Source organism: Epinephelus lanceolatus, chromosome 9 (assembly GCF_041903045.1).
Source record: "Epinephelus lanceolatus isolate andai-2023 chromosome 9, ASM4190304v1, whole genome shotgun sequence".
NCBI classification, from domain to species: Eukaryota; Metazoa; Chordata; class Actinopteri; order Perciformes; family Serranidae; genus Epinephelus; species Epinephelus lanceolatus.
The window spans coordinates 15,464,748-15,572,941 of NC_135742.1; the positions used below are offsets into that span (position 1 = coordinate 15,464,748).

The window sequence follows — 108,194 nt, forward strand, 5'->3', positions numbered from 1 at the left end:
AAAGCCCCAAAATCTCTTGGGTTTTTAAAATACCTTTAACTTTGGGTCATTCAGATAATCTGATATACCCATGTTGTTTATTTAACTATGCTAATCCCTAAAGAAATTTCATGTTATTGAGTAAATATTCTTCTGTTTGCCTCATATTTTATTCAGAGTATTGAACACATTTATGTTGGGGACCAGATTATTACAGCATTCAGTTCAATTTAAATCAATAGAACTTTAATCATGCCAAATTCTTGTGCCAGCGAATCCTTCAAATTACACTAACACTAAGTACAGTAACCACAATTTTAACGATTCACAACCATAACAACCAGACAACCAGTTGGTTCTCCAGGTCAGGATCACTCACTTGGCCCAATTTTAGAACAACTGAGTATTAAATATTTGGCAAAAATATACAAATATACGAGATAGAAGTGTTTTCAAGGAGCAGAAGCAAAAACCAGTGCCTAATAGAGTAACAATAGGAGTAAGATAAGTAAACTTACTAAAAATGACCTGAAATTGTGGAAAAAACTAAAATGATGAAAAAAAACAGTGTGTGTCTGATAATCAATGTTATATTGAATAGATATAACAATGAGAAGTAGTATTGCACATCACTGAGAAAATTAAATTACACTACACTGACAGCTGATCATGATATTAAAGAATATTGCACATGATGTTGATGTTGAACATACAATAGTATTGTGCCTCATATTAAGTAATAGTGCACCTAATCTTGGTGAATTTTTGTCAGTGTCCTTTGTTTCAGCTCTCCTCCCTATAGGAGTGGGAGGAGTTACACAGTTTGATGGCCACAGGTAGAAAAGATCACCTATGGCGTTCTGTAGTGCTCCTCGTGGTCTCAGTCTGTCTTAAACACTGATTATGTGAACTCTACTCTTAACACCTCTTGAATGTGTATACTTATTAAACAGACAATGCACATAATTGTACATACTTTTTTTGTTTATTCTTATTCTTGTCTTTATTCTGTTGATGTACATATTGTAGTAACCATTATAGCACTAGATTAGACAGGGAAATGTAGCACAGTGCACATATTTATATATTTTTACACACTTATAGACCCAGCACGGTGAAGATGTATATTTTATTCCTGCTATCTGAAGTACTAGTGTTAACATTGTTGCATTATACACATTTTTATTTCTATTTTATTAAATAATTACGTGATATTTACATACTCTTATTTCTCTCTTATTCATTTCTGATTCTGATTCATAGTGTAACAAATGTAAGTGTCAAGATTAGTTTCTGCCAAATTTCTGCCCTACCTATGTTATGTAACATAAAAATAGTAACATCAGACAATTTTTGCCACTTTTTAGGGTGCAATAATCAAAATTAGTCATCTTTAACATTTGTTGTTTTTTGCTTTTAGAACAAAGAGAATAATTAGATATAAAACAGGATGTAGGCTTTACAAGAAGATTTTTTTCCTTGGCAACTATCATGTTTTTCCCAAACAATGTACATATTTTTTGGCGTTCTGTTATCTCAAATGGTTGGAAAAATAGTGCATATAGCTGCTGTAAATGGGGGGGAAAGTGCCCCCAGACCCTCTAAGTCAATGGTTCCCAACTGGTGGGTTGAGTCCAAAAGTGGGTCGTGGGTCCATTTGTGATTTGTGAATGTGTCAAGTTTGTAAAAAAAAAAAAAAAAAAAAACTAAAAAAAAGCCACCTTATTTTGAAGTACAGTGAATTTCCAGCACAGAGCTTTTATTTTGAAGTGCCATTTCCTGCTGTCAAGTGAGTAACTAACGGACAGCGACTTGATAGATGGTTCTTCTCAAAATTAAGGAAGAATAATTGAAGGCATTTGAATTGAATTGAACTTTAATTTCAAGGACACTACGTCATCGAGTCATGCCGAAGGACAGTTCCAATGTCAAGGGTTCATCGAAATCTACTAAGGACAGAGTCTTTCATTCAGAGAGTTCTCAAGGATTCATGTGTGTATCCTCAGCAGGCATAAAGTAAAGTGTGTTCCAATGTGTGCTCACTGAATGCTAGGAAGGAGTCTTACCTGGCCTCTGTAGGGCCTGACTTGGAAGGACCCATCCTACCAAGTACGCATCCTTGACTTTGAGAGGCACTAAGAGACAGCAAACTAGCTCGACGACATGACCAAATGCAGGTACGGCGCTGAATGTATTAAACTGTGTGGACCTTGACCTAATGACTAACACCATGGCTGGACCAGTTGGGAACCACTGCTCTAAGTTTGGGCTGAGCCCTGAATGTTTACAATGTCTGGCTCCACCCCTGACATGATGAGACTCTATGGTCACATTTTTACATATGGAAAACAGTGTCAAATGCATTGTTTAAGAGTCATAATCTTTAAGACCTGTCAGCTGTCAGTTTGCGGTTGGTCTGAAAATGACTTCCTTTAAAAACCAACAAAGGCCTTTAGACTACTGATGATGAGCCAGTGTTACATACAGGATGTGGACAGCGCAGAAATCATCTGAAATCAAAAAGCTACTGTTCCAAAGGATCTGACTCATACAATACAGTTTGAACTTCCTCAAATGATAACTGTGGTTGAGTTTTGTACTAAAGGGCAGAATTAGGTGCTGTAGAGACATTTATGATCACCCCGGAAAGTCACAAGTTTATACTCTCGATACACAGAAAGTTGTAACACGTTATTAAAAAAACTCATTGTATTTACAGTCAGATTAAGTTTATTTATAAGACTAATAAAGCAGAGGATACATTAAGTCCCCTTATTTACCCAGTGATAAACCAGTGGCAATACATCACCATGACATTCTAATTTATTAATCATATTTCTGAATGAAAATCTCTAACTCGGGGCGTTCTTCTGGCTTTAAGATGCTCACCATGTAATTGAAATGTTCAGCCAGGAATTTCTGCTGCATGCCATCTCCCACATCTCCCTCCCTTCATTTCCTGTCTCTGTTTGCACTGCCTAATAAAGGCAACATGCCCCCAAAAACTATGAAATAAAAACTACAACCTAAAATAGAGATGAGACTTCATTGCTACTTTAAAGTGACTCTGCAAGATATAGATGGTGAGCTGCTGTGCTGTATGATGCAGATCATGCAATGTTGCTGGGGTTCAGGATCTTCAGATGATATTAGTTTTGATCCCAGCAGTAATCCTGTAACAGTGCTACAAGATGCACACCCACCTGCCAAATTACACCGGCTCCAGGAAGTTATTTAGTACTCATTTACACCAGCGGCCCATGCAAATAGAGTTACAGTTGAACGAGATTCTGCACTTTGAGCCTCACTGAAATCTACCGCGCGATTAGACGACTTTAAACTGTGTTATTCAAAACACAAGTCAGCCCTAAACATGATGATGCTCGCTCTGTTTGTGTTTTGATTAGTTTCAGGCAGGTTATAGCCACACTTTGACTTCTACTGATTATTTTTCAAGGTGGAAGACTTGCTGGCCCACTTAATGAGCTGTCAGATTTAATTTTCAATTAAACTGTATTTATAAAGCCCAATATCACAAATCACTATTTGCCTCAGAGGGCTTTACAGCATACAACATCCCTCTGTCCTTGGACCTTCAAGGCAGATAAGGAAAAACTATCAGGCTCAGGATTGGTAGATTGGGCACTAGAAGGTGGTTTCACTTTGACAGGAAGCAAGTGTAACCAGCAGCGTCTGGTCAGGGGTCACTGAGAGGCAGTTCACATGGACACACACACACACACACACACACACACACAGCTCCGTGTCTCAATTATAGCCTCAAACTCTCAGCTCACTGATGAAGATCCACCACAAGTCGAGGCTTGACAACAGAGGAGGTTTGAATATACTCAAAGGACTTCAACAAGCATCGACCATTCACAATGTACTAAATCCTCCAAATCAGCGATACTTAACTTACGGCCTCAGGGCCAAATTTGGCCCACGACAGGGTGCCAGATGGCTTGCCAACCATTTTTTAATTCAAAATGAAAATAAATTGATTTACACTTTTTTTTTGTACTTTAAATGTAATAATAATGTAAAATGTAAAAATGGTGGCAGGGGAGGATCTCACAGACAGAGGTCCAGGCTGTTCATTTATATACTAATTTTTCATGTTTGTTTATTAAATCGCCCCTGGCCTCCTGTAATTTTGCAAAAGTGGTTCCCAGGCAAGTTGAGTGTCCCTGATCTAAACCACACACACCACAGGAAGTCAAATAAATGCCGTGGTTCCGGTTAACTGATGGTTACCGATCAACAACAGGAACTAAAGGGAACTGTTGTAAAACAAATACAATTAAATAATGTAAAGCAGGAACATTTTGACTTTATATTGCACAATATCTACAATATTGCACTGACAAGGACGCCTGTAACACACAATGTATATTTAAAATCAAAGTAATCAAACTAAACTAAACTTCGAAAGAAAAATACACCCCAAACCTGTACTTGTGACTAAAATGACTAATTCATAGAAACATTTATCTCAACAGTTCATCACACATGACTTCACAGTGATAATGAAAACAAGCAGAAGGCACAAAGTGATGAAGATTGCTGCACACTGGAAGGCTTTTGTGGTGTGGTTTCATATCTTTTAACAGCAGAAATACACAGTTTGTATGATTAAGAGTCAGCAATACAGTCAACTGATAGCAACATCATCACTTCTTCATCCAAAGGCAGAAACATCCAGGCTAAATGACTGTTACAGTAATACAGTGACACATTTTCCTTTTCAGTAAAGAGCAGTTAACCTTGTGCAGTCGTTGCTGAAATGATGACAGAGCAGGAAAATCACTTTGTCAAACTTTAAGTTTATGCTGTTGTCAGCCGAGTTAAACCGTTGGAGCAACTGTTTGTGACATTTACGTAATCTCTGCTAATATTTCAGTGCATTAAAATTTTGGATGGTCTATATCAATCTATAAACAAAATAAAGAAACAGTGCTTTTAGCTGTATGACTGATTTCATTTCTGAGTTGTAGTTACACTTTTGTGACACACAGTAAACTTTCAAACTGTGCAGTTATCCTCAAATAACCCACATGAGTACAGTGTGAGAGAAGCTCCTAGTCGTGTGGTTTAAGGCCGTGCAGGGTGGGTTAAATACGCTGTGTGCTTGGCCTGGCTCTTGCTGTCTATCAAAAGCAGCTGGTTATTCTTGTGGTGAGAAATCATCTCGTTGAGGGTGCCAAAAATCTGAGAGGGAGAGAAAGATAAAGGGAGAGAGGTGATTAAATGAAAAGTCTGAAATTCTTCCAGAATCCTGTCGTCTCCCTTATGTCTCTCTATCTAATTTGCCCTCACCTCTTCATTCTTCTTGCCCTCTTTTCCAAGGGCGTAACCTTGTGTGTCCCCCAGGAAGCGGATAGGAATGTTGTACACCTTCTGCTGGTAGAGCACAGCGAGGGTGTACGGCTGTCGGGTGCTTTGGGCTGAGCTGTGTCGGATGAGAAAGGCACCGTCCTACAATGAGGAAAAAGAGGAAAATCTGAGACTGACACACAGAATCAGGAAAAAATAACACATTTAGTAGGGTTTGATAGGAGATTGTGGGCTAACAGAGAACAAGTAAGTAAAAATAAAATGGTTAAAAAATTGAGGTCGCTACACAGTATGCAGAGTAAGTGGCGGTAATGGAAAGAAAATCACAGTTATGGAAGCCCTGAAGGTGTCTGACTCAGATGGCTTTTATTCGAGAGTCAGCAAAAACATGCACTCAGCAGATTTTCCTATTGTCTGTGCAACACCCTCGCCGTAAGCCCTTGTATTTGCTTGGTTGACTCTCCCATCATTAAGTGATTATTATACCGCTAAATGAAACATAAAACTGTTTGGCTGACCTTGTTGACCCTCAGTAAGAGATCTTCAGCTGCCTTTCTGTTGCAGTCTCCAGCAAACCATTCTTTGTCCTGTAATGGGTTAGAAACAGAAATGAAAGTGTGTAATACACATCAGAGATTTAAAAAACTATTTAAACAGAAGATGATTAACAAATCTAAAACTGAAGTATGAACACCAAAGTGTACATGGAATGTGTTTGGTATTTTTGGGTAGACATATGCCTATATAATGTATATATACTTAGTTTCTGTCAACTAAACTAAACTAATATGACATACATGTATCAACAACAGTAAACCACTAACGTGTGTTAGATTTTCTGTGTGCAGATTGATACCATACCTCATTCCCAGATTGTTTGGTTGCCCTCACACCACCAGAGGAGGCTTACAACAGACAGAAAACATGTCATGTGTTTTTCCAGGTTTGGGAAATCCGTACTTGGCATCAGCCAGATGGTTAAAAAGACATATGATTCATGCGATGTTTGGATTACTTTAAAAGAAGAATTTAAGCAGACCTCAAGTGATCACAGTCATCCCTCAGGATTAATAAAAAAAAAATAACTTTTTGGGGAACAAAAAGTGAGCTTACCCACAAGCTTAGTGTCTGACATAGGAGGATTCAGAGGGCTGGAGAAAAGACAAGAAGGCTAATGTTATACAGTGAATTTAATTCTGATATAAGTGTGCACTTTCAGATGAGGTTAACTGCAAAAAAAAAGCTGGAAATTAATTGAAATTTTTCTTTATAAATGGATATGTCACCCATAAAATGACCCTTTTATTTGTGAGTTATTCCTGCTGTGTTACCTTAAATCTGTGAAAAAAAATATCTCTGTTTTAAATATCTCTGTTTTTCTGGCATGCCTCTGGTGAACGAAGAATCCCAAATCCACGAGTTGTGTAAGAGTTTGTAAACAGATGTTTTGATATAGTTTGCTGTTGTTCAACGTGGTCCCAGTTTACTTCCATTAATAAATGTTTGCCGTTTTTGGATTCTTCGTTCACCAGGGCATCCTTAAGAAATCGACATGAATAATGTAATGTATAAATGGCGATTTGTAGGTGACATATTCCTTTGGTGCTTTTAATTGATCTAACAAACCTCTCACCCTATTACCTGGGTTTGGCTTCCTTCAGGTTTGCTGGCAGAGGGGGCTTAAAACTGGGGGTTGGTGGAGGGGGTTTGGTAGGAAATGTGGTACGTCTTACTTCAGCTGAAGGAGCTATAGAGACAAGATATGATCATGATCAAAATAATTACTTTTGGATGTGGTTTGTACTGATATTTGATAAGTTTTAACGAGCAGAGAACGTGATCTTTACCCATTTTTAGCTCATTTAAGGAGGGCAAGAATGAATTCTGAAAAAAGGGAAATAAGAGTTACTGCTGTGTCACACTGGTGAGTTTAATTTCCTACGAAGGAAATGGAAACAGAGTAAGAATGAAAACTTCCACTTCTAATTCAGCCTCTATCTTGACAGTCTTACTTTAAATGAGGACCGAGCTTAGCATAAGGAAGTGATAAAACTAAGCACTGAGATGAATAGACAGACTCACAGACTGAGCTCTGGGAACCGGAGGCTTCTTCCTGCAGATTAGAGAGAATGTTAATTTTCATTACATGTTTAGTACCAGGAATTTACTGTGTAGTGCCACTAATATATCTGACACATTTGCATTTTGCTGCAAAAGCACAGCAGCATCATTGTCTGGTGTGACATGGAGTACGAAGCTATGCAGATAGATTATATTACTGGTTAGCGCATATCAGCATGCTATGGTTAGGCAGTAGTTTGAAAGCTGCTTTGATCCGGGTTGACATGCACTTACACGGAAATGGGAGAGGGTACAAGGGCTGTCTTGGGAGATGGAGACATCCTTATTGGCCCACGAGAGGGAGGAGGGCAAGCTGAGGAGCGGGAGGAAAGGAAATTATCATTTTTATTGGACTTTTCATCATGTGGAAAAGAAATGTGCTGTCTGATCATCACTCAGATCAAAATCTGTTCATAAAAACATAAACTCCAGAGCTAGTTCTTGTGAGGTGTGATGCAACCCACCAGCTGTAGGCTCTAAATACAGGTCGTCATTATCTTCCTGAAACACAAAATGACAAAAACATAATACACAGGAATATACATATTTATAAACATGGAGAAATGTGCCAACAGCTGGTCGAGCTTTCCTGTGGATGCCCACTAATGAAGCGTAGCATCACAGTTGCATTAGTTTCATTCATGCTTCATAATGACTGGCTCATTCATACAGTAGCTATGTGGCTGGTAGCATCCAATCATATTAATGTGAACAGCATGGCCATTATAACCCGTTATACCCACTCTCATACAAGGCCCTTTGCTGCCTCCTCTTTATGTGTGAAGTTTTGGGTAATGTGATTTATCTATCATATCATACCTGTTCTTCATTTGGATCCAGATACACATCTGAAAAGCAGAGAGAAAATACTGGCAGTGAGCTGTGTTGTTGTGGTGTAATACAAGCCTCTGGTGATGGTGCATGACCCCCAAAAGCTTTTGTAAGTGACCACAGTATGAGAAAGAGTTAAAAGGACAGTTCGCCCCAAACTCAGATCTTCCCAGAAATTATGACCCAGTTACTAAAGATAATCCACAGACTTTGTTGTGAATAGTTTCATGTAGGAACTATTTTCTTTCTACTAAACTACACCCCTAACTGCATCACTGCACAAAAGGAAATGTGCGTCTGCCCTTGGATGAGGGGCTTGTGCCCCGGACAGCATGAGATGTAAACATTAATGGCGTCCACCTTGTCTAACCTGTAAAGCTGGCTAGCTCAGTGGTGCTAGGTGAGCTAGCAGTAGATGCACATTTCCTTCTGCGCAGTGATATGTTTGCTGGGTGTAGTTTGGTAGAAAGAAAATAAGTCCTACATGAAACTGCTCACAACCAAGGGACAACCTCCAAGGTAAAAATAAATCTAATGCGGAAGTGCCAAAAACTGCAGTTCCTCTAATGGCACCCTGGGGGCTTTTTGGGATTTTTATATAACTCATCAGTTTACACTTTATGAAGGCTTAAAATTCCACATATTCAAGGGCGAGGCTGCTTGAGTGACAGTCTGTATGCAAGGTGTCACTATGGCCTATGAGTCAGACTGACCCCTCGTTCTTCCACAGCGCCAGTCTCTCATCCATTTATGGTCTCCAAAAATCCAAAGGAGATGGCTGACATGTTGAACTGAAGGCTTCAAAACATCAAAACATTCAAAGTCCACAAAGCAATAGGTTATGTCACGGTAGCTACGTCCATTATGTTACACAATCTATGCTCACGACAGGGTCTGTGGATTATCTTGAGTGACCAGGGAAATGAGTTTTTCAAAAGTATTTTTATTTATATATTTATTCATTTATTTGGCACTTTCAGCACCACAAGCTGAGTGCCATCTAGTTCCAAAATATTTGAGAGAAGTCATTCATCTCTACGGCTGATATTTCCAACACTCGGCAACTCACATACAGTGACATACAGTCAAATAGAGGTGACCAGAGAATAATCACAGGTGGAGGCATTTAATGCAATGTAAAAGGGAAAAAAGTAGACTTTAAGAACACATAATTAGACAGAACTGGAGAAGACTAAACATTTTGTGATAACTCAGCAGAAGTGCTAATTTTCTGTGTTATTGTGGAGATGTGATGTATTGATGGGGCAGAAGGCAAAGAAGTAGAAGAAGACTTAGGTGGAGCAGGTAACTGAGAGTTTCTTCAGATCTAATAATAATTTTTATCCTCTTGTTTTCTTCACTGCGGCAATAGGAAATGATTCAGGTATTCATAAATGTGTAATAGAGGGATTTCTACAAGCAGTTGCAACAGTGGGACACTGAGAAAAATTCAAGCAGATGATCCCAGTTTGCTCATGACCATCAAGATGTGGACAATTAGGCAACACTACAGAGGGCGGAAATAATCTTCTAGTGAGGTGACACAATACGACAAGTTCCTTCCCTTTTAAATGTCTTAATATTGGAAACATTTTGCTGCAGTGTGATGCATGCTTGGTGTTCTTGCGAATCACTCTGCAAATGAGTCTGAGACGCTGAGGGTGCAGCTCAGTGGCACTACACCAGGTGGCACTCTCATCCTTGTTTCAGTCACAGCTTCAGTCTCTGCTGAACTGCTCAGTTCTGCTTGTGTTTATTTATTCCAAACAAACTGTTGTTGCTGCTGTAAACATTAAACAAAATTCTTGATTGTGCACCATGAAGATTTTTCCCTGGGAGAGCTCAATGAGACAACAGGTGTGCAGCAACAATGCAAAGTCTTCCGTGGTATGGGCTTATCAAATGACTGTATTTCTGTCAATAGCACATGACTAATAAAAACAAATATTTATTTAAGTATATGTGGGTGCCATGTCACCTTCTTAATACATTTAACTTCCCCTCAGTCAACAGTTATTTACAGGCTGATGAACCACTTCTATGAAAAGCTTATTAGTGTTGATGGAAATGATTACTGCACCTTCCTCAGTGTTGGATGCAGGGACTGGAGCTGGAGCAGAGGGGACCGGTGGAGGAGGCATCAGTTTTCTCCCAGGCTTCTCACTTCTGTCTATCTCAGGTGCTAAACAAATGCAGGTTAAAGAGATTAAGAGAGGTGGGTTAAACAATGAATGAACAAAATCAGCAAATGCATTGTTTGTGTAGCTGCAACGAACACAGATGACTGACTCACGTTTCTTAGTTTTGGGATCATGGAAGAAATCCTCAGAACGTGGTTGAGGTTTCTGGATAAAAGATCATTTAATTAAAACAAATGCAGCATCTTTTAACATAGTGTAAACATCTTCGACTGATTCAGAGACACGTAGACAGACTTCCAGGACACTAAACTGTTGTTACCAAGGGATTGACTGGTCTGGGTGGTGGAGGAGCAGCCTGCCTCTGTGGAGGAGAAGGATTGGATGTCCTCTCTGCAAAAAGTAGCATCAAATTGTCAGAGTTCTCTATGTTGGATGTTTTATACTCTACCCTATCTGCAGTAAAAACTCAGCACAGAGCTGTTACCCAGATAAACGTTTTCCTCCACTTGTCTCTGTGGGACTTTCACAGCCGGACGCTCACAGGGAGGCACTTCATACATGTCACCTTCCTCATCATCCTGCCATTAGAAGATATAAAGTATAACTATTTCAAAGGTGCATTTTCAAGAATAGCCATCACCACACAAATACTGAGACATTCAGTTTCAGTTCAATGAAACCATAGCAAACAAGACCGGAAGCCTCATGTCTGCACTTTACCATACATTGTGTGCAACAGCATGAAACTATGCAGGAAATCTGCCGGAGTCATATATCAGTAACATCGCTTTGGTTGATGAGTAACAGGCCAATGGAAAAATTATATTGTGTTATATTTGGATTAAAAAAAGTAGTCACACAACATGTATTGTCATAGAGAGGAGGATGGACAGTAATGAGATAGAACAGACCAAAAAAAGATGCAACAGAGCTGATGGGAAATGTGGTGACGAAGTCATAAGAACGAGTAAAAGATGTTTGGAGAGGACCTGTTGTGCTTATTTTCAGGTTCATTCTTGGATTTTGTGTTTCTACTAGAACACGTTTACACGCTTCAATAGTCAAAAAACACTTTATTTTCCTTATACTGTCTGTGCTGGAACACCTGTATCCACCCTCTGTCTGAAACGCTCCGTTTTAGCGCCTGTCTCTTTAAGCTACCCTCTTGAAAAAAACAACCCATCTGCTCTGACTGGTCAGAGTTTCCAGGTCTTCAGTGTCTTGGCATCTCTGTACTGTCACTGACAGCCTGGGAATGACTGACATAGAGAATAGCAGACCTTTTTAACACTTCGAAAAGGCCTCTGATCTTAACTGGACATGTTCCAGCAGGATTTCGATGCAAACCCTGGGAGAAATTAACAACCTCAACAACCAGGATTACATGTTTCCATGATGTTAGCATGTAGCTTCATTTAGCAGTGCAGGCTACAGAGCGTAAACACTTGCAGGAGATAGAAATTCAGCACACCATAATGTCATACTGTAGACAGTGTGTGTGTGTGTGTGTGTGTGCGTGTGTGTGTGTGTGGAGTTTTCCGAATGGTAGGTAGGACACCTGAGGTTTTATGCTCACAAGGATCACCTCTTCATTTGTTTACCTAATTATTTGAATGTTTGACCACATGTAATGTGAACATCCTTCACTGTAACGTTATAAGAATACGGAATACGGAAACGCATAGGTTCCCTTTAATAATGCTACATGTAGCACCTTTAATTCAGGAGCTTGTTGTTTTTCTACTTACAAATTCATCCTTTGGCCACGCAAACTCTGCATTGTTATCTGTGGAAAAAGACATTTGTAGGTAATTAAGTCTGTAATAGAGTGTGAAACAAAGAGAAATGAAAACATTTTCCCGTAGGTGAGTTTAAATCTTACCTGTCCTCCTGGGTGGAGCTGGAGGTCCACTGTGTCTGACGGAAATAATGAGAGGTAAGATGCTGCAGTACTGTTTTATTTCATCTATAATACATTAACAGCGGCACTAATGAGACTTAGCTAATGAGCACAACACTTACAGGTTCTTCAGTTTTCCAAAGAAGGTCTGAAAAACACAAAAGCCTCAAGTGAGTATCCAGAGATTTAACAAATACAAAACAAACTAAACTGCATACCAGGCTAGTAATCATTTACTTTTAGTTATTTATCAGCCTCATCATCAGGCCTGAGTCAGTGGCTGCTTTTCTGGGAAGGTCATGCATTGCACAAAGGGGCTTTTTTTAGTAAGCAAGGTGATAAAAAACAAGGTATAAGTACAAGTTAATTCACAATCAATGCTGCTTTGAAGCATTGATTCACGGACATTATCAGCTGAAACAGAAAAGTTCATTAGCAGGGATGTACAGTAGCAGTTGACAGAGGAGGAGGAGATAAACACACACATCAAACAAAATCAGGAAGCGGTATCTGTTTTCCCACAGTGCCAGGCAGCCATAGAGGAAGTGTTGATGTCAAGGTAATTACTGTAGGCGGACAGACTGCAGAGTTTCTATCTCCCACACAAAATGTCAGAAAACTGTTGTTTAGTGTTGATAAATGAGGAGCAGGTGCGAGGTAATAAAAAAAGAATGAAGAGAACTACGTTACTGTGCTGTTGCAGTATTTACAACCTTGAACTCTCACAGTCATTCCAAAAATAGCTGCATGTTAATGTTCTGCTTTGTGTCAACCTGCTGTGAATTCTCTCTGATGAACCACCTGTAAAGTCTCACAGAAAAGTGTTATCAGCAAGCTGAGTGAGGAGGCCAACAGGAGGAAAAAGGAAGAAGTCACGTTACCATGAAGTGAAATCTGATGCAAACAAGGACAAGACTCACAGAGCATCATTCAAATGTTCACTATTCAGACAATAGAAGTAGTGTATCTGGGAGATCACAAACACTTGTATTAGATATTAACAAAATAACCAGCTGCAGTACTATAGTTACGAACTGTTATACTTGAGAAGAGAGGAAGCTATTATATAATAATATGCATGCTGAATATCAGTTATTAAACTCCACAGCAGATGTAAGGAAAGTATTCATAACTAATAGTCTACAGTATTTTTCTGTTTTTGGTTAAGTTGGCCAAACACTGTGTACCTTAAACATGTATTTCCATTGACAGATAAATATTCATAGGGGGAGGATTGTGTTTGCAATGTCCACACTAGTTTTAATGTATTCACACATCTTAGAATGGATCTTACCGATACTGTTTGAATTTGTTTTCAACATGTGAAAGTGCAGGGAACGCCTCTAGCCACGAAACATTTTATCTACATGAACTGTTGACACTAGACAAGGAGAATTTGAACCCGTATCAGACCAGCCAAAAGGCTCACAAGAAACCGTAGGCTGTTTTTTTAAGATTTGTGTCTTCAGAACCCCTCAGAGAATACAACTCTGTAGGCAGACATCACTTATACAAAATGATATCTGTGTTATGTTACAAAAAAAGAGTAAAGAGTAGAGAGTGAAAACTATCCGAGCAAACACGTTCAGACGTATTCTCAAGGGGTTTTTTTGTGACTCAGTGGAATCTCTTTCAGGGCCCCTGACAAATTTGGGAACATTCGCATGAGACTAAATAATCAAACGTCCAGTGTGTGTGGTTTAGGATATATTAGTCAAAATGGAAAATAAAAGCATGTTTTCATGAGTGTATGATCACCTGAAAATAGAAACTGTAGTGTTTTTGTTTCTCATAGAATGAGTCATTTATATCTGCATAGAGATCAGGTCCTTGTCTAGGGAGTCCACCATGTGTCACCGCCATGTTTCTAAAGTAGCCTAGAGTGTACATCCCAAACACTGGCTCTAGATAGGGCCATTCATGTTTTCGCATTTTCCCCTTTTGCATTGGCCACCGTAGTTAGCAGCCCATTCACAACGAGTGTGTCGGAAAAACACTTTTTTTCCCCGTGAAATTGCTGCTTCAGTGTTTATACTGGTTTAAATCACGGGGTTCGTTTGTTTTGGGAAGGAATTTTACTCCTGGTAAAAACCTCCTTAATAATGAACACTGAAGAAATTCCATCCAGGAGAAGTTTCAGCTGGGTGCAATGTGCTCTTTTTGCCACTAGATGCCACTAAATCCCCCTAAATCTTACACAGTGTTCCTGTAAAACTATTAAAAATTACCACCAGCAGCATTAAAAGTTAAAATAAACAAACTCCGCTCAGAATTTTTGATATCAGTAAGTACATCTTTCCCTGCCTGAAACATTTCTAACACCATCTCTGAGTGAACAACAACACCTTTTTTAACTCCTGCATGGTCATGTTTACTGAGAAAGAGTCTGAAATGCACTATGGGCAAGTGACAGCAACACGTACACTACACAAATAACAATGTAGTACAAGCTAACTATGAAGCTTGAGATGCTAAATGCAAGTATTTAGAAGTGAAAGTATTTGGTTGACCTGAAACAAATAATATATGTATGTTTTTGTTGTTAGATTTTGAATTTACTTGAATATGATACATTTTAGGTATATTTAAAATAAAAAAAAACATAATACTTCAGAGAAACTTCAAAAATAGCTCCTGTATCAATTGTGATTCAATTTTGTCATGGAAATTGTAGTAAATTCCACTGAAACATGTTTGATTTAAATCTAATTAATTTAACTTAAAGTCAACTAAGAAACTGATTTTATGGAAGACTGTTAACAAACATGAAAGATAGTTTAGCAAATATCTTTGACCTTTATTCTAGAGTAGAGCACGTTGCTGATATCTGTGGGTGTATCACTTTTAGGTTTTGTGCAAACACAAGTCATCCGAGTTATTTTTAGTGTTTGCTTTCATACTCTCACACGATCACAACTTTTAACAAAGTATCTGCCATCATATGGTTCCCCTATTCAGAACTGCCCGAGAGAAAAAGAAATAAACATGGAAGGTTTACAGAGGGCTAACGTTACTACAACTCTGCCATTGACAACAACTGCTCACTTCCTTCTCACTCCACCCAAAGCTGTCAGAATGTGAACCAAAATATGACAAAAACAAAACAGTACTTTACCATTGTCATGATTTGGGGTCAAGTCTCGCAGCTCAAGTCATGAGGAAATGTCTTTATTTCGGTCCTTGGATGCAAATGGTTTTGAAGATTGAAAGTGAGCGATACAGAGAGAATGTGAAGATCAGCTCTAACTGATCTCATTTGCATTTCCTACCTGTGTCACACAGACAGCCTCACCTGCTGCTGGACTGTCTGCCTTTAAAAGAGCTGCAGGCTGCACAGCTCAAACATGACTCCAAATTTCCCTACTGTAAACTGCCTATGGTCGTATAACAAACTGAATTTTATATCATTTGCAGCTACTGGTAAATAACATCCCCTTTGTGCTCCATCTGCAATCAGAAGGGGAAATTAATGATTAACTTTTGATACACATGCATGCCATTAATGAGGCTCAGTAAACTAAGCTGTCACTGAGAAGGAAACACACAAAAACTGCAAGAAGTGAACATTAATAACATTACAGTGTGTCCAGAGCATGTTCAAAATGCAACTATCTTTTATTTGGCACACCTAACTACAATATAACAAAAATAACAACATCAAGACCTGCAGCCTCAAATATGATCACAGAGTTGAGTCAACACATCTTTAAAAGTTTCAACTGGACATCAAAACCATCATAAAAGAAAGATTTATTGCAGGACTGTTGTTTTTGACTGCATTAGGTTTGGCTGGATGTACCTAATAAACTGGCACCTGATGTTCTCTTTTTGACAGCAAGGCAGCTTCTTATTTATCTCTGGACAATATTAATGCTGAAGTAAAGGTGAAAGTATCTGTATAGTGTATTTTTTTTCAAGGATTAATATCTAACTTGTACAAAGCTATGTGCACATTATCACATGGTATCCATATTTTAACATAATTTGTATAGTTTTTTTTACCTTTACACCAACTCTCAAGATAAGAAACCTGACTCCACTTGTTGTCCAGAATAATTGATAATTAAGAAAACTTGTGTCATGTATACACACTATAGAAGAAAATAGACAGGAAACTTAAAGATCCAGTTTGTAGGATTTAGGGGGATATATTGATAGAAATTGAAATTAATAGAATAAGTATGATTCCTTTAGTGAACAATTACCTGAAATTAAGAATCGCTGTGTTTTGTTACCTTAGACTGAGCCTTAGGGAGTGGGTCCTCGTGTCCAGAGATTACCATATTTCACTGCTTTTCTTCTACAGTAGCCCAGAATGGACAAACAAAACACTGGCTCTAGATAGGGTCATTTGCATTTTTCCGTTTTCCCATAACGAGAGAGTTGGAAAAACTCAATTTTTTAAAACATGAAACTGCTTTATTCAGTGTTTTCACTGGTTTTAATCACCTGGTCTGTTTGTTTTGGAGAGGAAGAGACCTCTACAGATAATTCAGCCCCTGTTAAAAATCTCCTGAGCAAAGAACACTGAGGGAATTCTAATTGGGTGAAGTTTAAGCTGGTTGCAATTTGCAATCCTTATGACTAGGTGCCAATAAATTCCCTTAAATCTTACACACTGGACCTTCAAGTTGCCAGAACACAACAAACGAAAAAAGGCCAAAAATAAAGATTAAAAAAGCCAAGTGTTTCATATGACATCCATCATTGTACCTCTTGTGAAATGATATTAAGGAAGGGGATCCCCTTAATTAAATCAGCCTTTCATTCAAGGCCAAGAATAGTCCCTGAACTTTTTTAAAGACATTCTCTTTCCCTGACATTTAATATGTCAGCCTCTCATTTGATGCCATTTTACACAGTTGTACCATCCATTCATTGAAGCTAATAACACTGACTGATATCCTGTTCTTAAAGTCACTCTGCACTATGTTACTGTGGCCAATAAGCCAAAGTCTCTGGTGTTTATCAGTGTCTTGGGCTCCAGTACTAAAGCAAGTATGCACAGGGCTGGGTTCTAACTTAATTAGTTGTACTTTTAAGATCTTACTTATAAAAATAACAAGCTCATAACTTACTTTTTGTCACTGTTATGCACTAAAGTACCTGTAGCTTCCCCACATGTCCACCAGGTGTCACTGTGGGCTCTATTTTATTCCACATGGGATATAAGTGCAGTACAGAACAACCAGAAATTGTCTAAGGAGGACATAAACTGTAAATTTATCTTAATTTTATTCCCAGTTATGCTTTTGTTTGAATTGTTTTTTTTAATCTATGATTTTATGGCCATTTATTTTCTATATTTTGATAATTAGCATGAGTTTGTTAGAATGGGAACACTGTAACTTCCATGTTTTATAGATTAATTGAACCTTGACCTAAACCTTGAACAAAATTCTTTCAAGTAAGTGAAATATCTAACTGTTTTTTTTTTTGTTTTGTTTTGTTTTGTTTTTTTAATTTTTGGATGAACAATGGGTACAGGCAAAGGTAAACATAACTGAACAGACAGACAACCTCAGACACACTGAACCTTATCTGTAAATGGGTCTGCCTGAGATCTTATGCATCTGTCAGTGATCGGCTGAAATCTGGGGTGGCCCATGTTACTTGACTGTCTGCTTCATTTGAATTAAGCTGTTCGGTTCATCTCAAACATTAAACATAAATATTAAAGGCAAAAACCCCAGTGTACACCAGTCTAAAAATATCTTTTCTGATTTATGGATGTTTAGAAAAGTACAGGAATATGAGAAATTACAAAAATGTTATAATGATTAAAAAAATAAAATAAAATAAAAACATTCAACAGATACTAAGACACGTTATCACTTAAATTCCAATATGCTGACAGAGAGTCATCAGTCATGACCCAGAAATGTGCTTAACATAACTTCATTTAATGAAAAGGCTGTGCTCTAAACACAAAAAGTTGCTAAACACTACCACAAAAGCGTCTCTTTGGCTCGTAATCATGGGACAACGTGCTCTGAAGCTACATAGCACCCATTTATTAAAGGTGCTATTCAGTGCCTTTGTCGAGAAGTGCTCTGTAGAACCATTAGAGGTGCCATATTGGGCCTTGAGGGCTGCCAGATAATACCATAGATAAGTTAATATGCTTCAGAATGACACTTTTATGATTGTTAACCATTTCTTACAAAGTGCTGGACAGGTTATCATGTCCTCTGTGGGGGGAACTGAAATATTTTGCATGCACATGAGGGCAAAAAGGTTGCAAGCCACTGTTTCAATGTGTTGTCCTCTGGAAATTAACTGTTTTTTAGGCCCATGGTCCCCAACTGGTCCAGCCACAGGGTCCAGATCTCTCCTTAGTCATTAGTTCAATGTCCACACAGTTTGAATATATTCAGCATCATACTTGCATTTGGCCATGTCGTTGAGCTAGTTTGCTGTCTCTGTCAAGTAGCTGTCTGTTAATTGTTCACTCTACAGCAAGACATAGCACTTCAAAATAAAAACTCTGTGCCAGAAATTCACTTAACTTCAAAGTGAAGTGTTATTTTATAAATTTGAAACGTTTGGGAGTCACTTGTGGTTCATTCAGAATGGGCCTGTGACCTACTTTTGAACCAGGACCCACCACTTCGGAACCATTGTTTTAGGCTATTTTAATGTAGTGTGTTTATTCCTTCCCCAGTAAACTAAGCTTAAGAATCATTAGGGAGCCCCTAAAGAACCATACAGAGGCTTTAAAGGTTCTCTACTGGTTCCTCAGCTTAGTTAAGTTTAATTTACCGAGGGAAGAACGAGCAGAGAACCTCTAAAGAACCATGCAGGGGCTTGAAGAGGTCTTTGTGTCACAGCAATTCTACATAGCACCTCATCCCACACCAAAAAAGAACGGCTCAGGAACCAACATTATTCTGCGTATGAGACCTTTTCATCTTCACCTCAGTGACCCTTAAGCTGTCATGATGTAACTTATCTATCAGTAATTTACTAAAGTTTATAAAATTCCACAACAAGGTCATAAAATGATTTATTCCAAATATTATTTATTGACAAAGGAGTATGTTGTCAGATGTGGTTATAATGGCAGAGACAATAAATTATCAAACTACAGCACACACAGTACAAAAGTTGTTTCATACAATACAATATAAAATACACATAAATATTAACTTAGTAAAAAAAAAAAAACAATATCTAAACACAAGTCACAGAACAAAGCGAGTTTGTTAAGGAGAAAAGCTTTGCAGTCAATAAGCAGTTTAAAGAAGAACAGGAAAGAAGTCATTTTCAATATAAAATCAATATTCAGACAATATACATGTTATATACATGCTGGGCTCAACCCAGGTGTCTGGTGTAGAAGTGCTCTGGGAATTGCATTTACACGAGGCACCTGTTTATTGTGTGTAGTGAATATCTCAGAGCTTCCACTTGTCCAAATCTAATCCCATCTATAAGGTAGCAGGGAGCTAGAGGAGTTCAAACTGCAAAAACAAGCAGAATCTGAACCGGCAGGTACGTCTTGTGTTTTGGTCTGGAACTGCCTAAAGCCTCGTAGTAAGCAGACACAGAGAACCTTGCATTAAGACTAATTTAGCCAACATAACCTCATATCTACATGACAAGTCTTTGACACGATCTTTGCCTACATTCCTGTGTGACTAACTGTACTGTGCAAAGTAAATGCTTGTGTTGAGTGGAGTGTTCAAATGGACTAAAAGTGCTACTGACCAAAAGTCTACCACTGTGACGTCTTTGTATAAACCAGCATAAAGCCAGCCAGCCAGAGCAGAGGAACACTGTTATTTCCTGTTTTTCCTGTTAGGTTCACTGCCTAACCTCCAGCTTGGTGGACGCAATATTCCAAAAACTTTGATTGCATGAAAAGATAAAAAATATTATTGTGATCAAGATGGCCCAGAGGGAGGAAAAACAGTTTGTCCTGTGTTTCTGTCCGTATATACTGTCACATTCAGCACAGTTACGAACAGAAAACTTGAGAGCACGGAGCCACATTGAGCATGAAAACTCAAAACGATGTCTGTTTTGTGCGCCTCTGTCGGAGTGGCGCTTCTGGTTTCAAACCTCCATCAGCTTGGATTTAGATCAACACATAAACAACAGAATCAGAGTCCTGTGGAACTCTCTGTCCATCTCCTAAATGATAAACAAATCTGCTGTTTCACCCACTGTGTATGGTCATACAACATCTTTGCCGTCTGTCTTTCTTTAGACCAGATTGGCCTTAATTTTGCCGCTGATCCAGTCGATGTAATGGGTGACACGGGTGTAGACCCCAGGCTTATCCTTCTGCCCGCACCCATCGCCCCAGCTGATCACACCCATCAGAGTCATCCTGTTATTGTTTCGACAGACGAGCGGGCCACCAGAGTCACCCTGTGGGTAAAGATCAAATAAATATTAGATCTAGTAAATGAGCACTGAATTAATGAAGAGCTTAAGTGTAAAAATTCTCACCTTGCAGGCATCGTCCAGGCCTCGGGTGTCACCTGCACACAGCATGTTGGAGGTAACTGTGCGTCCAGACAGCACATCTGGAACGCAGCGCTCTCTGGGCCACAGGCGGACGTAGCCTCTCTTAACACGCTCAGAGTACTCTGCAGAAACTGTGGAGAGAGTGTTTAAATTAGTACCTCAGAATCACCGATCCAAAAACAAATCAATTGAAGCAGAGAGTCCTGGTGTTTTTTCTGTCATTGAGTAAACTAACGACACCTGACTAAGACACATATTTTATGGATATTTCCTATTAGATTCAGTGCATAACAATAACAGTACAAAACAACTGGCAAACTGTACAATTAACACAAATATTGAGTAAAATAACTGCAGAAGGCTCTGTGAATATAGCTTGTGTTCAGGTCATCATTGGGCCCTTATCCTGTGAGATTTTTTTACCTTTATATCTTGATAATAATCTAAAATCAATCAATCAAAAAAAAGAGAGATTTTTATTAGTTAAAATCCCAGTGGGGCTCAGGACCCCCAGGTTGGCAACCAGTGAATTAAAGGTTTGTTGAAAAGCTCACACTGCCCTCTGCTGGTCATTTAGGATAGTGATGCATTCGGAACAACAGAAGCCAGTACAACATTAGAGAGTGCCAGGAATTAGGCTGGATGTTTGCTTACACTCTGAGTCTTTTCCATAGCCGGATATCTCACACTCGGTCCAGTCCGGCAGCTCCAGCCCACGTTCAGGCAGACACGCAGGACCAACCTCTGGAGAGTTTACAGCACACATGCCAATGTCCGTCTTTAGCTTCAAGAGAGCTGCAAGTGGAAAGTGACCAGAGGAAAAGTCAGGGTAATGTACTGGGAAAATGTGGGACAGAGACTGAGGGATGATTTAAAGGTTTAACAAGGCGTTGCTGCCCACTGTAAGGTTCCATATCCTCACTGCCAGGGGGAAACATGGTGAGTGACACATATGTGACACAGTTTGTGACACGTGTGACTTTAAGGCATGCCAAAACTCAGTTTCAAAATGCTGTTTGCCTCAGTTTATAAAAATCTGACATTTTGATGATAGGTTTTCAGTGAGAAATTAAATATTTTATACAAAAAATAAAAAACAATGATAAATTGTATGATTGGTGTCTCTTGAAATATTCCCTCACCGATGTCATTGTCAAAACTTTCGTTGTCAAATTTCTCGTGGATCCAGTACTTCTCAACCTTGAAAATCTGCTCACTGCTGGAATTCTGTTTTCGAAACGTTCTTCCCAAAACCACTTCCAATTTTTCTGCCTTAGCACTGAAAAAAAATGAAAGAGAATATGTTTGTTTGTTGCATGGCAAACATATTAAATTATGTATTTTGTCTGTGTGTGTGCATGTGTGTCATTCCTACTTGTCCTCGAAGCAGTGTGCAGCAGACAGGACCCAACAAGAGTCGATAAGGACTCCTCCACATCGGTGAAAATGTTTTCTGAGGCGGGCCTGGTAAACATTAATGGCCGCCTGCCATGGCTGCTCTGTGATGTCGCTCACTCTGCCCCCGAACATGCGGAACACTGGGTGATTCAGGGTGTTGTCTAACCGCTGGCCACATGTTGCTACAGAGAGAAAATGTTGCAGGACAATGGTTAAATTACTGTAAAATTACTACACACTAAAGACCACACAGGAAATGGACTCTAACTGACTTTTATTTGATGTGAAAATGCTTTACCTCCGTTGTTGTTGGTTGTGGGGGCACGAGGGCCAAGAGTGGTGATGATGGATGGACGTCTCACTAAAAAATACAAGTATGGGTGAGTAAGTGTGAAACCATTTTGCTGCACTGAAGGTTTTAGTTACTAAACTAAATGAACATCTAGCATCAGTCTCACTGCCATGTTTCATCGTTGCTGCAAAATGACACATCGGAAATACAGGAACTTACAGCATTTAGGTATGTCACACAGCTCCCAGGTCAGTTGCAAGTTCTTGTAGGTGTGACACCATGGACCTTCATCACCATCTGGATTCCTGTTATATAAAACAAAATAAAAAGCCTGAGTTATTCTGTTTATTCTGCACACACGAGGAACCTCTGACAATGAACAATGGTGCTGGCATGTCTACCTGCAGAAGCTGTGGCTGCCCAGCCCCTGTTCCAGTGCTTCAGATTTCCAAGCATTGTTGAGCTTGTGCTTGATGGCAGGAGAGTCCCATGGGAGGCAGCGAGAGCCGCTCTTGGTGACAGATGTTGTGCCTCTGTATGACTGACCGTCGCCTTGCACACATTCTTGGTACTTATCTGCTCCAAAACACACAGAGAAAACAAGTGTTAATCATGCAAATTCATGTGTAATTATTAGTAATTTAGCTTTTTATATTTTTGTTAAGCTGTACCTTCCGGACATTTGGGCATTGAGCAAAACTCCCAAACGATCTGAGTCCCTTTATAGATGTAACACCAAGGAGTGGTGTCACCGTCAGGGTTCCTGGGGGGGGGATAAAGCACGAGATGATGAATAACATGTTTATTGTCCACATAAATGATGAAAAAACATGTCCACAAAACAAACTGTTTTAAATTTTATCATCCCAGTAAGGTTTTGTAAAAGTAGACTGAACTTCGCATCATCCAATTCTTAATTTTTGCATCTTTTTCCTACCAAATCACTAATTCACTTGCAATTCCAGATCCTATAAACACGTTGTCTCCTGGTATATATACTGTATACAAGCCTATTTTCACCTTCTGCCATATTGTAACCACTCTTTTGACTTCCTGTTTGGGCTGTCTTACCCCTTTTGAGGGGAAGCAGGAAGTGGATCACTGACTTCCAGCTGTGCTGCTGCTCCTCAACCATAAGCTGGTCAGTTCAGTCAGTTTTTTCTTTCTGGAGGGTCCAAGGTGAACCATGGCCGCCCTGATACAATTTCTAGAGGCGTCACTGCTTCCTGAGCATACTGTTTGTTGTCTGGGTTATTTTGTTTGTTCATTACACTTGCCTGTAAATTTGTTTAACATGCAAAACACAGCTGTCTTTCTGATTTACATCCTTTATATTGCTATTGTTTTACACTGCTATCTTTAAGAATCATGTGTTATCCTCTCCTCCTTGTCCTTCCCTTGAGCTGCTATGACATCATTGTGTTTTAGCCTTTTTGTCTGCTTCCTGTCAGTGACTCTGGCCATTTACCTGCTTGTTTATACTCGACATGGTAACCTGTTTCAGTTTCCTACCTGTTGCTTTCCTCTGCCTGCCTTTTTTGACCCATCTTTGAGTCGTGTTTTTGGTAAACTGTGTCATTACAAAGTTGGTATATTAGTTTTTGCCTGTCAAAGTAACCTATAGAAGCACAATCAGAATTTAATCAAATGGAAACAGTGGCAAATGCATCATTCTTGCAGGGTAAATTAAACTGGACGCTTCTGTTGTGGATGATCAGACCCCCACCTTTATTTAATTGTATGGGCAGAATGAAAATCTGTAGTTTATTTCTCCAGATGCAGACTACACTGGTCACACACCTGCAGAAGTTGTGATTGCCCAGTCCAAGACTGGTGGCGTCCACTTTTCTCGCTGTGAACCTCCGTCCTCTCAGAGACGTAGAGTTCCAGTTGATGCACTCTGCTCCTGAATGGGTGATGCTCCACGTGCCGCGGTACCCTTCACCATGCCCCACAACACACCTCTCCTTGGTGTCTGTTGGATAAAGAGACAAAGTTAAACTGGATGTTGTGTCACTCATTTATATTTGAGACTGATATCACCCTCATAACTGACCTAACTTATTTCTTGTGACACAATAAAGAATGTTTATTGGTTTTGGAAAAACGTACGGTGCTTAAAATATTTGGACAAGTTATGAAACATTGTTATTTCTTATGTAAGACATTAAACTCACAAAGTGAGTCCTAATGGCATTTATATAGTATTTTTTCCAATTAGTGGTTTATAGTTTACAACAATGACCAAACATAAACTATGCAATCAGATTTATTGAGTCTGGCCATAGTAAGTCATTACTCTATGGCTGAAATCACTTGGCTGTGACCACTGGGGTTTGCATAATTATCCCACTAAGAGGGTGGGGTGTCCCTAAAGCCTCCAACATTCACCCGCAGAAACAAAAACATTCATATCCCAGAATGTCTTTCCATGGTTTATGATTCTTACTCCAAACCACAGGACCATGACACCTCCTGCATGAGTCACACGGTCAGACTGTGACCTTATCTACAGTCATTAACAAGTACGTAGAATGTTTTAATCAGTGTTGTGTCACCATTCATCCTGTTATGGATATGACTGGGTTTATCATTGCTTTGAAGTGAAAAAAAAAATGCAATTTAAATACTGGACATAGTGAAATAGCTGGGGTGTGCCTGTTGCAGCACAGAAGATTAAAGCTTTTTAAAAATTAAATGTCCCAAAGGAGCAGTTTGCTTTGCACAGTGTGTAGTCCAACACAAATACACAACACAGCTAAAGGTCCATATCTCCCTACACTCTCACCATCAACACTGGAAAAAGAAAAAAGAAGACGCAATGACATGACATTCAGGGTTATAGTTTGTTTAAAAATCCCACTAGCAGATGGAACAAAGGACAAACTGTATCATTTGTGCTACTTTTGGGGAGACTAAACCTCCACTCTGATGGATGCATCTGGAACTCAGCATGGAAAAGATTCTGAGGGACCAAAACAACAGTCTGTGCCTTTGAGATTGCTGTCACTTCATACAGGTGCTGAAGGTTATTAAAGCTGTAGTTGGTAACTGTTATTAAAAACAAGCATTTTCGTATTCCCTGAAACTGTCACTATGTTCACAAAGCATTAAATGAGACAGATAATCTATGAAAAAAAGAAACATACTCCTCTGCCTTCTATTGCCCTGTAGTGTCTCTGATAGCCTCACCACATGCGAACGAGAACAACCAATCAGAGCCACGAAGTCTCCATCTCAGCTGATATTCAGTCAATCGCCGCTCATGAACTGCGGTCAAACCATCAAACTAGGCATCGTTGATCAAATATGAATCAAAATTTTGTGACTGCATTGCCTATTTCTCACCTCAGATGTTTTCAGAAACAAATTTTAGTGTACTGTTTAGCTGTAAAATGAAAAAGTTGCTCCTGCCAATGGGCAGTGCTTGGTACTTTGGTTGCCACTTTCAGCAAATATGACACAAAGTCATTTTCATAAAAGTTACCAACTGTAGATTTAAGGGTAGCACAAGTAATCTTGCCGTACAGCTTGACAATTTTTTTCTATATAAAAGATGGATACATCATTTTCAAAATTATACATTAAAGTACTTTTCCATTGTGATGATATGCTGCCTTTCTCTGTTTTACATATTTGTGGTATTGGACTGGATGAAATAAGTTGGACACTGTGATATTTCACTATTTTCTAACAGAAAAAAAGGCTTCATCAAAAAAATAAAAATAAAAAAGCAGGTAAATGGATAATGAAAATAATTGTGCTTTAGACTGGCGCGTTTTTTGAGTACTTACTGATCTCGCACTGAGCCCCACTGAAGCCTGGGGGACACTGGCAAATGTAGTCTGAAGTGTACACAGCCTCCTTACAGGTTCCTCCGTTGTAGCACTGAGACACGTAGCAGTCTAGAAAGGACAGACAGAGAGCCGTTAAGTCACATATACGTCATCCAGTTCTTCAGAACCCGGACAATTTGAATAATCACAATCTGATTGATTGGCCATGACCACTTGTGTACAGAGAATTAAATTTGTGGGTTTGGCATTGTGTGTCACATCTGACGTAGAAGTATTGAGAAATCTGCAAAGGTCTGTGTGCATGGTTCATCCTGACTGTTAACCATCATCATAGCTTCACTTTTAAAATATCGTCTCATGCCAAGGGTTTCTTTCTGGAGCAGAACTGGTTGTATGCCTTCACCCATTTGGTTTTTCATTTATTATTACAACATTTCCTAAAGGCTGGCATTCAGAATAACAGCACCCCACTCGCTTCCCAGTGGTATGAGCTCACAGACGCTGCAGTTTGGCGGGCTGAAAATGTGGCTGCAATTTGTCTGAGGGAGGGGCAAGCATGCTTCACAGGGTTCGTCAATGGGGGTGAAAGTGCGCACGAGGGCTCGTCTGGCAAGGGTATTTCAAACAATCTCAGACTAAACTACACCCACTCAAAAACACAGAAACCCAATAGCTCTTCATCTGGATCCACTGAAATAACAGGGATTTGGAGACGAGAGCGAGGCAAACCAACAAAAAATAATCATCTGAGGTCGTAACAGCAAGTTAGAGGTAAAGTGAAGCTATAATGAAAGACAGAGGTCAGTAAGGGCAGGCAAGAACACTGACAGACAAATGCACAAACAGAAGATTATACTCTGTTCATTGCAAACAAAAAAAATCTGATTAGAAGGAGACAAGACAGTCAAGCCATCCACATGAGTTTGTGTGTGTTTGCTTCCATGTCACACTCACTGATGACGGGTACAATATGACAACGCTCTCGTCCTCTCAATGCACAACGGCAATACTCCACACGCTGTCCCCTCCATCGCAGCCAAGTGTCCCCATAACTACGCACTGCTGACGACTCACTATCCACACAATGTACTGAGAAAACACACACAAACACAAACAATAAGTATACAGCCAATCAACAGGAAGACACACAGGAAACTATAGTCACATGTAAAAGCAATTACAAACATAAAGGTATAAGAACAGAGAGGAACATGACTGACAACAGTGGATTAAAAGAATGAGATGATGGTGATGGTGGTGGAGATGGTGTTAATAGGAAAGAAGTGTGATGAGGCTCACAGGAGGTGTCAAAGGAAGGTGAAGACTTCTCGACATGAATAACCAAAAGCGTCCGTCTGGCTGGCTGCCTGTCAGGCTCACCTCTGTAAAAACGAGTTCCTCTCTTAGTGCGGAGCAGCCCCACCTGCAACAGGAAAAAAGGGACGACGTTAAACACAGGGTAGTAGTTCATGGGAACTGGATGCATTGCACTGGTTTCCAACCCAGGAAGCCAGTGTTTTCATATAATTTTTTCAGGGTATCTGTGAAAATGAACTTGCTTGACATATGGTACACTACATGATACTGCCAACAACAAGGTCTGTGGATTATCTTGAGTAATTCTTGAGTGATTTCTGGAAAGAGACATTGCTGTTGAGTTTTTTTTAATGATTATTTTGGTGCCATCTAGTTCCATCATACCGGAGGGAAGGCAGACCTCTCTACGGCCAATAAAGAGCACTACAGGTAAGAGGTAAAATATGTATTTTGGATTTTGGGGTGATCATCTGTCCCTTAAAATCTCAAAAGTTTGAGGGCACTAGCACTTGAGGACACCGCCAATAAGGCGTCTTGAAACCAAGCCATGCCACAAAAGCACAAATGCAAAAGTATTAAACAGACTAAACGTATGCTCAGATGGATTATAAACCACAAGAATTCAAATGAACCAAGATAATCCCTTGTTAAATACACAGGATTTGTAGTTAACGTTCTGAAACATGCAAACCACTTGTATTTTCCTCTAATGACAAGGGTGTAGTACTTACATTGTCCGCTAGGCAGCAGCAGAGAGCAGACAGGAGCATTAATAGTTCAGGTGTTCTGGTCATGGCTTTTCAAGTGGTCCTCAATTTGCTGGAAGTAAAATATAAATACATATTAGACACAGCTGACAGAAGGTTTTACAAGCTAATAAAGCTTAGATGGACACATGACACCTGGGGAAGCTGTGTGTGGATATAGTTGTTTATGTTCAACCATGTAAATCTTTTGTCATGAATCTGTCACTCATACTGAGCCAACAATTGGAGGAAAATGATCGACACTGGTCACCGTCTCCCGACTATACTGTTTCTCTGTCCAGCTTCCTTCCTCCGTCCCTACGCCTGCTACTGAGGGAGATCACTGGAGAGGAAAGGGTGGGACAGGTGCAGTGTCTGTGGGAAACTGGAGGTCAATCCTAGTTTATTGAAGATGTGTTGACTTGTTGACTCAGACAGGAAGTTCAAACAGCCTGTGCAGGACCGTCTGATAGGACAATGAACTCAACAATTCGTGCTGCATATGATTGTTGTCCTGCTTATATTAATTTCCCTTTTATCATAATTCATCTGTGACTTCCTTGCTGGGAGAAAAACAGGAAGCAGATTATCTTCGCTTTATGCTAAAGATGAGACGCTGACCATCACATCAAACAACACAGTGTGGACAACCCTGGAGCGATAAGAGGCAGCACGCAGAGCAGAGTTTCTGCACCATACTAACAGCATTCCTTGTCTAAAAGAGCAAAGCAGCAGCTGTGGGAGGATGAGATGACTCAGGACTTAAAAGAAAAAGGAGGAAACAGAAGGGAGAGCCCAGAGTGAGAAAAAGTAACTAAACTCGTATTTCCCTTTTATACTTCTACAATAAGATAACAGGCTTGTTCTCTGTTTTAAAGATATCATATTATGCAGGAAAGAGTAGGGAGAAGAGTGTCCATCGCTCCAAAGTCAAGTGTGAGTAAACATGAGTCACAAAAGAAGGAGGGGGTGAGTGGAAGGAGTAGAGAGGAAAGTTGGAAAAAGAAGAAGAAAAAGGTTGCACATAGTGAGGGCTAAAAAGTAGAGATGACCTCAATTCAAACTTCCAAGTTACTTTAAAAATAATTGTAAGAAACATCTTCTGCAGACATTGGCATGCAAAGTCCCAGACACACAGCCGTAACCATGTGCATACATGCCTGCTCGTTTTTATACTCTCCTCTTCATCGACTGGTTCTCCACTGACTCACTTTTTGAGGTTGACTTAACAGCACTGTGGCTGTGTTTTTATATATCATTGGGGTTAAACACCTACGCTGGCAACCACACACACATACATACTCTCTCACACATGCACAAAGTGCTCAGGAACGTGGAGCTAATCTAACAGCCCTACACACAAAGATTTATTGCTCATTGTTCACTGGAACAAAGACTCCCTCTCAGGATTTGACTTTTAAAACACAGACACAAGCATTCACACACTCACCATTAAGAGCACAGGTCCCTTGAAAGCTATCCTTGCCTCGAACAAAATAAAACCCCTGCTGTCCTACACTGTTACCCCCCCTAACTGAGCCTCACTGCCTGGGCAACAACAACACACTAGTTTCCTTTTTGTTTCCTTTGTGCAGCTGTTCAGCTCCGTTCAGTCGCCCCTCTCTCCAGCCCTGTCAGCTGTAAACATGTGTTTCCTGCTGTAATACTGCCAGTGAGGCCCCATGGATTTCGGAAACGTGCGTACATATCAACACATGCACGCTAGAAAAAGAGACACACGCCAGCATGCTCACATCAGATATGAACATATGTGTACTCCACCCTTTATTAAGTCTGTGGTGTCTGACATGCAGAGGCCCTGTTCAACACGGCTCCTTAACAATCCCACAATGCCACTGGCCTGTGTTTTAGCTGTTTTTGTGGTTTGTCTTACAACATTTAATGTATATGAAGAGTCACAAACACACAATAAACATGTATTGTTTCATTTACAGGATACAAAGTAAAACTGTAGCTGCTTTTTTACTGTAACTAACTTCCTAGAGGTGATTGACTCTTTGAATCTCTGTGTTTTTTGTGATAGTTGTTGACATATGACTCTCAAAATTTTTAGGATAACCAGAGCTATTCAAACATGAAGCAATATTTTATGTTAAGTTCTCCTGGAGAATTTCTGTTACAAAATTCTGCAGGTGTCAAATGTGAAGGCTCATTAGAGACCAGTAATCCAATTACTCAGTGGCATCTGTGAGTTTTTTTGGGTTCAACTGGAAGCAATTACGGGCTCTCAACAACCTCATCACCGGTAAATGAAACAGACACAAACTGTAAACAACAAACAAAAAATAGCTTTAATCACCTTGAGTCAAACTATGTCACAAAGCTCCCTGACTGCAAGTGGATCAAAAAACATTACAGTCTATTCTGCTTTTAAGGAGAATAGGACACAGCCAGACTTGAATGTGCATAGACGGGGTTACAACCAGTAAGTTGACTGGTAGCGATAGGCAGCAATCGCCTCATGAGAAAGCCTCTCTTAAAAAGTAACCGTAACCCACTGGCACTGACAGGGTTAAGGCATTTGTCTGTTACACCCAATCAGTTAATAGTTGAAACATGTACAACCAAGTATGCAGCCTGAGGAGAGTGTGGTTCCCCCTAGTAGGTCAAATATGAATGGAATAAATGAAAACATCTTTGGAGTAGCAGCAGCCAGACTGTGAGTCAGCAGCAGCCGTTAAAAGATGCACCACTTCAGTGGAGCAGATGCATGCAACAAGATGATAAGACAGACACACGCAGACTTTATGTCCAAAGCTGCAAGTAAACAGCCAGCGATATTCATTTCCTACTAGCATGCAGTTTTGGTATATCTAAAGCAACTGGTCTTGACCACAGCCTCTGACATGTAAGCGGTGAGTTCACCGGGCCATTAGCGAGGGAGTGTAATGATGATGGTGCGCTGAGGTGGTAAAGGTCAGAGGTGAGACATTCTTGTCTTCCAGTAACAAGGCCAAAAAAGTCCAAAATGGTGAGAAAGGTAAGACGGCATGCAGGAAATGTTCTCGCATCTGCCTGTCAAGTGTAAGTTATGGTTCACTGTGCACTTTAAGGCATCTCTGATTTTTTTTCCCTGTCTGTCTTCTATGCAAATGTCAGATTTGGCACTTAATAAATCAGTTAGAGTAGGTGGACTGCCCACACTGGCACCCGCAGGAGGAAGTGGCAGAGGAAACACCTGTTAGGTGAGCATTGTAGCATTTTTACAGTCTTATTTTCTTTGGCACTGAAGTTATTTTTTCAGAATATTTCTTAGAGAGCAACATTTGTGGGATTGGATTGTAAAAACTATCCCCATTCTCTTGTCACAGCAAGTTGGCAGCGGCAGCAAATCTGAACCTCACAATAGCTTTTTGAACTGGTTTGACCTGCTGGGATCCCCAAACCTGCATTTAACCTTTACAATAGCTTCAGTGTAGGCGTTGTTCCTTTGCATGTGTCAGTGTGCGTAGCATGATGATGTATTTTGGCATGCAGTGTCATGTCTTTAAGCTACTTAGGAGGAATTATACATTCTTTACTCAGGGGGTTTCAGTCAAGCTTCAATAAACAAGCTGTGATCCGTCTCTGAAACTTCCCAAGAACAGAGGGCTGTATTGTTGTCTCATAGCATCCCTCTGTGCTCAGTATGGAGCCTTGAGCCATATCAGAAAGAAAGTACAGACTCATAAAGCCAGAAGACTCAGGTAGAAAGAGCAGGTGTTGACATTAGAAATGAGTATAAACTGAGGATTGTGGAGCATGAGACAGCTACGTGGAAGGAGATGAAAGGATGAAGAGAGGGAAGAGAAAGGAGAGAAGGGGAAAAAGAGGGAGAAATTAAACCCCAGAGGTCAGCAGAAAGACAGTGAGTAGTCCTGAGTCATCCCAGCTCCCAGGACTGCACAGGGACACAGATGGAGGCAGTGATGTGATTTATAACCACCATCAAGGCCATTAGATAAAGATACAATTCAACAAAATTACTCAGATAGGAAGAGCAGACATGTGAAAGAGGGCTTTTGTCCAGAATCAAGTGAAACTCTAGTTGCAGCTTAGTGTCGGTTTCAGCATCATTCTCTGGACCACTGTAACCACAGTCTAATCCAGTCCCGATCCTATCTTCTGTCTGACCCACTCTTAACTTAGAGCTTTAAGAACCAACAGGCCGATCCTGTGAGTCACAAACATCAGCGTGAGGCACAAACACAGCTGACCACACTGCCGGGAATCCAGATAATGGATACAAACTCTGCATTCTCTCAACATGCAACAGTGATGGAGAGTATCAATGCTGACAGGTGGTGGGGGAGCAGAATTCCCAAAGCGCCAGCTCCAAATCTAACTCATTAGCCTGATAAGAGCCTGCAGTGATCTTGTGCAGGTTTTGACTGAGAGCGGTACACAGATACACACACACACTGAGATAAATCACAGTGTCATAGCAGGGATGTTCCTCAAACACACACTGAGTCCAGCTGCAGGGCACAAAATCATCACGTTCTTTTAACATTTAGTGTTGCAAAAAGTTTGTCAGTGACGTATGGTGATGATGAAGAGTCAGTCACAGTGTGACGCTGTGAGGTAATTCGTCAGTATTCTCACCAGATCAAACAGGTGGATGTGGATGGAGAAAGGTAAATAAAGAGCTGCTGAAGTCAGAGTGAGAAAGTGTTGGGATGCCAAATGAATGAGTGAGAACAAGCTAATGCAAAGTCATAGTTTCACTACCGCAAAAAGACTGGTATGGACCAAATTAATATCACCATCATGACAACAATCACTAAACTGTCTGTGTCATGTGTAATTATTAATTACACTGAGTTGTACTAATGTTTAAATAGATATATAATCCCTGATATATTTCGGATTTCATTTCATATGAAACTTTAAAAGGTTATTGCTTAAATAAGATAGAAACTGTGTGTCAACATAACTACATAATATTCTCTAATCATAAAAAATTCATCTAATATTTGAACATACATATTGTCATCAAATATCTTCATAACTTTTCATTGACTGCAGCATCTATTTCCTCTTGAAACATTAAAATAACCATGCAAAAGGTTTCAGACAGTATCATCTATAAGCCTATCCTATGAACTCCACAGCCTCAAATAATAATGAGGTTATAACGGCACGATAATGAAACACAGTCAGCAGCTCTGTATAGAGCATATGAGAAAAGCATATGAAAAACAGCCTCTTACCAAATTAAAAGTTTTCTGAATCGGTAGTTTCTCAGTGTCTCTGCAGCAGTGATGACAGTTTCCTCTGGATGTGTCGCTCGGACTGAGCTGGTTCCCTCTTTGTCCTCAGTTTTTATCGGAGCGCTCCGGTTCTGCCGGTGTGTGAGGTGGGAGGGCTCAGTGGGGAAGCGTTGCAGGCCGGCCGGATGATGATGCAGCCTGCTGGGCGGTGCCGGTGTTGACGGGACAGTCCCAAGTGCCCCAGGAGACTCTCAGGGGCAAATCACAGAGATAATCGGATCTGAGGAAAATTCTGAAAAAAAAAAATAAAATCCCACGATAGATAAAACCTTCGGAAAAAAGAACTGGAGATCGTAATTTTGTATGTTTTCTTTGTATAATTTTGACCTTTTCCGAGATATGTTGACACACAAAAGGACAAACAGCCCACCGATCAACACTTGTAAAAAAAAAAAAAAAAAAAAAAAGATATATTATTATATTTAAATGTATTTATTTACTCATTTAAATCACAATAAGCTACTGTTACAAAGATAATGTTTTTTCTTAGTGTTTATTCTCTGGGACAACAAACATTTATGAGACATAATGTTAGTACAGTGTTATGACAAAATGTATTTATCCCACAATGGTTAAAAAATTAAGTGCCAAGCAACAAATGGAAGTAAAAAAAAAAAAAACAGGTGTATATTATGAATAAACAGGGCTGGCCCTAGACTTTTGGGGGCCCTAAGCAAGATTTGGTCCCCCCCATTGTAACATTTTTCAATAGGGGGGGTGGGGGGCTGGAGCCTATCCCAGCTGACATTGGGTGAGAGGAAGGGTACACCCTGGACAGGTCGCCAGACTATCACAGGGCTGACACATAGAGACAGACAACCATTCACACTCACATTCACACCTACGGACAATTTAGAATCACCAATCAACCTGCATGTCTTTGGAGGAAGCTGGAGTACTACCCACAGAAAACCCACTCTGACACTGGTAAAACATGCAAACTCTGCATAGAAAGGCTCCCCCACCCTGACGTTTGAACCAGAAACCCTCGACAATGCTAACCACTGCACCACCGTGCCACAAATGAGCATATAAAGACAAAAATGAGACCTATTAGAAGCAACAATATCTGTAAATAGACTACAGTAAATATAGCATATTAACCCCAAACCCACTTAATGATTTTACCACTAAATTCTGGGACTGCTTGCGTCGTAAGGAGACAGTAAATTACTACAGTAATACAGTTTTTGTTTAGGATGTTCAGTATTTATTTCATTATTGTATCTCTAGTTCTTGTGCCCCTAAGTAAGTGCTTATATCCCTTAGATACTTGTGAAAAAGCACTACATACAGTATAATGAGATTCATGTAGCCTGCACAGCAGTAAACTGTATAGGCATGTTGTATGTTATCATGAAATATGTTGTCATATTTTCAAAACCACTCTAAAGCTACCAAAGCATTCAAACTTACTCTGATAGCAGTGGCATAAAAACTGTCACACTATTGATTTTTGTCACTGTCAATGACCTCTGGCTGTCTGCGATGGGCTGTGGGTGACACTGTATCTGTGTGGTTTACCAGATGGCACCAGGAGTCATTTGTTACCGCCACAATCCTCTTTATTCAACCCATCCCTTCCTCAGGAAATAAGTCACTTAGCTTCAAGAATAGCTCCATCTTTTCTTAGCACTGGCAGTGATTTTATTTGCATTGGATAATTCATGTTCATTGTTTTTACTGTGTTTTAACTCCACATTAAATAGCTGAGAACATGGTATGGTGGGCAGCAGTGGTTAGTTTGGTGTCTGTCCTCTTTGTTTCCATCTGTGTTAGATTAGAGCGCACTCCCACTTCTTGATGAGGAGAATCACACATAAAAACACGCACACACACACACACACACACACACACACACACACATACACACACAAATGTATTAAAAATGTAATCTTTTACAGATGGCTCAACTTAAATGTATTACTCTTCAAGACAGCCAGGAGTCTTATCTCTTTGAGTTATTCTCTATTCTTTCACAACAGAATATCACATTCATTAAACACATGGAGCATTTACTGCACAACTCCTCCCTTGTGTTTAATGATTTAAGAAGTATTTTAGTTATCCTTGATTTGACCACCTATTATTCACATTATGCAATGATTGGCAATGAATCACATTTTAGAAACTAGACAAACCACTGTCTTAAACATTTTGTTTACTGTCTTAATGTATGGGTGAATGTTTTCACAATTCCTTAGACTCAGACTCTCCAAATCCCTAGACAAAGTGTCACTTATAATCATGGAAAGATTACTGAGCAAGCCCTCACCCGTAAAATGATACTCAAATAAACATGTGCTTACCAAGAGGAGATTAAAAATGTCCAATGACCAGATTGACACAAAATAACTACAACAAGGGTGCAAAACAACTACAAGGACAATCTGTAGTTTGAGCAGAGACACAACTCAGAGTCTTCTATTTGACAGGACAGTAGAAGGACATATATACAGTATATTGCATACTGTGTACTAGTATCGCTATTCGTATTTTTTATCCATCCATTTCATTCACTTATCTGGAGCCAAGCAAAGCACCCCAAACATCCTTCTCCCCAGCAACACTTTCCAGCCCGTCCTGGGGGACCCCAAACTGTTTCCAGGCCAGATGAGATATGTTATCCCTCCAGCGTGTTCTGGGTCTGCCCCGGGGCCTCCTACCAGTGGGACCCTTTATGATGTGAAGGAGTAGCGGCTCTACTCTGAGCTCCCTCCGGATGTCCGAGCTCCTTACCCTATCTCTAACGCTGAGCCCAGCCACCCCACAGAGGAAACTCATTACGGCTGCTTGTATCCGCAATCTCATTCTTTTGGTCACTACCCAGAACTCATGACCATAGGTGGAAATCAAAGCAGGACAAGATAACTCTACATTAGTATAATTGCCCTGTTAAGGAGTATGTAAATCAATATCTGGTCACAGATCAGATGAAATGATTACTGTAACAATGTCAGCTAAACTGCTGTGACACTGTACTAGTGACAGATGCTGGTAGCAACAGGATGTTCAACTAAAACTACTGTTGGCAGAATAAAAAGGTTACATTCAATCACACGAATGTTGTGGAAAATAAACACTTGTGCACTACGTAATTGAGGACAACATTTGAGCCATGTCCACAGGCTAGGTTTTCATGACTAAACAAAGCTAAATAAGACAACAAAGGTCTTTCATTATGATTTCCATCAGACAGCCCTCTTGGTTGTGTACTATGTTCACTGGAAAACACAGGAAGCAACTCCATATTTTGCTCGTATAAACAGGAAAAACCTTTTTGCTTCTTTTACAAACATTTACATGCTGATAAACAGGGGTTTTACACTCCCACAGATCACGTAAGAGGAACGTCAGATATGTGTTAGGAAATAGATAGAGCTGAAGTTTGTTGGTTGTACCAGGGTGAGCTTTGTTTTTATCTCAAGTATGCAATCCAAGAATAACTGGTGATGAAACAAAAAGCATCACTGCAATACCTTGGAAATTTTGAAGTGCATCTTCTCCAAATACAACATCCGGTGGATCGATAATGACATTGCAAAGATCAAGAATGTTAATGAATATTTGATTTAAGTAAAGACAGTTCAAATAAAAAATGTCTTTTGAGTGTTCGAAGACTACAAAACAATGTGCTGTTTAAGCTTTAAGGGGTATTTTAACCTAAATGAAAATGAGACGCTGAATGATCTAAAGATCTCAATCTTCCTGGAAATGTAGACCGGGTACGTCTGACTAAGAAAATGATAACAGCTGCATTACAAAATAGTTTTAGCAAACCATTAAGGTCACAGTGTCTGGACCTTGTGTGTAATATTTTTAGATATGGCAATGATTAAGTAGATCCACCTAGAAAAGATATTAAAAAGAAACATAGAAGAAAGCTTTCACAACTAAAGAGGAGAGGTGTAATTCAAGAGGGAGACATGAAGTAATAAGCTGTCAGGTCATGAAAGCAGATACGGCGGTGACTCTGCTGTCCAGAATGGTTTGGGAATTTGATCCAACCATTAGCGAGAAGTGCTATAAGTGTATTATGTGCATTCCCAAAGTTGTGTCAGCCAAAGTCTCCATAACAACACTAGTAAACACATTATTTGTTCTTTTGTAAACTTTAACACTAACATATGGACTAATAGAGTATTACAAGTATGATACTTTAAATGTCAGACTTGAATTGCCTCTGTGACCTCATGTGTTTCTTTTCTTTGGGTAGGAAAATGACAAAAAAATAAAACTTTTCAGAATAACATTAGCTAATTTTCCATTTTATAGACAAAAAGATTTGAGGTAGTCCTTATCTATGTGACACACCGCCCCCAGCAGGAAATGTTAGCATTATACATTTAAGCAAACCATGGATACGTTACATTTGCACGTTTCACACGTATCATATCAATGTTTTTAAAGTGACATATGAGCTGACTTTGTCATCAGGTGGAAGAGAAGGTAATGGATTGCTTGACAACTGGGTGTGACGCTTACCAAGCTGCAGACCACTGTTTGACACCAACAAACAACAAAACTGGTTGTTGTTTTTTTCCAAGTCATCGCTGCATTCCCAGCGGGGACTGAAGATAGTGCCACAAAAAGTACCCCTTTTTTACCAAGACATTGTTGTGTTTTCAGCTGGAATTGTATCACTAAAAGCAGGTATTGTAAGCCTAAACATGACCACACATGAACCACAGTGTCGTCCACCAATCACAAGATGGGCGGCTCAATCCCTGGCTCCTCCTGTCTGCATGTCAAAGTATCCTTGGGTAAGATACTGTACCCCAAATTGCTCCCGATGGCTGCTCCATCGTGAGAGTGTGTGAATGGTTACTAAATAGCAGGTGGCACCTTGTATGGTAGCCTCAGCCACCAGTGTGTGAATGTGTGTGTAAATGGGTGAATGTGACTCAGTAGTGTAAAAGCTGGAGTTGGAAAAATTGGAAGACTAAAGAGGCGCTATACAAGTGCAATCCATTTACCATTTGCAATGCAAACACTTCTTGTAGTAGGTTAGACCCAAAGCATTGTGAAGGAGCCTTGGGGAGCCCCGAACCACAGTTTGGACACCACTGGGCTATAACACACAAATATAGCAACACAGGGATACAACCTAAAGATAATCCTGCCACATTCTTACTATGAGCAATGAATGTATTTTATAATCAGTGATGCATTCTACACTTTTATAGCACAAATATTTAAAATTCCTCTTTTGTCATGTAGGCAATAAACATATGTGTAAGCATACCTGACAAGTCACAACCTATGTTTATTGGCTGCAGTAACTGAGGCAGTTGTTCCTTTCCTGAGATTTATTATCAGCACATTGATTTAGAGCTGCAAACAAAAACCTGCACAAGAGGTGCTCATTATATTGTGCAGCAGTTATTGTTAATTAATGGAAACCTCCCAGCCAATCAGAGCTGAGAATTTTAAGTGGCCATGATATTCTTATATTTTGTAAATCATTTTTTAAAATAACTCTTGAGTTGTATTTCTTAAACTTTAAAGTTGTATATTTCATGTGGGACAATTTAAGTTGAGTTTTGTAAATTGAACTGCAGACTTGAAATTCAATAAATCCCTGTCACTAAGCACAACATATATATTTGACATGTCCAGGTCGAAGTTTTTATAAAACATAAAATCGTCTTTTAACAGACCCATCATTGATAGTCATGTGGCCCTGTGTGAATCTGTTTGACACGAGACCAGCTGGAGATGTGAGGCAGCTCTGCCTCCTCGTGGGCGGGTCCCTTCAGGTTTACAGGAAATGTGAGTTCCAGGAAGCAGAAAGTGTTTGAGATTTGTTCTGTCGCCGACGTTACTACTACTAAGTGTTCAAAGTTTAACTCGATGAAAGACCGATAGGATACACACACACAGTGTTTTAAGAAAACCAGGTGTGAACGGTGCCTACGAAATCTAAGGTAGGATTTAGTTGAAATAAAAGACTGCTGTAGTTAAAGCGCTTCTCTGCATGGAAATATGAGCTGAAAACGTGTCCGTGCATTGAAATAACTTCAGACAACAGGAAACAGAAACAAAAGGGAAGTGACTTTCTTGTGTTTGGGTGCATAATTGTGTTATAAGCAGAGAGGTATAGCATAAAGTCACAAACGGAAGCAGCCTGATTGATGCATGTACCGTCACTGCAGTATAAAGAGGCCTGGTAACAGCCTGTGGGATCCTGTAACAATGTAACTATTCAAGTCTTAAACAGGAAGGGCTTCATTAACTGGACCTGACTACCCATTCCTCTTTACAGTCTGTGATGTGTATTTAGTGTAAATGCAACTGGTGCAAAAAGTTAGTAAGCCATTGTGTTTGTACACAATCAGAGTTTTGAATAGCCATTGGAGAGTTTAATCTGGGTTGCAAGTAATGCTTATTTTTCTACTCACCAATAAAGTTGGTTATTTGTTTCTCAATCAGGTGATCTTTTTATTTTATAAAATGCAAGGCAGTATTTAATACATGTATTGAGGGGGCCACATCCCCTCCATTATTCAAGTATGCTTAAAATGCCCCCCCCAACATATTGATTGCAAAATTGTTATTCTACTAGTCCATACCCGGGGGTGTGTTATGTATAGAGGAATAAGAAATCAAAAACAGTATATGTTGGAGGAGATGCAAAATGATAACACTGTAAATGATGCACTGTGTAATAAATATCAATGTAAGACAAACAATGCACACTGTATTTAGAAACATGCTTTATGGCAAAATACATAGAGCATAGTTTTGGCTGACGGCACGGAGGCATGCACGTGCACGGGGCTGTGCAAGGGCACACAGGTACAGAAAGAATGAAAGAAACAGTGCACAGCGCAATGTTTAGTTTGTAATGTTTGTAGGCTAATGTCAGTAAAGTGAAAATATGTAACGACTGGCTCGCACACACAGACACAGACGCACGTTCGTTCAATAAAATAATTACCTTAGTCTTCAGCAAGTGTTGGTGCTTGAAATTGCATGTCCCAGCCATAAACTGTGGTCCGAGCGCAGGTGTTTTCCAAGTGATGTCGATCCGCAAGTGTTGGAGATAAAGGCTTCCCAGCCAAACTGTGGTCCCAGCGCAGGTGTTTTCCAAGTGATGTCCATCCGCAAGTGTTGGAGATAAAGGCTTCCCAGCCATAAACTGTGGTCCGAGCGCAGGTGTTTTCCAAGTGATGTCGATCCGCAAGTGTTGGAGATAAAGGCTTCCCAGCCAAACTGTGGTCCCAGCGCAGGTGTTTTCCAAGTGGTCTCCGCGCATGCACAGCTCGTGCTGCTAATGGTGTTGCAGTATGAATGGGTAGTGGAAGAACACGAATATAAACAGTAGAAATGAGGGAAAAATGCAAAAACGGCATCGTGGCTGTCTGCACATGACCAAGATGAAAGCCTATGTGCAAGTTCAGAGAAATAGGTCAAAGCAGTGAGGAGGAAAACGGATGATGACAGACGGACGGAGGGACAGAGGTTTCTCCATTTAATAGTAGGATGACTGTCCAAAATAATTATTAGCAATTGTGATCGTAATAGTGACATGGTGGTGTGGTGGTTAGTATTTTCACCTCACAGCAATAGGGTTCCTGGTTCCCAGGGTGGGAGAGCCCCTCTCTGCAGACTTTGCATGTTCTTCCCGTGTCGACACAGTCCAAAGACATGCAGGTTAATTGGTGACTCTAAATTAGCCGTAGGTGTGAATGTCTGTCTCTATGTGTTAGCCCTGCAATAGTCTGGCAACCTGTTCAGGGTGTACCCCGCCTCTTGCCCAGTGTCAGCTGGGATAGGCTCCAGCCCCCCCGCAACACCTAACAGGATAAGGGGTTACGGAAAACTAATGAATGAAATCACAATCAAATAAACTTAACAAATTGTGATTGTTATTACCTCTGGTTCTACCATTATGGTGTACTGCAGTTCTGCATGTGGTTTGTCTTAGTGGTGTTGCCATACCCCAGCAGAACATGGCTCATGGGTATATTCAACTAATGTTAATGTCTTTATTATATTTGTCTGATAGCCCACATGAAGTCTGAGCAAAGCGTCAATCATTTATTTTGCACTGCATGTGTAATTTATGTAGACAGTAGCTTTCACTCAGTGCATGTTATAGTATATACTGTTTAGCTGTGTTTGCTTATGATAATATATATAATGTAAAAGGAAATTAATTGTCAAATTATGAAGTTTTTCTGGCGGGTTTGTCATTATATCCACATTACTGATGATTATTTTATGAGAGCACCCATAGTCAACCCTACAATATTTATTACAATACAATATTTTTCTCCATATTACCCAGCCCCAGTTTTTAGCATGGTGAAGTTAGCATGTCAGTGTGCTCAGTGATTAAGACATGGCATTTTCTATAGTGCCACCCTCAGGCCAACCTTTACATTTTTGCCCTATTGGTGTTTATGATAGAAGAGTAGGAAAATTGTTCCTCCATTGTCTATTAATCCAATATTTTTGTCTGGAGTGAACCACGAGTATATCTATAGACTTAAGAGTTTTGTTGTTATTTGCTGTATTATTCGTAGGACCAGTCGAGGAGGCCATGAATCGAGTCCCCCTGCAGCAGCCTCAGAGCTGTGGAGCCTGGGAGCTGAAGGAGCGGCTGGGCACTGGAGGCTTTGGGAATGTCACAAGATGGCAGAACAAGGTACACTGTCCACACACTTCTAACAGACTGTGACATCTTTATCGTCCCCGTAGAAACATTTGGTTTTATTTGTGGCTGTGGTAGGACATGATAGAAGACTGAATGACTGGAAATCCCTCCAAAAGGTTGATTAAATAACAGACTGTCCCACTAACTAGAAATGTTTGAGCATTTTAAAGGAACAGTGTGTGAGATTTAGGGGGATTTAGTGGCATCTAGCGGTGAGGGTTGCAGATTGCAACCAGCTGAAACATCTCCTGGATAGAATTCCTTCAGTGTTCATTGTTTAGGAGGGTTTTACTGGGAGCCGACCGGGAGCTGACAAATGGACCAGGTGATTAAAACCAGTAAAATACATAATAAAGCAGAGTCACGTTACAAGTCACTGCTAATCTGTGCCCACATTTTTTCTCTAGTAACTTAAATCCAGCAGATTAAAACCGGTAAAAACACTGAATAAAGCAGTTTCACATTTAAAAAAGATGCCGTTTTTCCAATGCATTACCGAGGGGCTGCTAACTACAGTGGCCAATGCAAAAATGCAAATGGTCCTATTCAGAGCCAGTGTTTGGTTTGTCTGTTCTGGTAACATGGCGATGTCAGTGGACGAAGACCCGCTCCCTATGTGGATATAAACGGCTCAGGTAATGAAAACACACTGATTTTTATTTTCAGATAATTATACACCTAAGAAGACATACTAATTATATCATATTCCATTTGTGCCAATATATCCTCCTAAATCCTACACACAGAACCTTTAAGTAATTAGATGAAAGAACATATTACATATTACAAATAAAGTAATTTCTTGTCCTGTTTACAAACAAATCATTTTTAAAACTGCAGCAAAAACCTTAAGACAGAGGTCTTCTCAGACAAAATTGAGACACCTGCACCCCCCCTCACCAACCCTGTGATATATGGATGACCTGCTCCACCTCCTGAGCCAAAGCTGCCACACAGTTCCTGTAATGTGAGGGCTTTGTGGGATGTAAACAGGAAGTATAATGTTGCCATGGAGTCAGTGAGTTAGCCTATATTGGTTTACATTTTGCCACATTTGCACCATTACATCTGTACCAAATTAGCAGTTTCTGTTGGCAGTGTGAAGATTGATGTACAGGCTGCTGTCACTGAGGAAAACTTAAAAAGGTGATTCTCAGGCAAGTTGTGGAGTTACAAGGATGAGCTTTATGGAAGTTCATCCAAGAGGAAAGAGATAATGACATCTTTTGGAAGTTTCACACTGAGTCTGTGTATTTTGTGTAAGTATATTATGTCTGTGTGTTCAGATTTGTTATGACATTCTTCCTTCTGTGCCCCCCTCTAAACTCACTATCAGAATGACAACAGAAGTTCACAAATGAAAACTTAAGTGTGTAATTGAGGTTTCAGCTGCGCCATTTTAGCATGACATCAGTCCAGGAAGTTGTCGTTTTTGTGCTCCGAATCCAGTAGAAATGGTGTCAATTGTAATGATGTCACTCCTAGTCACAGGATGAGGGCATTATGGAGTTGCATCAGTGCGCTATGGGAATACGAACACGCCCGCTTAGTGGACCTTCCTCTTCCTTTCTTTAAAACTGTACTTCAGTTGTATTACTCACACACACTGTCAAGGTAAGCCCAGAGCTGGCTCTGAGCCAGGCAGCATCGTCATGTGACTGTCGATATATAAGTGGTGGAGAGTCAAATACTGTGGGAAGCACTTGAGAGTATGAGTCCTCAGAATTATTTTCTCTTGTAGTTTCAAATTTAAAAGATTTTTATACCAACACTTGAGTATACTAAGTAGTAGAGTAATAAGTGTTATTGCTGAATGAAACTGAGAATGTGTGTCACACTCCTCATTTGTTCATGTTCATAAGACCTGTATCATTTGGCGTAAATCACGCCAGTAATGTGTGTGGAATTCGCTGTCTTCAACAATACAACTTGAACAGAGTTAAGATCGTCATATAATTTAATTCCACTGTTTTTTTTTTATGTATTTTACCAGTTTAATCACAGATAAGCACTTTTCATTATCAGTGTCACAACAGACCAGGGTTTAAAGGGAATGGAAATGATGGGTGGAAGTGATTTGACTGAAGAGGGCACCGCCGGCACTGCTGCTGCTGTGATGACTAAACTTCCTCTTTAGGAAATTTCCCACCCTCCTGTATTAATGACAATACTGTGGGCTATTATTAGTTTAGAGATCAAATAATGGGAAGCAGGGTGGGTGCCTTTTCCTTGATGATGCCATGAGAAGTAGGTAGTGAGATGTACCTACAGTATGTTGCTCAACATTTTTGGCAAATGGTTAAATGTACTGTATATGTTTGGTAGGGATGCACCAATCTGATATTGATATCTGGCCGATACTGACTCAAATAGCTGAATAAGGTGTCATGTCCTTAGGGCTAATTTAATTCTATAAACGTGATTTATTTAGTTTATAATCACCTGAGAATGAGACTCGTGTTTCTGCTATCTTAGAATGACTCATTTAAATCTACTTTTTATTTGTGTTCTTTTAGAGTTGTGTCCGTGATTTTCGCAGCTTACTTTTGGATACCTGCTCCTTACAGTCTGGCACCTGGTCGCTACCTTTTTATAAAGTCCCAACCTCACATTAGCGCTGTGCCCAGGAACATCTGGAACACAGGGAAATGTGAAGAAAAAAGGCAGGCAGATGACAGAGGGCAGATATATACACTGTCACACAGTTCTGATGGGTTTTAAGGGATGTTAAAGAGGGATTACTTCTATTTTATGCTGCCTGGTATGTTTGATTCAAGCCACCTGAAGATTTTTGTTGGTGATAAGCAACTGAATATCATCATTAATTTTGTTTATTTTCTTTTAAAATGCCGATAGATAATATTTTATTTTTTTTATTATTTTGACTGCGTGTCTGTGTGTGTGTGATTTCAGGACACAGAGGAACAGATTGCTATAAAGCAGTGCCGGCAGGAGCTGTGCGAGAGAAACAAACAGAGATGGTGTCTGGAGATCCAGATCATGAAGAGGTCAGTTTCACGCTCACATGTGTCAACTCACTTAGGGGCCCCAGAGCAAACAATTTAAGTCCCCTTTGGGTCTCAACGTTCTTCCTCTGACACCTTCAAACTCCAGTCATGTACAGCACACAAAGCAAACACATGGCAGCTTCGTTATTTTTTTCCCAGATGCCAGCCAGTGTTCTTTTCTTGGCAGTTTGCCTTTATTAGATAGGTCAGTGGTTTCCAACTGGTGGGTCGCAGTCCAAAAGTGGGTCGTGTGTCCATTCTGAATGGACCACAAGTGACTCACAAATGTGTCAAGTTTGTAAAAAAAAAAAAAAACACACTTTATTTTTAAGTACAGTAAATTTCCAGCACAGAGCTTTTATTGAGAAGTGCTGTAGAGTGAGTGACAGAGACAGCAAACTAGCTCAGCGACATGGCCAAATGCAAGTATGACGCTGAATATATTAAACTGTGGGACCTCGAACTAATGACGAAGGAGAAATCTGGAGCCCATGGCTGGACCAGTTGGGAACCACTGAGACAGGTCACAGTGAAGACAGGAAACATGGACGAGAAAGGGGGACAACTGTTGGGTGTTGTATGATTTGTGTCCTAGCCAGTAGGACACACTCCAACCAATGTTCCTGTGCTATAAACAGAAGTTTATGTGGGACTGTGCACTATATAAGCACAACATTTACTACAATAATAAACCTATAAACTAGATTTTAACACAGGCCATGCCCTCAGGATTAATTAACAGAGCAAGACCTGGTTAAGGTCATGCTCCAGATCATAGAGTCACATATTTATTTAAGATTTAGTAAAAAGTACAATATGTTTATCTTATCCGTCACCGTTTTGTCAGAGGCAGGGAGCAAAGAAGACCAGATTTCCCAACTTTTTTGTTTATTGTTTGACCGTGGCACCTTGCCTAAGCTTGCTTCTCTGTTTACAAAAGATCCAGGGGTGTCTTTTTCCCCAGTGATGCATCATAGTGTGTGACACATTTAACTCGGTTGGAGAAATTGGTGATTTCCCCGGTTTCTTTTTTCCTGTCCAAACTCTTTCATGCTTCGCCTTAAAGCTCTTTTTGGCAGCTCCTTCGAGACAAGTTTTGGTTTGACGTGTTGTGACTCACCAGCATTACATTCCATGACATGTGGGGTGCTGATGAGTTTGACATTTGACTTTTATGAACCCATCTGTTTCACAAATTTTCTCAAAATACAAAAACTAAATGTGTGTATCCTGAAATAGTAAAAATCACACAGGACATTAAATAATTAGAACAGCATGGCGTTTGGGTTATTTTGGTCTGTTGGTGGTTATTTCTGACAGGATAATGTGCCGCCTCCTCATTTTGCTCTGCTTTGGTGTGTGTGTTTCATTTCCATACATGTCTGCATTGCCTATTAACACTTTCAATTGAGGAGTCAGGTCACTGGAGTTGAATGGCAGATCATGTGGGTTTGTGAGATGTGTGTGTATGTGTGTGAGTGTTTTGTCATTTGCTGGTGAAAACATGAGTATAAAACCATTTCTTTCCTAGTCCCAATTTAACAATTGTGTTGTTTTCAGACAGACATGGTCACGACCACAACCCTCCCGTGCACCCACGCTCAACTCGTGGAAAAACCACAGGGCAGGGGACACATACATGGCAACCTACTATTATATTATTACAGCTCCTTAACACAGATGTACGCATGTGTTTACAAAGCGTTTACTGCATTACTTTGCATCGGCCGAATGTTTTCAAAACCAAGAAAAAACATTTCTCCCCACTCTCCCACTCTCTTTAGCTTTTTTCTCAATCCACAAAATGTGTTTTATGTAAGCTGAAAAGAGAACAACATCAACAAAATATTTTTCACATTAAATATATATGTAGCGCCTGTGTCCCTTGATGGAGTCTTGTACTAGCACAATATATACTTCTAATCATGTCTAGGTTTGTTTCAGTGAGCTCCGATTTATTTTTTTTAATTCAAACGCTATAGATTTGCAGAAAAACATGTGATAACAACTTCAAACAACAGCTTATTATTCTAGTGATGACTGTTATATATCCCCTGCTCTTGCAGCTGTTCCAACACACTGATTGCATACAGTGTTATGGTTACAGTCTTTTTCCAGGTGCATCTGGTATCAGTTTGGGGTTTGTTATCTTTATATTTCTCCTTTGTTTCTTCAAAGAGGGCCCGACTCTGTGACAATCAGAAACACGCTGTTTCAATCAGAGTTATGAAACAGCGAAGAATGAGAAACAGAAAGTAACAGAGCATGCCAAAGAGCAAAGGGAGGAGAGCGATGACTTATGTAATGAAAAGATTTGCACATAGTTGTTATAGTGTGCAACTGTTGATACATTTGTTGGATCTGATGATGGAGATGGGATGCAAGAAAGACGAGATTAAAGGCTACATTTCTGATTGATGTGATCAGGTATATACTTCATAAAAGTCTATGTTCATGGTGCCCAACCTGGGGGTCAAATATATAGTAGAACAGATAGATGTATGTATGGATATTTCTCGCTCTTTATCCTAACATTACCTCAGCTGACTTTCTCCATTGCCGCATAACAAACATTGAATGCACTGAGAACAGCATTCTGAATATACTAGTTGGTGTAGCAGGACCCTTTTAACCCATATGATGCTGCTAACCACTAATAATGCTCACTTAATTGAGTGATAACATGCACACTGGCAAAGGAGGACTCTCTTATAACTTGGAGGACATTTATATATCTCTAATGTCTAATATGGCAACCCCTGAAAGTGGATAATTGTGGAATGTATATCTCAGTAATTAAACAAATGTAATACGATACATTGTGCCACCCCACTGACTGATGTCTCCTCATCCCATAGGTTGGATCATGTTAACGTTGTCGCAGCCAGAGAGGTTCCTGAGGGAATGGAGAAAATGGTGGCCACCAATGACCTGCCACTGCTGGCGATGGAGTACTGTCAGGGAGGAGATCTGAGAAAGGTAAAAGTCTGTGGCATGTTTGTGAGTATGAGCACATATGTGGTTTAGGACACTATATCAGAGCCCATAAACCTTTGGGTCAAAGTGTTGGATTATAATAAAGGAACAAGGAGCAGTAATAATGTGTGATGATGATTTTTTTTTTTATGAGGTCCTTCAAAAAAGGTTTTTCTCAAATAAAGAATAAAGGCATATCCATTATAGTTTTCATATTTTACTGATTTTAAGACACTCACACATGAATGAGGATGTCTGATTTGTTTGTGCCAACAACCAGGCAATTGTTTGCACTTCTTCTGTGGGGGAAATCTAGAGCAGTTTTTAATTAGGCACTGAGTGTGCAGCTTGAGGCGATAGACAAAGTTGGCACGAGGCAGCCAGTAGAGAAGGAAAATGCCAACCATCAGCAACCACAGTGTCATAAAAATTTCAAAGCATCCCAGATGGCCGAAAACTAGGCAGTGGTCTGAAAGTTGAGGCTTGCCACAACTTTCCAGCAGCAGAACGCTTTAAATTTATTGTTTGAAGTAAAACAAATCAAAAGATTTACAGCCAAAGTGCTGATTTGCCAATTTGCGAAGCTTCTTTTTGTTTTAAAACGGCTACCAGAAATGCTCCTAAAAAATCAAATCAACAGCGCAAAAATGCCCTGTGGAAAACATTCTATTAATGTGTGAGAGAAAGTTGATACTTGGGTTTGGTTTCTGCTTGAATCAGAGCCTGTCATGGCCTCTAATGTGTGTGTGATCCGTTATAAACACCATGTGCTTAATGGATGGAAAATAGATTAATGTTATTTATTGTATTCACTGTCTTGTCTTTTTGCTCTCTGCAGTATCTGAACCTCTTGGAGAACTGCTGCGGGTTGAGGGAGGGCTCCGTTTTAATTCTGTTACGTGACATTTGTGAGTATTACGTTCAGTCCCCGGCTTAAACATGACCATTAAACCACATGTGTTTGTGAGAGTGATAGATTGATTGTGTGATTGAGTGAGCTGGCAGCGTGATTAGTTTCCTGCAGTATGGAGGAAATGGCCGTGGTGACTGGCATCATGATGTCATCAATGACCCCTAACCACCAACCTCTTAGTCACCGTGGCAACAGCTCACACTCAGACTGGGGTTTACGTCAACAGTCGGACATCAACAAGACGTTGTAGATTACACGCTGTATAAACAGGTTTGAGAGAGGACACATATGGTATGGATCAGACACATCTAGAGTGGAGAGTAGAGGAGAGTAACACACACACACACTTTCACAGAAACTCCCTTTCCTGTTACCCATTGGTGGACATTTCCTGATAATGAGTGATCCCCTTTAAACTGCATCATGAGTGAGGGTAAAGACGTAGGCGTGCACATCCACACCCAAAGACACGCATGCACACACACACACTCACACAGTCAGGTGCCTAAAGGTTATGAGTTCTGCTTCATTGAAGACTGCCAGCACACACACTAGTCACCCTTTGATGTGTAAGTGAAGTGACATTATAGTTTCAGTTGTAAATTAAGACAAAACCCGAATTACACTTTAACTTCAGTTCCAGCAGATTAAAGGCTACAGAATGTGTATATACATGAGTCTTATCCTCTTACTTACCTTATTAAAGAGTGACTTAACACCAGGCTGAAATGCAGTGTTTTACTGCCCTCTCTGGTTGAAACTGTCAGTCCTGTTTCACCTCTGACCGTTACCCAACCTGCATAGCCAACAGTAGGGCTGCCCGCACAAGAATTTTTTCTAGTTGACCAATAGTCATCAATTAGGGCCATTAGACGACTAGTCGCCCACATGTTTACTATATTAATTTGATTATTAAATAATATATTTTGGGTGGGGCAACACTTGAGTTTAGGGTCTGAGAAAGAATAGTATCAGTAACATTGTTAACACTGTGCTACATTACAGAGAAATACAAAACTGTACTAATAAACCTTCATTAATATAGGCCTATATTTTATCTACAAGTGCACGTCACACACTGAGCGAGCTGCCTGTTAATGACACTGTGGGCTAATGGGCATGTAGCTACTTCCATGTTTCAGATGATACGTCATGTTTGTAGTCGACCAGTGAAGATGAGTTTACATATCACCTTGGGTTCGTCCTTCACCTTCTCAAAATGATCCCACACTTTGGACATGTTATTAACTAGCCTGTGGAATAAGCCTGGAAATTAACCTGACTTTTGACTGACTGCTGAACGTGGCCACTTCCTGTGTCTGTCCTTTCAAATTAAATTCTCACATGGTCCAGTCACATAGGTTTTGATTTATTTGACAAGGTGCAGCTGCTAATAGAGTTTCAGTTTTGTTTTGTTTTGTTTTGTTTTTCTTTTCTGCGACTAAGCATGAACACCACTGCAGCAAGGTGAGAAGATACATGCCAGAGGTCAGTAAAAAAAAAGAAATAAATAGATTTCGTTGTTAGTTTACTTTTTAAAAAACAACTTTACACAGGCTGAAAATGTTGTGTTTGCTGACCTCTAGTGGTCTAATTTCTGACCCCGCTGCAGTGAGGTAAAAGTGTACTATAGGGTGTGTCAGTACACCATGACATCACTGTTAGGGGGAAACAGAGCACATTTCTGATCACATGCATCAGTGATGCTAGGTGCGGTCATGTGTAAAAAACACCTGAAACAATGAAACACTGTTTTTCAGCCTAGTGTCAAAGTCTGTCAACAGGTTGTGGGAAGAACTAATGTTTGTAAAAAATAAAATAAAAGTTGTTACGTGACTCCAGTAAGGGAGCTGAGCAAATTCTGATGAACTGCCCCAGGTAAAATCCGTTGATTGGGGACGAACAGGTAAATATAAAAAAATCTGGCAGTGAAAAATGGAGTGAGGATCGCTGTAAGTCTGCTGATGGCTCCCTAGCCCATCTTTTCTGGACGTGTCCAAAGTTGCATGATTTCTGGAGTAAAGTGTTCAAATGGTTTTCTGAAATGTATAATTTTGTGTTCAAGCCCGAGCCAGAGGTGGCACTGTTTGGCTATTCTCTGTCTTTATTGACTCATACCCTCCCTGTCCAGAACACTATTATGTATGGAATGATAATAGCAAAGAGACTGATTTTGATGCACTGGAAGTCAGAAATTGTACCCGTTTTCAAGACATGGCTGACAGAACTTACCTCTGTACTGCACATGGAGAAAATTCAATACAGCATGATGAACAATCTTAAGAAGTTCTACCAGACTTGGCAGCCATTTTTAGACCATCTTGCAAAGTTTAATGGGGACCCTGATTATTGATAAGAACTATAATAGGCCACTCACCTCTTCCTTGAGAATTTGTGTTTGAACTTGAGTACTAGTGATGCAACAATGTATGTCATTGCTTGAAGTGTACGCCCTGTTCAGTTTTTGCTCTCGTTTTACTCACTCTTTTTATTTGCCTTTTTTTAAAAAAAACAAACAAAAAACCTTTGTCCTTATTTTTCTTGTATGTCTTGCATTACTTTGAAAAAAACCTAATAAAGATATTGTGCAAAAAAAAAAAACCGGAGTGAGGTTACCAGACCTCTGTAGCGGAGTGCGGTTCATGCCACATATATTTGTTTGAACCCAAAGCAAGACAGTAGCACCTGAGTCTGACCCAAACCCGACAGGTACTCTGTTTTTTACGCCCGAACCTGACCAAAGCTTGATGCAGTTATGGAGAAAACACTCCACTCAGGTGCTGGTGGTGATGCACACATGCGACCCTCTTTACACCACCGCGTCCATTTCCTTGTGTCACTGTTACAAGAAACCGAAAGGCAACAAGTGAGGAAGTGGATACTTGAAAGCGCATTCTTCCTTTCTTCTGACTTATTTCTTCTACTTCTTCTTCTTCCCTCTAGCGTCGGCTCTCACCTACCTCCACAAGAAGAGGATCATTCACAGAGATTTGAAACCAGAAAACATTGTGCTGCAACAGGGAGAGAAGAGAGTGAGTTAAAAACCCTGTGAACCATCTTGTTATGACAAGTACACCCAAACCACAACAAAGAGACCATATAAAGGCTTTTTGTCTCTATGTGGGTTATGTGGAATAAGTGTAGGAGACTCGTCTCTCTCGCACGTCCACATGTTTCCACACACCAGTTGAGCACAACACTGAATATTATAATGTGAAAATCCTTGAAAAGATCCTCACAGTTATGAGGAATGTTTGGGATTGACTTGCTCTTACCTTGCTCGCTTAATTTTCTTCTTGGTAACAAATTACACAATATCCTCCAGCCTGCAGCAGGACACAGGAAAATGAAGAATGTTATATAATTGAGGCCAGACATATTAAAGAGACTATATATTCATGTTTTTGTACACTGTAGAATTTATCTGCACGAGTTTATAGTTTTTACATGAACAGTTGTTTTTGTCTGGCATACGAGAGGAACAGTAAATCCATCATACAGACTTAGTTTTTGGTTTGGAGGGAGGTTTTTAAAATAAGAGGGGCTGTACAAAAATGATTTTTAATGTGAAACTGCTTTATTTAGTTTTTTCTCCCCAGTTTTAATTACCTGGTCCGTCTGTTTTGGAGAGGAAGAAGCCTCCGTGGATAATTTGGCTCCTGGTAGAAAACTCATGAACAGTATTTCATGTCAAGTAGTTATATAATAATAATAGTAATAATAATAATAATAATAATGATAATAATAATCTTTATTTATAAATAACTTTTCAGAACAGAGTTACAAAGTGTTTACATGTCAATAATTAAAACAGACAAGACATGAAAACAACAACTTATAAAATAACTGATAAAAACACTTTAGTGTATAAAAACTGAAGAAATAAAAGGCAGTGTAAAGGAACTTAAAACTCAAGTAAAATCAGGAAAGGCTCCACAATAAAGTTAGGTTTTATGAAGGGACTAAAAGAGATTATTGACTCAGCCAACCTAATTTCCTCGGGCAGATTGTTCCAGAGCCTCGGGGGTCTGATAGCAAACTCTCTGTCCCCTTTAGATTTCAGCCGAGCCTTTGGAACAGACAAAAGACCTCTGCCTGAGGACCTAAAAGTACACCCTGGTGTGTATGGCACTAAGAGGACAGAGAAATAGCTGAGAGGGAGACCATGAAGAGCCTTAAAAGTAACCAGTAAAATCTTAAAATCTATTCTTAATTCCAGTGTAAAGATGCTTAAACTGGAGTGATGTGATCGTGTCTCTTGGTTCTGGTTAAAAGCCCTGCAGCTGAATTCTGCACAGTCTGGAGTCGATTATTGATACAAGAAAGAAAAGAGGCTGTTGTAGTAATCCTGGCGTGAAGAGATGAAGGCGCCACTTCCACTACCTTTGGAACCAAAAGTAACCCTAAAGACATGGTACCTAGACCCTAGTGTTTCGACTGCAAACAGTAAACAGTTAAATATGGGCGGGGTTGTTGTCACTCACTGCTCCATCCAGCACTGACCGTATGTCCTTGTTACCGGTGGCACAGATGGAAGTCTGCACCTGATTCATCGTCCACAGAATGGATACTTTTTTTTTTTCTTCAAGTGAGGATTAGAATATATGTAGTTCACATAACTCAGTTGAAATTAATATATATAAACGCATGAAGATCCACTCATTACCTCCACCAAGGAGGTTATGTTTTCGCTGGCATTTGTCTGTTTGTTTGTCTGCAAAATAAAAAAAAGGGTGAATGACCCGCAACACTGCAGGACTCTTTGCAGAAAAAAATATTATTTATTGCACCGTGATGTACGTTTCGAGCTGTGTGCTCTTCATCAGACCCATTTTTCATCCACGACTATCGACTCAGCACCTACCCTCCCACGGTGAGATGTGCGTGCCTTTGGTTTGATTTTTTGTCTGCAAAATAACTCAAAAAGTTTCTGAACAGATTTTGATGAAATTTTCAGGAAAGGTTGATAATGGGACAAGGAGCCGATGAAATTTTGGTGGTGATCGGTTGAAGCAAAGTGGATAAAATAATAAAATGGCGAGCTGCTTGGCGGAGGTCTGCACTCTCCGAGTGCTTTTCTATTTACTAAAAGTGTCTGTCTTAAAACTGAAGTAATGGTCAAAGTTGTCACAGTGAAATTTAAGGTGTAATTTGATTCACGTCGTCACTTCATGCATTGAATAACATTACAAGTTAACGTTCCACCTTAAAAGTTGCCGGCAGTCGACCCAGACTCCAGCTGCTGCAAGAGGCAGAAAAACATACTTTCATTTTATAGTTACAGGTTACTGATAAAACTCTCCATGGTTTAAATAGTGGTTAGATAAGAGGCTTAAATCTCCCTAGATTTTACACACAGTTCCTTTAAGTTGTCAGTTTTTGATTGTAGGATGAAAATTTGCAGTTAACACTTCCTGTCTTTGCTCTCTCCTCTAACCTTAGTTGATCCATAAGATAATAGATCTCGGCTATGCTAAAGAGCTGGACCAGAGCAGCCTTTGCACCTCGTTTGTGGGAACACTTCAGTACTTGGTAAGTGATGAAAACACAGGTGGACATATTTCCCACATGATCTTCTCACTGTGCTCTGGGCGGTAACAGCTCAACTTGTTTTTCTCCTCTAGGCTCCAGAGCTCATTGAGAGACAGAAGTACACGGTCACTGTGGACTACTGGAGCTTCGGGACTTTGGTGTTTGAGTGTATCACAGGATTTCGCCCTTTCTTGCCAACCTGGCAACCCGTCCCTTGGTAGTACCACCTTTCAAAACTTCCTATATCTGCACCAAGTTAGTAATTTGTTCAAAATGCCACAAAAGTCATCATTAAGGAAATTAAGTCATAATTTCCACATTTTATTTTTGAGGATGATGCATGTCAACATTTCCGACATTTCTTAAATCATATTTTTTGGTCTAGCTATTCCAAAACAAGCTTAACAATGACGTTTTTGAATGTTAAGCAATGAAAAGAAACATAATTGTTACGTGACTGGACTGTAACTCCCAGGGAGTATATAAATAAACAGGAGTTGCCAAAGCAAAGAATTACAGGATATATGGCTTGTGCCAACGTCAATGGCCCTCGTGGCTCACTAATTATGATTGAAAGGTATGAAACTCCAGGAGGGTCCGCTTATTTCGAGGAAAAATAGTCTCCCATTATTAACAGTTATATTTCTGGCACGTAGCTGGCCATGGAATTTACCATGATCAAATTGAGGATAAAATGAAAAAAAAAAAAAAAAACACATTTTTACACAGATTTGCAAGTACAAGCTCATATTTTTAGGGCTCTCCTCCTCTCATATAACCCATCTGTATCCTTCTAAGGCACAACAAACTGAGGCTGAAGCAGGACGATGATATCGTCGTCTATGAGGACCTCTCAGGGGAAGTCCGCTTCTCTAAACATCTGCCCCAGCCCAACAACCTCAACAGGTGACTTTATCAGTCTCAGACACACACATACATTAAGACTGTTATTATCTCATATCTAACATGCTATAATTATAGTAATGTAGCAAACTTTATTTGTATCTCACTTTTCAAGCACAGTTACAAAGTTCTTTATGAGACAGCAATAAAACTATTGAACAAAGCCTGAGACCAGATAAATCAGTGTATAATAAAAATAAGTAAATAATAAAATTTGCAACGAGACACACAATAGATTTACCCTAAAAAGTCTTTCTGTAAAAGTATGTTTTGTTAACCTAAGTTGTTGACTGGTGTTTGACAGTCTCTTGTTGGAGAAAATGGAGAGGTGGCTGCAGCTGATGTTAAAGTGGTCTCCTAAGGAAAGAGGCAAAGACCCCGACGCTACGCCCTCGGACTGCTTCTCCCAGCTGGAGGTCATTCTGCAGCTCAAGGTCAATTAAGTCGTTGATACATTTATTCTTTCACATTTTTTCATTTTCCCAAAATACATGTGCTCAAGTACTGTACAGTTTTTAGTACAGTTTCGCAGTTCCATTCTGAATGGACTGCAAGTGACTTGTGAACATGTAAAGTTTGTAAAAAACACACTTTATTTTGAAGTACAGTGAATTTCCAACACAGAGCTGTTGTGTTGAAATGCCGTTTCCTGCTGTAGAGTGAGTGGATAGTCAACAGCTAATTGACAGAGACAGCTTGACGATATGGCCAAATGTGGGTATAAGGTTGAATATATTAAACTGTGTGGACCCTGAACTAATGGCAAAAGGAGAAATCTGGACCCCGTGGCTGGACCAGTTGGGAACCACTGACTCAGACATCATTGGTCTGATGTTGAGGATATATCTTTGAATCTGTGGTTCACACTATAATTAAAGACCAAATTTCAAACTTTCTAAGGCCTGAAGTGCTACACCACTGTTTCAACTTTGAGGATCAGAGTTGTGATTTGGAGTTATGCACCTATTTTTATTTAGACCAACATATTTACTTGTTCTTTCTGCAATATGCTTGGTCCCTCTCTTTTCCCTCAGCTGGTTCATGTCCTGAACATGCTTTCTGCTAAGATCCTGACGTACTCCGTCTCAGACGAAGAGACTGTGGCTGACCTGCAGCTGAGGATAGAAAAAGACACCAACATCCCTGCAGCCAATCAGGAGCTGCTGCTGGAAGCGGGTTTAGCCTTGGAGCCTCACGGACTGGCCACGCAGTGCGCCATAGATTACACAGTAATGTCAAACATCAACACTGTACACACAATACCTTACCAGAATAATCAACCACACAATGTGATAATGGGCTGAGGCAAAGTATTATTGTTGTCTACGTCTTTAGGAGATAGATGGGCGACGGACAGACTTGCCTCTGGTCTTCCTGTTTGATCGTTCCTCTTGCACCTATGAACCTCAGTTTGCTCCTCGCACCCTTCCAGAAAACATCCGCTTTGTCCGTGAGTACACAGCAATAAGAAAACAGTATTCAAATCTTCTTCACCTGAAGTACCCTGCAATGCTTTTCTGTGTTTAAGTGATTAGTTTGAATCTTCTGAAGTGGGGCTGTATGAGGTACATATCCATAGGTGTGTTACATACAGTCGACAACAGTGGGCATGCCCCCAGTTTGGAGAAGCAGGCAGAGGTACCGCCATGGAAGTTGAGCATTTACTGTACTGCTGTGGAGGAGGACATCTTACACTGACTGTGGATAAACACCATTAAGGCAGAGTGGTGCCTTAGTGGTGTTAAAACAATATTTAAAGATATTTTTGGTCAATGAAGGACTCAAGCAGTTGCTCATTTTGTGGCTCAGGTGGGATGTATGCTTCTCTGACGGTTCCCACAGCAGAGCTTCAGTGAAAGTCTGTTAAATAAAGACACTAAAATCTGTAGCAAACAGAGATGGACACATTTTGTTCAAAACAATAATCAGCACACACCGTACCACAATAAAACCACACACACTTTTAGTATAAACAGAAAACAAACATTATACATCTCCAGAATTTGTGGATAAAATCACTTACAGGTTTGACTAGAATATTTTTGGGCTCATATGAACCACAAACTTTATGCCTGAAATGAAAACCCTGTGGGGGGAAAAGCTCTTTTCATGACTACAAACTATAATGAATAAAATAGTAAAAATCATCCTTTGCTTTTGTGTGACTCTCTCTCTCTCTCTCTCTCTCTCTCTCTCTCTCTCTCTCTCTCTCTCTCTCTCTCTCTCTCTCTTTCTCTCTCTCATTCATTCTTTGTCTTTGTCCTAGAAACCGACCCTAAACACCTTCTGCCTTACAGCCTTCTGAGGAGGACTTGTGGCCAGGCGTGGCATACAATCCGCTCCCTGAAGGAAGACTGGCAACGTCTGCAGCAGGGGCAGAAAGCTGCCATGTATGACTTACACAAATACACACACAAAGTTCCTCAGAACACACCTATGCATCAAGTGTGTTAAAAAACAAAATCCCCTTTCTTTCAGCATGAGCCTGCTGAGACACAACTCTTCGCTGTCCAAACAGAAGATTGAAATGGTGTCCATGCACCAGAGGCTCATGGCCAAGTTGGACTTCTTTACCACCAGCCTTCACGTAGACATGTACAAATACCAGGAGCAGACAGCCACCGGGATCGGTACGATGTTAAAAAAACAACAACGCTGTGGTAGATAGAAGGAAGTTCACACTACAGCTGCTAAAGATTGAGCATAGCGCTAGTTCAGGCAGGACATGATGTCAAGCTCAACTCACATCCTAGCTACATCAGCTGATCTCAAACAGCCCATTAAGCTGATGAGTCAGCTGATTGATGAAAGGGAGTCAGCTGATATGTCACATGATTCCTTTTCATGCAAGCAATTGGCGAATCTTATTCAGGACGCCCTATTTAAACTGCTTTGGCCTGCCTAATGTTGCTGCTACTGTATCTGACTTATCAATGTCATTTCTGTTTGTCATTGATGCCGGGGGTTCTTTGCTGCTGCTGCCTTAGGCTTTCCACATAGGCACGTGGAAGAGACTTTCTGTGTAGGCCTGAGGAGAGGCAGAGTGGTCCCAGAACAGAGCCATACCGCCAAATATAATACTGCAAATGGAATTAAAGTTCTCTGAACTTTGTTTATTCTGTCCATTAATGGTAATTATTTATAGCTTAATTTGGTGGAAGGTGCACTAATATGTATAGAACAATTCAGTTTGCCTCTAAATGACTAATGATAGTCTCTTAACACTTTCTAGCGTCAGAGAAACTCCTTGGCGTGTGGAGAGAGATGGAGCAGACTGCTGTCAGCTGTGGTCAGGTAGAGTTGAGTGTGTGTGTGTGTGTGTGTGTGTGTGTGTGTGTGTGTGTGTAAGGAGTATTCACATGTGCTTTAAAAAGACTAAAATCCACATGGGGGTGTCTAGGCAAAGGTGAGTGAACTGGAGGAGGAGATGATGCAGCTGCAGCCAGACATAGTAGATGTGCAGAGACAGCCATGGCGGAGTGGGGAGGCCCTGGATACACTGTAAGTCTGAACCAAACTTAACTGTAAAAACAGCAAAAACAACTGGTCTGGGATCTTGAACCCTGCTCTCTTCCCCTCTTTGTTCCCCAGTGAAGGAAAGGCAATGGAGCTGTTCCGCAAACTCAGAGAGAAACCCAGAGGTTTGGATGGCACGCATCTCTTCACTTCTTACATAACACTCGTTAAAGTGTCTCCATGTGAAAATAAACCGGGCTTTCCTTTTCCTTCCCCCGCTCAGACCAGAGGTGCTCAGGGGACAGTCAGGAGGTGGTGCGCCTGGTGTTACAGGCTGTGCAGTTCTACGAGAAGAAGCTCAGAGACTTCTACACACATCTCAGGTACTCAAACACAAAACACTGTACTTTAGTGAACTCAAAATATTTCCCAGATCACATAATCACATAATAACAGGATTCGTTTCACATTCTTCCAAAACAAAGCACACCTTTTGAGAAATAACCAATACAGTATGTTATTGTGTTTGGGGTGGGTTGGGGAACTGAAAGACCCAGTCCCAAATGCATTGTACAAACAATTCAAAACTACACATGGGACACTTTAAAAACTTTCCTGTGAGGTTTAATTACTGCTGAACTGGAAGTCTGTGTTAAAGGCCCTGTGTGTAGGATTTAAGGGGATATATTTGCAGAAATGGAATATAATAAAATAGGTATGTTTTCTTTAGTGTATAATCACCTGAAAATAAAAGTCATTGTGTTTTTTGTTACCTTAGAATGAGCTGTTTATATCTACATAGTGAGAGGGTCCTCGTCCACCATGTTGCACCACCCTGCTTCTACAGTAGCCCAGAACGGACAAATCAAACACTGGCTCTGGATATGGCCTGTCATGTTTTTGTGTCAGGCACCACAGTTAGCAGTCGTTGCGTGACAAGTGCATCAGGAGAAACACAGATTTCTTTTTAACATGAAACTGCTTTTTTTCAGTGTTTTTACCAGTTTAAAACACTGGGTCATTTATTTATTTATTTATAAGGACAGTGTACATTAATCAGCATTTCTGTAAATGTGCCAGTGTGAGCCAGCTGGCAAAGAACCGGGAGAAATTTCAGCTGGTCACAATCTGCAATCCTCACCGCTAGATGCCATTAAATCCCCCTAAATTTTACACATTGTTCCTTTAAGGTGCATTCACATTATCAGAAAAGCTGGACTTAGGGGATTTTTCTCAAGGACTCACGGCAGGTTCCCACAGCATCCATCAGGGTTTAGGGCTGTCCCAGTGTCAAACTGTCAAGTGCATGAGGACTCACTTAGAGACTTAGAGACTTCTGCAGACTTTGCCTAAGGGAATAACCCACAGTTTATTGTGTTGTGTTGTGACACTGGTGATTCATAGCCAAACCTGTGTGTAGTAGTTTGTCCTATGATAGCATAATAATGATTTCCAAATATGCTTTCATCAGACCTGATCCAACAACATCGCTATTTTGTTTACAAACAGGAAGAAAAAGTAAAAAAAAAAAAGCAGAATAAAACGTCCCAAACTCCCAACTGTATGCATCCTCAAGGTGAAGGTATATGTTGCAAAGTGCTGTCCCTTTCCTGTTTATACAATTTCAAGCTCCTTCACTCAAGAACTTATCAGTAGACAGAAATTAACTTCATGAGGGGATGCTTGGATTGGGTCAGTGAGTCCCGAGCAGCTCTGTCTTTGCACTGTGTAACTCATATTTGAGAATTTGTGTATCTGTATAAAAATGAAGCAAGGTGTTGCCAGAAATACTTCTGTAATGTAAGTGTAATGTGATGGCTAAGTTTAAGGTGACAAATTTGCAACACTTAATTTGGGACAGGCCAGTAAAGGAGTGTAAAAAGTCACAACCTCTTATTAATGAAAAATTTCCTTTTAAATTAAGCCACCAGTCTGCGGCTTCTAACGTGTAAACTCATTAATAAATGGTCCAGGGCCTTGATGCTTTACAAATACATCCAAAACATAGATGCCCACTGTTTGTGTGTGTGTGTTTGTTGTGCAGTAAGACAGCAGTGTGCCGTCAGCGTGTGATGGAGCTGCTGCCGAAGGTGGAGGGTGTGGTCCAGAAGATGGCTGAGAGCGAACAAGTCCTGATGAGTCTGCAAGAGAAACGACAGAGGGATCTGTGGACCCTGCTCAAAGTCGCCTGTGTGAGGATACATGAACTGTTCACAGACACACACACACAACCACAGTCCTTCCCTTCTTTTAGCGATGCCTGTTAATTGCATGTAATTTTACATCATGAAATGAGTAGCCACAAATAATAATAATAATAAATGTTTCACTTAATTCTCAAGCACCATTTTCAGTGTGTTTATATCTGCTCCAACACTCATCAAGCATCATCTTGTCTTGTGCAGAGTAAGGTTCGCAGCCCCGTGAGTGGGAGTCCTGACGGATTACGAACCCCATCTTCAGTGCCGCCTCTGCTGACCCCCAGACACAGCTTACAGCAGTTGTGAGTGTACTTACAGGACACACACACACACACACACACACACACACACACACCACCACCACCACACTACCTCACACTGAGGTTTCAAGGAAGTTATCCATTCAGGGATAAAGGCCAAATTGATTTCTTATTTTTACCCCTACCCCTTGTTTTCGATTTGCCTCTCAAAGCAGAGTTACAAGGGGTGGTGTTTGAAATCTTCCCCTATAAAATGGGACAACATTTAAAGATCCTGATACATCATTGGTAGCTGTTGATGCTGGCCTTCATGTAAACAGGCACGACGAGTGTTGCCGGACATTATTAATATGCCATCTTCTTCTGTGTGGACTAAGGACATCACTTTGTTTTGAGAACATTTGTGATTTGTCCACAACTTCAGTTTCGCACTATCAGTTGCTCAAACAAGTCCTCAAATTAAGAAAATACACTTCTTAATTACCAGGGCACTAGGGGTGCTCTTTGGGCTAATGTAAACAATCTGTGCTCCTACCCTGTCAGTCTGCACTGATATCAGAGCAGCTATAACAAGTGCAACAACTTCACTGCTGGACTTAAAGGGATTGTGCACCCAAAAATGAAAATTCAGCCATTATCTACTCACCCATATGCCGATGGAGGCTCAGGTGAAGTTTTAGAGTCCTGACATCACTTGCAAAGATCCAAGGGGAGAGTGGGTAGCAACACAACTCCACCTAATGGAGATTCAAACATCCAAAAACACATAATTGAAACCACAATATATCTCCATACTGCTCATCCGTAGTGATCCAAGTGTCCTGAAGCCCCGACATAAAAAGTTGTTTGAACTCTGTTTTTAGCCTCATTGTAGCCTGTAGCTCAAACTGCCTCTCTGTGCACCGCGCTCACGTGTGTGCGCTTGCGCAAGACCGTGAGACATGGGCACCGCATTCATGTGTGTTCACGTGCTCTCGCTGGTCTCACGCGCAAAACAAATTTGACTCTTCACTCACCCACACAAGTATCGGCAAAGCTGTTCACAAAGACATAACTTTAATTCTTTTTTTTTTTTTTTTTTTTTTTTTTTTTTTGCTGTTTGAAAGTTGTGTAAGTTTTCTTTGTGGCCAACAGTATACTGATGATCTTATATAAACTCCCCACTATCATTTTGCTTTCCCACACTCCACACCGCTTTCCATCATCACCAGAACCTTTCAGAAAGGCACAAACACATTTCTTGTACATACACGCAGATAAGCTATCATCAGAATTATGAGTAACTTCAGCATGAATCACTTTGGGTGTGTCTACAGTGATGAGTCTCTTGTGGAAGAGAGCAGGACGTTTGAGAGTCGACTCCAGAGTCTGCTGCATGACACCATCCAGGAATCAGAGAGCAGTATGGAGGTACACAACATGCTCACACTCCCTTCTTCAGCTCTTACACTCATCTTGTTGTGATTACAAGCAGCTGCCTGGTGTAGTTTATGATCATGTTATTTGTTTTATATGAGATGACTATTAAAAAACACCATCCTTTAATGGCGTTATATTTGTGCGAGTGGTTTGAGATTTGGACAGCGTTATATTTGTGCCATAAAACCAACCAGTTGGATCGGAGAACAGTTCTGATTGACTGTTTGGTGTCCAATTACAACACTTCCACATCTAGAGCCACTTGAACAGTCTATGGCATTTAACTGACACAAGAGGAGTATTTGACTACAGCTGCGTTAAAAAAAACATTATCATTATCAGCATAATTATTATTTTTCTTAGCACTGTTACCGTGTTAGTTGTAAATTGTTTTACATATTTCCATAAGACATTGGCTGTTCCTTCTGTGGCGTTCCTAGCTCGCACGTCATTCGGAAATGTCATCTTATTCAGATAGGAATAGGGGGGTTATTGCTGCACGCTAATATAGATAATGGTAAACATGCAAATAAATTTATTGAGCACAGAATAAATATTTGTTTGCTCAAAAAAAAAGAAGAAAAAAAAAGATTTGCGTGCATATAATTTCTCTTCAAAATGCAGTTTATGTGCGTGCAAAGCATATTGTTCTGTGCTCGAAATCTCAAACCACTCACTCAGGATTGTGGCACAAATATAACGCCATACCCTTTGTTTTTGTCCTAGGTGTTGAGGGAGTGGACGTGGCTGCATGGAGGCCAGAATTACTCCAGTGACCTCTCCTAAACTGGATTTCATTCTTTGCTCACATGTGGTACTATACTGCCCCTGTGTGGATGGGATGTGAAACTACACAAGGATGTGGTAGTTACTGGTCTGATAACCAATGTGAATGGAGTAATAGCTGCTGGCACATACTTGCTCAATGAAATTAAGGAGTAGGTAAACCTACTCATGACTCTTATCTGACGCTGTAAAACAAGTGCAGATTTATCTCTGATAAGGATTGACATCAGAGTAATTTTTTAGAGCACAATCCTGTTTTTATCCACTTGTAATTTTAACAAAACATTAAATATGTTTTGGGGTAAAATTGCACTTCCTAATGCACAGATTATCCATGCCATTTGCATCATGGATCAAATCTGATAATTGTAACATACAAATATCAGTCAGATCAAACCTTCATGCATTCCTGCAGTGTTACTATGTGAAGAGGCTTGTACACTGGACAAAGTGTCAAACTGAATCTCTCCTAAAACAGCCGACAGATATAAATAGCTTATTTTATCCTCAAATATAAAACTGGGAGAATTCATTAATGTAAATAATGTTTTACCAAAGTTGACAGACACAAATATTTCTGCTATGTTTTGAAACTGTATATTTTAATTACATGTGTTTTTAAGAAAAAAAAAATGTTTTCAGTGATATTGTAGAGCTGCCCACACATGACTGCAGTAAAACTGCCCTGCACAAACATGTTTTTGGTAACTACTTTTTCAGTCTATTTTGAAAGTAGTTTAACCTGACTACTTTGGCTAACATCAATAAATCCAAATGAAAGGCTCACAGAAAAGAAAGAGCGAAGCTAGGAATTTGCTAAAAACGCTCTCAACATTAACTATCTCAACTCAGATTACCACTCAGTGAAGGTCATGATGATTGGGGGGGGGGGGGGGGGATGGAGGATGTCATTTGCGGTTTACTGAGCGGTATACCGTATTTTTTGGTATTAAGGTGTTGATTTTTACTATACCTTCTACAACAGTATTTATTTTTCTATTGATGTTAAGAATAATAATTTAATTACATACTGAAATTGTAATTCGAGGCAATAAATAATAATGCGTGCCATAGTCTGTAAAAAATAATGGATGTACCTACCGTGATGTCACCCAGTGGTTTGTGGATTCCCGGTTTGGATCTGTTGTCATTCTTGGATGACAATAGTGATGGTTGGATCTTCATGCACAAAAAAAAAAAAAAAAACAATAATAATAATTGTAGGCCTATGTGAATTTCATCCATATTATCTGAACTGCAATATTCTATTTCCTCACTTGGAGAAAAAACATGGCAGAGCATCATTCCTGTTTGCTCCAGCACCTATGCATGTCAACAAGATGATTGTAGGAGCCATTTCTAAATTTGTTATTTACCAATGGAAACAATAGTTAAAAATAAACTGATACTTTTGATTCAGTTTTGTCCTAGTCATAGTTGCATGTTGGCTTAATTGTAATCACAACAATGAATGTATGCAATATCTTTAAACTTTTTAAGTAAACCTACTGTCATAAACTCGAGTCTTTATTTCTACTTAAATATTTAAAGTTAGATCTGTTCAGTTTCTGTTGTCTTTTTTCTGTTTGGTGCTGCTATTTTATTTGTTTTTGTCCATGATGCTTTATCTGTATGTATGTCATTCTGTTGTTTTCTTTTGATACTATGTATGTTGACAGTTTAAAATGATGATTATAATAATTATTCATTGAAAAAAAAAAAGAAAAAAAAAGAGGAGTTTCTCGGAAAACTACAGGTGAAGCCAAACATGCCTCTTCTTATAGGAATTAAGCTTAAATTAAACGTGAAATGAAATGTATCCACAGGCTGCCTCAGTCTACAGACAAAGACAGTTAAAGGAGCGAACGAGAGAATGATGTACAACCAACAATTTGTTTTTGTTTGTTTGTTTGATTTTTGTAATTGAACACCATTCAAGTACAAACTTAAAGGCATGTTTCAGGACTTAAGCTGATGATCAACTGTGTCGATTCAGTGGTTTACAATATACATAAATATACAAATCAAAACATACTCTTCAAAGACAGAGTTCTTAATAGAAACAGGTCCAATAACAAAATAGTTTCCAGGTGTTTCTGATCGTCATGTAGAAAAGACATTTTGCAAATATCTTGAGTTCACTCTTCCATTAATTTATAGGCTAGATATTTACATCTATGAATAAAGTGTTTGCCCAGCAGAATCAAATTGTTATTAAGATCCTCCAATTTTTTCTCTTGAGTAATTACTCCAGCTTTAATCGACATCACATTTAAAGTGTGTATCAATCAATCTTTAGATTGAAGCCAACTCTGAAACACAAGCCAAAATTCCTGTGCAGGCTCAAGCTGGAGGAAAAATAAAATCATTCATGTAAGAAGTGATTGGATAGATGTCATTCAAAATTTTAAATGGCACTTCTTCGGCTTTCGGTAGGACTGGATAGGAAAAATATTGTTTCTTTTATTTCCCTTGTCTCATTGTCACTGTAGGTGTACAACCGAAAGGCGGAACCACAGCGGAACTAACGGAGCAGATACTCACTTCCGATACCGGATCTTCACAGTGTGACATCCAGCGGAAGTAGTCAAAACAAGCTGGAAGGTGAAATTAATTAGTTAATTACTAATTAAACAACAATGTCTTCAGTTGAGTATTTGAGAGAGTTTGTCAAAGAGAGACTAACTGCTGCTGCTGAAGAAATATTCGGAGTTTTTACAAAAACTATCGTCGAGTACGAGGAAGAGATCAACCGTCAGCGCAGACTGTTGGACGTCGTTTGGAAACCAGAAATAAAGTTACACAGGATAGGTATGTAAAACCTACTAATTTTAATGACAACAAACGGAGGTCTTCTATTTATAAATAATCCATTTTCATTTATAGTGACATTAATTTGCTCGCATCTCTACAATCACAGTAGTATCTTATCCCTCGTGTTCTTTGTCTCTCCAGAGCTCCCACAGCAACATGTGTGTAAGGACGAGGAGGCTCTCACAGACCAGCAGCTCTGTATTCAGGAGAGGATCCCCAGTCTGGACCAAGAGGACCCAGAGCCTCCACAGATTAAAGAGGAACAGGAGGAACTCTGCACCAGTCAGCTCGAACTGAAGGAGGAGGCTGATACCTTTATATTGACTCCTACTCATGAGGAAAGTGACCACGGTGAAGATCAGACTCTGGACTCTGATGATACTTTTGGTGAAGCAGAGAAAGAGTCTGTAGCCAACATGCCAGTTATAAGTTCTGTGCTGTCAGAAGCACACAGTGACCACCAGGTCCTCTTTCACAGTCCTCATGAGGCTGAGAGCAAAGAGCAGAAAGGAGGCAAGCATGGAGACTCAGGACCAACTAGACATGCAGAGGCAGAACTAAAGGAAAGACACCATAAAAGCAGAAGTCACTGTAATATTAGCACAGGTAAAAAGTCTTTAAAATGTGACACATGTGGGAAAGATTTCCAGTATAAGTCATCACTGGAGAGACACCTGAGAGTCCACACAGGTGAGAAGCTGTTTACGTGCAAACAATGTGGGAGAGGTTTCAAGCAGAATTCTCAGTTGACCGGCCACATGAAATGCCACTCAGGTGAGAAGCCATACACTTGCAAAACATGTGGAGAAAATTTCAGATTTAGTAATGCCTATTTGGCCCACATGAGAACACACACAGGTGAGAAGTCTTATACTTGTAAAATCTGTGGAAAAGGTTTTGGATGTAACGGTAATTTGTTGGTTCACATGAGAACACACACAGGTGAGAAGCCATATACTTGTAAAATCTGTGGAAAAGGTTTTGGATGTAACAGTAGTTTGTTGGTCCACATAAGAACACACACAGGTGAGAAGCCTTATACTTGTAAAATCTGTGGAAAAGGTTTTGGATGTAATGGTAATTTGTTGGTTCACATGAGAACACACACAGGTGAGAAGCCATATACTTGTAAAACCTGTGCAAAGGGTTTTGGACAAAGCAGTAGTTTGTTGGTCCACATGAGAACACACACAGGTGAGAAGCCTTACACTTGTAAAATCTGTGGAAAAAGTTTTGGATTAAACAGTAGTTTGTTGGTCCATGTGAGAATACACACAGGTGAGAAGCCATATACTTGTAAAACCTGTGGAAAAGGTTTTGGGTGTAGCAGTCATTTGTTGGTCCACATGAGAACACACACAGGTGAGAAGCCATATACTTGCAAAACCTGTGGAAAGGGTTTTGGACGTAACAATAATTTAATGGCCCACATGAGATCACACACTGGTGAAAAGCCATATACTTGCGAATCCTGTGGGAAAATTTTCAGGTTTAAAAGTAGTTTGTTGGTCCACAGGAGATTACACACAGCTGATAAGCCATATACTTGCAAAACCTGTGGAAAGGGTTTTGGACGTAACAATAATTTAATGGCCCACATGAGATCGCACACTGGTGAGAAGCCATATTCGTGCGAATCCTGTGGGAAAATTTTCAGGTTTAAAAGTAGTTTGTTGTTCCACATGAGAACACACACAGGTGAGAAGCCATAGGCTTGCAAACCTGTGGGAAAATATTCTGTGTCATGTCATAATTGGAAAGACATGACAATCCACACAGGTGAGAAACCATACACTTGTGAAATATGTGAGAAAATGTTCAGTTGTAGTGGTAACTTTTGACAGTCCACATGAGGAGAGCCCACACTGGTGAAAAGCTGCGTCTTTGCAAGACCTGTGGGAAAAGATTTGTCACATCAACTGAACTAAAGGGCATAAAAATGTGCACACAGACAAGTAAATTTCTGTTGAAACCCACACGGGTGGGTTACCTGTTTCAAGTTCTACCCCTGCTAATATGTTTTATTTAAATTATTTACCTCAGAGTACTGCAAAAACATTTCAGTTAAGTGCAGAGACAATAACCAAAGGTTCCTCTTTATATTGGTGGAAGTATATTAAAATAGAAGTGCTCTAACAAAAATATTAGGAACACAATAAGTCATGTTACTGTTCCTTCATCAAGGTGTTTTTGTCTTCTTCATGTGATGATATTAAGTGTGAAAACACATGGAAAATGTGTGGTAAATACTGTACAAATAAGATTAAGGAAGTATCTTTCAAGAAATTACAAAGAATTTACACAGTAAAGTTTGTGTTTGAAAGATTCAGCCTGGATTTTCATTATAAATGTGATTCCTGTGGACTGTAAAAAGAGTGTATATATATATATATATATACCAGAATGTTTTGGATCGATGCTGCCATCTTTATAATAAAGACATTTCAGATAAATGTAATAATATACAACTTTTATTATTTTTGGAAAACTCTTAATTCGTAATAAAAAGTGGTCAGAAACCAAACCAACTTTCCTGCACTTTATTAATGCGTTCCAACAATATGCCACCATCTTATCCACTGTCAAGAACAAAAAAGCATTGAAGACCTTCAAGTTATTAAGTGATTATAATATGATGCATATAACACAAATTCTGACTTTATAAAATGTGATTTTTTTCTTGTCTACTTATGTTTTTCTTTTTTGTTGTCTGTCTAAGTTTCTTTTTATAAATGAACTTGTGCACAATGAATAAAAAAAACCTTAAAGTGAAAGCGGAATGAAAAAGGAGCTCATTTCCACTGTCGGAACTTCTCAGTGTGACATCCTGCAAAAGTAAACAACACAAGCACTGGAAGCGAGACCTTGCAAGACCTTTGAGAAGAGATTCTGTAAAACTTGAGCAATGATGAGCCACATGAGAATCCACAAGGGTGAGAAACCATATACTTGGCATACGCAGAACTCAGCATACAACAGCATACTAGTCTACACAGCTAAACAGTGAAACAGCGAAACAGCAATCACCCTTCAAATGCTTTTATAATGGGCGTCTGCTTGTTCATGTGCATATGTGTGTGTGAACACGCTTGGGTCATATTTCCTGAAAATCTAAAGTTCTCCTGATTTCCTACTTATTCCTAGAGCTGGACTTCGTGTGTCAATGTTTCCTGTCTCCTGGAATGTCACCTCTCTGGCGGGAAAGGAGACGGAGCTTGTGGAAGAGGTTGAGCGTTACCGGCTAGATATAGTCGGCCTAACCTCGACACATAGTTCTGGCTCTGGAACCCAAGTCCTTGAGAGGGGTTGTACTCTCTTCTTTGCTGGAGTTGCTCCGGGTGAGAGGCGGAGGGCCAGGGTGGGCTTTCTGATAGCCCCTAGACTCTCTGTCTGTACGTTGGGGTTCACCCCAGTAGACGAAAGGGTTGCTTCCCTGCGCCTTCGGGTCGGGGAACGGGTCCTGACTGTTGTCTGCGCTTATGTGCCGAACAGCAGTTCAGAGTACCCGTCCTTTTTGGAGTCCCTGGGACGGGTGCTGGATAGTGCCCCGACCGGGGATTCCATTGTTCTGCTGGGGGACTTCAACGCTCACATGGGCAATGACAGAAGAACCTGGAGGGGCGTGATTGGGAGGAACGGCTTGCCTGATCTGAACCTGAGCGGTGTTCAGTTATTGGACTTCTGTGCGGATCGCAGTTTGGCCATAACAAACACCATGTTTGAACATAAGGATGTCCATCGGTGCACGTGACACCAGGACAGCCTAGGGCGCAGGTCAATGATTGACTTTGTAGTCGTATCATTTGACCTGCAGCCGTATGTTCTGGACACTCGTGTGAAGAGAGGAGCAGAGCTGTCAACTGATCACCACCTGGTAGTGAGTTGGATCAGATGGCAGGGGAGGACGCCGCGCAGACCTGGCAGGCCTAAACGAGCAGTGAGGGTCTGCTGGGAACACCTGGCAAAAGAACCGGTCAAGATGATCTTCAACTCCCACCTCCGGGAGAGCTTCAACCGCGTCCCGAGGGCTGAGGGGGACATTGAGTCCGAATGGGCTTTGTTCCTCTCTGCCATTGTCGAGGTGGCTGTTGTGAGCTGTGGATGCAAGGTTGCTGGGGCCAGTCGCGGCAGTAATCCCCGAACCCGGTGGTGGACACCAGAGGTGAAGGGAGCCGTCAGGCTGGAGAAGGAGGCCTACAGGGCATGGCAAACAGAAGAAAAGTCGAAATCAAGTCAATATTTGGTGTGACCACTCTTTGCTTTCGAAACAGGATCAATTCTTCCAGGTGCATTTGCACAAAGTCAGGGATTTTGTAGGATCATAGTCAGGTGTATGATTACCCAGTTGTACCAGACAGGTGCTGATGATCATCAATTTAATATGAAGGTTATAACACAGTCATTAACTGGAACAGAATAAAATAATATCCTGCGCCCAATAATTCGGTACAGGGTCGTGCCGAAATGAAAGTCGCGTACCGAATGGTTCGACACAAATACATGTACCGTTACGGCCCTACTGTGTAGGAGGCTTAAAACTGGGTGAGGAACAGCCAAAGTCTGTTACCAAGGTGAGGTTGTGGAAGACAGTTTTATGTCACAGGTCATACACCATGACAAGACTGAGCACAGCAACAAGACACAAGGTAGTTGTACTGCATCAGCGAGGTCTCTCCCAGGCAAAGATTTCAAAGCAGACTGGGGTTTCAAGATGTGTTGGTCAAGCTTTTTTGAAGAAGCATAAAGAAATGTTGAGGACCGTAGATGCAGTGGTCAGCCAAGGAACTTAGTGCAGTAGATAAAAGACATGTTATGCTTACTTCCCTTTGAAAGCGGAGAATGTCCAGCAGTGCCATCAGCTCAGAACTCGTAGAAACCAGTAGGACCCAGATACATCCATCTGTTGTCCTTAGAAGTCTGGCCAGAAGTGGTCTTCGTGGAAGAATTGTGGTCAAGAAGCCAAACCTCCGACGTGTAAACAAGGCCAAGCAACTCAATTATGCACGAAAACAGAAGAACTGGGGTGCAGAAAAATGGCAGTAAGTGCTCTGGACTGATGGGTCAAAATTTGAAATATTTGGCAGTTTTCTTCGTTTAAGGGCTGAAGAGAGCTACAACAATGAGTGTCTGCAGACAACGGTGAGGCATGGTGGAGGTTCCTTGCAGGTTTGGGGCTGCATTTCTGTGAATAGAGTTGGGACTTTGGTCAGGATTAATGGAGGAGGTTTAAAAAGTTGAGGCTAATTTTCCTGATTTAAAGTAGGATGTTACATTTGGTACATGCAATAATTATATGAGCTCTGTCATTGGCTAGTTAAACACAGCATTTTCTCCACCGTTTTTCTCCTCAGTCTTTTTTGAAGTTGTATGGAGTAGGTTATCTGTTCAAGAACATGTACAAATACGGTCTTTTTTATGTCTGATGCATTTATTTGAATACTGAGCTGATCAGGATTTTACATCCAAAATGTTATAATGAGCCATTTAGATATAATGCTTTGTTAAAGGCGCTGTATGTAAGAATGTGGCCAAAACGGTTACTGCACTGAAATTCAAAATACTACGCCGAATCCGTGATCTTCGGTTTTCCAGCCGACTGGACCATTCAAGCAAGTCTGGCTTCTCTGCTGCTAACACGCTGCCAGGATACAGCTGAGGAGACTGCTAATGCCATGTACTGGGACACTGCTAACGCTGCTTGCCGTGCTGCTGTAGCTCAGTTGTAACTAACTGATCCTGAGACTCTACTGACTGTGTGACTGGTAGACGGCGGTGGGTGGCGCAACAGGCCAAAACACAAATTCAAAACATAAACATGATTTGCGGACCGTAAAATATTTTTTTAAATGCGAATATTCTGGCTGTATATTGTTGTCGGGGAGATCAGTATGTTATATGAACATTATTCCTTAGTCTCTGTGACATATTAGGAGGATTTTATGACTATTTGCTTTAGATTTCTTACATATAGCTCCTTTAAACTATCCATATGTATGAGAACTGTTTAAAAAAATGGCCCCACATCAGCCAGCACCTACATAAATGCTATTTACACATGATAACTTCAGTTATATGTATAAAATCTTTCACGTGCAATACTTTAAATTATGTTTTGCTGATACTGCAGTACAGTAACTTAATATATTGACTAACACATTGAATGTGGTGAGTAATTTTACAATGTGTTCTGCATTGACTTACCTATGATAAAGTCTCCTACCCCAGCAAATATGCTTTTATTTTAAGTTATTGTCTGTGAAATGCTCCGAAAAGACAACAGTTAAATTTAGACCTAGTGGTTAATAGAAAATAACCAAATTTCCCCCGAGAAATTAAAAGATAAATATATTTTGTGTTTAATGAGAACGGAACGACAAGACGAGCTCACTTCTGCTACCGGACCTTCAGTGTGACATAACCGGAAGTAAACAATAAAAGCGTCAGTAGCGTTGGCTGCATGTGTGTGTTCTTCAATAAGCGGGAAGACGATATTCAGATCGATGCGTAATAATCTTTGCGTATAATTACTTTATTAGTAATTAAATAACAATGTCTTCAGTAGAGTATTTGAGAGAGTTTGTCAAAGAGAGACTAACTGCTGCTGCTGAAGAAATATTCGGAGTTTTTACAAAAACTATCGTCGAGTACGAGGAAGAGATCAACCGTCAGCGCAGACTGTTGGACGTCGTTTTGAAACCTGAAATAAAGTTACACAGGATAGGTATGTAAAACCTACTAATTTTAATGACAACAAACGGAGGACTTCTATTTATAAATAAGCCATTTTCATTTATAGTGGCATTAATTTGCTCGCATCTCTACAGTCACAGTAGTATCTTATCCCTCGTGTTCTTTGTCTCTCCAGAGCTCCCACAGCAAAATGTGTGTAAGGAGGAGGAGGCTCTCACAGACCAGCAGCTCTGTATTCAGGAGAGGATCCCCAGTCTGGACCAAGAGGACCCAGAGCCCGCACAGATTAAAGAGGAACAGGAGGAACTCTGCACCAGTCAGGAGGGAGAGCAGCTTGAACAGAAGGAGGAGGCTGATACCTTTATGTCAACTCCTACTCATGAGGAAAGTGACCACGGTGAAGATCAGACTCTGGACTCTGATGATACTTTTGGTGAAGCAGAGAAAGAGTCTGTAGCCAACATGCCAGTTATAAGTTCTGTGCTGTCAGAAGCACACAGTGACCACCAGGTCCTCTTTCACAATCCTCATGAGGCTGAGAGCAAAGAGCAGAAAGGAGGCAAGCATGGAGACTCAGGACCAACTAGACATGCAGAGGCAGAACTAAAGGAAAGACACCATAAAAGCAGAAGTCACTGTAATATTCGCACAGGTAAAAAGTCTTTAAAATGTGACACGTGTGGGAAAGATTTCCAGTATAAGTCATCACTGGAGAGACACCTGAGAGTCCACACAAGTGAGAAGCTGTTTACGTGCAAACAATGTGGGAGAGGTTTCAAGCAGAATTCTCAGTTGACCGGCCACATGAAATGCCACTCAGGTGAGAAGCCATACACTTGCAAAACATGTGGAGAAAATTTCAGATTTAGTAATGCCTATTTGGCCCACATGAGAACACACACAGGTGAGAAGTCTTATACTTGTAAAATCTGTGGAAAGGGTTTTGGACAAAGCAGTAGTTTGTTGGTCCACATGAGAACACACACAGGTGAGAAGCCTTATACTTGTAAAATCTGTGGAAAGGGTTTTGGACAAAGCAGTAATTTGTTGGTCCACATGAGAACACACACAGGTGAGAAGCCTTATACTTGTAAAATCTGTGGAAAGGGTTTTGGACAAAGCAGTACTTTGTTGGTTCACATGAGAACACACACAGGTGAGAAGCCTTATACTTGTAAAATCTGTGGAAAAGGTTTTGGATGTAATGGTAGTTTGTTGGTCCACGTGAGAACACACACAGGTGAGAAGCCTTTTACTTGTAAAATCTGTGGAAAAGGTTTTGGATGTAACGGTAATTTTTTGGCTCACATGAGAATACACACAGGTGAGAAGCCATATACTTGTAAAACCTGTGGAAAGGGTTTTGTACAAAGCAGTAGTATGTTGGCCCACATGAGAACACACACAGGTGAGAAGCCTTACACTTGTAAAATCTGTGGAAAAAGTTTTGGATGTAACGGTAGTTTGTTGGTCCACATGAGATCACACACAGGTGAGAAGCCTTTTACTTGCAAAACCTGTGGAAAGGGTTTTGGACGTAACAATAATTTAATGGCCCACATGAGATCACACACTGGTGAGAAGCCATATACTTGCGAATCCTGTGGGAAAATTTTCAGGTTTAAAAGTAGTTTGTTGGTCCACAGGAGATTACACACTGGTGAGAAGCCATATACTTGCAACTCCTGTGGGAAAAGTTTCAGGTTTAAAAGTAGTTTGTTGGTCCACATGAGAATACACACAGGTGAGAAGTCGTAGGCTTGCAAACCTGTGGGAAAATATTCTGTGTCATGTCACAATTGGAAAGACATATGACAATCCACACAGGTGAGAAACCATACACTTGTGAAATATGAGAGAAAATATTCAGGTATAGTAGTAACTTTTGACAGTCCAAAAACTAAAGGGCATAAAAATGTGCACACAGACAAGTAAATTTCTGTTGAAACCCACACAGGTAGGTTACCTGTTTCAAGTTCTACCCCTGCTAATATGTTTTATTTAAATTATTTACCTCAGAATACTGCAAAAACATTTCAGTTAAGTGCAGAGACAATAACCAAACTTTCCTCTTTATATTGGTGGAAGTATATATTAAAATAGAAGTGCTCTAACAAAAATATTAGGAACACAGTAAGTCATGTTACTGTTCCTTCATCAAGGTGTTTTTGTCTTCTTCATGTGATGATATTAAGTGTGAAAACACATGGAAAATGTGTGGTAAATACTGTACAAATAATAAGATTAAGGAAGTATCTTTCAAGAAATTACAAAGAATTTACACAGTAAAGTTTGTGTTTGAAAGATTCAGCCTGGATTTTCATTATAAATGTGATTCCTGTGGACTGTAAAAAGAGAGTATTTCTCTTTTCTTTTTTTTTCTTTTTTTGTTCTTGTGTATATATACCAGAATGTTTTGGACTGATGCTGCCATCTTCATAATAAAGACATTTCAGATAAATGTTCAGATAAATATGTCTGATGCAATGCTATATTTTAGTCAAGATTAAAAGTAACACGTGTAATATACAACTTTTATTATTTTTGGAAAACTCTTAATTCGTAATAAAAAGTGATCAGAAACCAAACCAACTTTGCTGCACTTTATTAATGCATTCCAACAATATGCCATCATCTTATCCAATGTCAAAAACAAAAAAGTCACGGGGCATCTGTGGCTTAGTGGTAGAGCAGGCGCCCCATGTACAAGGCTGTTGCTGCAGCGGCCCGGGCTCAACTCCAGCCTGTGGCCCTTTGCTGCATATCACTCCCTCTCTCTCTCTCCCCCCCTTCATGCTTGTCTGTCCTATCCATTAAAGGGTAAAAATGCCCCAAAAAATATATTTTAAAAACAAAAAAGCCATGAAGACCTTCAAGTTACTAAGTGATTATAATATGATGCATATAACACAAACTCTGACTTTATAAAATGTGATTTTTTTCTTGTCTACTTCTGTTTTTCTTTTTTGTTGTCTGTCTACGTTTCTTTCTATAAATGAGCTTGTGCACAATGAATTAAAAAAACCTTAAAATGAAAGCAGAATGAAAAACGAGCTCATGTCCACTGTCGGAACTTCTCAGTGTGACATCCTGCAAAAGTAAACAACACAAGCACCGGAAGCGTTAGCTGCATGTGTGTGTTGATGTAGTTTGTGGCACAGTACTATTAAACTAGCGCAGATAATGATTTGATTGGTAATTTAACAACAATGTCTTCAATTGAGTATTTGAGAGAGTTTTTCCAACAGAGACTAACTGCTGCTGCTGAAGAAATATTCAGAGTTTTTACAAAAACTCTCGTCGAGTATGAAGAAGAGATCAACCGTCAGCGCAGACTGTTGGACATCGTTTGGAAACCTGAAATAAAGTTACACAAGATAGGTATGTAAAACCTACTAATTTTAATTGCATAGAATTGGGGAAATTTTATTATAAATAACTCAATTCTTAATTTATTTTGGCATTATTTGCTCTCATTTCTATATACACAGTATCTTGTTCATGTTGTCTGTCCCTCCAGAGCTCCCACAGCAAGAATGCCTGTAAGGTGGAGGAGGTTCTCACTGATCCGCAGCTCTGTATTTAGGAGAGGACCTCCAGTCTGCACCAAGAGGACCGGGGAACAGGAGGAACTCTGCACCAGTCAGGAGGGAGAGCAGCTTGAACTGAAGGAGGAGGCTGATACCTTTATGTCAACTCCTACTCATGAGGAAAGTGACCACGGTGAAGATCAGACTCTGGACTTCAACTCTGATGATACTCTTAGTACGGCAGAGAAAGAGTCTGTAGCCAACATGCCAGTTATAAGCTCTGTAGTATCAGAAGCACACAGTGACCATCAGCTGCTCTTTCACAATCCTCATGAGGCTGAGAGCAAAGAGCAGAAAGGAGACAAGCATGGAGACTCAGGACCAACTAGAGATACAGAGGCAGAGCTAAAGGAAAGACACCATAAAAGCAGAAGTCACTGTAATATTCGCGCATGTAAAAAGGCTTTAAAATGTGACACATGGGAAAGATTTAGGCATAAATCATCACTGGAGAAATACCTGAGAGTCCACACATGTGGGAAGACATATATTTGCAAAACATGTGGAAAGGGTTTTGGACAAAGCAGTCATTTGTTGGCCCACATGAGGACACACATTGATGAGAAGCCATATACTTGTATGACCTGTGGAAAGGGTTTTGGACAAAACAGTCACTTGTTGGTTCATGTGAAAACACACACAGGTGAGAAGCCATATGCTTGTAAAACCTTTGGAAAGGGTTTTGGGCTTATAGTTTGTTGGCCCACATGAGAACTCACACTGGTGAGAAGCCATATACATGCAAGACCTGTGGAAAGGGTTTTGTACTTAGTAGTAATTTGTTGGCCCACATGAGAACACACACTGGTGAGAAGCCATATGCTTGTGAAGCATGTGAGAAAAAATTCAGGTGTAGTAGTCACTTGACAGACCACATGAGGAGAGCCCACACTGGTGAAAAGCCGCACCTTTGCAAGACCTGTGGAAAAAGATTTGTCACAGCGACTGAACTGAAAGGGCATAAAAATGTGCACACAGACAAGTAAATTACTGTTGAAACCCAAACAGGTGGGTTACCCCTAATATGTTTTATTTAAATTATTTACCTCAAAATACTGCAAAAACATTTCAGTTAAGTGCAGAGACAATAACCAAACTTTCCTCTTTATATTGGTGGAAGTATATATTAAAATAGAAGTGGTCTAACAAAAACATTAGGAACACAATAAGTCATGTTACTGTTCCTTCATCAAGGTGTTTTTGTCTTCTTCATGTGATGATATAAAGTGTGAAAACACATGGAAAATGTGTAATAAATACTGTACAAATAACATGATTAAGGAAGTATGTTTCAATAAATTACAAAGAATTTACACTGTAAAGTTTGTGTTTGAAAGTTTCAGCCTGGATTTTCATTATAAATGTGATTTCTGTGGACTGTAAAAAGAGAGTATTTCTCTTTTCTTTTTTTGTTCTTGTTTATATATACCAGAATGTTTTGGATCGATGCTGCCAACTTTATAAAAGAGACATTTCAGATAAATGTTCAAATAAATATGTCTGATGCAATGCTATATTTTAGTCAAGATTAAAAATAACACGTTTATCATACAACTTTTATTATTTTTGGAAACTTCTTAATTCGTCTTATTAATGAGTTCTGACAATATATCACCATCTTACTGAATGTGGAGTCTGTATATAGAGACTAAATTTCCAGTAACTTATATTCATTCTTCTGCCTTTCATTGTGTTATCAAGATTTACTGAGATGTAAATAAGTTTGTGATCTGTGAGTACAGATGGTTTAATGTGGACATCCATTACATATTTCTCTAATTCTGTAGATATTAACCAGAAATCTATTCTTGACTGTTTGCTCATATCTTTTAGTTTCCCATGTGAAGTGACATTTGTCGGGATTCCTATGTCTCCAGATATCAAGACAGTTTAAATTAAATCATAAATTGTCAAATTCTGCATTATTGTTAGCTCTCACAGGACGCAGTGGTGTACAGTCTAACATTGGGTTTTTAATAGAGTTCCAGTCTCCTCCAAGGATTAATTTTGCATTGGGAAAAGTTGTTAGAAATGTGCAGATTTCTTTCTCCACTTCATGAAATAAGGCTTGGTTTCTGGAACTGTTATTTATACCATAAATATTTATCAAAATAAAAATAGTGTCCATAACTTTTCCAACCAAAATGCCCCATCTACTAAACACATGCATTTTACTCTAAGATTTTACCTTTAAATTTCCCCTTTAAAATAGCCACACCTGCAGAGTTATTGCTGCCGTAAGCCATCCAGATGTCATCTCCCTATTGATTCTTCCAAAACTTATAATCAGCCACTTATGCATGAGTCTCTTGTAAAAAACAGAAATCGCCTTAAATTTTTCGCAAAACAGAAAGACGGCTTTCCTTTTCAAATTGTCTCTGATACCCCTAATATTCAATGAGCACAGTGATAAGGACAGTGTCACTCACACACTCACAGAGACAATAAACAAAAAACAAAGAGAAAAAAAAAAGATTTTCAGCACCTACTATCAAAATAAAGTTACCAGTGTTATACCTTAAATAGTCACCTCAAGACAGCTATAGTGTCATGCTGTCATCCATCATACTGCAGCTCTTTCCTGTCAATTATGGACTTGACCCCCTGAAAGAAGGCCTTTGTCCCCTCCTTGCGCGTTTCCTCAATGTGGGGCCAAAGTTTGATTCTAGTCTTTTTATCTCTTGTAGTCAGATCTTCTCCAAATCTAAGTTTTCTGGACATGATAGTCTGAGTTCTTGGCACTTTTCCATACCATCTCTTCAGTTGCTCTGGAGATGAAACGTGTGATGACTGGTCGTACCTTGTCTCCGGTCCTCATTCCTACCTGGTGGCTGACGTCGATGTGGAGATGGAAAGGGACCCTGACCTCTGGAGCAATTGCCCGGCAGATGTCCATCACCCGCTGCTTGACGTCTTCTCCTTCTTGCTCTGGAAGTCCGTAAAGCCTCAGATTCCAGCGTCTCTGGTAACGATCAGCATCATTCACCTTGTCCTCTAACTCAGAGATTCTCCTCTCATGGTCAATAGTTACCGTCTTCACAGTGGTTACATCTTTTTTCATGTCTTGAATTTCTCTATGTTTTCTTTCAAAGCGTCAATACTTGCTGCATTATGTTGAGTCAATTTCCCCAGCGCATCAACGTCTATTTATAGTCTAAATTTAGACGAGGTCTAAATTTAGACGTCTAGACGTTCATTAGCAGTTATTTAAACGTCTAAGATTAGACGAGGCGTATACATTTGGTATAAAAATAAACGTCTGGCAAACGTCTAAATTTGGACGTCTATAAATAGACGTTCATTAGCAGTTATTTAAACGTCTAAGATTAGACGAGGCGTATACATTTGGTATAAAAATAAACGTCTGGCAATCATCTAACTTTAGACGTCTATAAATAGACGTATATTAGCGGTTATTTAAATGTAAAAAGATTAGACGAGGCGTATAGACGTAGTCATCTTTTAGACGGCTAGTCTAAGCTTAGATGGCTAAAAAACTTTCATTTTTAGACCAGTGGTAGACTGATTTTAGCCCAGACGTCTAAGGACCATTAGACGTCTATTAGACGTCTTTTACACCGAAAAATGCTCGGTGGGTCTTATACCGTTCAGCCTCTGTGACTTGCTCCTGCAGTGACTTTATTTCCATCTGATGTTTCTCACATTGTTTTTTCAGCACAGCATTTTCTGTTTTGATGTCACTAATTTCTCCGTGGGCAAACTCCAGAGAATATTTCGGATCTTTGATGTCTGAAGTGTTGCTGTTGATCATTTGTGCCAGTTCATCCGCTCTGTCGTTTATCGTATTCAGGATGGTCATTTGCAGGTCATACATGGAGGACTCTGGTTTCCCGCTGAAAACTTTCTTGGCGGCCGGGCTGTTAACGGGGGTACCTTGTAGAGGGATGAGCTCTGTTTCAACATCAAGTGCACAATCCATGCTCATCTCTGCCGTTTGCTCTGCATAATTGTGTTCACTTGACTTACTTTTCGGTGTGCTCGGATCCATGCCTTTTCTTTTAGCTCCCTTTTTCCCTTGGCCGCTCATCTTTTGTTTGCAGATTTTTGCTGGAAGCAAACTCACCAAGTTGTTTCACCACTGGAGTTTTCTTTTCTTTTTTTTTTGTTGGCATCTTAGATACGCATCTATAGCTTCAAACTGTATCTTGCTTTTAGTCAATAACTTAATTAACGAGCTTATTTTGATTTGGTTTCTGTTAAGGCGTAAATTTGCAGTTGGAGTCCAAATTAACAGGAGACGTCTTAAAGGGCTCCCGACATCGCCGCCATCTTCTCGGATCCCCCGTCCTTTACTAACTTTTGCGGTGTTTGGTCTTGCGGCGATGTAGCCATTTTTCTGCCATGGTTCGCGTCCTGTAGGTGATATTTTTGTGGGCGTGTTACACCACAAACTCTGACATCATAAAATGTGATTTTTTTTTCTTGTCTTCTTAATTTTTCATTTTTGTTGTCTGTCTACGTTTCTTTTTATAAATGAACTTGTGCACAATGAATTTAAAAAAAATTAAGTGAAAGCGGAATGAAAAACGAGCTCATTCCCACTGTCGGAACTTCTCAGTGTGACATCCAGCGGAAGTAAACAACACAAGCGGGGGAAGCGTTAGCTGCATGTTTGTGTTGAAGCGGTTGGCAGACAGTAGTATCATAGAAGCGCCGATAATGATTTAATTTGTAATTAAACAACAATGTCTTCAGTAGAGTATTTGAGAGAGTTTGTCAAAGAGAGACTAACTGCTGCTGCTGAAGAAATATTCGGAGTTTTTACAAAAACTATCGTCGAGTACGAGGAAGAGATCAACCGTCAGCGCAGACTGTTGGACGTCGTTTGGAAACCTGAAATAAAGTTACACAGGATAGGTATGTAAAACCTACTAATTTTAATGACAACAAACGGAGGACTTCTATTTATAGATAATCCATTTTCATTTATAGTGGCATTAATTTGCTCGCATTTCTACAATCACAGCAGTATCTTATCCCTCATGTTCTTTGTCCCTCCAGAGCTCCCACAGCAACATGTGTGTAAGGACGAGGAGGCTCTCACAGACCAGCAGCTCTGTATTCAGGAGAGGACCTCCAGTCTGGACCAAGAGGACCCAGAGCCTCCACAGATTAAAGAGGAACAGGAGGAACTCTGCACCAGTCAGGAGCGAGAGCACCTTGAACTGAAGGAGGAGGCTGATACCTTTATATTGACTCCTACTCATGAGGAAAGTGACCCCAGTGAAAATCAGACTCTGGACTCTGATGATACTTTTGGTAGAGCAGAGAAAGAGTCTGTAGCCAACATGCCAGTTATAAGTTCTGTGCTGTCAGAAGCGCACAGTGACCACCAGGTCCTCTTTCACAATTCTCATGAGGCTGAGAGCAAAGAGCAGAAAGGAGGCAAGCATGGAGACTCAGGACCAACTAGAGATGCAGAGGCAGAACCAAAGGAAAGACACCATAAAAGCAGAAGTCACTGTAATATTCGCACAGGTAAAAAGTCTTTAAAATGTGACACATGTGGGAAAGATTTCCAGTATAAGTCATCACTGGAGAGACACCTGAGAGTCCACTCAAGTGAGAAGCCGTTGTTTTGCAAATTATGTGGGAAAGGTTTTGCACAAAATCAATACTTAATCGATCACATGAGAATCCACTCAGGTGAGAAGCCGTATATTTGCAAAACATGTGGAATAGTTTTCAGACTTAAAACATCCTTGTCGGCCCACATGAGACTCCACACAGGTGAGTTGTATGTTTGCAAGACCTGTGGGAAAGAATTCTGTGTCATGTCACGATTGAATAGACATATGAGAATCCACACAGGTGAGAAGCCATATACTTGCCAAACATGCGGCAAACATTTCACATATAGTCAAGACTTAATTAGCCACACAAGAATCCACTCAGGTGAAACGCCTTATTCTTGCAAAACATGTGGAAAAGATTTCAGACATAAAAGGTCCTTGTCAGTCCACATGAGAGCACACACTGGTGAGACGCCATATACTTGTAAAATCTGTGGAAAAGGTTTTGGATGTAACAGTAACTTGTTGGTCCACATGAGAACACACACTGGTGAGAAGCCATATACTTGCAAAACCTGTGGAAAAGGTTTTGGATTAAATAGTAGTTTGTTGGTCCACATGAGAACACACACTGGTGAGAAGCCTTATACTTGCAAAACCTGTGGAAAGGGTTTTGGATGTAACAATAATTTAATGGCCCACATGAGATCACACACTGGTGAGAAGCCATATACTTGCAAAACCTGTGGAAAGGGTTTTGGACTTAGTAGTAGATTGTCGATCCACATGAGAACACACACTGGTGAAAAGCCATATACTTGCAAAACCTGTGGAAAGGGTTTTGGATTTAGTAGTAGTTTGTTGGTCCACATGAGAACACACACTGGTGAGAAGCCATATGCTTGTGATATATGTGAAAAAATTTTCAGGTGTAGTAGTCACTTGACAGACCACATGAGGAGAGCCCACACTGGTGAAAAGCCGCACCTTTGCAAGACCTGTGGGAAAAGATTTGTCACAGCGACTGAACTGAAGGGGCATCATAAAAATGTGCACACAGACAAGTAGTTTTCTGTTGAAACCCACACAGGTGGGTTACCTGTTTCAAGTTCTACCCCTGCTAATATGTTTTATTTAAATTATTTACCTCAAAATACTGCAAAAACATTTCAGTTAAGTGCAGATACAATAACCAAACTTTCTTCTTTATATTGGTGGAAGTATATATTAAAATAGAAGTGCTCTAACAAAAATATTAGGAACACAGTAAGTCATGTTACTGTTCCTTCATCAAGGTGTTTTTGTCTTCTTCATGTGATGTATAAAGTGTGAAAACAAATGGAAAATGTGTGATAAATACTGCACAAATAACAAGATTAAGGAAGTATCTTTCAGTAAATTACAAAGAATTTACACAGTAAAGTTTGTGTTTGAAAGATTCAGCCTGGATTTTCATTATAAATGTGATTTCTGTGGACTGTAAAAAAGAGAGTATTTCTCTTTTCTTTTTTTTTTGTTCTTGTGTATATATACCAGAATGTTTTGGATTGATGCTGCCATCTTTATAATAAAGACATTTCAGATAAGTGTTCAGATAAATATGTCTGATGCAATGCTATATTTTAGACAAGATTAAAAATAACACGTGTAATACACAACTTGTATCATTTTTGGAAAACTCTTAATTTGTAATAAAAGTGGTCAGAAACCAAACCAACTTTGCTGCACTTTATTAATGCATTCCAACAATATGTCACCATTCTATCCAATGTCAAAAACAAAAAAGCCATGAAGACCTTCAAGTTATTAAGTGATTATAATATGATGCATATAACACAAACTCTGACTTTATAAAATGTGATTTTTTTTCTTGTCTATTATTTTTTTCTTTTTGTTGTCTGTTTACGTTTCTTTTTGTGAATGAACTTGTGCACAATGAATTAAAAAAAACTTCAAGTGAAAGCGGAATGAAAAACGAGCTCATTTCCACTTTCGGAACTTCTCAGTGTGACATCCAGCGGAAGTAAATAACACAAGCGCCGGAAGCGTTAGCTGCATGTGTGTGTTGATGTAGCTGGCGGACGGTAGTTTCATAGAAGCGCCGTTAATGATTTGATTAGTAATCAAACAACAATGTCTTCAGTAGAGTATTTGAGAGAGTTTGTCAAAGAGAGACTAACTGCTGCTGCTGAAGAAATATTCGGAGTTTTTACAAAAACTATCGTCGAGTACGAGGAAGAGATCAACCGTCAGCGCAGACTGTTGGACGTCGTTTGGAAACCTGAAATAAAGTTACACAGGATAGGTATGTAAAACCTACTAATTTTAATGACAACAAACGGGGGACCTCTATTTATAAACAATCCATTTTCATTTATTGTGGCATTAATTTGCTCGCATCTCTACAATCACAGCAGTATCTTATCCCTCGTGTTCTTTGTCTCTCCAGAGCTCCCACAGCAACATGTGTGTAAGGAGGAGGAGGCTCTCACAGACCAGCAGCTCTGTATTCAGGAGAGGATCCCCAGTCTGGACCAAGAGGACCCAGAGCCCGCGCAGATTAAAGAGGAACAGGAGGAACTCTGCACCAGTCAGGAGAGAGAGCAGCTTGAAATGAAGGAGGAGGCTGATACCTTTATATTGACTCCTACTCATGAGGAAAGTGACCACGGTGAAAATCAGACTCTGGACTCTGATGATACTTTTGGTGAAGCAGAGAAAGAGTCTGTAGCCAACATGCCAGTTATAAGTTCTGTGCTGTCAGAAGCACACAGTGACCACCAGGTCCTCTTTCACAATCCTCATGAGGCTGAGAGCAAAGAGCAGAAAGGGGGTAAGCATGGAGACTCAGGACCAACTAGAGATGCAGAGGCAGAACTAAAGGAAAGACACCATAAAAGCAGAAGTCGCTGCAATTCTCGCACAGGTAAAAAGTCTTTAAAATGTGACACATGTGGGAAAGATTTCCAGTATAAGTCATCACTGGAGAGACACCTGAGAAGCCACTCAAGTGAGAAGCCGTTGTTTTGCAAATTATGTGGGAAAGGTTTTGCACAAAATCAATACTTAATCGATCACATGAGAATCCACTCAGGTGAGAAGCCGTATATTTGCAAAACATGTGGAATAGTTTTCAGACTTAAAACATCCTTGTCAGCCCACATGAGACTCCACACAGCTGAGTTGTATGTTTGCAAGACCTGTGGGAAAGAATTCTGTGTCATGTCACGATTGAATAGACATATGAGAATCCACACAGGTGAGAAGCCATATACTTGCCAAACATGCGGCAAACATTTCACATATAGTCAAGACTTAATTAGCCACACAAGAATCCACTCAGGTGAAACGCCTTATTCTTGCAAAACATGTGGAAAAGATTTCAGACATAAAAGGTCCTTGTCAGTCCACATGAGAGCACACACTGGTGAGACGCCATATACTTGTAAAATCTGTGGAAAAGGTTTTGGATGTAACAGTAACTTGTTGGTCCACATGAAAGCACACACTGTTGAAAAGCCATATACTTGCAAAACCTGTGGAAAAGGTTTTGGATTAAATAGTAGTTTGTTGGTCCACATGAGGACACACACTGGTGAGAAGCCTTATACTTGCAAAACCTGTGGAAAAGGTTTTAGATTAAATTATAGTTTGTTGGTCCACATGAGAACACACACTGGTGAGAAGCCATATACTTGCAAAACCTGTGGAAAAGGTTTTGGATTAAATTATAGTTTGTTGGTCCACATGAGAACACACACTGGTGAGAAGCCATATACTTGCAAAACCTGTGGAAAAGGTTTTGGATGTAACAGTAACTTGTTGGTCCACCTGAGAACACACACTGGTGAGAAGCCATATACTTGTAAAACCTGTGGAAAGGGTTTTGGATCTAACAATAATTTAATGGCCCACATGAGAACACACACTGGTGAAAAGCCATATAATTGCAAAACCTGTGGAAAGGGTTTTGGTTCTAACAATAATTTAATGGCCCACATGAGAACACACACTGGTGAAAAGCCATATACTTGCAAAACCTGTGGAAAGGGTTTTGGTTCTAACAATAATTTTATGGCCCACATGAGAACACACACTGGTGAAAAGCCATATACTTGCAAAACCTGTGGAAAGGGTTTTGGATTTCGTAGTAGTTTTTTGGTCCACATGAGAACACACACTGGTGAGAAGCCATATGCTTGTGAAATATGTGAGAAAATTTTCAGGTGTAGTAGTCACTTGACAGACCACATGAGGAGAGCCCACACTGGTGAAAAGCCGCACCTTTGCAAGACCTGTGGGAAAAGATTTGTCACAGCGACTGAACTGAAAGGGCATAAAAATGTGCACACAGACAAGTAAATTACTGTTGAAACCCACACAGGTGGGTTGCCTGTTTCAAGTTCTACCCCTGCTAATATGTTTTATTTAAATTATTTACCTCAAAATACTGCAAAAACATTTCAGTTAAGTGCAGAGACAATAACCAAACTTTCTTCTTCATATTGGTGGAAGTATATATTAAAATAGAAGTGGTCTAACAAAAATATTAGGAACACAATAAGTCATGTTACTGTTCCTTCATCAAGGTGTTTTTGTCTTCTTCATGTGATGATATTATGTCAAGTCAAATTTATTGATATAGCACATTTAAAACAACCTCAGTTGACAAAAGTGTTGTACAGTTCTTCCAAATATAAATAAATGAATGAATGAATAGCAAAAACAACATAAGTTATCAATAAAATCAACAATAGGTTAAGACAATAAAACAACACCCTTCAACACTAGAGTAAAGGTTAAATACAAATAAAAGCTATAAAAGACATGTCTGTCTCAACTTGAGGTGACGGCAAGCGAAAAGAGGTAGGTTTTTATTATTCCATAAATTTGGCGCCACAACGGAAAAGGCTCTGTCACCTTTGCTTTTCAGTTTAGTTCTGGGACAGGCCAGCAGCAGCTGGTTGTTTGATCTCAGTGCTCTGGCTGGCGTGTGAAGCTGAACAAGCTCAGATAGATAGGATGGGGCTAAGCCAAGTGTGAAAACACATGGAAAATGTGTAATAAATACTGTACAAATAACAAGATTAAGGAAGTATCTTTCAAGAAATTACAAAGAATTTACATAGTAAAGTTTGTTTGAAAGATTCAGCCTGGATTTTCATTATAAATGTGATTTCTGTGGACTGTAAAAAGAGAGTATTTCTCTTTTCTTTTTTTGTTCTTGTGTATATATACAGAATGTTTTGGATTGATGCTGCCATCTTTATAATAAAGACATTTCAGATAAGTGTTCAGATAAATATGTCTGATGCAATGCTATATTTTAGTCAAGATTAAAAATAACAAGTGTAATATACAACTTTTATTATTTTTGGAAAATTCTTAATTTGTAATAAAAGTGGTCAGAAACCAAACCAACTTTCCTGCACTTTATTAATGCGTTCCAACAATATGCCACCATCTTATCCAATGTCAAAAACAAAAAAGCCATGAAGACCTTCAAGTTACTAAGTGATTATAATATGATGCATATAACACAAACCCTGACTTTATAAAATGTGATTTTTTTTCTTGTCTACTTCTGTTTTTCTTTTTTGTTGTCTGTCTACGTTTCTTTCTATAAATGAACTTGTGCACAATGAATTAAAAAAACCTTAAAGTGAAAGCGGAATGAAAAACGAGCTCATTTCCACTGTCGGAACTTCTCAGTGTGACATCCAGCGGAAGTAAACAACACAAGAGCCAGAAGCATTAGCTGCATGTGTGTATTGATGTAGTTTGTGGCACAGTACTATTAAACTAGCGCAGATAATGATTTGATTGGTAATTAAACAACAATGTCTTCAGTTGAGTATTTGAGAGAGTTTTTCAAACAGAGACTAACTGCTGCTGCTGAAGAAATATTCAGAGTTTTTACAAAAACTGTCGTCGAGTATGAAGAAGAGATCAACCGTCAGCGCAGACTTGAAGACAGCAGCAGACGAAGCGCTCGTGGGTTGCAGTATCATGGTAACCAGGAAGGTGCTCTTTGGTCAGGAAGTGCAGTACATCTTGAAAAAGCAAAATCCAAGGCAACTCTTCTCTGGTACTAAAGTTCAAAGGCCTTTATTCAATGGCTAGTTCATGATGAACATTAAAAACACCACCATGTTTTGGCCATGCTCACTGCCCTGATGAAGGCCAGTGAGCATGGCCAAAACATGTTTTGCACCAGAGAAGAGTTGCCTTGGATTTTGCTTTTTCAAGACGTCTGCGCAGGCTGTTGGACATCGTTTGGAAACCTGAAATAAAGTTACACAGGATAGGTATGTAAAACCTACTCATTTTAATGACATAGAATTGGGGATTTTTCATTATAAATAACTCAGTTCTTAATTTATTTTGGCATTATTTGCTCTCATATCTATATACACAGTATCTTGTTATTTTTGTTGTCTGTCCCTCCAGAGCCTCCACAGCAACATGTCTGTAAGGTGGAGGAGGTTATCACTGATCAGCAGCTCTTTATTCAGGAGAGGACCGAGAGCCTTGGGGAAAAATTGGGGGGAAAAAATCCCATGGAAATTAAAAGAGAGAGATATGTTACCTGAAATGAAAACGGATGAATCGACTGCCGGAAGGTCAGTGCGACACCCAGGGGAAGTAAACAAAGCAGCGCTTCCGCAGTAGACGGAAGACTTCTTTTTTTTTTCAATGCTTTATTGAAAACGTACAAAAATAAACAAATGTGGCAACTTCCATTGTACATTAATTGCAACAGTATAAAGAGATTGCCAAGGGAGCATCAACCTAAGCAAATCATCTCAAAATATAACATACACGTTGGGTGCTTCAATGTAGTAATTCAGAACGGATTGAAGTAAAATTAAAATAAACATATCAATAAAATACATATAATTAATTGAATACGGTAAAATAACAAGACAAATAATCACTGATTTCACAAGGGGGAATTCAGATCAGTTTCAGTTATCCAGTTCAGTGGGGACATTTTTTAAAATATATGGCCTAATTTTTGTGCTTTTATTCCTTTTTGAAGTTTTAAAGATTTCATGTACATTTGAAATTCACTCATGAAGACAATACATTTGGGAGATGATTTCAGTATTGTTGTGGAATATCATCTCTAGAGAAAGAAGCAGGAAACAATGAGATTTTTTGTTTGATCCATTTGTGAATATTAAGCCAGAATGTTTGTATTATACCACATGAGAAAAATATATGGTCCGTAGTTTCAATGTCACTTTCACAAAGTGTGCATATATTGTCATCCATATTAAAACGTAGTCTAAGTAATTCTTTAGAGGGATAAATGTCGTTCTTGATTTTGAAGTGTGTTTCTTTCATTTTGGGGGTAGGTACATTGTTCTTAGTTGATTTTTTTTTAAATCAAATTTATGTAGGATATCATTTTTGTTTTGTCTGCCGGGGAATAGTATTCCAGTAAGGCAGTTTCTTATAAAGTTATTGTTACATTTTTTGTCCAGGATTAAAGTCCCCTGTATTGACAGTGGGGCCAGTTGTGGCATTATAGGTTCAGAAGACGGTATTAACATCATAGCGCAGAATATTAATTAATTAATTAATTTAATTTGTAATTAAATAGCGACTGACTGCTGCTGCTGAGAGAGCTCAAACTACGTGCTTTTAGAGGGAAACTAATTTATTTTTCAACCTGGACTTTATTTTCCCATATTTTTGTTTTTTAAATTGGTCCAATATTGAGCAAGAGGGCTGCGGATGCAGAGGTGAAAAAGGCTGCAATGTAATCAATATGGGCAATTGTGTGATGTCAGTTTACATCCAATAAAAGTGCTTGTGTTTGTCACAGACATTATTATTATAATAAGTGGATTGACAACATTATGGAAAGGACCTTACAGAGGCATGATATGTGTCCCTTTACAGGAATGCACGATATTGGATATTTTGCAGATATCCGATATGCCGATATAGTAACTCATTTAGCTGATACCGATATCAATACATCAACATTTTTTCCCACCTAATTTTAGTGATCATCAAGTCTCTTCTGTAGTGGAAGTAACATCATATTATGCATGTGTACTCTTATCGTGATGGCCCCCCAGCAACTGGAGACATGGTGAACAATACTTTTCAGTGTATGTTATTTTAATTCATTGTGCAAAATAAGAAAAAGCATGTTGGCCGATTCTGATGGTTGATTTTAAAGCCAGTATTGGCCGATACCAATGACTTCTGTTATTAAGATGCATCCCTAACGTTCATTAATCCGGTTTGTTTCTTAGTGTATGTAACCAAGTCCTGCTTAACTTTTTAACTTGGTCAAAATAAGCTCAATATTCATCAGTGACACTGGAAATCTTTTAGATAACACTAAGCTATGCTTTCTGTGCTCCAACACAACAAAATGTTAACAACACTCCTCTCTCCAATGCTTACAAACGTTTCCACAAGTGTTTTTCCTCCAGGAAGTCATCACTGGTGACATTTCAGAACAAGACTTTTCCTGAAGTAAGACTTGGTCACAATAACAAACAGACCAGTGGAAGGTAAAGAAAAACATTTCATATCTCTGCAGGTTTTTTTTCCGTATTGTTAACAGACACTTCTGAGCCTGTCAGTGGCAAAAACAAGCACTTTTAAGGGACACTAATTGATAGTGCGCAATTGCCTGTTGGAATTACATTGCAGCCTATTTCACCTTTGCAGCTGCAACTCTGAATATTGGACCATATTAAAAAATTGTTCTCTTTAAGTCACTTAGCGATAAAAACACGATGACATACTGTCAGAATAATAGAATGTTCGACATTTCTATTATAATTTTCAGAATCAAAGTTATTTTTGTATCTTGAATACAGTTTTTAATGTACTGTGAGTGATGTTTTTTTGGGGAATGAGCACTCACGTTCCTCATCTGTTTGTCAACCAAAATTGAACAAAAACTCACCCATTAAAGTTATAGGGTTTAACATTCTTTATTCCATTAATTCAATAAAATCAGTTTGAGGTCCTGAATGTCAACTAACTCCTATACAAAGCACAACACAGATTAAGTGAAATGTGGTAAAGGTCAAACAGGTACAGGACACAAAATGAGACAAGACAAAGAGGTGACACAGAGTCTCCAATTGCTGTCAGACTTTTTATCAAGCAGAACCTGAAAAACAGACATATAGGCAACTGAGGGTTCACAGTTTAAAACTGCGTTACTGAGGCTTGAATAGTGGAATCAGTCCACTGAGTAGGATCAGGCGCTCTTTGTCTTTTCTCCTTGATTCTCTCCAGCTTTTATTGCATCTGTTTACAGTCGCTGTACTTGTCAGTGTGACAATGAAAAGTCAAAAAACATCCCTCTAGCCTTAAAAGCATGCAACAAATCCACAATATACCGAAAACAAGCATCCTCTAATAATCCTATTAATGTCTAAAACCCAGAGTATATCTGAAACAAAAACAAGTTGACCACACAGTCAAAATAAGAAGGTGCTTTGACTCTTATACTCATGCTCTATGAAAAGTGCACTTTGTCTGGTCAAACTGGTCATAAGCAACACTTTATTTGGAGAACAGGGGGTTTGCATAAATTGCGTGCTGATGCATCTGTTCTTTTGTTGTATTCTGATAACTTACGCTCAAAAGTTGTGGGCACTGTAAATAATGTATGTTTTAAAAGTAACAAACACAAAATAATGTTGTTTTTTTTTCTTTTAAAACTACAGTACCGGAGGTCTTAGAGGCTGCTCAGGGTTTCAGGAATAAGGCCAACGGACGTGTGTATATCTGTGTGCATGTGTGTGTAGGACTCAGAGGGAAGATGTGTTTACATGTCACTGAGTGGACCTCTGCTGTATTTTCACATTTGGGCTCTTTATTCTTCTCCTGTGTCGCTTTCCTCTCCTCTTGTATGTCCCCTGCTGAATCTTTACGCCTCCAGCTCGAAACCCAAGCCGACTTTGTGCCCACCACCGTTCACGTTCTTCCCGTCGATCAGACCTGAGAGGGTGAGCTTGACTCCTGCGGGGAAGATGGCCAGTGTATGTGTCAAGTCGCCTTGACTATGATCTTTGTATTGTTGTTACAGAAATGGAAAAAGTAAATCAGCTAACCTGGCCTGAGGGTTTGTGTGTATCCAACTCCAACAAGGCAGGCGTTGTTGACTTTGGTCTGTGAGGAGAACAAAACATGATGTACAGGTAAGATAATCATGAACACAGCATTTGGAGAAAGACAGTTGTTGAGTCTCATTCCCAGGTCGTAAGGTAGGTAGGTAGGCAGTTGAGAGAGTTTTATTGGCCGCATTAGTGGCTTGACTTGGGGTGGCAATGGTGGCCTGTTGGACTGTCAGTCCACCACTTTGGTCCAGACCAAAATGTCTCAACAACTAATGGATATGAAATTTTGACAAAATGTTCATGATCCCCAAAGGATGAATCCTAATGACTGCAGGATTCCTGCAACATAAGGCAAGTTACATTAAGGTCTTTTTTTAATGCCACTTGTAATGAGAATAAAGACCAATTTTCTAATAACCTATTGAAGAATTTGTCTCGTCTCAGTGTTAAGACACCACAGTTTCTCTGCTTTCTGTGTAGGTGTAAACCAGAATGTTGTTTGGAGATCTGTTGCTGCTGCTGCTGCTGACTCTGCTACTGTTATCAGAGATGGGGTTGGAGGCGTTGCGGAGGCGTTGCGGAGGCGAGGGTAGAACAGAACTGGGAAATACCTGGTGTTTGTCGGCCAGTTTTCTCTGCAGTTTTGTGTCTCTCATTCTGCATGTGGGATTCCACTGACTTGATTCCCATCGTGCCCAGTTTGAAATAAATTTAGAATAAAATACATGGAGCCTCATATGCACTACCTTGTACCAGTTTCAACTATGTTGCAAAGTCTGACAGTGACAACTGGCTTGCGGACGGTGGATCCTCAGCTCTGAGCATCCCAGACTGAAACAAAATGAGTTGTTGCTGCTATCCTGATCTGTGTGACATTAATGCGAGAGGCATTTGGTAAATGATCTTAAAAAATACGTGTTACCAATTATTTTGAGATTTTACATTGCAATGTCAAAAAAAAGATTCCTAAACTCCTACTTCCCATGCCTTAGCATTTTAAGACTTTTGAAAGTTTTACTTAAGACATTTTAATATTAATTAAGGCATTATTTTAGATTAAATAAATGGCTTTTAAGACTTTTTAAGGATCTGCAGAAACCCTGTGACTGTGGCGATCAACTGACTTTTCTTTTCACGCCACCAGCAGGGGCCGCTAATGTTTTGGGTAAAGTAACTTGACAGCTTTTGGATGAGTTATCATGATATTTGGTACACACATTCATGTATGTCACCCTCAGGATTAATTATAATGACTTTGATGATCCCCTGATTTTCAATTACTGGCATTATCAGGTCAGAATTTCACTTTGCCAAATACATGCAGAGTTAATAACATCCACATCAGCTTCGGCTGTTTGTGGTGTATAGTGCTAATTATAATATGCTAAACATCAGCATGCTAATATTGTCATTGTGTGCATTTAACTCAAAGCACAACTAATTGTCACAGAGATGCTGGTGTGGCTGTAGACCATGCATTGTTTAAATCAATTTCTCTGACTTGGGGGGTGCAAAACAGGGAAGACATGTCAAGTACTTTTTTTAAGCAGTGGGAGAGACTCATAATTATATTTTGGGCTAAGGGGCAGGACATTCAACTTCAAATGGTTATATTTTGTATTTATCTTAAATACAATCTGAAACCCGCTGGTGGCTTTCAAAGGCCAAATCAAACCATTTATCATAGCTACTTTTAACTCTAAAACATCAAAGTGTGAATTTTTAAAACCTAATAACCTCCTCGTGCCAAATAGCTGATACTGTTCTAGACGGCCGCTGCTGCCACTGTTGTGAATGTTATGGTTTATTTGGGACAAAGGTAATTATGAACATGCTGCTAATGCTGGCTGTCTGCGCACGGTGATGTGTGTGTGTGATGTGTAGGCTGGCTGTCACGTGGCTGTCATGCACCCATATTCTGCTGAAGTGCACACACAGCTTGTGCGATAATGCGATTTGTAAAGAGAATTTGCATTTTGCTTACGAAATTAGCCGTTTTTCAAGATAAACTAGAATTACCGCTTTGCAGTATTTATATTTCAGGCCTAAAACACAGTCACATCTTGGCCACCCTCCTTCTCTGATAAGTAAAGAACAGTCCCTAATTTCTTATGCATTGCATAAGGACAATATATTACGCAGGTATTATCACTGCTGAAGGTTTTATCATTTTAAATAATGATTTGAGGTCAGTTCTTACAGACAGGGAGGCATCCTTATCCAGCTGGTATTTAGCTCCAATCCCAAAGCGTGTGTTGTTGCTGCCAGCCGTCCAGGCCAGGTGGACCGCCGTCTCCAAGTTGCTGTTCACCTTTTGGTAAATGGAGCCACCAAACTCAGTGCCGTCATTTCTGAAATACAAAGCACAGATACAGAGGGTGGGGATCAGCAGGAACAGATATTTGTCACAACTTGATGTTTCATCCTGTGGAAATGTTTCCTCTCTAATAGCTGCCCTCATCTAGTGTCACTTCCATTTCCTGCCTCTCTTTACTTTGATGTGGCGACTCACACGCTGGTGTGAAGCTGGAAGTCACCGGCCTTGTATCCGAGGGCGAAGTTGTTCTGGCTCACTTGAGATTTGGCTGTGTCAAAAGCCAACTGGTAGCCCGCCAGCCAGCCCTCGTAGCCCAGCACAGCAGCTGCGTGGACGGTGGGACCGGCCATGTCGAAGTCCAGGTCGCAACCGACATTTAAATATTCCCGCTTGTACCCAGTCTTCAGTTTGGCGCTCTTCTTGCTGCAGAAGGAAAACAAGAAAAGAGGGAATGTCCTTGAGATTAGCCAGTACTGCACTGTTAATAAGTTTATGGTATATATCTGTATTGGCTGACTAATTTATTCATATTGTCCATTTATCGAAGACTACTTAGCATGAACGGGATTGCACTTACCCAGTGTTGGGCACAAATGAAGCGTCCAGACCTAGCTTCAGGCCCTTAGCCAGCTACACACAGACAAACAGACAGAAGACAATGAGGTAATATTCCATCTGAAAATGAATATGTTGATGTTGGAGAATTATTAAACAGGCTAGTAAAAGTAAAATTCTGTAATCAGTGGTGGAATCTAACTAAGTACATTTACTCAAGTACTGTAGGCTATGTAAGTACGAATTTGTGGTACTTGTACTTTACTTAAATACTTCAGTGCTATGCAGCTTTATATTTCTACTCCACTGCATGTCAGATGTAAATCTTGTACATTTACTCCACTTCATTTTTTGACAGCTTTAGTTACTTTTCAGATTGTAATTCAACATCCCCGTTCTTTCCAGTGAAAACAGCATCTCCAAATGTGGTGATGTTTCTGATAAACTGAAGGAGGAAGTGTTTTTCTGAGAGGTTGTAGCTAGCTGTTTTCTTCAGTATACTGTATAATCATCTGAAAATAAGAATTGTTGTGTTCTCCTTACATTAGAGTGAGACGTTTATCTCTACATCACATACTTGCCATGTTATACCACAGTAAAAAGGGCTATTTGTGTTTTTGCAACAGCCACAGTAATTGCCGCCCTGGTTTTTGTTTTACTCAAATCTGTTTTATTCACTCTTTTTACCACTTTAAATCTCCAGGTCCATTTGTTTTGTAAAGGAAGAGACCCCAGCGGATAATTCGGCTCGTGATAAGAAACCTCCTGAATGTCTGGATCAGAAATGGTGAGCACATTAGCAGGTGCTGGGCTTGCAGCATGTCTGTAATGAGCTGAACAGTGTGGGAGAAAAACTGATTTGCTGCTTTATTCAGTGTTTTTACCCGTTTAAATCACCTGGTATGTTTCTTTTGGAGAAACTGGCTCCCTGTAAAAACCTCCTGAACAATGAACGCTAAAGGAATTCTAACTTGGAGAAGTTTTATCTGGTTGCAATTTGCAATCCTCACCACCAGATGCCACTCAGTCCTAAACACTGCTCCTTCAAGTGAGGTTTTGAATGCAGGGCTTTTACTTGTGGTGGGTTTATCTTCACAGTGTGGTACTAGCACTTTTACTTCAGTAAAGGATCTGAATACGTCTACCACCACTGCCTGTTATATATTCTTCTTGAAGAACTTAAAATGACTAGTACCTAATATGCTTGTTTGACCTCACCTGGTCCTCCATGGTGATTTCTGTAGTGAGAGTATTGTCTGTGTTCCATTTCTGGCTGAAGTTCAGGCCTAGGTCATTCACTTTGTACTTGGTCTCCAGGTGGCCTCCTGACTTCCCTGTGTCTGTGTTGTTGGAGCCAGAGGTGGCAAACTCCTGCAGGAGTAAGAGGGATGATGTGATGAAGGGGGGGGGAATGGAAATGGAAAATGAGGTGGGAAGGGAAGCAGAAAGGCACATTTGAGCTCAGCTACAGAAACTAGAGGCAGAAGGGGAGAGAAGGCATACAGGGATATAGACAAAGGCATGGGAAACAGGCATTGCTTCTCTGCTTTTTTTCTGCCAAACAATCCCTCTCAGGTTTGTATGGCTGGTTAGGTAAAGGAAGAACTAGACCTTTTAAGACAGAGCTGGGAAATTGAAAATATAGGAGGGACTGTGAGGGAGAGGTTGGTTGTGAGGGTTGCTGTTACGGCTGCAGCAGTTGTTGGGGTAAGACTGTCACTAACATGAGCTATCGCTGCAAGGAAACACTTGGCAGAAAGCCTGCACACATCGTCTACACACAAACACATAACTGGTATCACTGGCTTACCCTGCAGAGCACCTGTGTTTAATTATGCACAAACACCCTCTCTTACCATCTGATGGGAACATCCCAAAGAAGAAGCAGAAAAAAAAAGAGAAAAGAGAGAAAGTTAGGGAGAAACACACAGTTTTCATGCTCACTGGGAAGCAGTTTAGACACAGAGGGAATACATTTACAATGTTTTTCCAGCGAGGTTTGAGTTTTGTGGCATGTGGGAAACTCTGTATCCAAGTGCTCATTATGGTTTTACCATGGCAACAGGTTTACAGCAACACAGACACACAGCATGCCTGGAGTTAACTAAACACTCTGAAATGGAGTACTTTCTTTAGTCATGATACAACATGTTGCTTGAGGTAAGAGAGTAAGGTGTGAACTTGTCAGGTGGATCGAACTGTTTCAATATGATGACTCTGTAGGTTAGACTGAGTTCATGTCAGGCAACAAACACCCTCTGACATGAAGTGCTGCAAGGCCGTGAGTCAGTCAGCTATTGGGTCTACACCGCAGAGCGAGAGAAAGGCCTCAACATGAAACGTAAACACACTACAGGCTTATGGAGACAACAGCAGTACTTACAACACCACTCTGGGACTTAGTCTTAACGTCCAGCTTCAGAAGTCCATATCCTGAGAGAGACAGGAAATTAAGGAAATTGAGAAAAGAAAAACAGAGGGGGTGGGAAAATAACTTACATCCTTGTGCTGCACAGCATGGGTCTGAAAACAGCTGCAGCAAAAATAAACAGCGTGCATTCAAAGTGACATTGGGCAAACAAAAAGTTCTCTAATATCAGTCCTGTTTCAGTACAAAAAAATAGCAACATCATATCAGTAGTATATGTATGTTGAGTTACCAAAGCCCTTGTTGAAGATGTCTTTGGCAGATTTCCCCAAGTCTGAGTATGCAGGAGGGACGGCCATTGTGCCTGAGGAAACAGACATACCCATTGTAATAAGACACACATACAAATACACACTTCACCGCATCAATCCGTCTAGATGCATAATTAAAGAGATTATCCAGCAATTGAGTAACGCACTTCCATAAAGTTGGGGGACTCACAAGGGACAGGTTAAAAAAAGAAAGAAACTGATGCAGCAGAGGCCAAAATAATATGCAGATTTTTGGTCCCTAGCATGGGCCACTTTTAGAAACTCCTGGATCCTACATTTCCCATAATACAAGTCCATAGTTTCTTTCATTCCCTACATAGTAAACACTCTTCCAGTCAGACTCAGACTCCTCCAGTTTGTAAGACAGAGCTTTGTTAAAAATGTCCACCCTGCGCTCTGAATCACAATTGTGTGTCCCACTACTTCTTTATATCATTGTACCTTGAACTTTGACCCTCTTGCTCATATATCTGTCACAGTATGTAGCGAGAAATTTATATTATATACAGTACAGGCCAAAAGTTTGGACACACCTTCTCATTCAATGCGTTTTCTTTATTTTCATGACTATTTACATTGTAGATTCTCACTTGAAGGCATCAAAACTATGAATGAACACATGTGGAGTTATGTACTTAACAAAAAAAGGTGAAATAACTGAAAACATGTTTTATATTCTAGTTTCTTCAAAATAGCCACCCTTTGCTCTGATTACTGCTTTGCACACTCTTGGCATTCTCTCCATGAGCTTCAAGAGGTAGTCACCTGAAATGGTTTCCACTTCACAGGTGTGCCTTATCAGGGTTAATTAGTGGAATTTCTTGCTTTATCAATGGGGTTGGGACCATCAGTTGTGTTGTGAAGAAGTCAGGTTAATACACAGCCGACAGCCCTATTGGACAACTGTTAAAATTCATATTATGGCAAGAACCAATCAGCTAACTAAAGAAAAACGAGTGGCCATCATTACTTTAAGAAATGAAGGTCAGTCAGTCCGGAAAATTGCAAAAACTTTAAACGTGTCCCCAAGTGGAGTCGCAAAAACCATCAAGCGCTACAACGAAACTGGCACACATGAGGACCGACCCAGGAAAGGAAGACCAAGAGTCACTTCTGCTTCTGAGGATAAGTTCATCCGAGTCACCAGCCTCAGAAATGGCAAGTTAACAGCAGCTCAGATCAGAGACCAGATGAATGCCACACAGAGTTCTAGCAGCAGACCCATCTCTAGAACAACTGTTAAGAGGAGACTGCGCGAATCAGGCCTTCATGGTCAAATAGCTGCTAGGAAACCACTGCTAAGGAGAGACAACAAGCAGAAGAGATTTGTTTGGGCCAAGAAACACAAGGAATGGACATTAGACCAGTGGAAATCTGTGCTTTGGTCTGATGAGTCCAAATTTGAGATCTTTGGTTCCAACCGCCGTGTCTTTGTGAGACGCAGAAAAGGTGAACGGATGGATTCCACATGCCTGGTTCCCACTGTGAAGCATGGAGGAGGAGGTGTGATGGTGTGGGGGTGTTTTGCTGGTGACACTGTTGGGGATTTATTCAAAATTGAAGGCACACTGAACCAGCATGGCTACCACAGCATCCTGCAGCGACATGCCATCCCATCCGGTTTGCGTTTAGTTGGACGATCATTTATTTTTCAACAGGACAATGACCCCAAACACACCTCCAGGCTGTGTAAGGGCTATTTGACCAAGAAGGAGAGTGATGGAGTGCTGCGGCAGATGACCTGGCTTCCACAGTCACCGGACCTGAACCCAATCGAGATGGTTTGGGGTGAGCTGGACCGCAGAGTGAAGGCAAAGGGGCCAACAAGTGCTAAACACCTCTGGGAACTCCTTCAAGACTATTGGAAAACCATTTCAGGTGACTACCTCTTGAAGCTCATGGAGAGAATGCCAAGAGTGTGCAAAGCAGTAATCAGAGCAAAGGGTGGCTATTTTGAAGAAACTAGAATATAAAACATGTTTTCAGTTATTTCACCTTTTTTTGTTAAGTACATAACTCCACATGTGTTCATTCATAGTTTTGATGCCTTCAGTGAGAATCTACAATGTAAATAGTCATGAAAATAAAGAAAACGCATTGAATGAGAAGGTGTGTCCAAACTTTTGGCCTGTACTGTATATTTATAGTATAAAGGAAAAGTATGCATTTTGGAGCACAGGAGATCTTAATGTTACAACTTAACGCTGAAAACAAAATGCCATTTCCTGAGTTCAATCGAGAGAGCTCTGCTGCTGTACAAAACAATAAGCCACTTTGATGTTACCCATTGGTTTGTCGGCCCCCATTTTTAAGCCTCAAGTTTGGTATTTCGGCCGTCAGCATGTTGGTTTTTTGGAGTCAGAAGTGACCACATTTAGACATGAGGGTGGAGCTATGAAAGAGAGAGGGGTGGATTTGACTCACAGACTGTAGTGATGCCTCACAGACAGCCTGCAGGTCAAAAGGGTCCTCCCTTAATTTTGCGTAACAATTTTTATGCCTTAATAAAATGTAAATGGTTGAGTTATTTAAAAATTCACCCTCTGTAGCCTATAGTTGTCATGAAAGTACGACATCTATTGCACGTCTGTCCGTCCTGGAAGAGGGATCCCTCCTCAGTTGCTCTTCCTGAGGTTTCTACCGTTTTTTTCCCCCGTTAAAGGGTTTTTTGGGGAAGTTTTTCCTTATCCGCTGTGAGAGTCCTAAGGACAGAGGGATGCCGTATGCTGTAAAGCCCTGTGAGGCAAACTGTGATTTGTGATATTGGGATTTATAAATAAAATTGATTGATTGATTGATTGATTGATTGATTGATTGAATGTTGAAATTAGCTATAAAGACCAAAATGTTTTTTGTACCAGACTGTAAACCTAATTTTTTTCTTCTGTAAAGTTGGGCATTTTAACCTGGGGGTCTATGGAGATTGACTTGCTTTTGGAGCCAGCCTTAAATGGCCAGTAAAGGAACCTCAGGTTTTGGCACTTCCACATTGGCTTCGGGAGGTCCCTGCTTGATTCTAACATGCAGTAATATATTCACGACAGTGAAATTACACACTCACTTCTCTGTCATTGTTATTTTTATAGTTATGCTCTTTTGTTGTTTGTTATCTTTCTGATTATTTTGTTCACTTAAACAATTCCTATTCTTAATATCACTATCCAGTCAACTGGTCACCCATCACTTAAATGCGCTGTCATCTGTCTTTGTGGCTTCTGTCAGCTGACAGTGAGCTGTCATCTATTTGCAGCTCAGTCGATGTGATGAGTTTTCTGCAGTGAGAGGATTGTGGGTCAGAATAGCCAGAAAAGCATGCTGGCTTGCGTGCTGCAAAATGCAACCGGATGTAGTAGAACATCCTGGTATTTTTGGCATACTGCATTTGACATACTATGTATTGGGACACACTAAATCTTTTCTGGTATACTAAATAGTATGGTAGCATGGGTACTGGAACACACAGCTAGTCTCTAAGACTTTTGTCGGGCTCCCTTCACATTAAAATACTAGAACAAACACTACCAACAACTACAAGCACCTCCATGGAAGATGAGCAATGCAATTGAAAGAGCACTTCTGAAATGCACGCACATGTAACGCAATATATTTGCTCACACACAATACATCACAGATAGCTTTTCTACCATATGTATACTTGCAAACAATCATCAGTATGCACATTTGTCTCAGTTGGGACACCCCACCATCTGGAGGGGGCCTGTCTGTGTCCAGCTTCTCTCCGCCCCTCCATCTTCCTTGTGAACCCTATTGATCGCCTGGCAGCAGTCCATTAGCAAGCAGCGGAGGTTGTTAAACTAATGAGACTGATTCACTTAAAGGAAGAGGAATAGAAATGTGCAGGAGCAAATATATGAAAAGATCACACAGCCATCTATACAGAGGCTATTTTCTGCAAGACGTACCATTGTCTATCAACATTAATAATGTTCCTGTTATGGTAGGTTTGTGAAGGAAAAGAGATATGATATGTATGATTTTGAAAAAAAAATACTGTGCAAGCCAATGCAGTAGAGCTAACCTAAGCAGTAGCAGGTTTGGTTAGTCAGCAACTACGAGTTCTGCACATCACTGCACTGCACCGGGCTTCAGACAGTCATCAGGGTCCCCTGGCTCAGTGTGTGTGCACACTCTTTGCGTGTGCGAGGAAGACATGTTTGACAAGGTGACTTTGCAGGAGCATTTAGAATACCCTGCACTCACTTATTAGCCAGAGCTGGTTTAATATTTTACTAGTGACTGGCCTTCCTTTCTGAGCTTTACTCCTGCTGCTCCCTCCACTATTTATCTCACCAGTCACATCTTTTTTTGCAGACTATGGAGACTTTGCTTTGGGTTATGTGCCTTCTATAAGCTAATCAATCAGTGAGACAGTACATAATATCAAAATGTTGTCACTGCAATCAAACAAAGGGTAAAGAAGAACAATTCCCATATATCTAAGGATATTGTCACTGCAGTTTAATCTTAATCCAGGGACCCTGATGATGCGTCATGTGTCTCTCTTTACACAAACCCCCTCACTCACCATGTCCCTTGGGTGCGTGGTGATGACATGTTCCACAGTGGTCTTTGTTCTCTGCCTGCTTGCCTTTTCCTGTCTTGTCCTGCTTCACCTCACTCTCCAATCCTTTCTCTGCCATGTCTCTTCAGGAGAGGGAAGTGCAAGGAGGGACAAAGGAAAATTTTGGCAAGTGGTCCAGCACTGCTTTGACAGCAACGGTGCACAATATGGCGGTTTGCCTGCAGCTGCTGTGAATATTAGCATGTTTCTTTAGCATGCAGTCAGAGCTCAGAGGTCTCCTTTCTAACTATTGCATCACATTGTGCAGTATGTGCACAGGCCAGCAGATGAAGAACACATGTATTTTGTGCACAGCATTTAAACATGATAAGGCCTGTGTACAGCCCCACTGAGAGATGGCATTTCTATCAGACGAAGAACACTGATAAGCTGTAAGACGGGTACAAAACACTTATCTGGCTGAATAAAGAAGCCTCTGCGCCCCTGACAAAAGCATAGAAAACATATCATACAGGTGATCATCTGTTTGCAAGTAATACATCAACAGCATGTTAGAGCAGCTGTGATGCAACTTCTTGTCACAGTGTCATTCACCTTTCACATGTCACTACAGGTAAGATAAGCACAGTCCTATATGTACAGTAACCTCTCTCCAAATATGCCTTTTCCACATGCTGTGGTGCTTACAGCCCCTGAAAACTTGGTTTAAAATCATTTCTTTGGCATTCTTTTGTAACATTAAATATTCATGACTAAATGTGTCAGTCAGAGTTGAAGTTCAGAAGCATCCTTAGCTCCAATTTATTAATCCTGCAACAATTGTGTTTGTTTTTTGTGTGTGTTTATGTCAGCCACCATAGTTAGCAGCCCCTCCACAATGAGTCAAACAGCACCAGAAAACACTGATTTGTAACATCTAACTGCTTCATTCAGCATTTTTACTGCTTTAAACCACCAGGTTCATTTGTTCTGGAGAGGAAGAGACCTCTGCTAATAAGTCAGCTCCCGGAAAAAACCTCCTCAACATCTGAATCTTAAGTTATCAGAGAAAAAAGGTGAGCACACATTAGCAAGTGCTGGGCTAGTGGCCTGTCGTCAACAAGCTGAACAGCATTGGAAAAACACTGATTTGTGGTGTTAACCTGCTTTATTCAGTGTTTTTAAAGGTTTAAATCACCAGGACTGTTTGTTTTAAAGAGGACGAGACCTATCCAGATAATTTAGTTCCTGGTAAAAACCTCCTGAACGTCTGGATCTTAAGTTATCAGAGAAAATCCATGAGCACACATTAGCAGGTGCTGGGCTTGTAGCCTGTTTGCTACGAGCTGAACAACATTGGAAAAACACTGACTTGTAGTTTTTAACTGCTTTATTTTAGTGGTTTAAATCACCAGGTCTCTGTTTTGGAGAGGAGGAGACCTCTGCAGATAATTTGACTCTTGGTAAAAAAAAACCCCTGAATGGCTGGATCTTAAGTTATCAGAGAAAAAAGGTGAGCACATCAGCAAGGAGCTGAACAGCATTGGAAAAACACTGATTTTTAAGTTATAACTGCTTTATGCATTTTTTTACTGGTTTAAATCACCAGGTCTGTTTGATCTGGAGAGGAGGAGACCTATGCAGATAACTGAGCTCGGGGTAAAAATCTCCTTAACTATGAACATGGAAGGAATCCCAACCGAGAGTTTGTGCTTGACACATGGGAGAAGTTTCAGCTGGTTGCAGTCCTCACAATTACATGCCACTAAATCCTATTCAATTCAATTCAATTACAAAATTTCTATACACTGTTCCTTTAAGATCTCCATCTTTCTTACAGGCAAACACCTGACCATAAACATAGTATGTGTCATGAAGTCCTGTCCGTCTCTGTTCTCTCAGTGTTGTCTTCATTTCTCATAAGCAAATATGTGGCAGCTGACCTGCATTTTGCTGACCATGCGCAAGTCCTGGACAGTCTTTGTCATTTCACCCGACATACACTCCTTCTCCGCTCTGTACCCCCTCACCTCCTCCACCACACAGTCCATTTTTGACCCTTTCCCTCCTGGCCTTCATCTCTCAGCCTCAACACGCAGCTCTAAATTTAGCCCAGGTGAACCCAACACTACAACACATGTGACCAGAGTTTCGGCATGTGTCCTCCTCCAGGTTCAGTCTATTAAAACCCCTATGAAAACAGATTCATTTGTCTGTATTGTACTTCCACACTGTATTTATATACAAACACACTCCTGCCACTCAGTTTAACACTTTCATAAGCTGCAACCAGATGACAGTCTTGACTGAGCTCAAAGGTCAAAATGACAACCATAAACAACAGAGGTATGTGATAGGAAAAGGGCGACCACGCCAACAACAAGATGGTGGATGTGTGAGTGTAAACAATCATACACAGACAATTAATATCTCTATAATACTATATCTTTAATGCAGTACAAAGTCTGTATTAGCTATTTTTCCTTGTTAACAAAGATTAACCTGTTTCATGAGCTTGTTGTAATTTAGTCTTGACAAATTTTTACTTGTGCACAAAAAAGCAGTTCCATAGTGACAAATTTTCACCTCACATATTAGACATCTGGGGTCTCATTTATAAAACAATACATAGGATCCATACTACAAATGTATGTACAAACAAAAATCAAAACTGGTGTATGCCAAAAAATATTCAACAATTTCTACATCAGGCTTCCACCTCACCATCTGCATCAGCCAATTCCCTTCTCCAAAATGTTTGTAAGCATGGGTCAAAGTTTCTTCCATCAAGTCTGTTTTTATACATCACAACTTTTTTGTGGGAAGTGGCGTACGCCTCTTTCAGGCCTGGTTTTGTGCATATGCAATGTTTATGAATGAGAGCCCCGCTCCTAAAAATTGTGTACAGCTGTTAATATGTTATGTACATGGCAAATTTTTTTGTTTAGAATACCAGTTAACTGATTTAGGAGATGTTTGTCCTTTCACAGAGCACTAGCGTGTTACATCAACTCATCTAAAGAGATGGCCAATTTTGATTCTTACTACCTATAATTCCTATAAACTACCTATAATTCTTACTGCCTAAATAATTATTGAGAAATGTATTTAAACGTTTTCTTTAAATACTCAATTCCTTTGTCTATGAAATGTCAAACAGCAAACAGATGTATCAATCAATGTGTCAAATGTATGTGTTTCTTTGTCCATTTCAGTAACTGCTTATCCTGTTAGAGGTCTTGGGGGGGCCGGACTAAATCCCAGCTGATGTTGGGTAAGAGGCGGGGTACACCCTGGACAGGTCGCCAGACTATCACAGGGCTGACAGGGTAGGGCTGTGTTTATATGTGTGGACGCAAATTGGAGAAAAGCCATCAACCTCTTGGTCTATGTGTGAAGGTGAAGCCAGTGTGTTGAATGTTAATTTTCATAAATGTCTAACTAATCCTGAAAACTGGTATTTGTTTTTCATCTGTCTTATTATTCCAATGACTAATAATTGTAGCTAGGGCTGGTTACTATATCAATATTATATTCATATTGTGATATGAGACTAGATATGGTCTTGGATTTTGGATTTTGTAAACTGCTGTAGCTGTTCTATTAATTGCCTTTACCTGCTTAGTCTTTATTATATCCACATTACTGATGATCTATCAAAACTATCGTCTTTAAATGTGAAAGCACCAGCGTCAACAGTATTTGGTCAAAAATATCGTCGCATTTGATTTTCTTCATGTACTATTGAAAAACAGCAAGAACTTAGCAGTTTAATATGAAAAAACCACACACATGATAGATGCTAATTAGCAGACACTGAACAACAAAACTAAAATTGTGCCAACAGTCAGTTAGCCAACACTAGCCGAACCCTCAGATAAGATGAAACCAAGGCAAGTGTGTGTGTGGCATATCACAGGAGGAATGTGTGGGTGTGAGATAAGGTCAACTGCAGTCAAGTTACACTAAGACAATTTATAGCTTGAATGTAAAGAGCATGAGGCAGTGGTGAATTTGTTCCATAGTGTGATGTGTTCAGCATCCAGTGGGTTTTAAAGCTGTCCAATGACATCAGTTAATTTGTCAGCACCTGCTGTTGTGTACTTTGATATGGGTCTTATAATGCTTGCTGCAGTATCCTGTATTGTTATTTATGTGTTTGTCGATTCAGACCTATTAGAGAAGTACATTGGATTTTCACTGACATCTGCCATATTACAGGATTTTCCTAAATCGGCTTTGCCAGTCTCTGTATATTGCCAGTAAATCAGTCTTCTTGTAGGCTTGCCATTTGTCTATATTTGTTCCTCCCTGTGTTGTTGTAGGAGTTTTTTTCTCTTATTTTCTTTTTTAACTATTCATTTTATTTGACATGTTTTGTCCGATCTGCGTTGCTCTGTTTAAAAAATGTCATAAATATATTCTTTTAAAAAAACAGACCTATTTCAGAACTTTGGAGAGCGACATGATCAAAATGCAACCAAATAACCACGATTGTCTCCAACCTAACCGTGATGTTTGATTTGCCTCACAAATACTCAGTGTAGGTCACTAATAATACTAAGCACCCTATAATTACACAGGAAGGAGCGTGCGTAAAGGTGGCCAGTGCCAAAAGATAACGGGCCATGTTATGTAGCTAGTCATGGACCTTGTGCTTTGAGACAAAAAGTCATATAATAACAGGATTTATGGCATCACGTCGCCCTGTCCCATAAGAGGACGAGTGTTTTTATACGCCAGATGCGTCCACTCCTGACTTCCATTGTTCGTGCGTCTCTCAGACGCGTACTGCCTGCAGAGGATTTACCATCACTGCAGCAGCTTTTTACAAATACAAAATCTACTTTTCGGGTATTACAGTCTGGATGTTGCACAGCATTGGTAAAATAGGCTACTTTAAGATATCTGCAGACAATAGGACACCCACTGATTATCCTATCCACGTCACATTCAAGTAAATACATTATGTAAAACTCTTTTTGTTAGGATGAGTTTCCAGGTAGTTTACAGTTGAAAGTCATGTTACATACAGGCCTGGACTGGCATTAAAACCTTGGCATGCCCGCTCCTGAAGCTGCTGCTGCTGCTGCTGCTTCACACCCACCCCTTTATGTGCGACTCATATCTCTCACTGACAGTCAAAGCCACAGCTGTAAACAGCTGAATTGTCATGCAGATAAACGAGATGAGTGAATAACTTTTTGAAAATAATAACTCGCTAAAATGAGTTATTTCTTACCTTTATATGTGGGGCGGAGCGCGCAGAGTTAGACGACGCTGTCGGGAGCAGCGGGGCACAGTGAAGGAGAAAGCAGAGACAAACACACTGGGCAGGCGCGAGTCAGACCTCCGGCCGAGGGCGGGGCCGCTGAGTAATTTGACAATGAGCAAGAAAACTTATCAAAGAGTGCACTGTTCACAAGTGTTTCACCTCGTAAACATTGACGCCGAGAATATCTCTGGTGCTCCGCGTGTGTTTACTTTGGGATAGGCCGCTGTGTCCGATAATATCATCCCCATATGTCTATGATACAGTTTTATCATGGTAGACTATTCATACAGGCTAAATATCTATAAAATGCTGCATATTAGGCTCATTACCCTGATGCATTTTAAACACCAACACATAGCTACTTGCTCCAC

General features: G+C 40.0%; 8 protein-coding genes, 1 long non-coding RNA gene and 1 pseudogene across 13 annotated transcripts; 7 read left to right on the top strand and 3 right to left on the bottom strand.

Moving 5' to 3' along the window:
* Positions 1-4,292: 4,292 nt before the first annotated feature.
* Positions 4,293-15,734, bottom strand: LOC117252220 (B-cell linker protein). Of its 2 annotated transcripts, none has more exons than XM_033618954.2 (19): positions 15,425-15,734; positions 12,432-12,457; positions 12,292-12,326; positions 12,158-12,195; positions 10,894-10,987; positions 10,729-10,799; positions 10,562-10,613; positions 10,349-10,450; positions 8,257-8,285; positions 7,902-7,938; positions 7,672-7,750; positions 7,399-7,429; positions 7,164-7,200; positions 6,958-7,063; positions 6,430-6,467; positions 6,178-6,221; positions 5,835-5,903; positions 5,299-5,457; positions 4,293-5,190 (listed from the first exon to the last, which is right to left on the bottom strand). In XM_033618954.2, the coding sequence occupies exons 1-19, from the start codon at positions 15,431-15,433 to the stop codon at positions 5,074-5,076; spliced, it is 1,173 nt and encodes a 390-aa protein (XP_033474845.1). In that variant the 5' UTR covers positions 15,434-15,734; the 3' UTR covers positions 4,293-5,073. The 2 variants fall into 2 exon arrangements, with proteins under 2 accessions (XP_033474845.1, XP_078026730.1); XM_078170604.1 differs by lacking the exon at positions 15,425-15,734 and adding an exon at positions 12,547-12,569.
* Positions 15,735-19,311: 3,577 nt separating this feature from the next.
* Positions 19,312-33,704, bottom strand: plat (plasminogen activator, tissue). 3 transcript variants are annotated; one of them, XM_033619626.2, is made up of 15 exons: positions 33,548-33,704; positions 28,320-28,407; positions 27,652-27,694; positions 27,226-27,360; positions 26,269-26,379; positions 24,275-24,449; positions 23,146-23,237; positions 22,876-23,050; positions 22,694-22,779; positions 22,481-22,543; positions 22,160-22,364; positions 21,927-22,063; positions 21,439-21,579; positions 20,767-20,915; positions 19,312-20,685 (listed from the first exon to the last, which is right to left on the bottom strand). In XM_033619626.2, the coding sequence occupies exons 2-15, from the start codon at positions 28,380-28,382 to the stop codon at positions 20,518-20,520; spliced, it is 1,743 nt and encodes a 580-aa protein (XP_033475517.1). In that variant the 5' UTR covers positions 28,383-28,407; positions 33,548-33,704; the 3' UTR covers positions 19,312-20,517. The 3 variants fall into 3 exon arrangements, with proteins under 3 accessions (XP_033475517.1, XP_033475515.1, XP_033475516.1); XM_033619624.2 differs by having other exon boundaries at positions 27,571-27,694; XM_033619625.2 differs by lacking the exon at positions 33,548-33,704 and adding an exon at positions 29,785-30,039 and having other exon boundaries at positions 27,571-27,694.
* A 5,676-nt stretch (positions 33,705-39,380) lies between these two features.
* ikbkb (inhibitor of nuclear factor kappa B kinase subunit beta) lies at positions 39,381-65,241 on the top strand. Its single transcript, XM_033619621.2, has 22 exons — positions 39,381-39,534; positions 42,139-42,260; positions 45,183-45,277; positions 48,136-48,256; positions 49,092-49,161; positions 52,110-52,198; positions 54,609-54,698; positions 54,791-54,915; positions 55,497-55,604; positions 55,906-56,035; positions 56,636-56,830; positions 56,937-57,051; positions 57,868-57,991; positions 58,080-58,231; positions 58,834-58,895; positions 59,002-59,102; positions 59,193-59,242; positions 59,341-59,440; positions 61,102-61,249; positions 61,463-61,560; positions 62,835-62,928; positions 63,664-65,241. The coding sequence occupies exons 2-22, from the start codon at positions 42,156-42,158 to the stop codon at positions 63,721-63,723; spliced, it is 2,232 nt and encodes a 743-aa protein (XP_033475512.1). The 5' UTR covers positions 39,381-39,534; positions 42,139-42,155; the 3' UTR covers positions 63,724-65,241.
* A 1,005-nt stretch (positions 65,242-66,246) lies between these two features.
* Positions 66,247-69,252, top strand: LOC117252516 (uncharacterized). Its single transcript, XM_033619501.2, has 2 exons — positions 66,247-66,534; positions 66,679-69,252. Exons 1-2 carry the CDS (start codon positions 66,363-66,365, stop codon positions 68,247-68,249), a joined length of 1,743 nt encoding a protein of 580 aa, XP_033475392.2. The 5' UTR covers positions 66,247-66,362; the 3' UTR covers positions 68,250-69,252.
* Positions 69,253-72,973: 3,721 nt separating this feature from the next.
* LOC117252514 (uncharacterized) lies at positions 72,974-75,815 on the top strand. Its single transcript, XM_033619499.2, has 2 exons — positions 72,974-73,258; positions 73,403-75,815. Exons 1-2 carry the CDS (start codon positions 73,087-73,089, stop codon positions 74,983-74,985), a joined length of 1,755 nt encoding a protein of 584 aa, XP_033475390.2. The 5' UTR covers positions 72,974-73,086; the 3' UTR covers positions 74,986-75,815.
* Positions 75,816-76,703: 888 nt separating this feature from the next.
* On the top strand, positions 76,704-78,139 carry LOC144464261 (uncharacterized; annotated as a pseudogene).
* Positions 78,140-81,421: 3,282 nt separating this feature from the next.
* On the top strand, positions 81,422-84,064 carry LOC117252515 (uncharacterized). The gene is made up of 2 exons (XM_033619500.2): positions 81,422-81,695; positions 81,840-84,064. The coding sequence occupies exons 1-2, from the start codon at positions 81,524-81,526 to the stop codon at positions 83,417-83,419; spliced, it is 1,752 nt and encodes a 583-aa protein (XP_033475391.2). The 5' UTR covers positions 81,422-81,523; the 3' UTR covers positions 83,420-84,064.
* Positions 84,065-84,394: 330 nt separating this feature from the next.
* On the top strand, positions 84,395-88,587 carry LOC144464260 (uncharacterized). The gene is made up of 2 exons (XM_078170605.1): positions 84,395-84,656; positions 84,801-88,587. Exons 1-2 carry the CDS (start codon positions 84,485-84,487, stop codon positions 86,711-86,713), a joined length of 2,085 nt encoding a protein of 694 aa, XP_078026731.1. The 5' UTR covers positions 84,395-84,484; the 3' UTR covers positions 86,714-88,587.
* A 2,711-nt stretch (positions 88,588-91,298) lies between these two features.
* On the bottom strand, positions 91,299-107,911 carry vdac3 (voltage-dependent anion channel 3). Of its 2 annotated transcripts, XM_033619641.2 has the most exons (10): positions 107,791-107,911; positions 102,573-102,691; positions 97,987-98,058; positions 97,710-97,759; positions 96,545-96,697; positions 95,349-95,401; positions 94,967-95,194; positions 94,655-94,805; positions 92,449-92,506; positions 91,299-92,356 (listed from the first exon to the last, which is right to left on the bottom strand). In XM_033619641.2, exons 2-10 carry the CDS (start codon positions 102,685-102,687, stop codon positions 92,265-92,267), a joined length of 972 nt encoding a protein of 323 aa, XP_033475532.1. In that variant the 5' UTR covers positions 102,688-102,691; positions 107,791-107,911; the 3' UTR covers positions 91,299-92,264. The 2 variants fall into 2 exon arrangements, with proteins under 2 accessions (XP_033475532.1, XP_078026732.1); XM_078170606.1 differs by lacking the exon at positions 102,573-102,691.
* Positions 92,354-103,881, top strand: LOC144464262 (uncharacterized). Its single transcript, XR_013492017.1, has 3 exons — positions 92,354-92,535; positions 96,030-96,113; positions 103,528-103,881. It is a non-coding gene; the product is annotated as an uncharacterized LOC144464262 (long non-coding RNA).
* Positions 107,912-108,194: the final 283 nt, after the last annotated feature.

Excerpts from the sequence above, each read along its gene's own strand:
- LOC117252220 (XM_033618954.2), bottom strand. Across the intron at positions 10,614-10,728 it reads CCAGACCAGTCAATCCCTTG|AAACCTCAACCACGTTCTGA; the intron begins GTAACAACAGTT and ends TCTTTTATCCAG. Across the intron at positions 10,451-10,561 it reads TGATCCCAAAACTAAGAAAC|CACCTGAGATAGACAGAAGT; the intron begins GTGAGTCAGTCA and ends GCATTTGTTTAG.
- plat (XM_033619624.2), bottom strand. The coding sequence starts at position 28,382 with ATGACCAGAACACCTGAACTATTAATGCTCCTGTCTGCTCTCTGCTGC. Across the intron at positions 21,580-21,926 it reads AAGTTTTGACAATGACATCG|CTCTCTTGAAGCTAAAGACG; the intron begins GTGAGGGAATAT and ends TTCCACTTGCAG. Across the intron at positions 20,916-21,438 it reads CTATGGAAAAGACTCAGAGT|TTTCTGCAGAGTACTCTGAG; the intron begins GTAAGCAAACAT and ends CTCTCTCCACAG.
- ikbkb (XM_033619621.2), top strand. The coding sequence starts at position 42,156 with ATGAATCGAGTCCCCCTGCAGCAGCCTCAGAGCTGTGGAGCCTGGGAG. Across the intron at positions 58,896-59,001 it reads CTGCTGTCAGCTGTGGTCAG|GCAAAGGTGAGTGAACTGGA; the intron begins GTAGAGTTGAGT and ends GGGGGTGTCTAG. Across the intron at positions 59,103-59,192 it reads GGGGAGGCCCTGGATACACT|TGAAGGAAAGGCAATGGAGC; the intron begins GTAAGTCTGAAC and ends TTTGTTCCCCAG.
- LOC117252516 (XM_033619501.2), top strand. The coding sequence starts at position 66,363 with ATGTCTTCAGTTGAGTATTTGAGAGAGTTTGTCAAAGAGAGACTAACT. Across the intron at positions 66,535-66,678 it reads AATAAAGTTACACAGGATAG|AGCTCCCACAGCAACATGTG; the intron begins GTATGTAAAACC and ends TTGTCTCTCCAG.
- LOC117252514 (XM_033619499.2), top strand. The coding sequence starts at position 73,087 with ATGTCTTCAGTAGAGTATTTGAGAGAGTTTGTCAAAGAGAGACTAACT. Across the intron at positions 73,259-73,402 it reads AATAAAGTTACACAGGATAG|AGCTCCCACAGCAAAATGTG; the intron begins GTATGTAAAACC and ends TTGTCTCTCCAG.
- LOC117252515 (XM_033619500.2), top strand. The coding sequence starts at position 81,524 with ATGTCTTCAGTAGAGTATTTGAGAGAGTTTGTCAAAGAGAGACTAACT. Across the intron at positions 81,696-81,839 it reads AATAAAGTTACACAGGATAG|AGCTCCCACAGCAACATGTG; the intron begins GTATGTAAAACC and ends TTGTCCCTCCAG.
- LOC144464260 (XM_078170605.1), top strand. The coding sequence starts at position 84,485 with ATGTCTTCAGTAGAGTATTTGAGAGAGTTTGTCAAAGAGAGACTAACT. Across the intron at positions 84,657-84,800 it reads AATAAAGTTACACAGGATAG|AGCTCCCACAGCAACATGTG; the intron begins GTATGTAAAACC and ends TTGTCTCTCCAG.
- vdac3 (XM_033619641.2), bottom strand. The coding sequence starts at position 102,687 with ATGGCAGAGAAAGGATTGGAGAGTGAGGTGAAGCAGGACAAGACAGGA. Across the intron at positions 96,698-97,709 it reads CTAAGTCCCAGAGTGGTGTT|GAGTTTGCCACCTCTGGCTC; the intron begins GTAAGTACTGCT and ends TTACTCCTGCAG. Across the intron at positions 92,357-92,448 it reads CACACAAACCCTCAGGCCAG|GAGTCAAGCTCACCCTCTCA; the intron begins GTTAGCTGATTT and ends TCTTCCCCGCAG.